Below are 144,179 nucleotides of genomic sequence, written 5' to 3'. Positions count from 1 at the left end.
GTATACAGTAGTTCATGTGATTTTACAGTTTAACTACTCCAGCTTATATTGTACCTTTACTCCACCAGCAACACTTACTTAATTATTGTGTAGATTAAGATAAATGCAAGATACATGCAGTTTTTTGTGTGTATGAAGTGTATGAAGCATAGTTAAAATTAACTCCACTCCACAATGCTAAATGGCTGTTTCCACATGAAATGTATTCAATAATCTAATAATAAATAATGCTCAAGAAGAGGCCATTCTGCTTATACTTTCTACCAATACTCACACACACTAAATGTAGAATAAGGAACTTTTATATAGCATGCTTCTTTGACTACTGTCCAAAATACTTATACATTATACAATATTATCATTTTTGCAAGTTGTATCTTTCCTATGTTAAGCACTTTGTGACTAATGTCTATGAAAAACGCTAAATAAACTTTATATACTTAAAATTAAGTTTAAGTTAGGATGTAATACAGAGAGAAAAGCAACAAACCATCACATTCACTAAGGTGGGAAAGACTTTAGGTTGCATTTGTAATTTTCTTTTTTTGACATTCTGGAGGAGCTAACTAGCATAAAATAGTTATTACAGCAAGCTAACAGTCGTGTATTTATTCATATAGCAGTGCAACATTAGCCTCGTTGTAGTCAAATTTCTGGCTAAATGTGAAATGCTTGTCCAACTTTCTCTCTACTTTTAGTGTTGTTGAAGTCTCCAACAACTCTGGAAAGAAGTTTCTTTAACTGCTAAATGCTCTAACTGTTGACTTTGTCTGCCGTTCAGTGCTGAGCATGTGTTCAGTGGATTTATCAGAGTTTTTCAGTAAAAGAAGAAGAAGGGTTTTTTTTTGTTTTTTGATAAAAGAAAAATAAAGAAAAACAACCAAATCTAACCCATCCAACCAAAATAACTAGCTAAAAGATGTTAAAATGCTAATATTTCTGTGATTGTCACTGTTTGCTCCTTTCACAAAAGTCAATCTTCAAAAATACTTTAATATTGGTTTTCTGTCAATTCACCTGGTCCATTGTTAATTTAATTGAATCAGTGCTTGCTTAAACCTTTCACACAGTGAAGCACTTGTTTCTTTCCTTTTGTCCCAATTCCCGCAGCAACATCCACTTAACTCCAATTCCCCAATCTTTTTCTGATAAGGCCAAAGCACAACTTTAAGGATGAGAGAAAAAAAACGTTAATTGACAACCAGAGCGTGGATATAAGCTGATTATAATAATCGCATGGTCAAAACAAACTGTTTTTGCTTTCTAACAACATGCCGTCCCCTCCCCCAACGTCCCCAGAGGTAAGATTGGAGGAATTAGATATCAGACCACTCATCTGTCACATCTTATTCTTTACGCAATTCCAGCTAATTAAAGTGCAAAGAGAACAAATCAGAAACGTTTGACCTCCTCCGGCTTAAAAATAAGTCTCAAAATCCTTTGGGTTGCTGGAACTGCGCAATGGGATGTCCCGATTTCCAGCGCAGATATGTGTGCAAGTGTGTGTGCTGTGGCGATAATTATACTGCAGTGCACAGACTAATTGGGCCAATGCATATTAATTCATTAAAAAATGTCTCCCTGCTGGTATCCACTTCAAATCTGGGCCTCATCTTTGGAAGGGTAGGTGTCCTAGCAGGTTCCTGAGAGAAATACAAAGAATTATTCTCAGGTAATATCTAGAGGTATTGAGATTTCTGTCTGAGCAGAGCAGATATTCAAAGCTTCCTTTCTACTGTACAACTTCCAATTTCTTCTCAAGTGTGCTTGAAATAGCAAGTTCTCTGAGGACATACGATCTTCAAAAAGAACATCTCAACTTCATGACACCATTTATTCTCTCCATTCCTTCCTGCAATTAAGAAGTCTTTGAGACACTGATGTCCACAAGCTCCTTAAGCTTTGTCATGGTGAGTGTATGGATGTGTGTGTGTGTGCATATGTGTAACACAAACACTACTAAAGGCTTGTGGAGCCCATAGGGGCTGTTGCCGGGGCCTGGGCTGAGATTGGTTGCCATAGCAAAGTGCTTAGTATTGACTTCTGGCAACGGTTGAGATCCTCTGGTTTTTGTCTGATCTCTATCCTGTGAGTGCGTGTGTGCATGTGTGCGCGTGTGCGCGTGTGTGTGTGTGTGTGCGCGAGTGTGTATTTTTAAGCTGTTCATCTGAGAAAGCCCTTTATTACATGTTAAATGAACCAAATGAGCAGATAGCAATCAGCTAAAGGGCAAAATGAGCTTCTGCACAGCAACACTGAATACAATAGAGACAGGCTGTGACCTTAAGCCATAGTGTGTGTGCCTGTGTGTAAGTGTGTGTGCAGCCTACCTGAGGCCATTTTATGCCTATATGCACCAAGAGATAGATACAGGACATAAAGCACCATGACCATTCATCCACTGAACTATCAAACCAGGAGATTTATGTCACTCTATCTACAGTCTATTTGTTCTTTATGAATAAGTCTTCTTCTTTTTCTGTTAGTCATTTGAAGAATACATAATTGAAGCTGTAGGCGAAAAAGGCTATTTACTAGAATGGAAGAAGATGGTGGGAAAAAAATCTAATTATGGCTAATCAATGGCCTAATAACGCATTTTAAAAGCTGCTGAAAAGGCACAGAGGAAATGTTAATAAATGGGGAGAGAGCCAGAGTGAAAAAGGGTGAGGGGGAGAGACATTTGACAGAGTCGTGACAGAGGAAACCGGGGAAAATGTCCAACTGAGCGGTTTATGACGGTGGAAGAACCGGATGATGATGATGATGATGATGATGAGAGGAGGAGACAAATCAGGCTGGAGAGAGAGAGGGAGGAGGATGAAGAGGAAGAGTAGGAGGAGGAGGAGGAGGGAGCACTGGGAGCCTCAGCAGGGGCATGAGAGGGAGGAAAGCTGATGAGCCAAAAAACAAAAATGCCTTGCCCCATTATTTTCTTTTAGACTAGAGCGGTAACTGAAAAAAACAGCTTTTAAAAATATGATTCAGGAACATTTGACAGAGTTGTGATTTAACCATGTAACATACCTTAAAGCTTTTTTAATTCATATTTGATTAACAATGGATTAAATGACTATGTAATCTGAACGGTCTTGGATGTAATGACAAACCCACAGAGAACAATCACTGAGCTCTACACGACACCTCCACTCTATAAAGCGTTTTAGTGTCTTCTAGCTCGTTGTTTTGGTTTACTGTTTTGGTTCACTCTTCATTGCTCTCATCAACTTTGTTTCCTAAGCACCAGGGCCCTTTAAAGTCTCTGTGATTGTGACTACCTATGTCTAATAGACTACTAAATCTAATACCAAACAGCAGACAGACACATTTAGAGACTAACTGGTGAACACAGTGTTGCATTTAGCATCTGAAAACACTCATGTTATCCTCAGGAGTTGGTGGGGAAACATATAGAACTATATAGGAGAGTGACTATTGAATGTATATTCATTCAGTGGTCAAAGACACAGCTCCAGATTAATAATACTGTTGCTTTTGTGTCTGCTGGAAAATAGGCTAAATGGTTTGCTAGCATGTTCACAACAATAACATGTGATGACATACATTTTGTGTTTATTCTCAAGTGCTCAAAAACTGAATTTAGGTAACTTTAAGTACCATTAATGTGAGAAAAAAACCCTTTACTGCACTGTTTGTGTGTTTAATAGATATTAATGTTGTTAGCTAGTTGGCTAGAATGTTGTTAGGTGATGGTGCTAGCTTTGTTGCTTCCTAAAGTTGCTGAGGAGTCAAGCTGCCACTGACAGCAAATGCAAGAAAATGTAATAATGCCCTCCAGATATGTTTTAAGATATATATAAAACACTCTACTTTGAATAATAATTTGTGTCTAGTACATTTTACACAAAAAAAGTCTCCCTCATTAAAAAATCCAGAATCAATGAATATGCTAATGGCTTCATTTCAAATGTGCTAGGTTTCAAGTTTCCACATCATTCTTGTGTAAGTTGTAACTGAAACTTCCACTGATCCACAGATGAATATGAGAACAACTTTCTATTGTCAAACTCTACACATCATTACAGGATCCATAGACTGAATCTGTGAATCAACTGGAATTACACTTCTGATAAGATACATGTACATATCTATGCATCAATGTCAAGATGGCTCGCAGGGAATCCACTGCACACACCTCCCAAATCTGGTGGTCTGTTGTGTCACTTAAGTCCTCCAACTCTCTGTCAGGATGATAGTTTATGCCATTAAATATAACACAATAAATTAAATATAATATAATGGCTCCTACAGGTGGCTATACTTTCTGTGTTTACTTCCATCTACTCTCAGAATATGTGTAAAAATCATGCTTGGATTCTCATCATTTTGTGTCTTTCTTTGCATTTATAACTATCTCTATAATGAAGCAAAGTTAGCTTGACACAGAGCCACAATGGGCACATTTATGGGAAATACATTACCACTTTAATATGGAATTCACTTTTAATAGGTTTGTACACCTATAAAAGAAACCACCTCAACCCCTCTGCTCTTTTGTTTATGTGAAGTTTAAGCTGTGCAAAAAAAAAAGAAAGTGAACTATCCCTTTAATTGAGCCACAGTGTAAAGTCAGCATCAGGTGAGGAGAAAAACACAGCAGCACAGACAGAACAACAGTTACAGAGAAGGAAAAGAAAAGAAGGGTTCAAGAAGGGGGAGGGGAGGGGAAGAGGTAAAACAACAAGAGCGAAGAGAGATAGGAGTAAATGATGTGTGATCAGATTAGCTACAGGTGAAGCAGGTGTTCACTCTTTCCTTAGATCTTTCCCAGTGTGGAGTCATAAATCAATAATCAATACTCTCTCCAGCATCCAGCTCAACACTAACATATTCTCTTTATGACTCTCCCAACTGAAGAGACTGTAAAACTTTGAGGAGAGGTATCACGACTTTAAAGCAACTTCAAGGTAATTAATTGATGCTGCAGTGAGCGCAGCCCAGAATATTTTCATCTTTAATGGAGCCACTCAGATACGCACTCAGGCAAAGTGTGCATTACTGCCTATCTATAATTGATGTGTCACGTTCACCACACAGAGCCCAAGCTGCAAGAACTGTAAAGGGATACGCCACACACTCCAGATTGAAATTAGACACACGCACATAAACACAAGAGAGTCACATATGTTGATATGACTGTATTTCCTTGTTCACTACAACTCTCTGTTTCCTCTTGTTACGTAAGTGTTATTCTAATTCTTAAACAAACTTCATTGCAAATTTAGCCCGTTTTTAAATGTTAAGCCTCTTTTTTTGACTGTGAACATATACACCAATTACTCTACTTTTCCTGAGGATTCTAGCTTTCGAGACTCACTTTCGGCTGCATGCTCTGTTGGGGTGAACAGCACTGCAAAATAGTGAAATGCATGAGATGAGAGAAGAAGGGATGAAAAGTGGAAGAGTCCCAGCAGGATTTGAAGTTTATCCTTCAGTTCAGACAGGGGGTATATTACTAGACTAGTTACAGAGGTATGCATCAGCATTTTAAGCCTCACAAATTGATGGTTTCATTTTGACTATTAGGAATATTTATTACATTTACTTGAATGTGATTGTGTTCAGGTGTCTGGAACACTGGGCTGTCTCAGTCAATTTCAGGAGACAGCTTGCAGGACGTTTGTCACCTGTGATCTCAGCTATAAAAGCTGACTCATGAGCTACCTCTCTTTTTCTCTGTCTTCTTTTCATTTTGTACCATTCTACACCTCCACAGTACATTCATGAATGCTAACAATGTTGATCTCCACACTTTTTTGTTTGTTCTGGTTTGGTCTGGTTTGGCTCAGCGTAAATAAATCAGTTATCTGAATACTATGTGGAACGTATATTATAGTCACATTTCCCCTGAGCCACTTTGTAACAATTCCGATTTGATTTTCTGCTTTTGAAATTCAATTGATGTGCATTGTGTTTTAAAGTTTGTGAAAAATACTCAGAATGTGGAATAGGAGGTTTGAAGATTCAGCTGATATGCAGAACAAGCAAAAGCCAAGGGTGGCTGGATTTGCTGTTTAAATCCACTAACAGTAACTTTGCTGCTTCCATATATCTACTAGATGAATTTCAAGTCAAATGAGTTTGATACTTTTACACCACTTTTCCATAACTGCTCTCTTTGCGTCGAATGCAGGCAAAAGATAATAAAAAAAGACTATTCTGAAATCCCCACAGCTCAACAAATGTGTTTTCTAAGCGCTGACAGGTGCACCGCAAAAGGAAAAACAAATTTACCCAAATGAATTAAAGCGAAGTAAAAACCTACCTGTGGATTTCGATCTATCAAACAGCCAGTGGCATTGGAGATGAAAGAAACCTTTTGTAGATTTAATAATGCAGTGACAATGCTTTGACATGAAAACTAGTGATTGTGTGTTTTGCCTGGAAAACAAATGACATGGGGTAAGAAATGTAAGTCTGTCATCAAGTTCAAATAAAGCAGGTACAATGTCCTAATTTCCACGTAATGTTTGGGTGGACAGCCTATTCTCCTGACTCCATGTGTCATGTGACTGACTCATGAAGTATAGCAGCTTGGCTACACATTAATATGAACAGCGAAAGGTGTTTTAGTTTAGTTTATTTTGGTCATGAAACTCAACTACACATGTATAAATAAAGTATGTCTTTATTTTCTTCATCTCCATTAGAAATAGTGACAAGCCAAAAGGGTTAAATAATAAAAGTAAAAATAATAAATAATAAAGCAGTTTCTGACTGAAAGATGTAGGCTGAAGCATTTGCTTATAACACCAATCCTTTTTACATAGTCATTCAATAGATCCCAATGTACATAACAAACACAAAACATTTAAAATAAGTGGCTATATAGTATATAATAATAATAATAATAATAATAATAATAGTAATAATAATATACACACATGTCCTTATATATTCATAGTTATATATATAAAACTACTAAGGTTGCTATACATAAAGTAATCCATTAAAAAGTTCATATATACAGTACAATAATATTTATGCCTCAGTTTGTTGTTCATCTTATTTATAATATGCAGTTGTAGTGTATTATTACATTTTCAATTATTTTTCCAAGTATGTTCCACAAATTGACTCCTTTAACTGATGTACATATTTTTATTTGAATTAATTCTACTCGTTACTAATTAGTAACAAATCTTAAGAAACTTAAAGAAAAAACTTGATTCGTGAATTGCAGTTTATAAATGTTGAAAGATGTTAGCTACTATTCACAATGGTGCCTGATAATATCACCTGACTCTGACTCTAAATGAACCCCTCATCATCTTTGTGCCTTTTGATTATTCTAGAAAAACATATACACAAGTTCACACACACACACCCACACACACACAATAACCCAAGTATTCTAAGAAGATTTAATCTCAGTAAATTGCAGGTGTGAGTAAATTAATTTTACTGTCTTGGCTAGTTGCCATCGTTAGCGCATGCATACTTTGTCAGGGGTTTACGGGGGAGGCCAAACGTTGTCGAGGCAACAGACAACTGCATTCACCCGGCAACACACGCACTTTCTAAATGAGGAAAACTCATCAAGGGATACGCACAAACACACCCAAACAAAAAGTAATCCCTTCATCCGAGCACATTCATGAATACACACACACACACACACACACACACACACACACACACACACACACACGTACGTACATGCTGACATCATTTGGGAGAGTGATGTGTGATCAACTGTCCACAACAGGGTTAATGAGTTGCTATTGTAAGATGCAGATGGTCGACCCCCCCCTGATGTCGTGCCACACAGCTACAGTCACTTTATGCTAATCACACACTTCAAAGAAGAATATGACAACAGCAAATGATTTTACTATGTTGTGTTTCATTACAGGAAGCATTTGTCAAACCTAGAAAGTTATTGCTCCTTTGCTGGTGGCTATATTGCCTTACTCTTATCTTTTGACACCGAAAAAAATAGCTTGATGTGTTTGTTGCTGATATGGGTATTGTTTTATTGAGTTGGAAAAAACCTGGAATTATGATGAGAAAAGGGGGAAGAGTAATAAAGAGATACTGTGTCATGATACAGGCTTGAAAGTATCTGTTTGTGTGTGTGTGTGTGTGTGTGTGTGTGTGTGTGTGTGTGTGTGTGTGTGTGTTTGTTTGTTTGTACTTTGAGATCCTGAAGTCCTCTCAAGGGCAGAGAGATGAGAGGATTGGTTTGGGTTTAAGGTTGGAATTAGAAATTTTATCAAGTTTTTTTCAGAGTTAAGGTTATCTGTATAGCCTTGCGGTGGCGGGGGGTTAGGAGAGTTTGTAAAGTAAGAGGTTCTCATGAGGAGCAGGTGATGTGAAGTTGAGGCTGTTCACTAACAAAATCACTTGCAAGCAAGCAGGCCAAAAAGGTGAGAACTAGTCCATTTTTTGAACCGTACACCCTGAAATCCAAGGACTCATCACTCACTCAGAATTCGATCACACCGATGTTAAAAAATGACCTCCATTCAATTTAATGAAGAAGTGGGCAAAATGCACATATGGAATATAAATGATTTTCATCATCGTGCTTCTCCTTATTTTCATTACAGTTACATTGGCAGTTGTGATTTAGGAGAATAATCAGCACTAAAGTAATCAACCTTACCCAAAGTCAAAATCTGTCAAATTTGTGAAATGTGTAGTATACTGCTGCCACTACCAATCAGAAAACACCACCCTCTATACATACCAAACAACAAACTGTAATTGTATTTGTTGGGTTAGATATGTAGGGGAGGTAGGGGTGTGTCACAAGGGAGAGTGGAGTAAGTGGACCCAAATACAGACTGAATTCAGAGCTGAAGGAAAACAGTCTCATAAACCAAAAATCCCAAAAAGTGCAGAAACACTGGGACAATGTAGAAAAAAAGGACAAGACAATAGAAAACTGGTCTTAAATACACAATCAACCATGGCATGAAACGGTGGCTTTTAGATCTTGAGAATCATGGTTTACCCATTTTTAAACCCCAGTACACAGATCACACATTTTTCAAATCCCATTCTTGATACTATTTATATTCAGAATATAACAAAAAGTCTGCACTCCAGCTTTAACATATTCAAACCAAGTTTCATTGAACAAGTCCATCAAGTGTTTATCATTGCCTTTCAAAATGACCCCTATTAGTGTTTTTTTATTGAATGTCCCTATCTGCAGGAGAAAAAGAAATCAACTTACAAAAAATGCCTCAAGGCCAATTTATGCTTCCTACATACTACAATCGATTCAATTGTCTTTTATTAAGAAACAGGAAGCAAACATTGGTGTCAAAGATCAACACTTTACTGACCAATCGGTGGTCAATTTCTGTAATAACCTTTCGCTATGCCTTCATCATAACTCACATGGCCACTGTGCTGTCATTTTTCTTGGGAGGACAGTCTTCTAAACCAATAGTGACCAGCATATACCTACGTGACCATGTTTGGGTTGTTTTTGGATTTTGAATAATGTGCTGCAAACCTTTGACAAATGGACCATTACCATCTCTGTGTGATTTCTATGCATCCTAATGTATCAGCATGAACTACCTCGGTGAAATGAATATCATCTATACTTTGTTAATTTAAGTGCACAAATGCTCAAAGTACTTACAGTAACTTCCATGAGAGTATGTGTTTCTGTTTCAAGTATGAAGTTAATGCTCCACAAAGTAGTGAAACAGCTCGAGGCCGAAAAGGCCCAAGCCATAAAATCAGAATTGTTAGGATGATTACCATCACACATCCAACTTGTCAACATCCATTTGTCTTCTGTCATTTCCTGTTGGTTTCCATGCAGCACTTATGTCCCGGGGCAGGTTACAAGATGGTTGCTGTGATGCAGCATGCTAATGAGGTGAGAATCTAATATTTCAAGATCCATAGATGAGGCCTCCTGAGGTTGCAGCTCGTTAACTTGGAATCTGAACAGAGGTATGACTGTAGAAATATGAGGACATATTGTAGGCTAGCATAGGGGGCATATGTCAACTAAAAGCTGACTTTTCTTACACTCCAACCACGCTGAAAGTCAGACTCATGAATGTAAATATGTGGGTGACTTAGTTCCTCACACAGTTGCGTGTTGACATCACATTTGTCTTACCTTGTGGAGCTAAACGTTTGGTGCAGCTGGCCTCACTCTTGTCTTCCTGTTGATTCAGTGGACATTAAACAGTCTCCAGAATGTTAATATTGATAAGTGCTGTAAATCCATTTGTAGTATTTGTACAGCAGTGATTACTCATCTGTAGGCACAATAGATCAGGCATGTCCAAACTATTCCATAAATGGCCATGTGTCTGCAGGGTTGTGTTCCAACCAATTAAGAACACAGGATTTGACTAATCAACTGTCTGACGACTGAGATCCATGGGTTAAATGAGTCAAGGCTGGTATGCTCCTGCTTAGTTGGAATGAAAATTTGCAGCCACATGGCCCTTTATGGAATAGTTTGGACAATCCCTGCTTTAAATGATCCGACTGGCAGCAACAGGTCTCACTCCCCATTTATCTTATACTGGTTGTTCATGCCGCCCCTCAGTTCAGCCTCTGTCTGAAACACAACGCCTGAGCTGAAATCAACTCCTGTCTCTTTAACGCCCACCTCGTCATGAGCCCACTCTGTTCTGGTCTTGGCTTGGCCAGCTCCCAGGAAGCAGCCCATCACTAAGCTCAAGAGTCTAGAAAAACAGTAGTAGGATTTCAGTTTTTATTCTAAATGGAAACTTCTCAAATGCCTCTGTACATGTTCGAGTCTAAATCCAATCTGAAATATGGGAACACAAACAACCCATGGAACGACCTTAGCAACAAAGGCTACAGAACGGGTGGCCATTTGTGGGCATGCCTAAATAATCTGACAATATTTCTATGGTTCAGCTTCAGCAACTGAACACAGTTTGTTAAGGTTAGCGGAATATTGTGGTCTGGGTTAAATACTAAAGTCAACATGCCCGATCATCAAGTTAGCATTGGCATTTTCAATATTCAAACCAGGAAGTTGAATACTGGTAGAAAGTTGACTGTGAAAAATAATACACAATATAGCAGTTCATTCATTTTTAAACATTTTATTATGGCCACTTGAAATTATATCAAAATATCATTATTTCTGTCATATTTTGGGTCAGTACACCCTTTAAATATAAAGTTGGTTGGGTCTCTCTACTTCAACTTGTAGGAGAAACTGTAGCCTAGTAACAGCTGAAACCATTAGTCTGAGTATTAATATAGAACAGTGATGAGGTCACTACGTCAGAGCAGATAATGCCCATCATCTGTCCAATCAAGTCTTTTCTCTGGTCATAGCAGGGACCAAAATCATGTCATTAAGGCAGCAACATCATCATTAATTATCTTCAACAGTGTTATGTATGTGCTCAATTTGGAACTATGTGTATTTTTTGTCACTTACTCCTTAGGCTTGGACAGTTTAACAAAGGGCTCCAGCAGCAGATTTAAAGTATGATTCACAGGCAGTCTTATTAACTCAGTGCTACAGTGTGTATGATATACTTAAAATTTCAGTCATGTAGTACTGTAAGTGCTAATTTTATGACATCCACAAACTGTATTTGTGAATGTGACCCTGATATGCTTAGTCATCTTTATTTGAGATTCAGATATTGATCCTTTTTCTGAGGGCTGTTAAATGGGGCCTACATCTGCTGGAAGAGATTTCAATATTAGGATTTTACGTAAAGTCACCAGTTTTCCCATTAAGTCTCCTAATCTCTGTACAGAATTGTTGCCAGTGGGACTTTCCCTTTTCAGCAAATTCATGTTTTCTTCTCAGAGCCATGAAGAATCAACTTGCACATTTCTGTTTAATTGAAAATAACTAATAATAAAATTAATAATTTTGCACACACACATTAGTTGTACAGACAAATCCCCTGGTTCAACAACGTCACGCAGTGGGTGGTTGTTAATACTGTTTTCTAATCTAGGAATCTTTTATTTTGTCATTATTTTTAATCGTCATTTCACTGAATTTATTATCATGCATTAAATAAAATTTTTGGGGGCTTTCTTTCCACCTTTATTTGATAGTACTTGGCAGCAAAGGACGCTAATGCGAGGTTGACCGCCCATTCAGCAAGTATTAAAAAATTCATTGTCATGTTAAAATGATGAAAATAAACATCTAGTGGGTATCAGTGGTAACGTTAAGCTAGGCTAGTTTTCCATTTTCCAAGCGAAAACTAGCTAGCTTAGCTTCATAAACGGATAACAAACTTAACAGCAGGTCCTCCCAAATAGAGAATTGGGCTTGTAGTAATGTCTTGAAGAATTCCTACAATAGAATGGGCAATCAACCATCAATAGTGTTCCACAAAAACTGACAGCACGTCTAGTAGCTGTCAAATGTCAGTCAACCACTATAGAGTCTAACACCCACCACAGACCAGAGCTTCATTTTGTCTTGAAAAATGGAAAAATATGCACAACAACATATTTTAAGTTTCCTTACACAAAAAGTGAGGAGAATTCCAATTAGTTAAACTCTAAAGAGTTACAACTCCTGAAAACCTTGTCTATTTCTTGGTGGTAACTAACCTCTGGAGGTCAAATGGTTTCACTTGTCAGCTTACTGCAATGATATACAGGTGTACTCAAGGACCCCACAACACTTTTGGGTGTTAGAGGAAAATTTCAGCCAGAGAGGGCAGCAAAACACTTATATTCAGCCTAGTGTTAAATTACTGCAATGAGAATAAAAAGGTAATTTGGCAAGCTACAGTCATTTAGAAAGTATTATTCTGTCTGTGAAAGACTTGGGCTAAAAAACAATAAAATAAAAAATAAAGTCACAACATACTGTTGGTTTTATGTTCTCCTTCATCTTCAACTCCAGATGAGTCATTCCTGCTGCACTCAACTCATCAATATTACAAAACCCTCCCTCCTCGTGCGAGCGGGCCCAGGCCACATTACTTATTTAACTTTTATTTTTCAGTTTTCTCTCCCTGTCTCACCTCTGCCTGCTGAGATGAGTCTTCGGAGGTTGGAAGGAGCATAGTGATGAGATGGGAGCTGTAAGAGATCAAACCTCGTTGTTGAGCCATTGATTCAGTGTACCAACCATATGTAATCCTGGTGGAAAAAAAGCATGTTCACATGGAAGCCAGTTATGTAGGATGTTTTATTGCAGGGTTTAGCTTGAGAAGATCACAGGAAACATGTACTTTGATCTAGTTTGCATTATTGTAGAAGTGGATTACATATGATTTTAGTTTTAAGACACATCTAACCAGAAGTAGTATGTGGCAAATATGGCCTTGCATTATATTGTTAAGCAGCATCTTCAGTGCTGTTGGATTTATCTCTCTTAACAACCACAAAGGTCACTCTCACCCTCACCTCATTGGTCCCCTCTGGTTTTGATGGTTAGGGTGTTATTGGACATTGATCCTGCATTATGCATCCTTGAAATGGCAAGAGGTCAGGCTCCAAGGATGGCCTTGTTTTTCAAGGCTGTGTCTTAAGAAGACGACAATTATTCATAGTAAGGGTCCACTGGTAAGATATAAATATTGATCACTTCGACCAGTTTGCATTGATTAGATGGGTTGTGGGATGTGCAAAGCTAGCAAATTTAATACCTTTGACAAATTTGTATGCATGTGTGTGTGTTGCATAACCACAGTGTAGCCTTGGTGTATTCTGTACTAGACGCTATTAACTAACCCTGGGCATTTAGCCAACTCTAATCCTCTCATACAATTGGTAGCACTGTCATAGCTTTCTAGTGAGCAACAGCTGTATCAAGTGCTACTCATCACATCACAACTCTCCATTATACATTATAAATGGTCTCCCCTTGTCCTATTATAGCTCTGTCTTTGAAGGCTGAGAAGGCTTTTGACCATGGGTGAAGTGTTTAAGATTCAGGACTGATACTGCACTGCTCCTTTTTTTATTAGTTGTATCATAAGTTTGTATTCATTGGGTAATGGTTCAGTTATCAGAAAAGGCCAGGCACCCCCCAGTTTTATTGTCAATTCCACTGGGATATTAATCAAGGATGCCCTCTTTTCCCAGTGCTGTTTGTTCTGGCTCTTGATTCCGTTACCATTGCTGTGAGTGGGGATGCAAATGCAGAGGAGATCAAAGGCTAAAGGAGGGTTTAACCTACCAAATATTCAGCTGTTGCTAGGTGTTCACTATATATGCATGTCTGAATACAGTCAGATCTAATTATCCTGAATCATACATGTATTTCAGCATGGTCTAGTACTGTTTATGTTCATTATTTCCCCACTTTTATTGTCTTTCATATTTGAACTGGAAACCACGAGCCAAGTGTTGTCATCTACAGTAAGAAGAGAGTGCTTTCAAAGCCGGAATGCTAAAGACATTCACAGGGAAAAGCCTCATTATAACTTTCATCACAATGGGGGCGATGCTTTCGCAAATTAACACTTGCTATCTCATTTGCGGCTTTATGCACAGTCACTCGCCTTCATCTGAAAGATGACACTCTTCATCTTTGCACCAAAGTATCTGCTTCTGTGCTTCATTAGCGGAAAAGCAAAAACGCAGAATCTTTTCAACTTGGTCTCAAAGCCCTTGGACCATCTGTCAATTTCATCAATAGGTTATGATGTAAAAACTATTGTGGGGATGGAGTAGCTTTGTTCTATGAGACTTTAAATTAGAAAAAAACGTGGAGAAAATAAGCCTGAATAGCTTGAAATATGCAGTTTCATTCAGCACAGTGCATATTGATCTGTAAAATGTGACTGGGAGATCCACAATCAACTCAGTTAATGTACTCCTGTTATTGAGGTCAAAAAACTCTAAATGGTTTATTAGAAGTGGAGCTATCTCGTGTCTCACGTGTTTAGAGGTACAAATGCAGTATCTGCGTAGCTGTAACAGTCATTCATCATAATCGGTCTAATCACGGCACCCTCTCCTCTGTGTCTTAAGTCCTCCTGTGTTGATCTTACAGGTGAGAACATCCTCTCCTCACAGCCAAATGAGATTAAATGGAAGCATTACAGTGTGCAATCAAAGCATTAGTGAGAGTCACTAGGTGCATTAAAACTAGCCATCTCTGTCTGACTGGGCCTGAGTGTTTAAGCCTGTGAAACCAGAAGAAATTATGCATCAGTGAAACAGGAACTGGTGGAGCCATTTACGATTATGATTCACTCACTGCTTCTCTTAATTGGTTGTAACATTTATTTATTTATTTTAAAGCGTTAATGTGTTCCACACAGCCACAACTCGATACAGGAAGTGCTGGCATGTTAAAAACAAGACGTGTAAAATAGCTCCCGGGGGTGATTTTAGTTGGGATTACAAAAAGAAAGTCCACCTTCCTCTCTCAGAAATAGCTCTGGCATAATCCTTCTATCTGAGCTCAGGTGATATCAGCTGCTGCAGGATTAACTGTCACACAGTGGACAGGTGCCCCCCTGATAAATAATCTTGTCTATAACTTTTTTTTAACATTGTCATTATTAAAATTACATTCTCTGGTGAAAAATAAACACAACTCGAATGTTCACAAACACATCAAATTATTGTAAATATTTTGAATGTTGAATATGTTTATACCACTATGAAAAAACTGTTTTGACTATATAGGAAGATAAACTACACAAGATGCACTACATGTTTCATAGCAGGAAGTGCTGCTTACCAATTATGTGAACAGTTGAAAATTGTGTCTCTTACCATAACCATAATAATGTAGGATAGGTATGTACAGAATAGACTGTATGTATGCAGTATGCAGTCCCTATATTCAGTGTCTGTTGTTATGAATATAATTGGAGTAATGCTGTATATTCCTGAAGAAAAGAGACAATATTTTGTGCAAAATATTTGTTTCATAGTTGCAACAACAATCTCACCTTAAGGTCCATTCGTTGTTCCCTAACATTGGTTATCCAGTCATAGCTTAGCAACTGTAACTAGGCATGGTATGTCAGGTCTAAACTTTGCATTTCTCTACATGTTGGGGTTGTAGCAACAGCGGTACTTGATAGTTTGGAGATTTTTTTTTTTTGCCTTTCAAAAACCAAAAATACAAGAGTAAAATTGTATCACTGTGTTTATCTGCTCTAACTCAAACTGGCAGCATTTCTGACTAACCAGCTTATTATCTATAGTGGTGTCATTTGCAAAAGAGATTATTAGCATTCCATTATTCTGTAGGATTACAGGTTGTGTTATTAGAAGCACATAATTCCATATATTCAAATATGTGTGTTTTACATATTTTACTGTTTTCACTATCAGTGTAATTATTTCCCCCCAAACCTTTCTGCTGCCATTCACAATATGTACTGAAAAGTTTGTATGTCTTAGGAAGCAATGTTTTGGTTGAGTTTATATTGCCTGTAACCTTCAGGCAGATTCAATCTTGGCACACTGTCAGCCAGGACACCCTCCTCTGCACATCTCCACCCATAACCTCAGTGAACCACACAGATTTATTTCTGCAGTTGCATTAGTGTGTCATACAGCAAGCCAGACACATTTCAAGTAATGCACTAACTGGACAAAACTGAGCTTCAGCAGTCTTGTAGATCTAAATTAATACTGCAGATATAACAAAGTGTCATCTGACATACACTTCGGCACAGGTGATTTCTTACCGGATCACCTTGAAACCTTGGAACTTCTGTTTGAAATCTTAACGCCCAGTAATTTTTAGACCTCAAACATGATATGTAGTCCAGTTTGTGCTGCTTCATCTGAACAGGCAGGATTTAAAAGTTCCAAGTAACATCAGAGGCTAAAGAGAAGCTTTTTAGCACACTAGATATGTGGCTCTATAGAGTCAGTCAGTCAGTCAGTCGGTCCACTACTTTGATCCGGACTGAAATATGTCGACAGCTATCAGATGGATTGCCAAGGAATTTTGTACAGACATTCATGGTCCCCCGAGGATGACTCCTACAGATGTTAGTGATCCCCTAACTTTCTTCTGGGTCCAATACTTACGTTTATGAACAAATATCTCCAAAACTAATGACATTCCCATCAGCCTCAAAGGAGTGAAAGTTTATCTGTGCCCAGTGAAATTTCAATGGGCACAATATTCAACTTAGTGATGTGTAATGTGAAAACCTCCTTTTTTCATTTGAAGGATTTTAACATGGTAATTATGTTTTGTGTGGACTGAATCACATTATTGTCCCAAGCAGAGTGTTTTTGTGTGTCTTAATACATGTCTGAAGGGGATCTTTAACTATATTAATATTCACTAATAATCTATTGTATTTCTTGATTCTGCAATAAGGATCATGTGTGAGCCAAAAGAGAAAAATGTGCATATAATGTATATGTAAAAGAGTCAAGCCAGTCAAGCAACTGTTTGACATATTGAACCAATGTTTGAGATTTAGGGTTTAAGTGCAGGTCAGGTAGCAGGGTGTTTAAGAAACACATACAGGGACATAGTAGTATGGCTATTTATGACTAATCTCTCTCGTGAAATGATATCTGCTATCTGTTGAATGCTCAATTCTTGGAGGCAGAGCTCCCCTGCAGAGCTAGTATCCACATTGCCATTGTATTTCCTGAAAAGACAAATATCCAGTTACATGTCCAGCTCTATTCATGGATTGTCCACATGTCATGGGGCTTGGGTCAAATGAAGTAGTGGAAAAAATACTCTGACAGGCACCATTAATGGATTTTCTTTTACTATCACTACCTGTCATGAGAAAATAGCCTCTCATATCTGCTCCCGATATCTCCAGTATTGACATTTTGTATAACCATATTAGCACTGAGGAACTTGATTCTTTTTTTAATGTCACCTGTTCTTCTATTCTGAATGCTGTTGCTACCCTTAAATTGAAAAAGCTTAAGCCTCGAGGTCTGCCTTGGCTTAATTACGTCACCAGAGCTTTGATGAGGGAGTGCAGAATACGAAATGAAAGTGGAAGAGTGATAAGCTTTCCTTTGAAATTTTGAGAAACAATCTTCACAAAAATCCAAAAGCAGTTAAGGCTGTGAGAGCAAAACTTTCTGAACGAATTTCCAATAACTCATAATACCAAGGTCTTATTCAGCACCATCATTCTGTCATCTGCCCCCTCCAATACCAGTTTAGATGTGCCCCTTGCTAAGTGGGAAGGATTTTAAAAAAAATTTTCATTAGCAAAGTTAAGGGCATTAGAACAAACCACCACCCCCCACCCCCACCTGTGACCTAGCTGTCTCACCGGTCTATTTTTCTAAATTGGACTGCTTCCAGCTCATCTTGCTACCCTCCCTTACAAATATTGTTTCAATCATGAAACCTGCATCCTGCCCCCTTGACATTGTTGTCACCGCCTCCTTGAAGAATGTCTTTGACATAACCGGTCCCAGCAGCCTTTGTATTATCAACAGCTCCCTGGCCACTAATACCGTTCCAATCTGTTTGAAGCTTGAAGTGTTCCAGTTACTCCTGAAAAACCCTACTTGGACCCTACCTTGCAGAGAAACTACAGACCTGTTTCTAAATTTAAATTTCTGTCAAAGATTCCGGAGAGGGTTATTCTCAGTTAACAAAACACAACATCTTAGATAGATTTCAGTCAGGTTTTAAGGCACAGCCTTGTTGAAAGTGTACAATGACCTGCTCCTCTCTATTAACTCCACAGACTGTGCCAACTCAATTCCTCTTGACCCCTGTGTGACATTCAATACTTTAATACATGGTGTCAAGCATGGGGTTGGTGTCAATGGCACTACTCATCCTACCTTTAAAAAAGGGACCTTTTTTCTGTCAACATAGGCAATGTTTCCTCCTCCCTAGCTAGTTTCTCCTGTGAGGTCCAACAGGGTCCCACCCTAGTACCAATCTTTTCTCTATATACAAGCTTCCCTCCAATCAAATTTCCTTCCACTGTTCTGCTGAAGACACCCAACTTTATCTCCCTATAACCAAACAACCAGTCCAATCTAGTCAGCCTCTTGAACTGCCTTGGGGAAGTGAAGTGTTAGAGGGCACAAAGCTTCTTAAAGCTAAATGAAGCCAAGTCTGAAGTTGTCCTTTATGGTCCCCCTGACTCAAAGTGATTACATACAATCTTGGCAACGTGTCCACCCTTGTTAAACCTTATGTTAAAAACACTTAGTTGACTTAGGGCTCCTGCCTGTTTTGCGATCTAAACTAAAGCTCAAGGGTGACAAACACCTTTGTGGTTCGGGTTTGTCATCTTGAATTTCATAAGTTCATAATTTGCACCATAAACATACCAAATTGGTCTAAGTTCATTTATGGTTGCATTGTTTTCAGCGTGAATAGCTGACAGGAATAGGCATGACTCCAAGCTGTTTCCTGGCAACATAATTGCAGTGAAACCATCTATAAACTGGTTGCAGGTCCTTGAATGCACCATAGCTGTGTTGGTTTAGCATTTGATTTTTGGTGTACTGTCTGCAGCAGCGCTCTGGGAAGTGGTAAACAGACCTTGAGCACTTCAGCTTCGTAATAAAAGTTTACTCTGATAGCGATGCCTGTAGGACTGGAAATGTAAATCCTGAAGAACCCAACGGTAATTCACGAGAGAAATATCTTGTTCGGGCAATGTGCAGAATTATTCTACACATTAACCTGGAGCTTGAGGTATTGTAATGATGTGTAGAGAGAGTATAGGGAGATGTAGAAAGTAGGATTTAACACATGTATCAAATTCATGCCTCTGGTGGAAATAACATCCTTAGGCTAATTTAGAAGATCTTCTGAAAACACCTTGAGCATTATGCAACTCACATGTTTGAAGCAATAAGACTGTTGGCAAAACCTCACCAAATGGCATATTAAAAATGTTACTTTATGGTAGTGTTTTATTGTTTGATGTGTTTTTATTGTTTTGCCTTTGGCAGTGATGGTGCCTTAGCTCCTGGATCAAACTCTATCTGCAGTTTGACATTCCACTACTTTTTCTGCTTGCCTTGGACTATATATTTGATTTGTTAGGGCAACTGCAGGTATCATTATTTTGGTTTTCTGTTCTGGCAGTAAAATCAACCCAGTCTCACAAAATGTGTAATGACTTCATTGATCCACAGAGCAAAATATATTAGTTTCACAATAACAGCTGGAACCTGTTCTTTTCTATTGGCTTGCGTCCATTTCACATAACTGTCAAGTCCATGTCTGCAAAAAAAGACTGCCATTTGCTTTATTCTCAGTGGAATATGCAATATTTTAAGATAGTTGCCATGAATGCTGCTATGGCTGAAACCATGTAGTTTCATGTTGCATGAATCATTGTCGTTGAGTTTTGTAGTTACTTGAGTTGAATTGAAGCTTTGCGGCTGTGATATAATTATTAGAAATAAAGTTTTTGTGGGGGCTTTTTTTTTGGGGGGGGGGGTCACTTTTGGATAGTGGAAGGCTATGGAAGAGCATTGTGTTGGTTGTGGCCAGACTTGACACACTTAACTACTGTTTCAGACTATGCTGTCAGTGGACCTCATTCCATTTCAAGTTGTTATCTCTTATCTTTGTTTTACAACAATGATGTTTTATAACCCGTGGTTGTAAAATATGAAGGTGCACATTTAATTTTATACTTTCAAGAAAATGTGTGAGGAAATTAAATATGAAATCATCTTTCTTAAAACGCCTCAATTAATATTGAGCCCCATCATTCAATCAATAAAGCACTCTGATGTGTGTGTGTGTGTGTGTGTGTGTGTGTGTGTGTGTGTGTGTGTGTGTGTGTGTGTGTGTGTGTGTGTGTGTGTGTGTGTGTGTGCGCGTGCATGATCCTCTACCATGGCCATATAAACAGGGTTATCAAACGCAGACAGGGTTATCAAACTGCCCTTTACATTTCAAATGACTCATTTAATCTTTGCACTTGTCACATTAATATATTAATATACACGTTAATGACTTTACATTGTGCATTACATTCCACCTCCACTGTTACATGATTTAATTATTTATGCACATGTCACATTTAATTTTCATATGTGTCATACACTTAATTTCTTTGTCCATAACACAATATAGATTGCACAGCTGAACTGGTAATTAAACATCAAGATGATCTATGCTAAGAAAAAGATGTTGGTTTACTAGCCATATCTTTTCTAAAAACCTGTGCTTGGTCTTCTTTGTGTTCATACAAAACTGCAGCAGAATTCACTGACTGCTTTCCATCAATTATTCTTGATCCTTCACTGATCCACACCAAATAGATTAAGTGTTAAAGCACCCTGAGTTAAATTGATCTGCTCCTTTTAAAAGCTCGGCTTTTTAAAAAAACAACTTGTCAAACTTGAAATCAAAGATAAACCTTATATATACTCAAAACAACTAAATCAAACTGACTGTGGCCCCTTTACTGTATGTTCAGTCTTAGGTAAGGTGTTCCCTCTGCTGATAGAATTACTCAGGTCATGATCTGGATGATTTGATTTAACATCCGCCAGGTCGACTTCTTTTAAAGCAATTTCTTCCACCAATTAGTTTCATCCTCTCTACCCAATTCTTATAAAAAAAACAGAAGATGGTTTTAATAAATAACTATTCATATTTTGGCTCCAGCCCCACTTTTAAAGGTCACCTCCAAACAGAGATGCCTGGAGAATACTAATGAAAGCAGGAGACAGGAGGAGCTGTAGAAAGGCTGATAAAAGTGAGGAGAATTAAGAGTCCATGTCAACTGTAACGGTTTCATAAATACCTTCCTACAGGCAATGAAGCTATTAAATTTGACAATCATTAAATGTGACACTCACTAAATGAGCCACATTCAGATCAGTCCAGAAACCAATTTCCAGTTATGGGCAATCGTATCAAATGTGATGAAATATCACCTTAAAAAACAACCTTAAACTGTCAGTCTTTAGAAAATTGATGCCAATTTCTCTCTCATCTATGATTTCAGATGTTACTGATAACACTAAAAAATATTAAAATGCACCTTTTGATTTAAATCCTATAGACTTGCCTTCAGTAACTTCAGCTCTGTCATGTTACCAGCAGATGTTTCTGGTACCAGCTGCTTTATTCAAGCTTCACAGCTCCTATGCTTTTTCAGCTGACTAGTGACATACAAATCATATTAATGCAGGTGTACAGTGTGGCCATTCCAACCAACACTTCTTACTGTCACTCTGCTGATATGCCAACACTGTCTGCTGCAGTCCCTCTCCCACCCCCAACCTCCTCCAAGTGTGGTATTTTTGGTATTGTTGACTTCTTCTTGTCTCAACTGAATTTCATGTTCATGTGTGTTTGTTAAGGCGGGGATTGGTTCTATCAGCAGAATCAGCATTGCTGCTCGAGTCCTTCGGAGAAATCTGTGTAACCTTTCACTATGGTCAATTCCTTCTTTTTAAAATAACTTTTTATGATGTTGTTTTGAATTTGTAGTTTTATGTTCTAACACTGTACTCGAAAGCGTATTGTCCTCCTTGCTTGAAAGTCAGAATCCAGTACATTTGTATAAAATAGAACAATAAGATGACCTGAAGAAGAGTGATAATGGAAAAGCGTTAAAACTGTTGTAAATGAAGCTTAGTGAAAGTTCAGTCAGGAAGACTCTAAAACATACAGGCATTGGTAACTTTCCTGCCTTCTTCAAGCATGCTCATCTATTACCTAGTTTTCTATGTCTAAGGGCGTGATCTTAATTGTTGCCAGTCACCTGTCATTCTCAGCAACCAATAGTAAAACACCACACTTCAGCCATAGCCTATCATCTAGTAGCAGTCCGTTAAAATGTGCCTCTCTCTCTTTGCTTCAGTCCTGTCATACAGCTGTTGGTGCGCTGTACCACCTCCCCATCTCCACCATTCTCTACAGGATCTGCAGTCCATTTCCCATGTGCCATCTTCTCTTCAGACTCATCAGCAATCACCACCACCACCAGTGTCCTGACTTCATGGGGGATCTTTATATATAGCAGCCGTTCAGGGATGAAAGACTTTGTCATTTACTAAGATTTTGTTCATCATATATTCACAATGAATATATTTCTATTCACTCGTCTCTCCTGATTGAAATACTTATGAACGATAACATACAAATGTAAAAATACACAAAAAAGTATGTACAACTACATTTATAGGGGAGGTTCTCTGTGAAGGGTCATACATAGTGTACATAGTGTGAGAAGATACCAGTAATGCTGCTGGATAGGTTTGTACAATCAACAAATTAATTAATGAATTAATGTCGCCCTCCACTCAAAAATGTGCTTTTCTTACTTCTTCTTACTTGAATGTTCAGTGTGCAGAATGATGTGCAGAGTTTGACACTAGAAAACAGTTTTTACATTAATTTTCTGAAAGATGAAAGTTTCTCTGCTCACCTTACATCTGAGTTTAAGGCGTTTAAGACAAGTATGACTTGGAGACATCACAACTACTTTGAAAGCCAGTTGTGGTCCGGTATGCAGCTGTGATGTGGAAACTTCACAAACACTGAGAATGGACTTTACAGTGGAGTAAGACATCTCTTATGTCTAGCAGTTCAACTTTTGTAATTAATTATATTTGCACATTCATTCTTTTAATGAGGGAGAAGGGAAGGACTTCTAACTTTTTTCTGGAAAAATCATGTTTCACACAAATTATTTTAAGCAGGGTATTGTCATGTCTTAAAAATGTGAGTGCAAAATGTTTGTGTTAGGTGTCTTGATTGCCAGTGTCAGCTGTGTTACAGTGTATCCAGTTCATTCTGCAAAACAAAAGTCAAAATCTGTTGTTTTTACAAAATGTGATGGTATTTTGTATGTGTCACTGTGCTAAACTATTGCCAGAGCATGCAAGACAAAGCACACAAAAAAGCTGCATAATGAAAAGATCATGTGTGAGTTTTTTGTGGAAGTGCATTTCTCCCTGGGTGTGACTGCTATAAATCTTAATAATATAAACCTAAATATCTGAAGGTGTTCTGAACATCTTTTCTTTGTATCTATAAAGTGGCCAAGTAAAGGTCTTACAGCCAGGTTTGTCCTTTGAATAAGCTCACAAAGGGAAAACAAAACATTTCATTTATATTCTTATCTAAACTATATGTCTCCTACTGTGTTGTTTTTCTTGAGTTTCTTGATATGAGTTCAGTAGCAGAGGCCATGCTGCCTGGGAATACTTGTATTTAAACACCTGTGTGTCCCTTAGTGGTGAGTGACACTGCAAGCTAAAACATTCCCATCAATAAATCATGAAATAAACTGATTGTGTCTGCTGTCATTTATGAGTGCCAGTCTATCCCAACATGTTATCCTACTTCAGCTAAGGTCGACCAGGTCTAATGACGCGCTCCTTTGGGGAGGTGAGCTCAGCACACGGCGGAGGAAGTCTTTCTAGAATACTGAAATGAAGGTCATTTTTCTGGGCCGCCGTTTCCCACAGTGACCATTCCGCCTGGGGAAGAAGAGATGGAGGATGCAAAGCAACACGACCGCTGCATGGTTACGCAATACCAGAGAAAGTGCAACAACAGCATTGAACCCTAACTCAGAGGAGGGAAAGTGCCAACAGTACACAAAAGACAAAGGAGAGCAGGAGGGAAAAGAGAGGGAACAAGAGGAGGAGGGGGTAATTCAATCACATCAGCGTCCTCATTCACAGGACAGAGAGACAGAGAGCCAGAGTTATGAACAACTAATGAAATAAGCAAAAGCTGAGTCAGATATTTGTGGCCTGTCTTGCTTTCGGTGGAAGGAAGGTGGGTGGAGGAAACACCAGGAGCAAAAAGCTGGACAGACAAGCAGCAGGGCTCGCACTTTGCTACAGTAACCCCTTCATTCCTTCAGGTCAAAAGGTCGTGAGTACAAGCAAGAGAAGAAAGTCCCCAATGTAACTTCCCATCCACCCTAATCCCTCTTCCCATCCATCCTAATCTCTCATGTGAAGCCTCTGGACTCCTCCAGCTGCTCCCGATGGTCACCAAACAGACTTCTGATGGTTCATATCAACCCTATAGTCAGAGAGAACATTGATATTTAATGATTTTCCAACACTTTTGAACACCTAATGACACTTCTTTACACAATATCGGTGCATGTCTACAGTACAGTAACAGTTAAAATTAAGGAATGGTTGTGCAGCAAACACTGATTGCAGGAGGATGCACGAGAGTCATATGTAGCCAATTGACATAAGAGCTGCACTGCTTCCTGCACTGACATAAATGTAAATCAGATGTAAATTGCTCATCACAGATTCATCTGATAAGAATTCCTCATGATACTGGGCTGCTTTATATAAATGTAAAGCAGTTTCACCACTGAGATTTCACCAAGATACAAATAACAAGTCAGAGGATTCACATACTGATGGTTTACATTGGTCATATCAAATCACATGAGTTAAAGAAGTATATTCCAAATAGAATCAGTCAAAAATATCAATACATTGAAGAAATTCTTAGGGAAACCACAGAATACTTCATTGTATTTTAGGAAAAACATTTTTGTAAAGCTAGAATAAAAGTCCACACACTATAGCTCCTAAGGCAGGTAAAGTTTAATGGGGCATCAAGAATAACCCAGTGCAGTTATATTTTAATGGGATATCAAGAATATCCCATTGCAGGTATATTTTAATGGGACATCGAGAATATCCCAATGTAGATATAGTTTAATAGGATATCAAGAATATCCCAGTACAGGTATGGTTTAATGGGACATTGAGAATATCCCAATGCAGGTATGGTTTAATGAGACATCAAGAATATCCCAATGCAGGTATGGTTTAATGAGACATCAAGAATATCCCAATGCAGGTATGGTTTAATGAGACATCAAGAATATCCCAATGCAGGTATAGTTTAATGGGACATCAAGAATATCCCAATACAGGTATGGTTTAATGGGACATCAAGAATATCCCAATACAGGTATGGTTTAATGGGACACCAAGAATATCCCAATGCAGGTATAGTTTAATGGGACCAATAACCCAATACAGGTATAATTTAATGGGACCAAGAATATCCCAATGCAGGTATAGTTTAATAGGACCAAGAATATCCCAATGCAGGTATAGTTTAATGAGACATTGAGAATATCCCAATGCAGGTATAGTTTAGTGGGGATATCAAGAATATCCCATTAAACCATTCCTGCATTGGAAGCTACAGTATGCAGACTTTCTTCTGTCTTTACAGGTTTAGTTCATTGATCCAACACCTGTTCTTTTCTTTATAGAAAAGACTCACATCACATCTAGTCGAGTCTCTGTTTCACTTATTTCTGTAACTCAGTCGAGAGTTTCTTTTGTCCTTGGGTTTATTGTACATATTCAAAGATAAACCAGTATCTCCTGAAGCACTGGCTATTACAATTTGAACCTTTTGTGATTTTAAGAATGATAAATTTGCTCCCATGACATCTTTTCAGCATGGCAGTGTGCACATTATGTCTATTATCTTATCAGTGATTATCTGGTGTTCTCTTCTATTGTTATCTTTTCAATTTTGTATCTACAATCTCTGCTGTTTAAAAAAACCTCTACACCATTCAGCTTATCTCAACTGGCCCTCACTCTGCCAACCTGCTTTGTTTCTGTGGGAGTGAACTGCACGAGCAAAGTTTTGGTTTAGGCTGGATTTTTCATATGTCTCAATATTAACCATTTCAATGTGGTTTTAAATTAGGTTTTCTTATTTTGGAAGAGAATGCAGAATTTCCTGTTTCACTTTAGCAATCTGTCGTTAAATTCTTAAAGTTTTAAACACGTTTCAAATAGCTCCTGTTCACAAATAAGGTCAGCAAGACATGGCGAAAAACAAAAAGGGATAGCTGCTGTTTAAGATTGTGTCCATGTCTTTAATTTGTACTTACTGCAGTGTATTCTGTGGACACACAAATATAACATCATCCTACAGACATCTGAACAGAGAGTCTGAATGCAGGAGACGACACTTCCCCTCTGTGCACGCTATGAAACCCACGCTGTGTGCGAAAATTGTAATTCCACTCCTGCTATCCTCTTGTTGTATCTCATTCAGCGTTTGACTTGTCCAACCCTGCTGTGACTCCTTCTCCTCTCCTTCACTGTGTGTGTGTATGATATCTTTGCAATAACATTCATCCTTTTAATCAGAAGCATAACTTTGTATCTGCAGCAGCCTCCACCTCGTGTCAGTCTCGTACTCTTGGAAGAGGTGGAGGATTGACTGTGATGTTCTGATCCACGTAGTAAAATGATAGATATTAGGGGCTTAACTGCAAGTGGGATTCATCACAGAGCAAAAGTGAATGTGGTGAGTATCAATAAGTGTTGCCTAAATGACTGAGGGCTAATGAAACATGATCATCGCTCTCTACAGCAGGTGATTAAGAATCTGACCATCCTTGAAACCCCTCTGCCTCTTTCCTCATTCAAAATCCATCTTGGCATAGACCATCTAAGAAGGAATTTGTTGACTATTGCTGCTCTGAGAGCTTACACGCTCCCTTTAGGAGGGTGTCATCTTTGATATTTCTGTCATCGGATAATGCTGGTTACTCAGGCCAGCTGTCCTTTCAATGAGCAGCCAAACTTAGTCCGAAGAGACCACCGACTGTGAGTCATCATCACCAACCTTTGGAGTTAATAAAAACCTTCCCACCACTCTCTCAAGTTCTGTCAGGTGTGACAAAGCGTGGCTGATGTCTGGCTCAGATGGACCTCAGCGTGTGAGGGCCTGTCCCATTAACACTGATATCCACCGACTGTCTGATGGTGACTTCTGGAGGTATATGTGAGTGTGTTTGTGCGTGTGTGCTAGTATGAAGAAGTGAGCATACATTTCATTTAAACAAAAAAGAGAAAAACAGACTTGTTATTTCAACTTCTGTGTGAATTAATGCTTTTGTGAAGTCGGTAGATAATTCCATCATGTAGCCTATAGGATGAAATAACATACAGGAAGCAACATAACCTAAATCACAGTAGAGTATAGGCTATATTCTCAACTGGATACATATGGGAACATTATAGTGATATGCATAATATATATGTTATTAGCTTATCTAATCACTACAACGAAACGTGCTGCAGTGAGTTATATTATTAAAGACACAGCATGGTGCGCCATCATTCTATGTTGTGACACACACATCTATCTTTTTTTAGTGGAGGAGAGCGAGAGGGGGAGGACAGTAGGAGGAGGGCTGTGCGCAACGTCGGTGCCAATAGGCGCAGCGCTATCTAATTAAACCCCTACCACGTAATCCCAACTACCCCCCCCCCCCCCCCCCCGCCCCCCCCTTTTTAAATCTACTCCACCGGCGCACACCATTTAAACACACTGTCCTCCGCCGCTATCCCGTCCCATCCCGGCCCCTGGAGGAGAGGCACAGCACCGCACCTCACTGCAGCACAGTCACTGCTGCCTCTCGCCTGCACGGTGACATGGTTTGCAGGACTCGGCTGCTTTAGCCAAGGGCCACTTTAGTCAGTCACTCAGACACTCGGGGTGCGTGTGGATGTGTGTGTGTGAGTGTGCAGTAAAGGAGCAGCAGCAGCAGCAGTAGTAGTAACCAGCTGGAGGATCTCAATCGCTCCTCCAACGTTATTCATTAGGAGCTCCGCAGGAAGGAGTCCAGAGCGAGCCGAGCATCCCTGCATCTCTTCCCCGGCTGTCCTGCACACCGGCCCCGCTGAATCGGAGCAGGGACACCCTTCTCCCCCACCGACTTTACCTCGGTTTGATCGGGTAAGGAGAACATTTGTGTCGATATTCTTATACAGTACACATGTTTCTCACATATATTAAACATGCATGTTTGCCATCATGTTATCAGCGTAACAATAAAGCGACGCAGCTGCTTTTGTTTACCCGAGAAAGCGGTGCGTATTTCGGATGTGTGGTGACAATAAACCGCGGAGTATCCAGCGTGAACAGCCGGTACGAGCTGAAAACATTCCCGTGTACCCCCTGCGGTTTGTTTCATTCCTCCCAGACAGATGTTTGTGGTTACTGCACGCTCTTCTGAAGGCTGCTAGTCGAGCTTATCACTACAATAATCACGAAAAGGGATACTTTGTTCAGCCAATAGGATGATAGCGATGCAGGCCTGCCATATTTATGAATGATCTGAACGCGGGACAAGAGGAGGAGGAGGACGGATGCGAGTGGTGGTGCTCTGGATCTTCATCTCTCCTCCTCCATGAGCTGCATTTCTACCCCCCTCCAAAAAACAGCATCATCTGATCTATTTCTACACAGCTTATAATTATTTGTCCTGTTGAAGCTTATTTTGTTTGACACAATTAATTAACACAGCATGGCAACCTTGTTATGGATAAGACATTTGTATTGTGTTTATTGGCTTTCAGTAGTAAGTTTATAGTCATTTTATTAATATTTAATATTAATATTTATTAATTATGTTTTGTTGCATAGGTTTTGCTTTATAATTTAGAGTGCAAATAAGGATCCACGTTTTAAGGTTTGGGCCTTTGCAAATGAGGCTGTCTTGCTTCTTTGTACTAGGATAAAAATAGCCTAATCTATTATTGTGGTTATAAAGCAGTTCATAGTATGCTCAGTTACTTTACACCCTGTGAAAGCAGTGATCTCTGCATGATCTCTAATCATGTAAAATTCATCATATTGGACATAGAAAGTTGAAGCTGTCTGACTGATTGACAGTAGTGTTAGGGAATAAATAAATAACATAAGAGACAGGAGCCCAGCAGCCCCTCAGGGTATAAAACATGTCATCTTTAATCATCATCTGTCACTTAGATGTTTAGGATCTCTGCTCCTCTTTTCCGCCTGCTTTCGCCCGGGTTCAGGCCATGCACTGATATGATACACTCCATGTTTCCTCCCCTAATTGTCACCCAGTTGTTTTCTCCCTGTCATCCACTAGTCATTTTCTAGTTGTCATTTAGAAGACCTTATAATGAAGAGAATGATGAGAGATACAATCATGTGGCCGTTATTGGGTGTGACCTCGGGTTAATGGGAATGTGGTGCACAGTGGAGGCACAAACCCTAACAAATTGATTTATATTTTGGGGGTGGAATTGTGTCCCGAGGAAATCTGCTCACCTCTATCTGCTCAGGTCGTGTAATGGGCAGAGTCCCGTCTGCTGCTAATGTGTGTTTGGGTAGAGGCAGCGCTTAGCCTCCATGTGCTAATGCTAGTGTAGTTGTTACATAAGAAGATAAATATGTCCCGGAGCATTACTCTCTCAGTTACTCAAGCTCACAAACACACTCGCCTGCACACACACACACATACGCGCTCATAACTTGTATATATACACATCAGCAGAGCCTTTAACCCTCAGGCAAAAGCACCTAGCAGATGATGGATGTTGTGGTCAAGGTGTTTTGCAATGAGGCAGGTGAGAAAGGGAAAGAAAGAGGGGACTTTTTTGCAAAAGATGTCCTCTTCTTCTCTTTGTCTCACTTTCATAGCTATTTAATGCATGCCTCCTATCTGTACAATGCTTTTCTTACTATATCCTAGACTTGAGGCTCTCTCAGTAACACAAGAACAATCCAGTGTTGCTCATATACCGTAGGTGACCTTGATCTCATACTGTATGACGCTGCTAGAAATTCTTGACAAGATGCCCCCCTGACCGGCTGGTACGCATGGAATACATAAGAGCAAGGGCTGAAAGTCACTTTGAATTAAGGTTTCTGTCTCGTCACGTGGAGCCAGGTCAGGAGTGGATCATGAGATACGAGCACTCAGCACTGTGGCTTGTTGCTCTTTCTTCCAAGGAGACAAGCGAGAGCTTTCTGTCTTGACGCTCAGGAGACCTTGGTTGAACAGCAGCGGCCTGGGGGGCCATGGGGTAAGCTTAAATACCCCTACAGAGGCCTGCTGTTTGTTCATCTTCCAGTAACATGATGGATGTGGAAGGCCAATGGAATTATCTTGGAGGACAACTCTAAGGGCTTTATGGGAAAAAGAGAGCCTAATCATTTAGAGAATAGCATTGAGGTGGGCATAAAGACTCCATGTAAAATGGCTCTGTGGTCTGGTGGTATAGAACGGTAATGGAGAGGAAATGGTTCTGTTTATCCTTTCCGAGTTATGTTACATTTTCTCTTTAGTGTTTGTTTTTTCTTCTTTTCTCGTAATTAGCAAGTATTGAGCGACCACTTTGCAGCAGTATCACCATGATTGTAATGGTGATGAGTGCTTTTAAGGTTTTGATGCACTCAGTACAAAAGATTGTCTCTGACTCAAATACAACAGTATGGTAATTTGTTTGCATGTATTAAACTGACCTAATTTAACGCTGTAGTTGTGCAAAAGATGACAGTTCTCACTCAGAAGCCAAGGTGAAAGTAGTGCAATGTAGGTCTGTCGCGATAACTGCTTTTGTTGGACAATATATTGTCTCAGAAAATATTGCGATAAACGATACTATTGTCATTTTATACCATTGATATAATGATAATATAATAGCATGATAATACAAGGGGACAGGGGGTGCTATGCTTTTGTAAAAACACAGACTGCCATTATGGACAGAGTTATTTACCTTTAATTCCATATAAGCGGCGCCGCTCACTTCTACAGTCTCTACAGTGAGGAACGTTTTGCTCAAATTTTCTGATTTTGACAATAGAGACTATGGGTTTAACATTTAATTATTAAGTATTTCATGAAAAAATAAGCAATAATTAAAGGTAAAGCTTGTAAACATAACATTAATTTATTTATTAAGAGCTAAAGCATGACAAATCTCAATCTGTACATTAGGCCCACAGCTTAGAGTAGATGTTGATTAAAATGCTGATAAACTCTTGATTGGTGGACAGAAATACATGAAATCACCTTTATTTAAAAATAAGGCCCACCCACTTCAAACCAATGACACAAATACAGGAATATCTGATGTCAAATAGCATAAATTGTAGCAGACAATGTGTTGTGTACAGTACTTGTAGGACCCCCATCACTTATTGTAAGAAGCTGATTGAGAAAACAGGTTTTCAGGGCTTTAAGTCATGAACATGAACTTTCCCTGACCCGTTACAGAGTTGTTTAAGTTGCCTTAACTTAAAAATAGAGGTTTCAGATCAGAAAACACGTACAACATGGTCCCCTAATAGTTGGAAGCTAGTTGAGAAAATAGGTTTTTAGGGCCTTTCACTTTCACTCCGTAGTTTTAGTCATCCAAACTTAATGATAGAGGTGGTAGATCATAAAACACCCATGCTGCACTGCAAGCAGGTCTGTGCCTTCATGATTTACAGTACTATGTTTGCTTTCATTCCTCTGTAATGATTATTCTGCCCAGCTAAATCAACAGCCACCTGTGTAAATGTTAGTTTAAGTTTTAAGCTGCTGTTTCTGTCTAATAACCTTCTGAAGAAGCTGAAAAGAACTGAAAACATATTAAAGGGGCACTCCATTTATTTTGTATTGCACTTTCAGAAAGTTGGGGGACTCACAGGTGAAAACTTTAAAAAAGAATGGTCAAAATTGAGGCAGCAGAAGCAAGTGATATTCCATCTTTTAGTCCTTTCGTATGTGTAAAACTCCTGAAACACTAGATCCTACAATTCCCATAATGCAACCTAAAAGCATCTTTCATTAGACCTTAACCAAATCTCCTAAATGTCCACTTCTTTCAAACCCCACATCTCTAGTTTTTAACACAGGCTTTCTGTTAAAAATGTTATGTCTCAAGACCAAGCCAAGACAACCCTGATGACATCACTGTGACATCTGTAGGGTTATAGCTCAGGCTTTGCAGAGCTCCTCCAGAGCCACAGAGGATATTACACAACTATTTTCACATAGTAAATAGTGCCACTCATAACAAGTAAACTGCAATTCATGTTGTAAAATCATTGCAGTGTTCCTTTAATCAAGGTCGCTAACCATAATTCATTGTCCTCGGGAAGCCTGGATGACTTTTTTTCATATGTAGGGGAGTGGGATGATTGGGATGTGGCCTGCATTGCATGGGTTGACATGAGGTCTGTGTTTCCCATGCACGCTACCGGGCCCTATAATCTGCTCTGATCCTACTGGGAGGGGCGTCTCCTGCCCATCAGACATCCAGTCTGATAAAGCCTACAATAAGGCTGAGAGAGCAGCTGCTCTGCTGGAGGCAAAGGGCCTAAAGGAAAACACAGCGCTGCCCTAAACCAAAGACTTTACCAATCACTCCCAGGTGGCGCCGTATGTAGCTTAGAGCTTAGAGCCTGTAGTGAACCTTAGAGCATCTCACATGTATGATTTAGCCTGGGAATTGTGGTCATTATTGTTTGGATTGTTCCTTAACTTTTTATGAATGGACCAGACTGACTGCGCTTAAGTAGTATGAACAAATCAGACATGACGCTAAAGCACAAATCCCTTGTTATAGAAAGGGTCTAGCCGCTCAGCCTCAAGAGAATCCAATCAAAAGACACTGGCGTGGAATAATTTGACTGAATTGGTGTGTGATCCCTCCTTTTCTCTTCTAAAAAAAGCATAAAAAGCTAATTAGAGAAGAACAAGAAGACCACCACGAAAGACCAAGCGGGAGTACAGGCGGCTGGTTAAAAAACAACAGAGCGGCTAACATGAAGGATAAAAGAAATCACGTGAAAGCAACTGTAAAAATATGTTTTCAAGAGGGGATTTGAATTTTTTTTATAAACGAAATTCTACTATTCAATTCTACTGTTTCACCTCCTTCTTCTCTCCCCTAGCCATTAGGAGGCTGAAAGGGCAGCCAATTACTCCCAGAGCCCGGCATGTGGTTCGGCTAATGAAGTCAGGGGAGGGAGAAAAGTGTGTGAGTGCGTACAGTGTGTGTGTGTGTGTGTGTGTGTGCGTGTGTGTCCCTTAGCATAAAAGGTCCAACAGCTCTCCACTGATAAGGCGTGGTGGAGAACACACGCTCGCCGCACACTCCAATACCTCTGTAGAGATGATATCTCAAAGTGGCTTCTTCCTCTTTCCGTTTTATCTATCTACCTCTTCTGCCATCCATCACTCCTCTTCCTGACCACAAGACTATTCTTCTCCCTCCCATGCGTTTCTCGATGTGATTTTTCCCTCCATCTCTCCCACTCAATCATTTTATATCTCGTCCTGTCACGCTTTCATTTTCCATGTTTTGCCTTTTATCTTCTTTCACTACATTTCTCTTAAGTTCATCCTGTCTCTTTCTGTACTTTTTTTTAAAGGCTCCCTAAGAAGTATAAGAGTGGTGTAATTAGTCCCTTTACACTAAAAAACTGTACAGTAGGCACAACAAAAATAATTTCTGTTCTTGTTGCTCTCCCTTGACTCAGCTCCTGGAGGGTTTCTCTCTCAATTTAGATGCCTCCTCTTACGCCTGAGCAGAATTTGAGGTATGTTATGAAAGAATTACCACCAGCTGTGTCTCTACCTCCACATAAATATAACAGAATGGTTGGTGGATGTTTTTTGTTTGGTTTTTTTAATAGGAGAGGAGAACAGTAGTGCCACTATGACCAGAGTGAGTTACAATGTTCTGGTTGAAAAATTACAACCTGTTTCATACGGTGACAGCATCAATTAAACTCAGCGTTTTCTCCCACCCGCCTCTCGCAGGGCTCTCTGGGCAATAACAGAGGGCCAATCAGAAATAGAAAAATCGATCTGGCGCCGGCTGGCTTGGATGCATTTACAAGCAGCCATAATGACTGCAGACTCATTTCTCCGGCTGCTGGTGCAATCACATAGCAACCTTTTTTCTGCCAAGCTGTGAGCAAAAGAGCAGCGTTATTCTGTAGGCTGTTCAATTAAATGCACTGTCTGCCTCACAGAGAAGCAACAGGATACTCTTAGCATATGAGAAGATATAATGCTGTCCCGTCCCCCTTTTCTGTTATTTGACTGACAGTTGTTAATTTAACTTTATTTTGTAAATGTAAAACTTAATTTGCAAACATGCTCTATTGCCTGGCTGATTTAAACATACTAGGTATAACAGATTTTCCTATTGTATATAGGGTTAGGGTTAGGGTTAGCAGAACCCATGATGGTGATCAGTAGTGATGTAGTAGTCTCACCAAGTTCCCATGAACAATGCTGGGCTTTGAGGCAATTTGAAATAGTATCCAAACCGTGTAATTACAACTTTCACATCCATCACATGATGCACACTGGCCCAAAAATACTTTCTCCCATAGTGAAAGAGATATCTATCAGTGGATAAAAGTGAAAAGTTTGAGTGTCACAATCCCACAAAATTACTTATTTCATTGCCAAAATATGATCACAACATTTGGAAAGTCTAGAAGAGCCATGTTAGCCATATGTTAGACTTAAAACATTGCTCCATAGTGCTACTAGTGGGGCAACATGGGGTCAAAATTTGCATCCCTTAGTCTCAAAATCATAACGTTGCCAACCCAGAACGTACATCATACACCCACTGTTACAATCAGCAGAACTCTCTGATCTGTCAATCCACAATGAAATGGTAGAAAATGAAGCTTCTCATAACTTGCTATCTTGGCTGATATTCATAAAACCTTTTCTGCAGTAACAGTAACTCAGTCATTGTTGTGTAGCCGTGGAATATTCACCATAGATTTGAAAAAAGAAAGCATGTATTTGGTATTCCCATGTGACATATCCTATAAATCGAATGGAAGGAAATTAAAAATGAGCAAAAGTACCCCAGGGTTCAAAGGGTAAATGACAACCACCCAGCAATATAAAACAAATTACTTTGGCAAAGCAGAGTTATATAAAAATCAGATGGTACAACACAACTAATACAATAGTTTGTTCTATTTGAGACTCTGTAGGGCCCATTCCTTCAAAGGTCAGCACTGTCGAGACAATTCGCAAATTGGTCAGTGGCACAAAGTTGACCAGTCAGGATGTCTTATTTTTAAATAGAAAATACACTACTTAAAACAGCACAGAAACAAGCTGGCTCCTAACCACATGTGTTTTTATGCTTTGCTGTAAAGTCTAAAGAAGTGTCAAATTATGTTAAATGTTCCCATTCTTTTTATCATGCACTCAGTTGAGAATAATACTTTCATTCATGATTACAGCCAGAGAACAGTTTAGTTGAATTGTTTCTCCAGGTGTGGGAGGACCTTGACGATACATGGTTTCTGGACCAAATAACCATGGTAAAATATAAAACCGCGCTCATGCAGACTGTAAAAGCCAGCATTTAATAGGATAACATGTTGCATGTGTCATAATCCTGCATTTTGCAGAAGATCCCAAATACGTTTTGATGTTTCTCAGAGCAGGGATAAGCAGTGCGGCAGTTGTAAATAGAACCGTCTCTCTAGTTGATACATATGGCAGAATACGCACAGTAGGACAAAACACAGTAGAGGTGGGCTTAAATGGAAGAAATGACAGCGACTGTTGAAACTTACCAGGCTTTCACTGATCAGAGTGCTATGCTGGTGTTCAAGCTGTGACTCTCTGCGGTGGAGACGTGAGATGTGTCATTGCTCGCACTTCAACCAGTGAAAGAGAAAAAACAGATGGAGAGAAAAAGAGAGATGAAGAAATTAAGGAAGGAAGGAGACAAATAAGTCAAGAAAGTGAGAAAGGACTTCTGGTTATGCTGTCAAGTTGAGCAGCAGCACTTCCCTTCCCTGCTCTGTAATTTCAAGATAATTACTGCATAACCACCCAACTATTCTTATGTAAGCCTCTTTAAATGTAAGTTATTTCAAGTTAACATGGACATTGTCTCTGACTTGGTCCTCAATGAGGGCGATGCCATACTGATGGATACAGACAGCGGACAAGTCAACACAACATTACCAGCACCAACGTTATGAAAGCCATCAAATCCCTTAAAAGGGCCTTTCAATGAGTTGTGTACTAACAGCTAGCGTAACAGCTAAGTGAATGCAATGGTCGTATTGCACAGGCTGAAGAGTGTGTATCCACCACCAAGGATGCAATCAGCAGTCTGCAATCAAAAGTCAATGTGCTGTGGGAGAGGACATGGATCCTTGTGCTATTATGAAAAAAATGGTTTACCAAAGCCCTCCATGACCCCCAGTGGTACTAGAGGGACCGCATTGTATCATTGAACAAATGCATAGTTCTTCTGAATCTTCATTATGACATTTTTAAACCATTAAGACAAGGGACGTGTGTGGAAAGCATCAACAGCAAAAGGTCAGCTGTTCTACAGAAACAACAACATCAGGCTCCATCCAGACTAACTGGTTTAAGTATACAAACAACAACAAAACTTCTATGGAGCTACCACGGAAACATCAGATTCTTTTCCCTGCAAGCTACTCATGAACTACAAAGACCCACACTTTTGATACACTGTCAGCAGTTACCCAGTATAACGCTGGTCTAAGAAGAGGCATAGGGAAGAAATGGTGGATATCTGACAGTCATAGACCACTATACAGACTGAACATTGTCCCTCTTTATTTTCATCTCTTGATGCTATGAATAGTCCATTTTTTGTTTGTTTGAGAGAAAGCTAGGTAAATAGAAATAACTAATGGCTCTTTACTTGAATGTGGAGGTAAGCTATTCATATTTTGTTTTGTTAATGAGATTGGGTTTGTTCTTTTTATATAATAATGATAATAATAATAATAATTATTATTATTATTATATAGTCTGTCTATTATTAGAATTATTAGCCCTTTCTTTATAAACCAGACAAGATATTGGAAGCCTTCTCTGCTTTTTATAAAAAGCTGTAATCAAATATTGATGCATATACTGACTATGAAAAATGAGAGACCTATTTAATAAAATAAGACTACCAATCACAATCTATAGATGGTCCCCCAACAATATGGGAAATGCTGGAGGTAATTTAGGGGTTGAAAAGCAGCAAAAGCCCAGTTTCAGATGGGAATTTTCTGAATTCGAAAAGGGTTTCAAGAAAGCTTTCACTTGTGCATTAGAAACTGGGTAATTTCCTCAAAATTAGAAGGAGACAATTATTTCAGTGACACATAAGGAGGGTATAGACCCTACGGAGTGTAGCTCTTATAGACCAAAAGCTCAAGTTAATGAAGCGTCTTGGGACTTTTGGACTTTACTCTACTCACTAATAAATATGACCAACACAGAAGCATTAGCCTTGATTCCCCTCAATTGAAATCCTTATTCTTATCCATTTAGATGCCCCATGGAAGGCATCAGGTATTTGGGAATAAATATACCCTCAGACCTCAGTTTAATAGGCAGTGAAGTGGCTATTAGAATGAATATACTCCCAAGACCTCATTTTCTTTTCCAGACTTTACAAATTACCCTTGTTTTAGTGGTCAGATTTTTTGTTCAATATAGAAAAAAGTTGTAATATTAATATGCCTTGATCCATGGTAACCATTACTAGGATTAAATCAATTAAACCAGGACTCTCCTGGAAGATTCAGGATGGAAAACATGGGGATCAGCAAATAACATATAGAATCCTAGCTTTAATGTGAAAGAAAGTGGGACAGAGAGCTACAACAGGAAATAAGGGAGGACATTTGGCAAGAGATCTGCACTCAGGCCCATTCAAGGCCTAATGCCAAATTGTGGAGATAATTTCAATGGAAGATAATGAAAAGATTATTCAGAACCCCACAAATTGTGGCAAAGATCCAAACCAGTCAAGTAGATGTTGGAAGGCATGTGGAGAGAGATCATAGTTACCTCTTTGCATATATTTTGGCAATGGCCATTGTCAGATAACTTTCGGAAATCAATTTTTTATCATTGTGAACAAAGTATTAGAGCCTCTAATAGCAATTCCTGGGAGGGATGAAACTGGGTGTAACTGATAGTAGGAAAACGATGCATCACCTACAAATATTATCAACAACAACAAATTACAATATAATGGCTTTCATAGGACCCTCACAACTGGAGATATAGATTGTGCATTTTTTTCAGAAGCAATGACTCTCACTGATCCAAACTGATGCAATGTAACTGTATCCCAGCATTAAATATAATAATATATGAATAACTAGTAGAAAGTTGTTTTGTTGTTGTCTTATTGGATTTAACATCAAATTTAGTAAAACATATAGAATAGATTATACTGTTTTGATACTGTGATAAACTGGACACTGTGGTGTTACTCATTTCTCCAGGCGCATTAAAGCAGGTAGCTCAGTCTTTGTTTTTGTTACAATTCTTCATTGAGAAAAGAAGTCGAAAGCAAGAGTTTGATTTGTGTTTTTAAGAAGCTGAACTGTGTTTTCTCAGCCCTGTCAAGGGAAAAGCACAAAAACATGAAACAACAAAAAGTGATGACAGGTACAAACTCTTCCACATCCCATAAGTAATGCTCTAAAGATTTTCAAGCTTGTTTGATTATGCATTATCATCAAAGGCCAGGTTAAAAATTCATTTTTATAAACAGTTTTAAAATGAATGAGGCATTGTCAGAAAAAACCTCAAACAATCACAACTAAAATGCATTAATATTAAAATATATTAGTTGTAAAAACATTATAAATTACATGTACATGTAGCTGAATATAAATACTTCCTCACATTAGTTTTCAGATTTTCAGACTTATCCGTTCATCAGTAGTAGTTTTCTCCAATTTGTGGTAGCAAAGAGAACAAGCGTGGCTTACTGATAGGACAAGTTAAATATGTCCTGTCATGCTTATGCGCTGTGAATTTTGAATTTTGTAAGCCTGTTACTGGTTGAATATTCAGTTTTTGTTTTTCCAATTTTCCCCCTATTTAAAGTGTTACTGAATTTTGAGACAAAGCGATGAGTTTACTGATACAGGATGTACATAGTGAATGTACATTATATGAATAGATCTGCTTTTTTTAGGGCCAGGGTGCCACAGATGGAGTTTATGATGCTTATCTTTATGAATTATTATCACGGTATGATTTCAGCATTACCTCATGTATCACTGTCTTGATGTCTTGTGGGTGATTTGATACACATTTTCTCACAGGATGTACTCTCGAATTCAAATGTTTAACAGGTTCAATATGCAGCGCTAATTGAAAGAGCAGAGGGTATTTTCATCACATTGTGACAGGTTTTCTTATCACCCAGGTGTAGTAAAGAATCACACTTCCGGCAGTTGTAACCCACAGGTCAGCAGTAAGAATTAGAATGAGAATTAGATCTGCCTCTTTTCTCAGTATTAGAAGAGTGATGCATGAACTTCATAGCCAAGCCTGCAGGAGATGAGGAGGGAGGATCTAGAGCGGCAGCATAAGAGAGTCTGCAAGCAAGACGAGAAGTTGTCTGAACGTGTGATCTTTCCATCTGAGCCCACAGCGAGCCCTGCACGCCATTACAGTACAAGTCACAGCACTGCATTGTGGGATATCTACGTCACGCAGCTTGCGGGCCTCTATCAGTGCGACATGATCTCTTGTGAAGGGGAAATTCTCGCTGAGTTGGTCATTTGCCTTCCTGACAAAACAAGGGACTTGCTGGTATTTTTAGATGCTTTTTTGCTCATTGTCAGGAAATAGTAAAGTGAGACTGTTATAATGTGGCAAGGCGGTATGGCATATTTTTCCAGTCACCCGTCGCCCCCCTCTTACTGCAGCATGAGATTTAGGTTATTTCCCAAGCTTTCTCCACCTCCCTACATATCATACACTGCATGCCTCTGCCTTCTTTGGGAATCCGGGGGCGTTTTGAGTCACATACGTGTGCTCTAGACTTTGGGTTTGCTGACATAATATTCCCCTAGCACTGTTAAAATACTATTGAGGCACTTGATTTTCCATTTGAAAAAAAAAACCTTGCTGCGTACATGGTAATGTGCAATCAACTACGTTTGATGAAATCGTCACTGGATGAAGAGAAGTTGCTGAACAGCACGAAATAAGCAAGCCTGAGTAAGAGTTAGATTATGGTTTTGAGAACGCGAAGTGGAGGCTAAATCCTCTTTATGTAAGTATATTAGAGAGCAATGTTCTTTGCCTTATATTAATGTGACGACTTTTAGGCAAGAGCTCCCAGGCCCCCACCCCACCCCTACGAGAGGGAGACACTTCAGAGCCCCAATCAGCGTAATCGCCAAGTGTTGCACAGCAAGGGGATTTTGTCTTCGTAACATTTGCAGATCTTCTCGGGACGACTTTGCATTATGTAAAGATAACAAGATATACAGAGAGCAAAGAGCAACACAAGGCATGCCATGAATAGCAAATATCTTCATTTAGAATTCATCACCCTGTGGTTGTGAAGGTGAAGCAATATAGCGGACGTACACCCACAGTTCTCCAACACATACATACGGCCTGTAAAGGCAAACACATTTTTTTTGTTATTTTTATGGATTAATTTAATGCATGTGTGATATGACTCATACATGACGAAGGCTGTGTGATTAGTTTGTGTTGGGTGGGAGGGGGGAATGTCAGTCGAAGGAGTAATCAGGGGGGTGGGGTCGACAACCGCCTGCATGGTGTTTTTTAATTGGTGATTGGAAAATGCCATACATTAGATGTGTCTGCACTAGTAGAGATGTGATTAAGTGGAAAGAGGAAAGAGTAAGACTCAGAAGAAGAGAGGGTTAGAAAATGAAGTGGAAAGACGGCGGGGGGAAGACAAAAAGTGAAAGCCGGAGGGGTCGCAACCTTGTCGTCAGTGTGTGTGCCAGCGAGCATCTGGAAAAGACTGATGCTCCGGCCTCCCCCATCTGCCTGTCTCATCCTAGCCTCTCTTCAGCTCCACATGATCACAGTTTCCTCTTTTGCTTTTTTTCCACCATAAATCATAATCACCTTCTTTGTGTTTCTATTAAAGATATAATATTTGAATGTTTAGTTTCCCCCACGTCTTTTAGCTCCCCCTCTCTCTACTGACACTCTCTGGGCTCGTGTCGGGCCTCCAAAGCTCTTGATTGTTGCCCAGTGTCAGATCATTAAGCTCTGGCAAAGTACCCGCCTGTAATCACATTTAATGTAAAATCGTTCAAATCCACTTACACTGAACTAAATTTCTGGGAACAATGTGGCAAATGAATGATGAGGTATGATTTGGTCTATGTGTGATGAAATATCTGACCAGCTTAGAGGGAACACTCATCAAGGATTGGGTCACAGTACCTAAAATCCATCACAAAGTTTGTGTTTGAAGTCCTTCTTAGGTCTTTAGTAACTACTAGGTATAGCTTCCAACTATTGATTTACTGAATTGTGTTGCACCATTAAAAATAAAGAGTTTCATAATGTGTATATCGTGGCTATAAAACTATAGAACTGCCCAGCAAAAGCAATCAGCTATGTGAACAGGTACATGCATTTTTTTTATCAGTTCAGCTAGCTACACAACAGTTGCACCTGGCAATTACTATGAAAAAACTAGTTTGTGTAGTGCAACCCAATTTAATTTAGTGGTGCCTATATCTCATATAGTAACCACTCACCTTATTACTGGGCTAAGTTTGAACGTCTGGACAGCAGGTGCAACCCTCCTCGATGTGCTTCCACCTGTGCCAAATCTTTGCTTTTATTGTAATGAATAGAAATTAAATTGGACACTTTGGCTAAACCATGGGAAGTGGCACAACTTGCTAAACCCAACAGAAGCACACGTAGGTGTCTATCTTCTTTTATTACCCATTTCTCACCACCAGAGCAATCCTTGACCTGGATAAGGGAATAATTGCCTCCAGTAACAAAGGAAGGAAGTTGATGCTGGGAGAATAATTACCATCTTCATCTGGGGAAGTGTGAGTCCCTGTAGTGTGTGTCTTTTTGTGACTCCTGCACGTGGCTGTGAGTGTGCCTTTTGAGGCTCTCACCACTGTGCCAATGCAGCGTGCTGCTCTGGGACATGAGCTAAAATACACTTCGGTGCCTCGAAAGCCCTTCACCCTCGAGGCCTCTCACAGTGAGGGATGTCCCCTTTTTCAGAGCCTGTAGAGAGCTCAAAAAGCAGCACAGTAACCCTTTAAGGGCTTTTGCATGTGGGACAATTCACTTCCCAGGCAACGTGATACTGTTGGCAAGTTGAAAGGCGAGAGGTTTGATTCAGTGGCCTGTTTAACTTGCCCTTACAATATTATTTACACTGGAGCTATAACTAACCCTAACCACAAGCTTCAATACGTTGAACGGACATGACAAGTATACAGTTTCTCTTCTCATGCATGCAGGTTTGTACTTAATAGAACTTTTTGAATGATTGCATTGTAGTGAATGGGCATGCATGCAAAGGACCAGGCTATCTCATCAAACCTGAGAGCTAATCAGGTGTACAAGGTTAGCGTCTGACTGCTCTCAGGCTATACTACACCTCAGCCAGGCAGCTAAACCAGGACACTGCGACAGCATTTGTGAATCCTAGCACAAAGCGACACATGTGAACCCACTTTTTGGTCGCTTGGTAAAGAGTAGAAAGGCCAGAGGGATGGTTCTAGCCATCCTGTTGCCAGTTTGCATTGGCAGGAGCAGGGCACAAAGATCTAGAGCAACGATACCAGGGGAGCTCAGGCAGCAGCAAGCTAGGCCCAAGGCATTTAGTAAGGATCAAGGGCTGTTAAGAAATGACAAACTGACATTGGAGGCGATTTAGAGGAGAAGGGAGATGGGTGGAAGAAAGAGCAAAAGAAAAAGGAGAGGCTAAATGAAAGGATAGGGAAGACGGGTGTTGTATGTCAGCAGATCGATTGCAGCTAAGGATAGAACTATATCAGGATTCTCCTTCACCTCAGCAGCAGGAATAGCAACACTTATGGCCCCTGAGGGGAATGTGTGGATGCTATAGATTTGTTTAGGGGTCAGTTTCACAGCCAGGGTCAATTATGTCTTGGATGGGAATCTTGGAATACTATTTTGGTCTAGGAATACGTTAAACAGGTATTTCTTGAACTACGAATCGCCCCCAATGACTTTGTTGTGAGAATGTAAACTATTGTTAGGTTAATTCTGAGATTTTTGAGTTTCTGTGCAAGTTGAAGGTGTTCAGTTCCTGAATGACCAAATCTTTAACATCAAATCTTCATGAATGAGCTGAAACATCGGTGCCACCTACCAAATCGGGTAATATTTAGCACAGAAGCTTACCTCACTGGTGACGGAAAAGACTACTGTCAGCTAATAAGTGGTGCTTAAGTTGGCCTTTTGACTGTGCTGAACGAACAGACCGAACATACGAATGGATAAGAACAGAATCTACGAGTTGCTGACGGTGACATGATCACTTAGCATAAGAAAATACAAACTGCAGTGAGCAAACCTATTCAATCAATGAAATGGTTCATTATTTTCACCTCTATTTCATAATCAGAAGGTGCTTAAAGGTGCGTAAAGTCTGTGCATGCATATCATTGATAAGAACTGCTCCAATAATCTGCCTATAATCCGTAGGTTATCCACAGGATTATCTTGATAGCTGTACTGTGTGGTTGCTATACCTTGGCAGGTTAGGATGTTGGCGTTAGACTAAATTAACATGCATTAGGGTTCAGATAATGGTTTGGATGGATTGAAAGAGGCATGTGTGCTTGGTCTGATTGTTAGAAATGTGCTTAGCTGAGAAGCAGATTTTGAAGAAGTCATTGCTTTGTTGAAGGTTTTCTTTTGGAAGGCATTCATCTTTAAAAGCTTCATCCTTCAATTGGATGCATGGCTTTTTAAGTTAGTTTCTATTAAAGCATGTATCTCTGCCAATGATTCCTGAAAATGCAAAGGATTATCTCAAAGGAGAGAACGGCAAAGGTGTTTAACAATGAAATCTAAAAATATCAGTGTGCTCTTGAAGTACTGGACCCATGTCTCCTTAAGTGTGACTAGCTCAGCTGTTGAGGTCAAGTTGTTTCCAAGAGGAAGACGAGCTAACTTGTGGCCGTGTCTCTCCCCCCCGGGAGCGAGGCTGCTGCTGATATAATAGGCTGTCTGGGTGGAGGGCCACGATTTGGCCTGTCAGCAGCCAAGCTGAGCCGCCAGTCTTCCCTTTACTCAGTGTGCTGTGCAGACTCTATGGATTTTCATATATTATTATGCTCATGCCTCGTGCTAGAATTACACACTTGTTAAAGGTCAAAGCGCTGCACGGTGCAGATACTGAGAGAAAAACAGAAGGAGGGGAGGGAGGACGAAAAAAAGAGGCATTAATTATCCATCAGCGTTTCTCTTGTTTTTCTTTAATCTTTTAATTTCATCTGCTCTTCGTTTCCTTTCTCTGAGCATGTCTCCACATTCACTAAGTTAGCTCAGTCCTCCACCTTTACTAAATACACTACCTAACAAACATTTTCCACCCATATCTTGACTTGTAGTCTCACATATTGTGTAATCAACAAATGCTAAGCTCAACTCCCTTTGATGCTCCAGCTGTGCAGGTGCTCAGCTTGTCGTCTCCCTGAACCTGACCATTCCCACAAACACATGGTGGAATCTAGCTCGAGCATGGACAGATGCAGTGCTGACCTAAGCCGTATGCTGGTGAACACAAGTCTTTCTCAAAGCAACAGCTCAGAGTGTTCACAGTGCTGAGTCAAATGCTTGATTTCCTTCATTTTAACAACAACAACTAAAACAATAAAGCTAACTGCCCACACTTTTCTCTTTTGGAATACTCACATTGCTCTATATCTAGGCACTTTATTAATTTGCATGCATGAAAATGCCAGTGTAAACAGAGGAAAGTGCATTGAAAGAATTGCTTGGGCAGCGTGTGTGCATGCCTCTGCTTAATGTTCACTTCCCAAGAGGGCACAAAATTAAAATTGCATAATTACAACACAGAGTCCTGAATGGATATGGCTTTTGTCTTCAACACAGCAGGACAAAATTCATTCATATCATGGTGTGCTTTTTATCATATGCAAATGTCCAGAATAATTCAGCAATTATATGCAATACTGTCTCTTATGTGTAGAGTGTAGCAGCTACAAGTCTGTGGTTAATAAATGTGTGCTGGCAACACAGTGAAATTCGTGTTACCAACTGTGAAGATGAGCTTCCCTGTGTAAATATTTCATAAGGAACGGCAGCGAGGAGGCTCAACATGAGTCTCGCTTTTTGAAAAATATCATATAGGTGGTATATAGTACTTTCCCCCTTTGGTATCAACTGGCTCATATCTCAACCCCACAAGGATAGAATAGGAAAGAATATTTACGCATATGTTCCCATATGCTCACATATTTGTTCATGTGCATGTTTGAATTCTTTCTGATTAAAAATTAAGCAGCCATAGAGGATTTTCTTTGGTGAATATATCAATAGAAAAAGACACTCAGAAGAAAGTTGTTTTGCTGGGGGTGATTGGAAAATAGTGATACAGTGAGATGTCTCATGATGTAAAAGCTACCAGTTGGGCAAGAAAGAAACATGGCTCCTCATTAACCTCTCAAACTCCCTGAGGACACTGGCGTTCTCTGCAGAAATTAATGTCTTTCAGAGGCTGTAGCGGCCTCAGTTTTGAAGCTCAAGTGATTATTCTTGTATTATATGAAACAATAAGACCTAAGGCATCCATTGGTACCAGCCATGTCATGCATGGTTGGTACCAATGGATCACAGCTTGTCAGGAAGTTCAGTGCTCCAAAGTTGGACTAAATTTTGGTACAAGAAAACTGGCATGATCATTTTCAAAGGATTTCTTTGACCTCTCACCTCAAGATATCTGAATTAAAATGGGTTCTATGGGACATTTACGGACATGCCCACTTTATGATAATCCCATGCATTTCTGTGCAAAAACCATGCAATTTTTGCAGGCAGTGTAAATGCCAATTTTCTTCTGTTCTGAAAACGGTGTAGTTGAATATATTTGCATACTGGGGTCCCTAAACAAAGTCTTGGAATTGCATAAATTGGGTATAACTGGAAAGCTGAGACTCTGGTGGATTCAATGAGCCCCACTGTACTGATGTGTGGTGATGTTTGTCCCCATAGTAGCCATTTAATTGTAGTGAGGTCATTTTTCAAAAGTTAATCTCACTGTATAAAGTGACTTATTTCGACCTCTAGGATAATCACAGCCTAATGAAACTTTACAACCACAAACTAGAGACCTTGGGCATTGACAGCATATATGGCTTTCCTGGGTATATTTACAATAAACTGTATTTTCTGAGCAATTTCCAGAACAGAAGTGCTTGCCATCCAATTGGATTTTTGTGTCAAATCTGTGTAACAAATACTATCAACCCCAAAATTGCTGCAACAACTTATGAGTTGAACATAGGAATGGTCATCCTTTACCTCCATAATGTTCTAAACCCTTATATACTCTAACCTTTCAAAATTTGAATAGGCCAATGCACAGTGTTTAATATAGATTTATGACTGCATCTAAAATTAATCTTCAGGTTACCAGCTTTCAGATGTTGTTATTCATTTCTATCTGGCATACACGGTTGACCTGCTGTTACCCCTTAAAGATCCCCAGTCCCCCACTAAAAAAGACAAAAATGGGTCTATGGTCGGAATGGGGGGTGGGGTGGAAGAGATTAACCAGGAGCAGGACTGAATGTGCTTCTTTCTGAAATCTCTACCCAGTGCCAAGAAAGCTATTATCACAAACTGCTTTATTCTCCACTGAGGTGTTTCTGGGAATAGATTTACCTGCATGACTTATAAAGGTCCTTAAATAGTTCCAGATTTCATCGCAGAGAATTGATCAGTATTTACTTGCTTGGGATAGGCGGTGGCACTCTGCTGCTTGAAGTTTTCGGTCACATAACCAAGATCGCTACTTCTTGATGGAGGACATTATTTCTTGTCTTTGTGACCCAGATGGAAATAGCATTGCCCTCCAATGGACATGATATAAATGAGGTCAGTCTCCTCCGAGATGGAGTTCTTGAAAAGAGAAAAGAGGTCTACCATTGTGGTCCTTCTCCAAGATAAAGTGTTTGTTAAAGCTACATGAAGACAATTCACATGCTCGAAATCCCACAGAGTGGCAAATACAGTCCAATGTTGCACAATATGTCTGATATGAAAGGTAGTGCTTTTAGTAATTTGTATGACATTAAAAATCCCCCATGTAGAGGATTTTTTTCTCACATTCATCATTTTAAAGCAACCAGCAGGTGGCATGAGACTCCTTACCTTACTACCAATCATGGGGTGTTAAAAGGACAGGTTCACAATTATTCAAGTCTTTCTTAAAACAACTGTCAGGTGCCCATATGAACAGTGAAAGAGGTTTCACATGGCGAATGGTCTTCCTTGTAATGATTCCTCATGTTCATATTTGATCTCAGTGATGGGGGCCAAAAGCTTAACATGTGGAAGTGGCAAACATGTTCAGCTATGATGGAGTAGTCCAGTTTTTTTTTACTTAAGTGCCTACTGCTTCCTGGACAGACTGTATTTTATCTCTTTACATTTTTACCAACTTCCACAAACATCCCTCTTAAAATAAATGAGACTAACATGCAGAGAGTCATACACAGTTTCAGTCCATGGATACCCAATATTCAGCATGAAGAAGTCATATACAGGTTAACAAGAGAGTAAACCCATTTGTAGTTCTTTTGATTTGATTAAGATAATCTCTTGAGTAGGATTTTAACATTAGTCGTTATTTCACCATGAGTTCCATCAAAAAAATAGAAGCCATCCCTGATGACCCTAACTCTCCCTCTCTGTCTGTCTGTTTCTCTGTCCATCTCCTGTCCTGTCTCTCCCAAGTGAATGCCACATAAGCCTTTTAAGCCTTTGACCTTAAATGTTACTTCATCATATGCTCCTCTTTCCTGCTCTCTCAACCCTTGCCAAAAGAGTGCCTGTATGTTTTATACAGCAGTGATCCTAAAATAAAAAGAAGCACGACTTCCGATCATACAGTGTGACAGTATAAGGTATGTGTGTGCATACATGTGTGAGTACACGTGCATGCATGCACTCCCTTTTTGACAGAGAGTTATTATCAGGAATTGGACATGCTCTGAAAACTCTCTTAGTGCATCGGGAGAGAGCTCCACACTGAGGACCAGTCCTCATTCTTATTTTTAACCTCTCCATTAATGTCTTTTCCTTCAATAACTCTCTGTATTTTCATCCATCCTCTGGCTCTCCTCCCTCCTCTCCACATGCCTCTCAAGACGGCAACATGGTTAACATGATATATGACACATTAGCAATTAGTGATTGGCAGTGTTTATCAGACCAGCAGTGGATAGATATCATTGTAAACCACAAATAGGAGTCTGGAAGCATAGGATTCATGGGGAAAATAGTCTTTAAAGTCCCCCTGCTCTCAAAAGTGTTTTGCTTGTTGTTACTTCATGTGGATGTTTGAGCTCTATTGTGCAGAGTGAGTAAGGATCTTTGATGATCTTAAACCATGTTTTAGCCTCATAAGCTTTTGAAATGAGTTTTATAACTTCCCTGGTCTTGGATAGTAGGGGGAGGAGGTTGGTGTTGGAGTAGGTAGAGAGTGTTGGTGGAGAAACTCAATAAGGTAGGAGGGAACCTGGTTATGGAGGGCTTTGTGGGTAAAGAAAAAAAAAAGAATTCTGGGTCGAATTCGTGGGACAAGGAGCAAGTGGAGGTGCTTAAGGACAGGAGTGATGTGAGTGGGTGTCAGTGATGAGGACTTTGAAGGATGTGAGAATGCGATTGCAGTAGTTGACTCTGGATATGATGAAGGCAGAGTTTCAGCAACAGAAAAGAGGAGGCATGAGTGGAGACAAGAGAGTATGATTTTCAAGTGGGAAAAGGCAGTTTTGGCAATGAGCTTTGTATTGAGTTCGAATGAGAGAAGAGGAACAGGAGAGGACCAAGTAACGATCCCTACAAATGTCTTTTCAGGCAACATTCAATTTGACAGTGTCAGAGTTTCTCTGCTAGTCCCTGAATACAGCAAGGATGAGCTTTCAATCCTTTTTTTTTAGAGCACCATTGCCACATTTACCATATTGCTGTGTTGTAACTTGTCATGTACACAATACACCTCACACTGCATGTGCAACATGAGCATTATCACCATCATAAGTGACAAAAAGAGGAAGAAAAAGGACTACAAGCTGTCAGTGACAACAATGTGAGAAAGAAAGGCAGATAATGTGGGGCTATCACTCCTCTCTAGTGTGACACAGAGAAACGATGGGATGGAAGTTCCATCAGAAAAAAAGAAAAACCACTGAGCAGAAATTATGGGAAATTGCGAGTGGGATAAAAAAAAGAATAAAAGAAAATCAGGAGGGGAGGGATGCAAAAAGAAAAGAAATATGGATGAAAGGTGTAGGCTGCCCGCCGTCTCAGGTGGCCTCTCAGATTGCAGCGCTTTGAGAAGAAGCAACGGGAGACGAGAGGCAGAAAAGTGAAGGGGGGGGAAAATCAATGGTGCCTGTCAGTTTTTTTGAACTGTCGCTTTTTTCACATGGCACCAACTCTGTTTGCTTTATTCTACTGCTGCATACCACTTCAGACCCCCCCCCCCCCCCCACACACACACACACACACCTCCCCCCTTTGTTGTCTATTTTCCCTTCCCCTCTCTCAAGTCCTCTTGCTCTCTTTTCTCTCTTTCCATCCCTCTTGCCTAATGATTGAGCGTGTTGGCAGGCGATATGAAGGCGGCATTTTCTCGTCTTAAAAGCACATGAAACAGTCGAGAAAAACTCGCTCTCCAGAATGTTAAATTGGACTTATCTCTTCTCTAACTCTCTCTGACTTTCTCTTTTTCTAGTTTGCATTCCTCCTGCCTCTTTTCCCGTTTTCCTCTCTCCATCTCAATCTGCTCTTCACTGCTTTGCTTTCTCCCTCAGTTTATTGGAGCTGAAGTTAGGCTGACACACTGTAACAGCCCTTTTATTAAAAACCTGATATTGGCGAGCTGGTGTCATCTACTTCTGTGATGATGGTGGTATCCTCCCTGACCACAGCTAGTCAATATGCTTTTAATATTTTGTATTCCACATGGCTGCCCAGAGAAATCATTTCAGTCTGGTGTGGGTGGATTTTTCACAACAGTCTGTAAAACCTACTTCCATCCTCCTTAAGGAGCAGCAGCAAACCCAACTCAAGGAATTAAATTAGTTTTAGTGTCCAGTGATGTGATATAAGGTGCTACTGACGGGGTTCTGGACAATAAAATAGCCATATTAAAAAAATCTAATTATAATGTTGGCACAGACTCATCAGCTGTTGGCAGCTTCGGTAATTTTAAACATCAGATTCTGCCTTCAAATACTTTATTTTAATGTTTTAACTTAACTCAAGTTTGTGCCTCTCATGTATAATCATTGAATTCAAGTATGTTTTTTTCTGAAAGATAAATTAACAATACTCACAGCATTTGTTATATTCCATAACCATTAAAGACTCCATCTGGAGGGGAAAATGTTCCTTCTGCTGCATGACTAAATAATATAATTTGTATAATTTCTCATTCAAACATGCTAGAAGTGTCATAGCACCTAGATTTAAACAAAGTGTATATTTCTCAAGTTATACAAAAAGGGCTTAGTCACACTACTCACACTAACGTTAGCTTAACTTTAGCCTTGTTGACTACACTCTCCAGTTCTGAACAAAACAGGCTTGTTCCTGAATGCAGGCTTATAAGGTTAACGTTAGCAAGGTAGATAAAAATACACAACAACTTAAATGAAACAGTTCTGGTTTTACTGGGAGCGACATTCCCCAATTTTTTATGTAGAGGTTAACAGCTCTAAGCTAACACGTAGCGCACCAGTCTATTTGCTGAACACAGAGATGGAAATTAAATTAACTCTTCACCAAACTGCCAGAAAGACAGTGAACAACTGTCAACCCTGGAATTGTCTAAGTAACAAAAAGCAGCATTACTGTAATTACAAAAACTTCAAAGTGTCGTCAATGGCATTCACTGTTAGCTCGCTGGTTAAGATGCATGCCACATAACCTCAACATCTGCGGCTTGAGTCCTTGTTGCATTTCACCCCCCATCTATCTCTCCCTTTATCTCCTGTCATATCTACAATGTCCCTGTAATGAAGGCATAAAATAAGTGTAAGTATGTCATATAAGTGTCTTAGCCTTGTTTTCTCCAATAGACTCTCCAATAGACCACCTGATAACAATCTTTCTCTCATGAAGAACCTCTTGTCCTTGGATCTGATTTTTTTTCTCTCACCCCAGCTCACCTTCTGTCTCTGATCCTGGTCTTACATCATTTTTCTACATGTCTTTGTCCTTCTTCTTTCTCTGTCTTTCTCTCCTTCCCCCCTGTGCAAGAATAATCAGCGCCGAGGTTGGTGACCCGCTTAGTAGCTCTGGAACAGATGTTCAAGGGGCACAGTCTGCGTATGTATGTGTGTGTGTGTGTGTGTGTGTGTGTGTGTGTGTGTGTGTGTGTGTGTGTGTGTGTGTTGACTTACGATGAGGCTGAACAACTAACAAAACACTGGGCACATAGTCTGGAGAGATGGATTAGTGCTTTATGCCTCAGGATGGAGGGATGAACTATAAAAAGATAGTAGGAACGGATTGGAAGTAGGGTTTGGGTTTTGGGGGCCACAGGGAGATTAAAACTACTGAAGCCTGTTAATGATAGAAGCATGGCATTTTTACTATTCTGCAGCTCTCAACAGGGAAGAGTACAGTGAGCTTTTGCAGGTCACAGCTGGGTTGTAGAGTTAAAAAAAAAGGGAGGGGGAAAGAGTATTGAGCGCAATGAAAAGGTCATCATGTAAGAATAGGATTTGTAGTGTGGTTAAAGAGTACTGACAGCCTTCCTGTCCATTTACACTCTGCCACTTTATGTAATTTGGTCTCCAAAGAATTCTTTAAAAAAAAAAGCAGTTGGCTGTCGAACATTTCCTCTGGTCACCATGTTGGATGCCCATGGTATAAAAAAATCAAAAATGATGTCTCTAATAACACAGCACTTTCATCCTAACAGGCATGGTTCATTTCTATGATACTGAAAGGGGTGGATGAATTTTCAAGATCTTTTCTGAACAATGTCTGCTTGTTAGCTTAAAACTGGAGCTGTGTCCCAGATCTGTGATATATACTAGTTCAAATCATGTTTTAAGTATTTAAGTAAAAAATTGAGTACACTCCCAAAAAAACTAAACCTTTGATTTTTAAGTGTGCTGTCAGTGGATGCTATTCTGGCATAATGCCATTCACATAGGGAAAAACATGTGCATGTTGGTGAAAGAGCTGAAGAACATTTCAAAAAACAAAAAAAATACTTTATTAACAAAAAAACATGCAGTGACATTGTAAAGTCGCAGTTTGGTATTAGCACAAATTTTGAATATTATTATTATAGTACACTAACAAAAACAGTATACTATAAAGATCAGTACGGTATATTGTACATAATATACAAACATAATTAGCACAGCATGTAGGATGGAATTAGGGCACAGAATGTGTGTGGCTTAGTAGCTACAAGCTCATTTAGCTTTAGATGTTCATGTCAAATTGGCCTCAAATTATTTAACAAAGCCGAAAGTCAATAGTTATAGCAGTGTTACAATACAATAATGTCTAAGTTTCCTATTTGTTTGGAAATAGTTTTCATTACACTCAACAAATATCCTCTAGAAATTGTGTTGTATTGTCATATATAAAATGAATCTATTGCTTGTAATATGAAAAGTAAAGAATACTTTTGGACATAAATTTCAGTCAGTTACCAGCCAATTACCATATTGCCTGGCTGAAAGAACAGCAGATCAGACTCTTCCAGTAAATGCCTTGTTATTTGCCATATGTTAAATGACATTTTAAATGTCCTTCAAACAGCCATGCCGTCTATTAAAAGGGCACTCCACTGATTTTATACTTAAATGTCAGTTAACTGGTTATGAAAGTACTACTCAACCTGCGAAAACAGTTGCACAATTTCTTCTTTCTAAATCTCAAAAGATAACTCAGATGATGCCATCAAGATGTGTCATTGTAAAAGGCAGGAAATGAAAGACACTTTAAAGTTGCATTATGGAAAACATAGATTCAGTGTTTTGGGCATTGGATCTATCAAATGGGCTCTGTGGAGAAAATGACAGTTGAGGCTGGGTATGAATTGAAGACAGTGGTTAATTGTTGAGAGTTGGCAAGTATTACTGGCACTGTATGTACACTGTCTTATAGAGAATCAATAGAATTAAGTTGGAAGAGTAAGGTCTGCTATGATGGTGTTGGCCATAGTTTCAATAAATATATCATATTACTGCAAAGCGTATAAATTGAGTTATCAAGTAATGCACCATGCTTTTAGGTCACTTTGATTTACACATTTAACAAACTCAAATGATGTGTATAAAATACTTAACACTTATATTTTTATTCACTTACTTTATTCACTTTTGCTACAAGCCAATTAGGATGAAGGTTTGCTCCGTGTGTCATCATGAAGCATTGCTTGCTATAACAAGGGTGTAAAGAATCTTCATCTCTCCAATTAAATTGAATTCCTCTCTTCCATGCTTTGCTCCTGATACAACCCCACACACACCCCCACTCCCACCCCACTAACCCAACACGCTGCCAACCCACACACACACACACACACACACACACAGAGGCACAGACTGTTTGTTTTGTGGTTTCTCTTGGTGACAGTTGGACAGCGTGGGCGGCTATTATTAATTTCTGCAGGTACTAAAAAGTGTGTGGGTCAGTGCGTGTATGACAGGTGTGTTTTTTCCAGACGCTCATCTGAGGCACAGCGGTGCACTAGTCTGTTCTCTGTCCGTTTGACAAAAACACAAATTACAGGTTTATGGTGAGACCCACACGTAGTGCTGCAGCAAGTCAGTTACTCCTTGAGGAGAAATTAATCTGTGTCTGCTTTTGTCTTTATATTGTGTATTGGACTAAGGACTGACTGACCTGTGCTGCATGGTCCAGTAAAAAAGGACAGAATGTAATCACTTCAACCTCATACTAATATGTCCCCATTTTACATGTAGACACTAGAGAACAAAGGAAACAAATCAGATAAGGAACAGATTAAATGAAATGTGTGATGTCAATTTAATAGGACAGAAATATAGAGAAAGGCACTGAAATGTTCTTTTGGTGTGTTTTTATGGGAAGATGTGAAAAGTTGAGCATTTTAACAACACTGCAGTTCAGCAAATCATACCTGGACACAGTCTAGGTCTACATTTTTTTTATACCAGGTCACAGTGTGCATCATTAACTAGTCTCCAAACAGAGAGGAGGAAATTATAATTGATGGCTACAGTCCTCCCTTCAGTAGCCTGGGAATTGGCTGCAAACATTGCTGTCAGTGTACAAGCATTCGCTCTAATGCCTTCAGGATGAAGGACTTAATATGAGTCTAATTGTATTAGAGTAAAGAGACAATCGGGCGTGTGGGTTTTGCTTTGCCAGGCAGAGATAAAGACCTGCAACACCCACACCGTCAGTCTCATATGCATTACACATACTGTATGATTTTCTCAAATCTGTAACGAACACAAACAGGCCTGTGCTTCTTTCTCAGACACACACACACACACACACAAAGTTGTTGGTGTAATTACCCAGCGTGACTGAGGAGAGGCTGGAGGTCGGGGAGGTCGGCCAAGTCGCATCGGATGTGTTCAAGCCCTGGTGATACTGTAATTTATATCACTGCTTACACACACACATAAACAAGCAACCACTTTGATAGCTGAACACCAGCTAATTAGCAGCCTGGTAAACTGTAGAAAAACTAACAAGCACAGGTTTGTTGTATTATTTTATACACAGAATATTAACAGTGTCATATCAGCGATAACAGTGTTGTATCAGTGGTAACAGTGTTATATTAATTAATAAATGATTTCACCACGTTTCTCTGTACTATGAATAGTATTCATTTATCCTGAATGTACACTTGAAAACACACCAAACACCTTAATCATTAAACAAAGTTTTTTTTGAGGTGGAAATTATGATATTTTAAGGGAATTGTATTCAAAACAGTACTGGGATATTATAATATATTAAATAATGGGTAAAATTGCAAAATAATACATCTACAGATTAAAGTGAGTATGTAATTTTGGAAGAAAAAAGAGATACATTCTTTCTCATACAAAGTTAAAAGTTGAGTCAGTATATTACATTACAAGCGCTTAATTTGTACCTTTAGAGGACCTTAATTTTAAAGGACGCCATGTCAGAAAATTCAAATACAGAGTACATTATAGTCCATTAAATATAGTCTTAAAATCCCATCAGAAACACCCTATTTACATCATTAATAGTAGGTAAATGAATTGGATTTTAAAGTAAAAACTTAAGGGACTCTGTTTCATAGTGATGGGTGCACTACATGGTTGCATCACTGAAACTGTGTTTTGTTACTGTATGAAAGTCGAGCTGAGATTTAGATTAGGAGATCTGAACAAACACAGACACGTAGACACACACAAACCACACAGCTGATTTGACACACAAACACACAGCTGGCCAGATAAACCCATAAATGTGATCAGTGGGCTAGACGTCACAGGGGTGCGTTCGGGATTATTTAATGTTTTGCGAATGTGATGCAGCAGTTTAAAGACTTGCTGTGTTGCATAACATCCCGTGTGAAGGGGATTGGGATACAGTACTGTGACATGGCTCGCTTTTATTTTGTTGGAGAAAAAAAATGCAGAAAGACAGTGCAGCTGGTCAAAATCCTACTCAATTTGTCAATGTCTTACAGGGAACTGCTTTATGTTACTTATCCGTTGCTTGCTTTGTGATTAGATTTGCACAAACTGAATTGTTGTCTATTGCAGCTGCCTGGTAGTGGTACCCTCTAGTTAACCATCTTGGTTTGAAAGTGCTTTTTCTTGTACTACCAACTGTGGCTGACAGCTGCGCTAGTCTTACTTGATTTCTACACTCCATTTGTTTTATCTGTTGCTATGTGACTCCAGTCAAGTGCTGGTGTTTGCAGGCTTTGTCCTCTTCTCTCAGGGTTCATAAGAGTGCTGGAAATCCTTTAAAATGCTTGAATTTTAATGTGGTACTTTCAAGGTTTGTAAAGTGCTTGGAGTACAGCTTGAATGATCTCACTAAACAACCTTTTTTTGTTTATAATGCTTGAACTTGATTTAAGAAAAGATGTAAGAAACCTGTTCTTTTTAATTGTGGCTGACCTGTTTCTTTGTCTCTGATTGACAGGTGTGAAAAGCGGCCTGGCTAGTGCTATAGTCACTGTTGTTGTCAAGGAAACCCAGAGCCCTGTCCCGTTGCCATGGGGAAACAGAACAGCAAGTTGCGGCCAGAGATGCTGCAGGACCTTCGGGAGAATACAGAGTTTTCCGACCACGAGTTGCAGGAGTGGTACAAGGTAGATAGACACACTGCAAACAGACTTTGTTTGAAATTATAGTACAAACCACTTGTACTACAAATTCAGAGATGGAAAAGGATCAAGCAGTATACTTTACTTCTATCCCCTTTTATATTACCTTGTTATACTCCAATACTTCAGATGGAAATATTGTACTACTTACTTCATTACATTCATTCAACAATGTTTATTTCAGTAACTTTTCAAATACATTTATTAATAACAAGAAGTAAATTAGTTAAAATTGACCAGCTTCAACATAAAAATGTTGTAAGATAAACTTCTGTGTTCACAGCTTGTTTCTGCCAAACACAAACAAAAGAGAAAGAAACTAATTACAGTTATTTATGACTGAGATGTAGTTAGTCTCAAGTGACCAAAATAGCTTCAAATACAATTCTAAACACAGGACTTTTCATTGTGACAGAATACTGTTACATTACTACTACAGCCAGTCAGTATATCAATCACTATATCACTTGTATATATCTCTTTTTTTGGTTTGCTCCGCATGTTTTTTTATAAATTCATAGCTAATTCTAATGATTAAATCCCCAGAGAGGTTAACTGTTTTAGTGCAATGGAATTGTATATAATAAAGTTTGTTGTTAAACTGTAACATATCATACCTTCATAACATTTGAGGGATCATTACAAAAAAATCTATATATTCTGTACAAGTAATTTTTTTTTCATTCCCTAATATCAGTACTGGAATCAGCCCCAAAATTCCAATATCGGTCAGGCTCTCATTACTACTTTTAGTTGAGTCACAAAATCTAGGATCTGAATAATTATTACACCCCTACATACACTGAAATTAAATGGTGCATTTCTTCCTCATCTTCTGAAAGTATCTTATTAAATTTGAGTTATTTCAAAACTTTAATTACACCTTACACCTCTAAAATGTTTAATTGAACTGTCATTATATTCCTGCACTGCTCGGGTTTATTTAAGAAATATCGGAAGAAGAAATCCCAATACTCTGATCGTATCAAAGTGAAAATCTGTTCTGCTCTGCTCCACTGATCATTCACAGGACAGCAAACTGATGCTTTGAGGATAATGTCAAGGTGTGTTATCACTGTGTCACCAGTACAGAATGCTACTGTTGTTACACCTATCAGAGGTAGTTCAACACTTCAGTCACTGTCAAACAAGGATAAATAACACTCAGTACACGCACAATAGAATTAGAACAACTGAAGTTACATTTTGGAGCTGCTATACGAAAATGAATCTTTCAGAAAACCTCCCTCTACTGCAGTCATGTTTAAACAGTAATGAGTAACACTGACAGCAGCCTGCAATCTGACTATTTGCCTCCTTCCAAGGCCAAGCACCATCCACCATCAGTCTGTTAATCCACTGGGGAGACCAGATTAGATCTGGGCATGATGAAGTGCCACAGTGACCTTACCGTAGGAATTATCTCATCTTGTGTGCGTGAATGTGTGTTTGTGTAATGGCTATATGGCTTTATGTGTGGATTAGACCTATGGAACAGCTGTGTGAGCTGTCCTGAATATGAGCTATTCATGTTAAACTGCCACCTTCCTGACCTGTGACTTAAGCCTCCATGACCCCGGGTCCCCTCACACTGACATTGGTCATGATGGTGTTCACTCTCAGCAGATTAACAGCTCCTGGATGCTGTCATAAAAACTGCATATTATATTGCACTGAATGCGACCTCTGTGAATTTCTCCAGCTTGTCTTTTTTTGGTGGATTTATCACCGAGAAATCTGTTTCTTTGAGTCGGCAAGCCTTACTAAAAGTTGTGACGCTCTCTCACAGCAAATGTCAGACACTGGCGATGAAATGCTATTAGGGGCAGGGCCATGCTCACTCTCCACCTTCACTTATGAGAATATTTGATATGGTGATCAAAAAGTAATTCCAGCCTTCAACTCAGAACAATGACTTGGTCACCTCGCTGGTTCTATCTTAAAGGCCTTTGTAAAAAAAGAGCTTTATTTCTGTCGAACAAAGACCAAGACTGACACGACTTTTACCTCCCTTTTCTCCTCAAACACAATGCTGCTTTATCAAATGTGACTCGCTGGAAAGTAGATAGAACTGCTTTCAACCATCCAAGACAAAGCTTCTTTTCCACCAGACTAGGTCAAAACCTAGTAAATGGCTGGAAAGTATTGTTAATGTGCATAATTGTGGCCAATTTTTACAGGGATATTCAGTGGTAGCTTCTGTCATGTAAATTCAAGATTAAATGTTCTGTCAATTAAATAAATAAATAAAATATTGATCCCAGTAATATTTGTTCTTAAAGTGTAGTGATGTAGCATATCACTGACATGGCTAAACAAGGTTTGAGTTATAAAAAAGGGTATGAACACAGTTGTGACAAACTTATGGATGAGACTATATGTTTACGTAGGATGTGCATGCTAGGCTAACTGTCGGTCAGCTGTGTGACTTTATATCTGCTTTATAAAAACATCAGTCACCTGACCAGCACGGTGCTGTTAAACCTGAAACACTGTGGATACACCTTATTTTTATACAATCTATCGGCTAACACAGCACAGATATACTAATTATGCTAGTTATGCTAACTAGCTGTTAGCCGCCATGCAAACTGGTAAAATGGATCTTTTGCGTCTCTTTGTATCACCCCCTTAGCACGTAATTGAAACTCTTTGCACCCATTCATTTTTAAAGCATAACAGCCAGTGGGGATACTCCAACACTGGGCTGACCGACCAGTGGTGTAACTTCATCAGTCAGTCAGTCAGTCGGTAACAGACAGTCAGGGTTACAGGGCTGGTCTGTGGCAAGTCCAGCCAATCTGTACACCATCATTCTGTCCAGAATAAAGTGTTACATAATTTAAACATCTACTTTAATTACAGGCGTCTGATTCCTGGTTGTTCTAAAGTACTTTAAAAAAGCTTTGATTTGGGTCAATTATAAAAGGATGTCTACGAATTTAAAAATGTATCATAGAGATGTATCATATTGTCCTGGAGACCGAAAGAGAAAGTGAGAAGTACTTGTTCCCACTCTTGTCTTATTTAATGTCATCTTTTTTCTCTTCTTTAGGGTTTCTTGAAGGATTGCCCCAGTGGAACCCTGAATGTGGAGGAGTTCAAGAAGATCTATGCCAATTTCTTCCCCTACGGTGATGCCTCCAAGTTCGCTGAGCACGTCTTCCGAACTTTTGACACCAACGGTGACGGGACGATAGACTTCCGGGAGTTCATTATCGCCTTGAGCGTTACATCGCGGGGCAAGCTGGAGCAGAAGCTGAAATGGGCCTTCAGCATGTATGACCTGGATGGAAACGGGTACATCAGTCGTGACGAGATGCTGGAGATTGTACAGGTGAGCAAGAGACACTGGGGACTGAAGTTTGTTTGGAAACAATGGATGCAGAAATATAGATTAAAATGTTTTAATTTCAAAAATAATAGAGATAGTGCTGTAAATTACTCCATACCAACTATCTCACATTGGAACAGCAATGGAAACTTTCCTTAATGGAAACATTTAGGAAAGTTGGGGCCAGATGCAATGTTAATGGATCACCGCAGTTACTATTTGTTAGTTGTCAAGATGTCTAATTTAAAACCACAAATGTTACCCTCATTGTGGTGCCACAAGAAAAGTCAGGGGATCACCAAAATAATCAGGATTTATTGCCTGGGACAATGAGTGTCTGTGCAAAATTTTGTACCAATCCATCAGTAGACAAACATTTCACCATGGTGGTGCCGGAAACAGTCAGTCTTTTTGTCAGACTCTGTTTTCCTGGTAATTACTCACATCTTTCAAACTCCAGTCTGTAATGCAGACCTTCTGTTGTTGAGCAACCCAAAAGATTAGTCATATGGGGACTGATCATGACTCATGTGAATGATGACAGAGAACCCCAAAGTAATGTCACAAATCTCTTTGTTATTACATCTTAAAATATCCCAGTAACCAACAACTACATTGTACATTTCATATACAGTAGACTTCTGCATAGACAGAGATAGTGCATATAATTGCTCACTTCAATGATGTCACTTGATACATTTGATTAACTGCATACAGAGAGCCTTGAGCACTAGTGTATACAGACTTTAATAGACATACTTAATATTGGCAACAGTTGGTATGGACACTGTTAAGTACAGTACTACATTAGTGCTGCTTGTAATCCTTTCACTTTTCAAGAGGAGAAAATATAGACGCTCATATGGCTAAATATTGGGCTGGGGATCTGGTAGTACGTTCAGTGTGTCTGTCTGTGTTGTGTGCGCTTCTGGGTTCTCATGGATTAGCGAGTTAAATTTAACCAGAGTTTATCCCTGAGTGTGCAGAATACTGGGATTATACTCAAGCTCATTGAGGTTACGCACCACTGGATGAGAGGAGGGGCCCATTGTGTCATTGTACACTGAGAGAGAGAGGGAGAGAGAGAGAGAGAGAGAGAGAGAGAGAGAGAGAGAGAGAGAGAGATTGTCATGATAGAGAAAGGCAGATTTGTTTTAAACCAAATTATCACACAGACCATCTTCACTCCCCACAACCTGATTAGTAGATATAGACATTTAACCTGAGAGAGAAATCTATGACATAATTAAAATGATCTGTAAATTCATATGTTACCATGTTTTGTGTTCTTATATTTGCCTAAAACAAAGGTGTAAGACAAGGTTGCACTGAAACAATAAGATATCCTGCTAGATATTTAAATTAGATGTGTTCTTTGACAAAAATATCTTTTATACATTCACACGATTTTTACACATCAAAGTCTGTTTACAAGTCTTTGGGAGTACTTCTGCAAATGTGAAAAAAGTAGTATAAAGCCTTTTGTGGATCCAAAGGGAGTCGTGCAGAGTCTGGTAAATTGCCTCTAGTGATGTCGCTTGAGTCAGCATCAACTGGGGATGAAAACTACAAGTTTGAAAATAAAAAAAAGGAAGAAATTGGGGACAGTGGAGTTAGACAGAAGTTAGGTTAGTAGCTCCTTGTATCTGCTTAAGGCTACATTAGCTGGTACTTGCATAACAAACCTGAATATCCCGTGGAACTGTTGTCGGTTATGTTGCCTTGTGGGTAATGTAGGCACCAGAAGAAGGAAGAAGATTTTTTTGAATTCTTTTTAACTGTCATGACTCGGACAGTGCAATTGGTCCAGCACTCCTTATAGGTTCACTTAGCCTACTAATTTTTACAACTTTCGACATTGTCTTCATGGCGGAAGTTTCCTAAATATTTAACAAAATAATTCAACCCTTTAGGAAATCTGCTTGTTCACTTTCTTTCTGGAAGTTAGAAGAGATGACTGAGCTCAAGCTCACTGGAACCGAGCCAACAGGAACAGCGCCGGGTGACATTGTGGCCAAATTGTGGAATTACAATTTACAGGTCATCCTGCACACAATCATGAGAAAAGTTTTTAGCCATGACATTTCTTTACAGCTGGAATTGTTTTTTGCCGGGAGGTTTCGACGTTGTATCCAGTTTTCCTAATAAATCCATGACAAGGACCTGGACCGAGTAATTAGTCTAGAGTGGTTGCATGGGGAACACCTATCCTGGCTCTCTTGAAATTTCAAAAATGAGCATGTTGTATCTCAGTTTGTGTAATCTGCACACAACAGAAACAAGGACAATGTATGGTGTTATAGGAAGTAAAAAGCTGGATCTAAAGATCCAGCTAATGTGGGAGGTCTTTATTTCCTATACATCTGGTCATCACCCTTTTATGAAGGAAAATATGAACACTTGAGTTTATAGTCAGAGAGATAACATTTTAAAGCCTCTCTGATGTACCAGAAAACACAGAGGGTTTATTTCATATTTCCCATCTGAGGGTGCTGCAGTGACACTGATCTACACTGTTTAACACACTAGTTTCCCAATGGAGGAGATTTAATGGGCACCTAATTGTAGATCTGTGCCTGAGGCCGGATGATACTCTGAGCTTCTCCGTGCTCAGGGGTTAGTTTAATGCTGTCAGGGGGACAACAGCTGGTCGTATCCGTCAACAGATAAAGATGTATCAGATCAATACAGTAAGCTCTGCTCGTAAGCCCCCCCCCCCCTCCTACCCTGCTGGCACATGCAAGCTCTGTCACTGTGGTACAGTATGGCAGTTTGGCCTGCTACAACCGTACAGACCCTGCGTGGGTATTTGCGGGACAGCTGCCCAGGGAGCAGCTCTTAGCATCGGGGAGTAACAAATGTGAGTGAATCATGTGGACTTTAGAAAGCCTGTTTATCAGCATGTTGAAAGCTACACTGACTTTATTTTTCGGTTCAGTTGTGTTTTAGCTCTCTCCAGCAGAGTCTACTTAATGGGTCCCTGCTGGCTTGAATTCACTTGTCTTTCTTTCCTCCCCACCCCTACCCCCGCCCAAACACCCACCCTGTCTCTCTCCTTGTTTCTCTTTTCTCACACTCTGTGTTTCAGGCAATCTACAAGATGGTGTCATCTGTGATGAAGATGCCAGAGGATGAATCCACGCCGGAGAAGAGGACAGATAAGATCTTCAGACAAATGGACCTCAATAATGATGGTGAGGGGAGGAAATGGCAAAATGGAGTGATCAATATGTTGTGGAGAGGAAGAGGGGCTGAAATGATGAAGAATGCACAATGAATATGACAGTTCATAGAAGATAATCTTTTAAATGTGTTCATGTTGTATTGAAAAGAATATGGTAGTGTTGTTATGTTGTTTATTCCTGTGTCAGATCAAACAGTTCACTCATCTCACACACACACACACACACACATTATAAGCTTCCACTGCACACACACTGAGTTACTTTACAGTGAAGTAGGAGACTTCTTGTAACCAGCATATGGTGAAGGAGGTCATTTTAAGAAGAATTTCTAATGAGGTTATTTTATTTTTTTTATTTTTTATTTTTAGAAAAAAACCCGATATCAGACAGTAATTGCTATCCAAAGTACAGCATTTCTATGTGTCTTAAAACACACATCCAGAGTGGATCTTAACATGTGAATGTTGCCTATTCATTTTATATAAATATATCAAATATGTAAATTGTTTATCCTGAATAAATGTCTATCTGATTAGCTTTCTTTCATATCCAGTAACTAAATCCATCATTACTGTACTAAGATGTTCAGTAAAGCAGTCAGCCTTCATTTTGAATTGTAACTGTATTGTATATTTACTGACCAACAGCTAGCTTAAGTAGCTAAATGTAGCAACACTTAAGAATTCCTTAACTCATAATGAAGATTCAGGGTTTACACCATCTAACAAACCAGGTGATTCTTAAAGTAGGCTTACCAGTGAGTTACTCTATTAAACTAAGTAGACAGGAACATTTCTACCAAATGTCTCCTCTTTGGTAGAGACTAGCAGACACCCACACCAGTAAACATGCAGACATGTAAAATGTTGAAGTAACAAAGTGTTATTAAAATTATACAGTCATAATAATAACTACATTTCCAATTGTAATCCTTTACACTACTCATCACTGAAAAAAAATCCCATTACTGTAACAAGGGAAGAACACTTAACGTACTGTTCATTGAAGTAATAGCTTCTTTTCTTGTTTTTTCTCTTTCTGTCTACCCTGCAGGCAAATTATCCCTGGAGGAGTTTATCAAAGGTGCCAAAAGCGACCCCTCCATCGTTCGGCTACTGCAGTGCGACCCAAGCTCGGCCTCCCAGTTCTGAACACACACACACCCCTCCACCCCCCGCAACCCCCCTCCCCCACAACCCCCTGCCGCGACTGCTTCTTCCTCACCCTCTCTGTTGCTATTGAAACAGTCACTCAAACAATGCATGATGATTCTTCGTCTTTCATATCATATTGATTTTTTTGTGTCTGTGTGTGTGTGTGTTTGTGCGAGGATGTAGGAGGAATTTTTAAAGAGGATTAAGAAAAGTCATCGCTCTCATTTTAATTTCATTTTTTTATATTTTGGAAAAAATGAAGGGACGCATACGTTTAGTGATCAGTCGACAGAGGCATCTGCTAATGTTTACGAATATCTCGGATTTCCAGGGAGCTGGTGTGAATGTTTGTTGCTGGGTTTTTTTGTGTTTTTTTTTTCTTTTTGCAGGATGTGATGCTTTTGAGAAGTATCTCATTCAGTTTCTCCTCCAACACACATGTATATCATGTATATACTGTATGTCTATGTATATCATAAGATGAAGTACATTCTTCTTCATGTATGGTGCACACTCTCTGGCATTGAACGGCAGTATTATGTAGCGTAGCCTCCTGGTCTGATCTGAATAAGTGGGGTCGGGGTGGACGTGGGTGGGAGTTGGGGTTTTTGGGGGGATTATTGGGATTTTACTGCTATATGATCTTTCGCTGAGAAAAAGAAGGCCTAAGATCCCATTTCGATTTTTATTGCTATCTACTGGCATTTTGTTGATTTTTACATTTTAAATGGTTTCATTTGTACATAATATTGTTTTTCCTCCTTCATGCTGTTTTATTTATTCATTTTTATTCTTATTATTGTGCTTTCACTTTGATATGTTTAAGATATTCTAGTTTACAGTGACAGAGAGAGAGAGAGAATGTGTTAAAGGTTAAAGGTTAAAGGTTGATCTCTTTGGGATTTGTGGATTTGTTAAGGTCGGCGAATATCAAATTGTATTGTTGATATAAGTATAAGGAGATCCCATAATGCATTTGATCAATGACACCAGTAGCACATATCATTTGAGTCACCATGTGTTTATAAAGTATGGCTGTGCATTTGGTCTGAATGCGTATGTGTGTATGCGCGTGTGTGCATGTGAATATGCACTGTATATTTGAGGCTAACTTTTACAGTATTATCATGTTGTGTTGTTTCTTAATTTGTAAGTATTTTAAAGTTCTTTATCAAAGAGCAGTAAACTTAAGATAGCCGTAACCTGTCTCTATACTGCATGATCCTACCGACCAGACAGCATCAAAAACAAAAAACAACAAAATTGACAAAAAACAGTAACGCACAGCAGTATCTTTTTTGTAGCTCTGCAGCCTCCTCAGCACTGTACCGGGCAGAAACACATATTGACATGACTGAATATTTGTCTTGCTTTGGGACAAACCCTTCCTACTCTTTTTTCCTCTGACAGACAGAGAACTCACTAAGGGCTTGTTCATCACTCTAGCTGAATGCTTTTATAACCTCCTGGATTAGTCTGCTTACAGAGCAGTTAGATGAAGGGATATGTCTCACGGGAAAGGAGAAAGTTCTGATACTTGGTCTGGTTTGAGTTTTTAGGGTTTCCAGACATACAGGATGTAGTCACCTGACAAATCAGCGGCTGTGTTTACATGTACAGTGGTGTAAATCTTAAATAATGTATATTAATCTAATTGATGCCATTTATAATTGTCACACCAAGAAAATGAATGAGCATCAAATTAATCTCCGAAATAGAATAAAATATAAGATTTTAAACACTAAATCAAACACACTCCAGAATAGGAGACTCTATCTGGAAAAAACTGTGCACATGTAAACATAGCAACTTCTTAAAGCACCACTTTCATGCAACCATTTGAGGCCCCTCATTGCCAGATCACTGTTGCCATCTTGGAGACTAAATATGAAGCAAATTCAGTTTGTGAAGTATTCAAACACTGGGCAAAAATCCAAAGAGGACAGCTGTTTCTTTAAGGTTCTCATTGAAGATGCAGATGGGGACAAAAGCACATTTTTCAGTTCAGTAAGTTTAAAGCATTTAAGGCTCACTGTGTTCTCATTAAATAATGTATTATTGTTAAGCTGGTATTTTTTGGGGTTGTCATGTTTTTGGTATCTAGCAGTGGTAATATATTACTAAGTAGGAACAATTTTGAGGTATTTATACTAAAGTTATTTTTAATTTTAAGCTACTTTGTACTATGAAAGGTTGTTCTATTTCCTCCATTTAAGATTTTACATGCAAAACATGATTCATTTATATGATACATTTTTATAGATAAACCTACCCAGAGGTATACAAAGCAGTTAAATGTAGCTCCACAAGTACTGTTTACATGTTAATGCATCAATAATAATTGCCCAGTAATACCATAATACATCAGCAGGGCCATTCAGCACATTTTGTTGCCAATACTTCTGTACTTTTAGCCCAATTTTAAATGCAGCACTTTTATTCATAATTGAGCATATTCATATTGTTTTATTGCTACTTTCACTGAAGTAAACAGTATGTATATTTCTTTGATCACATTTAGTAAAGCTGATATTCAACAGTCTGTGCTCTTATCTTACCCCTGAAAAGGAACCAGAGTTCAGGCTTTTTTTATTATATAATTATTCTATAAATTTATGATGTTAAAAAGGCCTTTTGAAACACTCCAATGAAACCCAGACTAATGTAATTACTTCAGATGAGTTAGCAGCTTCATAAGGTAGGTTCTGCCAGGCTTCACTTTACACACTGTGGTTGAGGAAGGAAGTTGAGGAACACATATATCACACTAGGATGATTTCTCTGTCTGCCACGTTGAGATAAAAATAACATTGCTGTAGCCAGCCAGAGAGGAAACTCCCTCATACCAGATATGTCAGATTTTTAAAGCCCAGTGTATCAGACATTTTATTACCTCACAAACTGAATTTGTGTATGTGTGTGTGTGTGTGTGTGTGTGTGTGTGTGTGTGTGTGTGATGATGGCACAGAGACCTAGCAGTGAGAGCCTGTTAAGAGCTGTTCTGGTGCAGCTGTAGCCAGATGACATCGGGTCTGACAAAACTTGTACAGAACATTTGCACAGGAGCTTCCTATCCAGCTGCACCTCTGCTTTGGGATCCTATAGTGTCACTGCCTTCTGCTGGTAGGATAAGGAACAACCATTGCTTGCCCCCTGAACTACGGTTTAATCCTTTTCTATTCTCACTGCCTCTGATGAACTGGTACCTTGTGTTGGATAAATACGCCCCCCTTCTTTCTTCTTCCCTAAGCCACCCTCCCCCTTTCCTTCTTCCCTATTTTTCTGTTGCATGAAAACCTCACATGAGGATGTCATGTTTGTTCTGTTGGGCCTGAAATCGAAATATACCTATGTGTTTTAAAGCTGCATGTGTGGACTGCTTCTTTATTTGTGTTTTTTTAGGATATGTGAGGAATGCATTAAGTAGAAGAGTATTTCATAAGATTAATGTCTGGTCTGACAGCTGAACCTCTATGACCATTGCAGCCTGTCAAGGTTCTTATTAACACACCGCTGAATGTGTTTGTACCTGCCTGTCAGGATGTTGACATGTGTGTCTGACTGTAACCAGTCATTCCTGTCAGACCAATTGTTGCTGACACATTTCCAGCTATTTAAAAATTATTTGTTTTCCATTACAGAGATAAGCACAAAACACACAAAATCGCTGAATAATTATGAATACAAACTTTATTTACTTAATAAATACAAAAATCGTGTAGAACAAGTTTCACATGTAACCAGTTTCTCTTGACCTAACTGGAGAAAAAATGCACACACACACACACACACACACACACACACACACACACACACACACACCTGATTCTTAATTACTCAAACAGGCAAGGAACACCAACGACTTCACTCTCAACAAAAAAAAAAAAAGGTAGAGGGTTGAAGGCACACCCACACACTTTCTGTACACTGTATTACTTCCTGTACTGTATGCCTCCATTACATGTGTAACACAAAAATAAGGACTTGATTGGACAGTTTGAGAAATGTGTCAAACTTGCCAAGAGTAAAAAGATCAATCAAGCTTCTGATCTAACTCTAAAAAAATGTGAATAAGCCTCCAAAATGTTGACCTATCTCTTGAACTCTGAACAAATTCCTCCTGTAAGACACACTCACATACATGTCCAGTAACTAGGGTTCTGCACACTGCAAACCATCTCCAAGATGTAGAAATGGTATACACCAGGTATTAGCTCAGGTTCATTGCAATGCTAAATAAAACATCTCCAGTCTCTGAGCCCACAATTTTGAAACACTGATAATAAAAGAGGGTTGTGTATGATGTTCAAATCCAAATGATACAGCTAGAAGCATATACCTTCACAGTACCTTGTTCTCATTATTCAAGAAGCTTCTGCATCTCAAATGCTAAACAGCTAAACCCAGAAGCTGGACCTTTCCATCGTCCCTCTCTCCAGCAGTCGGTGTTCCTCTGGTGCCCTTTGCTGGCTGCCAGCCCTCGTTTCCGGCCTTTCTCTGTTTGACCTTTCTCTGTGCGGTGGACGAAGAGGCCGCCTCTCTGAGGGAGGAAGACTTCTGTGCTGACTGGGGAGATGCTGTGGAGGAGGAGGTTGGCGGTGCTGTCTGGGAGGCTCGGTATTTCGTCTTGAAGGTTCATTGAAGCGTCTTGGGGATTCAGAATAGCATGTTGGAGTTTCGTTAAGACTTCTTGGAGGTTCATTGAAGCGTCTTGGGGATTCAGAATAGCATGTTGGAGTTTCGTTATGACTTCTTGGAGGTTCAGTATAGCGAGACGGAGCAGCTTCCTTGATTGGCCTCACCACATTGATCTACACAAATGCAGAGAAATGATTTAATGACTTTCTAAATTTGATTTTAAAATATTACCTTATTGAAAATGGTCATATGCACCATCTGAAGGATTCAATTTTGAGCACAATGAGTACTAGTGTCATAGTCCATATCTCACCGCTCTGTTATAGTCTCTAGGTTTCTTCCTGTGAAGGCAGCAAGGCAGACCCAAGAACGAAATGCACACAGAAAAGCACCGGGCGGAAAATATCAACTGGATGGTACAAGTCACAATCAGAGGCACCCACAGGATCAGAGTGGTACTCTGGGGAGGGATGGAAGAGGGAGAACAATCGGGATTTTAGTGGCAACCAGCAGCTGGACCATATACAATCTGAGGCAAGAGCAGCTTCAGATAAATGAGGATACAGTGTGATTAATGATGTGATACAGAACCCAGTTGTCTCTTAGACAGCTGCTGAGTGCTGCAACATAACAGCAGCATGTACGGGAGTTTCTGTTCGCACAGGAGAGTCAGCATTGTGAATAAAATATGCAGAACAGAATGTATCAAAGTAAAAATGTGGGGTGGGAATGCAAAGAAAAAGAGCTGCCTTTTTAATGCTGACTCGTAGACTACAAAGAGAATGAAAGTTAAGAGTTTTCTTTGAAATTCAAGATGAAATATGCACAAAGCACTAAAAAAATAAACCTTGCATAACCATTATTACTGTCTCTAAGCGATGTATATCCCAACCAGGAGTCCAAAACACATTTTCAGATGATGTAATCCACCCTCTGGCGGCCATATTTGAGGTCCCTAGCCATTAGACAATTCTGACTAAAGACTACAGTTTGTAGTCTCAGCAGACAACAGCAAAATGAGTTACTTCTGTGCTGATTTAGGGATGAAACTTAGTTTCTGACTATGGAATAAATTTGGTTTATTACAGCTTGTATCTCATCGGATGATGTCATGATAATAATATACTCACCACATTAAGTGCTGAGATCTAAAACACAGCAAATTGCCACATTAAAGTCTGGCAATGCAAGAAACAAGTAGCTAGATTATAGGACAAGTTTTAATAAGGCAACAGTTTATCCAGAATTCTTCACTTTTATTTGGAGGAAAAATCGAACATGAGCACATATCTGAAATGTTGACCCCTGGGTAATAATTTAAGCATTCAAATTCACTCTTTCAACTATAATAGGTTTTTAGCTTATAGCAGCTAACCTGAATGCTTGTTAAAAAGCTGTTTGCTTTTTTAGGGATGTCCATACATCCCTAAAAAAAAGAGCAATGTTTCAGGTAGTTAGCTTTAGTGTATGGGCCTGCACAAACTGTATAGCATAATGTTGCAGTCAACCAAAGTGTACACAAGTTAAGCTAACGTAACAAGTCGCTAGTAGTTGAGGTTATGCTAAATGAACCTCTTAATTAGCCCTTTATTTTAGGTGAACGGTGCAGAAATTGGATATAATATTCACAAGTATGTTCTAATTAGTGTGCAATCACCTAATCACCATCATTGTGTTTTTGTTACTTAAGAATGAGCCCCCTTATCTACATAGGGAGCAGATCCTCTTCCATAGAATCCTTTGCGGCTATGTTGCACTGCCATGTTTGTACAGTGGCCTAGAATGGACAAACCAAACACTGGTTTTAGAGAGAGCCTTACAAGTTTTTTGTGTGTTTCACATTCACTGTAAATTCTACTACATGCTTGGAATGGGAGGGATTATCAGTTGGTTACAATCTGCAATCTCACCACAAGATGCCACTAAATCCTACTGCAGCTTTAACTGGGGTAAACTGTGATGTAATTTGTGAAATTTAAAAATGCCCCTTGGAATATTCTTGTAAACTAACAAAAGTTATTTACAATTTTGATTTAAAATATTTTAAATCGTGAATTGTTTACACTCATTTTTGTTTGCTAGTGGTCATCTTTTTACTGTCTTTCATGGCAACAGCTGTTGATGAGCAGAATAGTGTAAAAACAAAAGCTGGATTTGAATAACACCACCTGTATGGTTGTGTATTTCCATCTGGGTCCTTCTGCACCTGCACAATACAAAACAAACTGGGGCTCACTAGTGCTAGCTCCACTAGCTCCATAGTGGTACGAGTGGTCAAAAACAAGATACCTTTAACTTTGACACCCAAACTATATCAGCTGCATGTTACGCACAGATGTGTATTTTATAACTTTGAGGTCACTGCATGCAATTGTTGTGGACAATAACAGCAACCTAATGATTCAGTAACATTAAGAGAAAGGTCATTTTACTGACAAATTGTAGACTACCAGGCTTGCTAAAGTGCCAAAGTCATGCTGATGTGTGGAAGCAGCTGTGAGGCTAAGCAGGCCTGACACGCCATCTGGAAGAACCCCGGAACAGGACAGAGCCTGAAGTGGGCCGGTAGGGTCAGGTCAGCATTTCTGCCACCAGCCCAGCGGCTCCAGAGTGTGACTGGCTGAGTGGCAGAAATGACAGACACCCATCCTCCCACATCCCACACACACACACACACACACACACACACACACACACAGTAACCATGATGTGCAGCCTCGCCACTCTGTCCTGTTTATACCGCAGTGACAATGGTCAGCTGGTCAAAGAGCCAGCTGCTGCAGAAAAGGACAGAGTTCATGCTTTGATGTTAGTGTTTGTCGCCACACAAATACACTCACATAGATGCGCGTGGGGTCAAAAGGACACTCATTGGTGATGCTGGAGTAGCCAATGGCGTCAGGGAAGCGGCAGTGAGTCAGGAGGCTCCGCCCACCGTGAATGATAGCCCTCACAACAGACACGAAGAGTCCAATGGCTGAAGCTGCTGCCATGAGGGCTGCAGCCAGACTGACAGTGAGAAGTGCCAACGTCTGTGAATAGGACGGAAACACACAAGTCAAATAATTAAGAAAGCAAAACTTGATGAGCAGCAAGATAAAACTAACGCTTTAATCCTTCCCATTGGGAAACTGGGGCATCTGCAACAGTGAACAGATAAAAGCACAGCAAAGAATAAACAACATTGATAAAAAGAGAGCAAATTTATGGCTTTTTTTAAGCTTATCAATCCAGACCTAATCATTTTGTTTTCCATCATTTATCATCTAATCACACAATTTCCCCAAAAGCTTTAATTTTGAGGAACTCACTCCTGTTCTGAAGCTTCTCACTGGGCTTTAATATGTCTAGAGGAGACTTAAAGCAGCATTCCACTGATTCTACAGTTGAAGTTTAGTTTACTCATCACAAAGAGGATTATTCGTCCCATGAAAATTGTTGTATAATGTCTTCTTTGGCTCTGGGAGGCGTTTTCCAAAGTTTAATAAAAGGTTTTGGGCTTAATGTGTTTTAATGGAAAGTCTTTAATTTTAACATAGGCCTACCAAGTCAGACAGTGAAAACTCACAGTTCACACGTCAAAAGTTCAAAACAGTATATAAAATTAGACATATCTATAGGTTACCACACACACATGCACAGGATCCAAGAATTTATGCAAAATAAAATATAATAAAATGCGTGGGGGCCATTTTTTGGAACATTTAAAATAGTCTGAATTAACTGTGAGATTTGCAATTATTGAAGAATATTTACTGATCCATACTATGATGAGAAGACAAGCCTGGCAATACTTTATAGTGTTCTTATTGGCAACACATCCAATGAAAAAAATCAGCATTTCATTGATCAACAAGTATTTCCAGTGTACCCGAAACTTGATGCACCATTTTCCTCTGAGCCACAGAGCTCCATTGTTCCAGAAACTAGTAAAACAGGTGAATGAACCTCACTGTTGCACTGGATGACATGTTCACAACTCCTGTCATTTTGATTCATTCTATATAAAACTGTCCTGGCACTGTATATATTCACTTATGCATCACATTTGCTGCTGAAAATAGTCCCCGACAAATCCACAACTGAGCCCCTTTGTTACATAACTTTGCCAGAAACTACAGCATCCAGCTGTTTTAGTAAGAATTAGAAGTAGTAGTGTTTTAGAAGTATTACTGAGATATTTTAAAGAATAAAACTATATATTTGTGATCCATCTCATAACTTTTTTGTCTTCAGAAGGAACTAAAGGGCTTGGGGTCACACTGTGCCATGCAAACCAGACGGATGTTGTGTGTATTGAGAAACACTCTGCTGGTTTCGATGTAATTCCCTGATAATAAGATATAGACTAATGCCCAACCTTATCCTTCAATCCCAGTACGAAGCTGCAGCATTAGAAAGTGAACGTATCAGATATGCACGATGACAAATGATGTTCTGAATGCTAACACAGTGGGCCTATCCTTTAATAAGTTTACAGAAGGTGCAACACACAGCAGTCTCCTTACTTTTAAATCACTTTGTGAAGACAACATGAGCTGTTCAGTTGAAACTCGATAAGAACATTAGGAAATAGTGAAATAATCAGGTGATTAGAAGTTGTAGTAGCCAGCATATCTGACGAAGGACAGAAAAAGGGAGTGCTGAGATTATATTTTATTCATGCCTTATGATTCCTGGATGATTAAATAAGATAAGATGAGTTGAAGTGCTGCTCGTCACCGTTGCCTTGCCTTGCCCAGTTCATGGTTGTGGTAACTAACAAAGGAAAGCTGGGAGTGGTTTATCGTGGCAGCTTTACTCATTCTGTTCAACTCACTGTCTCGTCAGTCCCGTCTGAGCAGCCCGACAGCTGATTGAATAAACAGAGAGAAGCCACTGTGCACAACTCGAGGTAGGGAGGAGCGGGAGGGGGCGGAGGTAGGACAGAAAGCTCTACGGGGCTAGATCTTAACACCCAAAGCAATATGCAGGAGCTCAGAAGGCTTTTGTTTTGAGACAGAGACAAGAGCCGAGAACAAAGTGTGAGAAAGGAGGAGAATATCAAAGTGAAAGCAAGTGTATGTGCAGCGCTCTGAGAATAAGATCAAAACTAGTACAGAGTGTGCCTTGAAAATACTGATGTGGTTAAAAAAAAGAGAGATCAGTGAAAAGAAAGCTGGAACAAGGGAATATTAATCGTCACTTAACATCAGTGGAGATGACTGGCAGCAGCACTGTCAGAATGTTCTGTGGATAGTTTCCTGTCTGCATTTTTAATAGGTTTATCATGTTTGAGAGCATTCAAATAAAACAAAAACTGAATTAAAAACTAGAAGTGATACTAACCAGACTTCTGCTCTTCTTGTTTTTGGACAGGACAATACCCAGAATGCCAACAACAATTCCCTGTAGAGAGAAGACAGAAAGGATTTAAGAAAACTTTCATTTTGTTTAAACTAACAACTTCTGCTACGACTCAATCTTGACAGGGAACAGCAATGGTGGATGATGTTCAAAATGACTACAGCACTTAGGAGGAGATGATTTTTCTCTGTCTCTCCTTACTCAACAAGAGAAAAGTCAAACCCTTATTTCTGTCACCACCTCAGCACCTCTGTGTGTTTAAGTGCCTCTGTGGGTATTGAAAGTTGTTTTTGTCAAGCCCACAAAATAATCATAGAATGTCTTTAGGTTAGGATCCAAATCAGATTATCAATTAAAGTTATAACAGATAACTGTATAAAACCAATGCAGTCCAATCCATTCTTTTCTAGGGCTCTTTTTTAGTTAGGTGGTTCTACAAGCAACCCTAATGACTGATAAAAGGATCGACTGATTTGTTTCATCGAGAATTGAAATAATCTGCAGGATTTTACAGTTTCCAACATTATTTTAAAGGAGTTCCATTAAGCTGATTTAACATAATCATGTTATTTTTACCAAATAGTAAAAATGTTTGATTGTACAAACCAAAACAACTACAATATATTATGATCCTTTCTGGTGCAGCTCTTGAAAGAGTAGATGCAACCGTAACTTTTGGTATAAGCTGCAACCACAGCACTGATGGAGAAGCCTACAGCTTTTTTAACAAAGTTTCAGAAGTGAGACCTGAACTGAAATTCTTTTTTTGTAATATAATGGGAAAATGTGTAAAGGAAGTTCCCTTATACTCCATATTGTCCCCAGAGATGAATTCCTGTTTGATATTGCAGAAATGCTACAGTGCAGCCTGTGTGTATGCACTCACCACCAGGCCAGATGTGAGAGCCACCACATTAGAGATAGCGTACTCCATGGCTCTGGCCTGCTGGTGGAGGTTGATGTGTCTGAGCACCACACCGTGCACCAGCGCTGCCAGCAAGAAGTTAACATGGCCAACAAGGACCATGCTCAGCCCCATCTTCATCAGGGCCTCAGGGTGCTCCAAGTTGGCACAACACACTCCTGAAGAGAGGGTAAGGAAGAAAGGCGGACAGGGGAAAAGAAGAGGAGAAACGCTCCAGGCAATGAGATACAAAGAAGCATGATACAAAACAGAGAGAGTTGCAGTGATTTTAGATAATGTTACATCATCCATGTTGTGCAGGTTCAATGTACCATTGCTATAATCCCTGTTGTATTGATCAGAGTCAGGTCAAAGCCACTGCAGATGTCACTGGTATTAATGATTAGCTGCTGAGCACATAACAGTACAGGCAGTATAGACTGACACGTTCCTAAGAAGGGTTTTAGAGTGGATTAAAAAACTTGAAAGAAGAAGAAAAATAAATTTACATAAAGTGAAATTAAGTCAGCGCCAGATGGAGAGGAAAATATAGCAAATCAATGCAGTACCTTTTTGTACTTTGCACATGAAGATCAGCAAAAGACACACTGTGCTTCCTCATGGAGGTGAAATTATCAATTTCTAAACTACCTCTAAAACCTAACTCTTTGGAATTATAGACATCAAGTTGGACCAAGCAATTTCCATCTGAAAAAGAGATAAATTGAAGGGGGATAAAAAGGTTACATTTTCTAACCTGGTTATCTGAACATTGACGGTGCTTTCACATAAGGTTGCAGGTGATTAAATATTAAATTCATTATTAAATGAAATAATGGAAACTGCCTCATTTGAAACATCAAAAATTAGGTACTACGTTAACAGTGTCTTTGTGTGTTTGTGAATTGGATATTTCCATCATGACACCTATTTTCACAAGTCCATTTCTCCCAAAAAAATGAATTCCTGTACTGATTGAGACAACCCACCTGTAGGAAAGACTACTTGCATTTTACATGAACACTGTTCAACCTCTGACATATAAAACCAGCCAAAGAACGTGGGCTCAAAACAGCTTTTTTGACATTTTGGTATAAGAGGTGTGATATTTCTGGTGTAAATATCAAGACTATCAACACCATTTGATGCAGGCAGTGGTGTTAAAATGGTTTCAGTGTACTGGAATCACACACGTAAAAGAACCTTAGAAGTGATTTAGACAAAATTTCAAAGAATTCTTACACAAGACTCCAGACTGACTGGTGTGTCACACCACTACTACTACCACACCCAAACAAACACTCCAAAATGTTTAAATTAACACTACTGCACGTCACACACATTTAAATAAACTTCACAGGTGTGTATATTACCTGCACTGGCCATCTTGGCCAGGTCAGCATTCGTTAGAACTGATGGTGAGTCTTGTGTGTTGATCTTAGCAGTGTGTCCTCTCCCCTTCTTCAAATCAAACAACACACACCAAGTCAGCAAAGCACACACACACAGTGATACTTCTGCTGAATAATTTCAAAATAAAATCTGATCTCAGAATGTATCCCTGATCATGTGTTAAATGTGATGAATATGGCGTGATTTTTGAAGAATTTGATGAGCCAACTGAAAATAGTTTTGAAGTGAAAGATAAAAAATGAAAACAGAACCAAACTATAGCCTAGCACTAGTGTTATTGTTAAAGAAGGGAAAGAAAAGAACCAAAGTTAAGGAGTTGTTTAAAACATAATTTTTGGTAAATTAATATTTCAAACATGTTTTTATCTTTCAAAATGTTCCATAAGTATATTCACTCGAACTTTTAATTGTCCTTTATGTGGTGCATTTATGCTTTTATTTTGAAGTCAAAGTTGGTGGTTACCTGTTGTGTTTAATTTCCACAACCTGGAGGCAAATGAAGACGAGAAGAGTCTATTACTTAGATGACACACCCACATCACCATTGAACACACCCATTTCACTACTCAAAGCCCCCCCCCCCCCCCCCCAATATTCTCACCACCAACCCTGTCCACATTACTCCTCATGCCCAAAGCCAGCCAGCCTCACCAGGTGGGTGTGCCATGAACTAAAGTGGGAGTGTTGTGTGGACACTTTAAATCTGCACATAGACCTACTTGCAAATGAAAGCAGGTGCACCTGTTGGCACTTCCTTCATAGATTAATGTAGGCCGCACTAAAGTTGACTTACTTTATTCAACAAGTTTGGGTTGTTGTTTTTTTTACATTAAAATGTACTTTGGTTAAATATGGTGCATTAACCTGCAATGCTTGTTCCTCATGTCAACACCTGGATCAAAACCATGACATATGGCCCTACCCTTTTATGATTCTTAATACATTTTAGAATATTAATATTCCTTGTTATAAGAAGTTATTGAAGAGTACCGCAGAAGCTGTAGTGTAGGAAATTTGTCAGAGTAAAAAAATTGCCTTTCAAGCAACATACAAAACAATTTAACTATGGGATCTTGTTTTCTGAAGGCTCAGCTTTCACATGATAATGTAGTGGGTCTTTGGTGCCACCAGGTGGAGAAATGGTGCTATGCAAGAAGGAGAAAGCAGATATTTTCCATGAATGTGCATTTTCTCTGGTTTCCAAGTTTAAAAACCTTTATTCTCAGTGCTTTTATAAACTTTGTAAGGGAATACCATTCACAAATAATGTAATTGTCATCAATAGCAATGGTTACAAATAATAACAGTCCATTAGTCCTTCATTTAACATTGATCAGTTAGTTCATGATGTACAGTAAATCATTCAAATCTCTTCTAGTGAATAAATATTCATTACACTATCATATAATTGTGGGGGACTATAATGCTTATGTGAAAATAGAATACATTAATATTACATATAAAGTTATATATAAAATTACTTTGAAAATTAAAATTCCATCAATGGAGAAACAATATTGCTATATAGTTGATCAATTGCTACACCTATGATTTAAGAGAACTGCAGCCCTCAAAGTCCTTCTCAGTGAAGACCTTTCTAGATGAGGTGCGAGCGCTGCCTCGTTGTTTGAGATTCACCGCCCGGGCAGCGATCAGATAGAAAATCTCACAGATATTGAGCACCACACACATGAGGGATGCCCCCACCATGAAGTAGGTGAAAATGGTCTTCTCAGTGGGCCGGGCTATGTAGCAGTCCACTAAATTGGGACAGGGCTTGATATCACATTGGACCTTCCTGGGGAGCTTGAAGCTGTCGTAGATGTAGTGGAGCAAGTAGAGAAACATGACCTCGAAGGCGGTCTTGATGAAGAGGCTTATCAGATAAGTCCACCACAGACCACCGTGCTTTTGGCCAGGGTTGTCATACAGCCGAGTGTTCTCACCATGCTTGGCTCGGTATTTGCGTTCCCGCTCTTCTCGGTAGGCCACATGCAGCACCACCATGAAAGAAGGGCAAGTGACAAAGATGAGCTGAAGGGCCCACAGGCGAATGTGGGAGATAGGAAAGAAGTAATCGTAGCAGATGTTGGTGCAACCTGGTTGGCGGGTGTTGCAGTCAAATTGTCCCTGATCATCACTCCAGACACGCTCGGCGGCCACCACGTAGACCAAGACCCTGAAGACAAAAACCACCGATAGCCAGATGCGTCCAAAGGCAGTGGAGTATTTGTTGACTCCACTGAGAAGACCCTGGAGAAACTTCCAATCCATGAGTTCAGCTTTAATTCACTTCTTTTAACTTTGTCTCTTTAGAAGTTTGCCTTTGGATGCCGCAGAAAGTAAACTTTATCAACTGGAGAGCTAGAACACGATAAAAAGACAAACAAAAAAGCCAGGTTATGCAATCATCTAGAGAATTACAAGAAACTTAAGGAGCAAAATGTGATAAAGTTAATCTTTGATTTACCAAAATATTATACTGTAATTCTGTTATCTGTTCCAAATATTTCATTACATATTTTAGACAAATGTTCCCTTTTCTGATCAAACCTGTTTTTGGTAGCTCTGACAACTGAATCCCATTTCCCATTTCTCACAGTTAAAAGTGCTTTCACTCAAAAAGTTTTGCACTTTGAAGAAATATTCTTTGAATAATTGATGAAACACTTGGTTGTTCAACACATAAAACTCTCCACAGTGCAGAGGAACACTTAGTGTCAGTGTTGTATACCTATAGTTAAATTTAGGCTGAAGCTTAATGGTAGAGTTCTCTAATCCTGTGTCTGAATAAAGTAGTCTACACTGATTTCTACCCTTAAATCTCATATATTTTGTTTCGCAATAAATATGACAAATTACACAGTTAGAAAATGAGCAGTAAAATTTCATATAGCTTACCTGAAGAGTACAGGTTGTCCTCAGTCCATAGTGATCACCTGTTTGAGAAATAAACTTGATTATGTTAATAAGTTCAGCAGGTTTGTGCAACCTTCTTCCTACAGTGGGTCTCTGATATTGAATTGGTCCAAGAATCAACTCTTAGCTATGGTGTGGAGGTGTGGCCACCTTTGGCATCCACCCAGAACATCGCTTTAAAGTTTATACCTCCAACTCGTTATGACGAACCCCTTTCTTTATCGTCATCATCATTAATTTAGCTATTTAACTGAGCCAAGAACAGTGAACCTTAAACTCACGGGGAGACGGGGTATCTTTACTGAAATTGGTCCAAGAAAACAACAAAAGGTACACATCAGTGGTTTTGACCGATCTTGGATTTTGGTTGCAGAGTGTGACCTTGTGCAAATTACTTAAGGTGCTACCTTATAATACAAAACAAGCAGATTTAGACTTAGTAAATCACCATTAAGGTGTGTCTGTCTTCACTAATGGTGGTTGAACCTCATGTTTCTGAAAGGTGACTCAGTATCGGTTACATTAAGCAACTGGAGTTTGAAGATAGGCTTTTGGAGCCTTTGATTAATCTGGATTAAAAAGGGCCACCACCTAACAAATGTTTGACCAAGCACTCTGTAAAATCAGGCACTCACATACACCTGAGATATGGAGAGCCAATATCGCAAAACCGTATAACAAAAGTTTGCTTGTTCAGTTTCTTAGGTGATAATGTATAACAGTCTCTGCCTTATTAGTACACACAGTTTTGCGATACCGTCTTACACATGTATGCACTCGGTCTGTTGATCTGCTTACAGAGGAATGCAGGATGTAGTTAATTGTCAAAAAGGTGGTTTGAAACGTAGGAGTGGTGGTCTTATCAACTTTTGTCAATAATACTACTCCCATCACCAACCACATGAACCAATGTCATTTTCTACCCAAGTTTTGTTACATCATATGTTTAAATCAATAACCTGGATCTCTATTGGTTCAGGTTCCTTTGTAACCATTCTATCTCTCTTTCACGTTGCAGAGTTGCTCCAGGTGTCAGAAAACACATTTTATAAATGACCTGAACAATGCGCAGTGCACATCAATTGACGTAAGGTTTCCAAAATGTTTCCTACAGAGTTCAAATATAGTGTATGTACCAGAGCAAAAAAAATAAAAATATGACAAGATGCTTTTTATGTATTTATTTTTTATTTTAGAAAATATAATTGCATATACTCTTTGATAATGGGACAAGTTCTGAATATGTGCTCTTGTGTGCATAAATCCCACTCTGATTTATGTTCACACAAATCAAATAATTTTATTTTGTAGTGATGATATTCAAGAAACAGATAACAAAAGAACATAACAAATAATCATATAAATAGTCAAATAATCTTCTGCACATCAGTCATTTCATGTCAGATCACAAGCTTACAAAAAGTATAACATAAATGTTCAGCTTAACAATATTAAGGGACAGAAATATTATGTGGTTCTGATGTAAAATTGTTTTAGAAATTACCTTTTTAAACTACATTTCTTTTAAACTGCTAATTTTTTGTAGATATTTCTGGCTGACAATAGAAAAGCTGACAAAGACTTATTTTGTTTTCTTATGTCAAACACATTATGTCTCTCAGGAGACTGCTATGGTGTACGCAGGGGCTGAAGCTGAGCTCTCTTTGCCATCAACCATTTTGGCCTTCTCCAGGCCATGCTCCTTGTATGCTGAGTTGTCCTTCCCATTAAGTGGAGCTCTGGTCATCATGAAGGAGTTTTCTCTCATGGAGCCAGATCCTCCTCCTCTGCACTCCCAGAACCTCTTCCCACACAGATAGAGGACCTCACAGAAGGTGAGGAAGATGCACACAAAGCTGGTCCCCACCATGAAGAAGGTGAATAGTTTCTTCTCTGTGGGCCTAGGGAGAAATAGATGAGACAGATAGTACAATATTAAGATTTACTGATTCCTTTAGAAAAGGTGGTTTGCTAGAGCAGGCCAGGGGCCAAGTTTAGCCAATGAGATTCCAGGATCTTTAGAGTCTTACCCAAGTACACATGATGTTTGATGGATAGGTAAAGACTAAGAGGTACCCTTACCTAGCAATGTAGCAGTCCACCACATTGGGGCATGGGTCTTCGGTGCATTTCACCAGAGGTGGGAAGAATGTGGCCTCATAAATGTAGAAAAGCAGGAATACAAACACAGCATCCACTGTTATCTTAAAAATTAGGCTAAAGAAGTAGGTCCACCAAAGCCCCCCTCGCTTCTTTCCTGTGTTATCGTAGAGAGGAGCACAGTTCTCGCCATGTATCAGCCGGTGTTTGCGCTCCCGTTCTTCTCGGTAGCTCACATGGAGTGTCACAAGAAAGGATGGGCAGGTGACAAAGATCAGCTGGAGAGCCCAGAGTCGAGTGTAGGAGATGGGGTAGTAGTGGTCGTAGCAGACATTCTGACAACCAGGCTGGCGGGTGTTGCAGTCAAAGTCCTTCTGCTCATCTCCCCAGACCTTCTCACAGGCCACCAGGAATACCAGGAGCCTGAAAATGAAGACTATGGCAAGCCAAATGCGACCAAATGCTGTGGAGTACTTGTTCACCCCACTTAGGAGGCCCTCGAGGAAGGCCCAGTTCATGGTGCTGTTTCAGAGGATGTTAGGTTGGATGCTGCAAAAAAAAACAAACAAGCACTTAAAACCCTGAAGATGTAGCACACAATTTGCTGAGTGCTCGAATACAGATGGCTTGGACTCAAACTGAACTGAGCACGTCAAGCACAAAGGTTCTTTAATATAGTGCTTATTACTACTGCCGTCTTGGCAGAGGTTGAAGGGGAGGGAAGAATATCAAGCAAAGCAAACATAGACTCATTCTTCTGCTACAGCCACCGGTTGACTTGATGATAGCAAACGCCCTGACTAACAGGCAGGAGAGAGCGAGAAAGAAAGATAGGGAGGCAGAGAGATTGCTGTTCAATGTAGTACAGGTTATTTAAGGATATAAAATACATTTAACAGCATTTAAAAGACACTTCAAACACAATTATCTCAAAAACTAAAGAACAACTAAGAAGATCAAAAACTGCTTCATAATATGAATATCCCAGGGGACAGAAAAGGCAGTAGTGGTTGAGTATAATCGTTTAAAAGAGTTATTGCAAACAGATAAAACATGTTCAAGATGGGGCAAGGCAGAACAGCATTACAATATCTTCAAGCCTCCTTTTTGCAGTCTCAAAGTGCTGAAGAGGTTCCTTGTGTATCGTCTACACTGCTGGACAGGTGTGTACCTTTACTGCTCACTAGACCATGATCTCTTCAATGGTCGATAAATGGAAAGAGAATATATACAGCCACATCAACAAAATTCTATCTTCAATCCAAGTTTTAATTTGGGTTTAAAATTGTATCTGTAGCTTCCTACGGCCAGTTGGATAATGAAATTTAGGCACAGTATGGGGATGGAAGAAGTTGCTCCCAATTGCCAGGTTAGTGACTCGCATAGCAGCTCTGGCAGCATCAGTGTATGTGTGTGTGTGTGTGTGTGTGTGTGTGTGTGTGTGTGTGTGTGTGTGTGTGTTTGAATAGTTGAATGAGAGACAAAAAGTGCCTTGTCCGTTAAGGTAGAAAAGTGCTATATAAGTGCAGCCCATTTACCATATATTAGATTACTCATCAGTTCATATTTAACACAGCTGAGGCCCCCTCATGTCTAGACCACTAACTGCATTACTTAGCAGAAACACAAAGCTGCAAACACAAGTTCAGGTTGACCATTGACCCCATCTTTTAAAAAGAAACTTAAAGCTCATTAAAGACATCGGGGGGAAAATCAATTAATTTTACCTTGAAAGGCAAACAGGGAGGGTTCAACAACTATGATACTGTTCAGCTAGATAAAGTGCAGGACCTGAATACTCAGGGTTGGTACACAATAGAGCAATTTAAACTATCATGATTTTAAAATACTAAGCCCATCTGCTTGAAAACTCCCAAAAATGAGAGGAGGTAACTAGGATCAAGCCCCAGCACCATTCAGATGGACTCTATTAAACACAATTTTGTCTATGTACACTGTAACAGGACTGTGATATAAGAGGAATGTTTTTTAATGGTGAAAATAAAGAATGAAGTTAGGTTGGCTCAAATGCACTTTTGGGGTACAAATAAAGGCAAGGCAAGGCAAGGCAGTTTTATTTATATAGCGCATTTCATACACAATGGCAATTCAATGTGCTTTACATAAAACAGAAAAACATGTAATTTGAGAAACTTAAAACATACAATTAACCCCCCCATAATAAAAACAAAGTACAGAAAAATAGAAAGACATAAATAAAATGATTGCAGCATAAAATAATAAATTAGCTTTAAAATCATTAAAAGGACATAGAGTGCAAATGAAAGATTAAAATGTAAAGTGCTTTAAAAGAGCTCAATCATACGCACAGGAGAAGAGAAATGTTTAATAAATAAAAACCCTGCCAAGAATGGTTACAAGCACTATGGTTACTTCAACATCTCCTTTCAAATTGTCTCTACACAGGTTGTATAAACCAGTTTGTGTGAGTTATATCAGCAAACGCACACTGGGGAAGGGTATGATGTGAGAAGTGAACTAAACTGTATGTTCAAAGCAGCTGTTGATTCTCAGCAGGACTAACAACCCCTCCTCACAATGGGGTGTCCAGGTATGAAGAGTTTTTAAATAGTTAACCTCACTTGGTTTCATCAGTGATGATGTGGCAAAAAGGCTATGTGATACACAAAGAGTGACTGAATCCATTAAAGGACATGTCCAATGTTTTTTCTTTGAGACAAAGGCAAGGAATCATTGAGCAATAGTCTATAAATCATTAGCAGTGTGTACAGGATTTTGAAAGTTGTTAGGACAAAACTGCATTTTGGCATATTGTCTTAATTTGAACTATAATGCAATATTAGTATTATTATATTAATACTGAAGTTGTTTACCCCCCCCCCCCCCCCCCCCCCCCTTTCATATAACAAGGCTGCTTGCTCAATCAAAGCTTGCAGATGAGAAAACCATCTTATATCTGCAGATGGAACCACATCTGTGTTGGGTGGTGCTGCGTCAAGGCAGTCAGATTTACTGCAAATGTTTCCTATAGCTACAGCCAAATTAAAATAATAAATGTAACTCTTGAAAATGGAATAGTTCTAATGAATAGTATATGTGTTTTATGTGTGTTGAATAAGCATTGTTTTTATTATTTATTATTTCCAAATCATGTCATTAAAATATAGCCTTTTTTATCATGTTGGCACCGTGTGGTGGTCAAAAATGTCTTCACAACCGGAAGTCAGAAATATCATTCCCGCTGCCTTGACAGTGGTGTCGGTGAGGGGTCATAAATTGAGACAGACTCCTCACATTTGCATACAGTGTTTCCCCACTGCATAGCTGAAAGACAACATGACCCCGCACCGTCCCCGCTGTGCTCGTTAGTGAGCATCCAGCTCCGGACCGAGGAGTTACTTTCTGTAGCGGGATTTTGGCAGACACCCACTTTCTTTACGGTGTTTTACGGTCCCCCTCCTCTCCGTCCAGCCGGCTGCAGCTGTCTCTCCACGGCTACGGGAGGTAAGAGCGAGCTGCTCCGTGGTGGGACACTCCGCTGCTAGCCCGCAGCTAACGCAGCTAGCTAGCGAGCTAACTCTTAGGCGGCTGGTTGTTAGCCACATATTCGACCAGATACACTTATGGTTTAACCACAGTTACGTATAACCGTAAATGCTTTGTATACAGCGGCCAGTTTGAAATGCTGTCACTGTAGCATCCAATGTGCAAGTTTTAGATAAGTTATTAGCCAACACTAGATAGTTAGCGTCAACATAGTAAGAGCCAATGGTAGAACTTCCTGTGCCCTTCATAATAAACAGACATTTTTATTAGTAACAGAAAGCCATTTGTCTCAATTTTATTTATTGATAATAATTAATATCCAAAACCTGATGACTGAATTCATATAAACATATTCTACAATGTTGACAGTTAATTGGGATAAGGAAAAATGTAAAACTGTGCTGCCTTTCTCTGTCCTCTATCATGTTTGGATGTACAGTGTTAAAGGTAAAGGACTAGTGTGCAAGATTTAGAGGGGTCCATTGTCAAAAATAATATTTATAAATGTTTAATCACCTGGACATAAGAATTGTTGCGTTTTTTCAACTTTACAATGAGCCCTTTATAGCTACATATGGATCAGGTCCTTTCTTACACAGCCCACTATGTTGGATGTTTCTACATTAAGTCATATACAGCCTTCCATATACTTCTTACGTTTTGCAGCCAGCACAGGTTTTCCTACATGCTTGGAAGAGGAAGGGTGGTGTATTCAATTGGTTTCCATCTGCAACCTTACTGATGGATGCTACTAAGCCTTACACACTGGTCCTTTAACTTAGGGAACTGTAATATGCTCTCTGAGGGTGTCCCACACACTCACGCCAAACATCACAGTGTATGTTCAGCACGCTCTCATTCAGCTAAATGGGAAAGTGTGTCCAACATTTTGACTGGTACTATACTCATTTTGTGTTTTAGGCAAAGGCTCCTGAGAATATTATATGATATTAATCTAAGTTTCTTGTAAAATTACAAAAAACACCTTCTAAAGCAACCTTTAAGAAATTCCCATGTAGCTGCCACAAACACGCTTTTATTCTGAATGTGAGCGCCGTTTCCGTGCGAGTGCCACAATCTAACTTGACACGTCATGGCAGCAAGTAGCTATCCAGGCTGGTGCTCAGGGGAGCCGACCGGAGTTGACTGTGATAGCTTAGCCAAGATAGCCTGCTAGCGAAGTCATCTGGTGTTGTAGGTTTGCCAGCATGCTGATAGAAGCAGCTTAAACCGCAACTCACTGCAGCAGGTCTCCTGTCTCTGTTTAGAGGTCCAGCCGAGCCGAGCCGAGCTCCGCTGAGCCATGCGACAGTGGTGCGTCCCCGCTGCGACCCCACGCACTGAACCACTCCCGGGGTGCCTGTCCGTGTCGCCCCCTCCATCAGGTAAGGGTACGGGACACACTTTTACTTTTTTCTTTCTTTAAAAAAAAATCAAAGCCAGCTTACTACTTTAGTTTTTGTTGCACAGACAGAACTCCAAATGTGATAAAAGTATCTGATAGTTACCCCTGATAGGTAACACAATATGACCTGTGAACACACAAAAGGTAAAATATTTTTTGTTAACTTTGTCTTGCTTATTATCAACTATACATGTGTGACAGTCTTGGATCTGAAGCATCTTCTAACTGTAATTATCAATTTGGCATACATCCCATAAAAAGATAAACTTTTTAAAGGTAGTTGAATCTGTTTTTGTAGCACAAAACTCTCGATTTTATTGGACATATGGGTGTAAAAACATGAAATCACATCATACTGAATTAAAATCTGCTATCAACACATTAATCAAATCTATTAAGTTATGTTGTCCCATGGGTGCACCTTTTCAAACAATCAAGGTCACCTTAAATTGCCAGATTTGTCTGTATGATCTCTCAGTAAAACATACAGAATATTGCTCCTGACCCCTCCACCCCCACCCCCTCCCACCCTGCACAGGATAGGTACAGCACACGTATGTACGGCCATGACTAGGCTGACCGGACCTGAAGTTAGCTTCTGTGTACCAAGGTGATCTTACTTTTAATTCCACCCTGGACAAATGGAGCAAGGTTAGCCCCAAGAGTCTGTGCCAAGTGTTTGAAAGGGTGCCAGAATTTCCAAATGACCCAAGGGTTCTTCAGAGGAGAGGATGCAGTCTGTTTCTGTCCCAAGTTCAGTTTCATTAACCCCCAGTTTTTTACTATAATCATGCAATAAAAACGTTTGTCACATTGCATTCAGTGTGTGTTCAAGATAAATACATCCTGATAAAGAAAGTGTGGCGTTTGAATTCAGCCGTGCGTTTGAATCTATTAATAATCCTTTTATCATTTATGTGTGTGTGTGTGTGTGTGTGTGTGTGTGTGTGTGTGTGTGCAGGTTCTGAAAAAAGTCAAAATACTGTATTATCCAAATTCCAGGTCTATAAAAGGAGTTGAATAGAGATAAATATAGCAGTATATGTCTTGGTAACACTTTGTGAAGTGTTGGGGTGCTGTTTATCTGGTGGGAAATCAACCCAGCCAATCAGGACATTTTGTATATTAATAGGGCTACAGCTGGTTCATAGTCACTTATAAAACTGGTTGCATATTTCATTTGAATCGTCTTTCAAAAGGCCAGTCTCCAGTAAATGTGACTGAACTTCCACCTCCCATCATGTGTGCAGATGCCAGAATGGAGTGCTACGAGGTGGAGCCGCGCTACACCATCGAACAGATCGACCTCCTGCAGCGCCTCCGCCTATCAGGTATGACCAAACCTCAGATCATCCACGCCCTGGAGTCCCTGGAGAGGCTCGACCCGGACCACCGCCCGTCACACTGCGACTCTCACCCGGCCCCATCCAACAACACGCCCGCCACAGCCGCCCCGGCCCCGTCTTCGTCCTCCTCATCCTCCTCCTCCTCGCTGTCCCTGGCCTCTGCCACCACGCAGACCTCCGGCCTGGACGGCGCCGCGCTGTCCCCCAGCAACAGCTACGAGGCGTCGCCCCCTCCCCTCTACCCTCCCAGCGTGGCCGTTCAGCGGTCGTTCAGCTACGACATGATGGGAGAAGAGGAGTGGGACCTGGAGGAGAAGGTGGAGGAGTACATGAGGTGAGCAGGACGGCGTTAGCAGAGGGCGAGAGATGAATTTTAGTGGCGTGCTGAGGACGATTTGGAAAGGAAAGACTAAAAAGAATATTACAGACAAAGAGAGACTGTTATAACATCAGATAATGACGGCTACTGTCCCCCGAGCTGCAGGCTTCTTCTCCAGAATTTAGTGGAGTTAATTCAGGTCAGGTGTATGGGGAGAGCTGAAAAAAGAGAAGCTTCAGTGAATAAGGTTAGTGAGAGCAAAGGCTGGTGTTTTAACCACCGTGTAATGATGGGATTCTGTTTGCTTTTACAGGAGAGACAGCAACCTGGTGAAAGAAGAGATCAAAACGTTCCTCAACAACCGCAGGATCTCTCAGGCTATCGTAGGACAAGTCACAGGTACTCTGAACAAAGTCTGTGCGCCTCACTGAACCGCTGCAAGGATACATGGGAAATATCTCTACTAGACTGGTCGATTAACATAGTAGTTATTAGATAGGAAATGAATCAGCGCTAATTAATGGAAAGACAAACATTCAGTGATTCCAGCTTCTCAGATGTGAGGATTTGATGTTTTTCTCTTTTACATCTGTGGAACTTGAAAATCCTGCAGTTTATTTGCTCATTGAATAGATTTTATAGATAAAGTGAATAATGGGCAGATTTGTGTTTATAAAATGCACATTAATTAAACATTTTGTATAATAATTGTGGGATAGAGGTTGGCGATGGACTTACATGTTTCTAATTGTCAACAAATCCCCTTTTAAAGAATACCCAAACTAACAGATATCAGACCACCTCTCAGTACTTCCCCTCTTCCCTACCCTGTCTGTGGCACTAAGCCCCAAACTCACTGCTACATACTGATGTGTACTTTCTTTGTTTTCTAAAGGCTAAATAAGTTCCCAAACAGCTGGGCACAGTAGTGTTTAGCCAATGTTACTTAAAGGGGAATAAATAGTGTATTTGTTGGGGTCTATTTCAACTGTGCATATGGTGGTCTGGCAAATATTTATGGCTCCAAGAATAGATGATGTACGTCATCCTCATAATATATATCGGAGGTCAGCAAGTAAGTTTGGCCTCGGACCAATTTCTTTCTAAGCCATTAGATGGCAGGCCAGAGCATAATCATCATTTATCTATCTATCTATCTATACATATAATATAACATAATATAATATGAAGTAATATAATATATAATATTTAAAAAATTAATAATTTAGGAAATCATTTTCATTTTCCTTGGTTACACATAACACATTACCACCTGTAGTGGAGCCTAACTTATTCTAATGATGATTCCTTGGCATCATTGACCTCAAGTCATATGTCACGATCAAGCAGATTCTGGTTTTTGCACAACTGTTGTGTTTTTCATAAAGGGTTGAGCAGAAGTGTGTGAGGGTGTGGGCGTGTTTATTTGTGCTGTTGAACGTAACCGTTGCAAAACAATCAGAAAATAACGTGGTATTGATCAGGTTTACCAGCTTTCTCGGTGTCAGCGCTCCCTCTCCTCATTCACTCCAAAGCTTGCTTGACCACAGCTGCTAACAGAACAGCGTCAGCTCCCTGTCCTGCCGTGCCAGCGTTGATCTGGCTCTGTGACTACACCTCTGCAACCGTTTCTGTAGCTTTTCTACAGAAGAGAGAGTTGGAATAAAGGCGCAGCATTCCCACCTAAAATGGTCCACAGTCACTGATTTACTGCAGTGTTTTTTTTCTTTCTCCATCACACACAGCATGTTGGCTATTTCAGCACGAGTCGCTGTCTACCTCTTTTTCTTCATACTACACGTGGCATGGCTATTTCAGCAAGGCACAGTCCACTACCTGTGGCCTTTTGTTTAAAAAAGAAACAAACCCAGTTTATCAGAATAATCTGGTGGGCCAGTTTTGGCGCATGTGTTGCAAACTAAATGCTTGCTGCAGAACTAATGCTTACATTTGTTTCAATTAAATATTTTCCAACCAAAATTGACAGAGAATAATGTTTAATGTTGTTAAAGCAGGAAAGTCAGTAAATCAGTCTGCATTGATCTGTAAATGATGAATGTGGGTGATTTGATACAGTATCAACTATCCACAGCTGCTTTCTACTGTATGAAAAACTTCTTCAGTTCATCTGAAGGCAGCAGGACTGATATGTTGATAAATCTGCAGCCTCTGAGAAGAAGTGCAGGGCCGTTATGCCTGACAGTCCAGCTTCATAAAACACCGGAAACGACACCAGGCTGCTACAGTATAACCACACACACCTCTACACACACCACACTGGTTGGTTATATGGTTTTCTGCCTTTTATGAAGGAGAAGTCAGGTTTTCCAACTTTGCTTTTAGCAAAAGTAACATCTCATGGTTAATCCTTTGTACATACTGCTGTGTAAACACTGATTTGTAACATTAATTACTAAACTGTTTGCCCAATCTGTCGGTGAGACATGTTAGAATTATTGCTCAAATAGCATCAGTCCAATATAATCATACAAACAGCTTCACCAAATCTATTTCTGTATTTTTATTTCTAAAGTTATTATAGTGAGATGAATGAATGATGAAAAAACGACTTGCTTGAATTGTCGTTACCATATTGAGCTGTGATTGGCACAACTAACAACAGAGCTATGAGAGCAGTGATGTGATTGGCTGGGAGAGTATTTACCCATCACCACATCTGATGATCTATACTCTCCTTCGCTCAGCCCTTATGCTCATTACGCTGCTGCACATACATGAACCAAAATAGCAGGTGTGCATGGAGACGCTCAAACAGTGTGTGTGTGTGTGCCTAAGACTTCCCACGCTGTACTTGGCATTTATTATTCAAATTTCAACTGAGGGTGTAAAATATTAAACACAGGGTGCAACGCATACTTTTGCACCCTTGTAGAATTGGGCTTGGCCACTGAGGAGGGAAGTTGACATACATTTACTGTAAAATAAAGCAAGATTTCCTTCTATCAATAAAGAATCCATCGTCTGAATTTCTCTGCTACTGACATGTAACCTGCTCTATTTAGCTAATCCTGTAGTAAGTGGACAGTTTAGGCTAAAACACCACTACCATTCTACCATCTGGTTTCCATGGTAATAATTTACGTCTGACTATTAACCACACCTCTATTCTCTGTTCAAGTAAAAATAGAAAGGCTACAAATGATTAATGCTGATGTATAGCATTTGATAGACTTTTTAAAAAGGGTTACTTAGTATGTTAATAGATTGAGAATAATGCAGTAGGTAAGTGCTGTACTCACAAGTAGCAGCATGTTCACATCAGTAAACTTTTTTTCTCCCCCTCTGGAAACACATCGCACCAGTGCCTAATGAAAGTATTGATATTAGAATGGCTTCATTAGCTTAACAGGAGTATTTCAGACCTGGCTCACAGCCAATTGTGATTCTACAGACCCAACTTGCGCACCACGAGAGAAATCAATGTCTTTTTATTGTGTTAAGATGACATGCCTCTACCCCTCTCTCACACAGGCATCAGCCAGAGTTACATTTCCCAGTGGTTGCTGCAACAAGGCCTGGAGATGAGCGACTCTAAGCGCAGAGCTTTCTACCGCTGGTACCTGCTGGAGAGGAATAACCCAGGTGAGGGGTCGACCGTCACAGACCGGAGGACGAGATGATACATCGTCACGGGGATGATGGATGTCGGGGCACAGGAAGACTAATTATGAGATTGAGTGCAGTGTTAATGTTAATGATAATCGATTATATCAGTGGTTCATGTCCAGAACCTCTAAACGGACACAAATTAGACCATGGACCCCCATCTGATAAGAGTTTATCGCAGTCTTGCAGGGTCTGATAAGGTTTTGCTTTTAGATGCTTTATTACAGAAAGTTAATGAAAGTGTATGCTTTGCTGGGGACCCCATGAAAGATCCCTGGGGTTCTCCAGACCCTACTTTATGAACTACTGGGTTAGATGATGTCGGAAAGGAGGGATTATGTTAAGATTTTTTTTTTTTTTAATTTGAATGCGAGTTGCTGCTTGCTAACCCTTCCCCTTCCATCTACCTTCCTCTTTACCCCACCCTCTTCCTCATTGTCCTGCATGGTAAACCCCCCCCCCCCCACACACACACACACACATATAAACCTCACTAACTCCATCCTGGTCCTCGAGGGCAACGAGGTCACGGAAGGACACGAGACAAATCTATAATTTCAGAGCAAAGACAAATGATGAAGGTAGCCCTGTCACAGGAGATGCTAATCAATACCGTTAAGGCTTCTGGTTTGGAAATGAAACAGTAGTGGGTGAATGTGGTTTGTCTGTTCAGGGTAAAGTAACAGCTTGGGTTGGCATTGACCTCTCCATGTCCTAGGATACAGGGATGGGGCTATGTTTTTGTTTGTTGTTGTTGTTAATGACGACAGCATACGTATGACTAAAGATGCTCAAGCTTTGATTGGTTCATGTCAGCATGCAATACATCATGTCAAAAAGTCACATTTTTACATGAACACCTCTACGATATGAACACCTGCTGGCCCCCCATCATCTTTAATCTTTCTGTTGTTTTGAATGGTTTTATTTCTACTTCCCCCACCCACCCACCAAAGCTTTGCCGTAGCTCCTCTGTAGTTCTCAGCCCTGATGCTGGAGGTACTCTGGTGCTGGTTTTCATTCCTACATGGCTAACAAACTAACAAAAACTACTTCTCTCTGCAATTAGTTCCAATCCAAAGCGGCCACAATGCTTCGCTTCTGATTTTAAGGCTTCTATTGACCTGCCAATCTCCAGTCTCAAAAGAAGTAATATCAGTCATATTAACTTCTAATTGGCAGATATTTATTTTTTTAAAAGAAGATGACTGAAAACTGCCAGGCAGGTCTAACAGGAGTGTCCATAATCCAATACTGAAACTCTCACTCTCCAATTAATGTTTCCCCAAACTGGTGTCTCTAATCTCAATCTACGGCCTCGGCCTGCCTGACCACTGGTTTTGTCCTGACTGAAGGGCTGAGGTGGAGTGAAAGCCAGCACAGCGTGAGCCCCATGCCCAGGGCCAGGGGAGGGGACAGAGACGGCACGCTAGCAGGGGCGAGCGGCAGCCTCCCCAACATCCTCCCCAACCCCAACACCAACCTCAACCCCAACCCAGTGTGGAGCAGGCAGAGAGAGCTGCTGATGCACTTGCTGCCGTGGTACACTGCTGCCGCCTCAGCCGCCCAGGCCCAGCCAGGTAACCACGCCCTCCCCCTGCCACAAACCCCCCCCCCTCCCTCTCGGCCTCGGCGGCTCTCCACTGGAGACGCCTGCAGTGCCACTCACCCCGTAGACTCGCCGCTGTCTGGGGAAGCGTTTCATCTTTCTCAAATCGCTTTTCTTTGCTCAACAGAGATGTATTAGAAGATTATAACCCTAATGCTAAAAAATGAAACCGGTGCATACAATTGAAATCCTCTTCACCTGACCAGCAACTGTTGCACTATCTGCATCTTGGAATAAAACAATAGCCAAAGAATTTACTCTACATTGTAAGCCAAGTTAGATACTACGTAGAATTAAAAGGAAACTTCAGTATTTTTCAACTTTGACACTATTTTCCCATCTTTTTGTGTCTTAAGTTACTAATGGGACAACAATTTTTTTGAAAGTGGACTATCATTATTATTATTATTATTATTGAGCGAGAGTGCTTCAGCCAGCAGCTGCTAAACGCACTGCAATGTGTAATCCAACTGATTTCAACAACAAATCCACTTTTGTGAGATTTTAGAACTTCTTGAGCAAGACTTGGTTAGACACAATAACAGGTTGGATCAAATGAAAAGTAAAGAAAAATATTTTATTTCTCTATATTTGCCTTTCAATAAAGTTATCAGACACTTATAATATCAATCTGAGCCTGTCTTGTCATTGATTTAAAAACAAGCACTTTCAGCAGATGAAATTGATAAGGCACTAATGCCACGTCAGATAAGCGTCTGCTGGCTGAAGTGCTTTCGTTCAGTACTGGACCAGATTCAGACTTTTGTTAATGTTATGTAACAGAAAAGTACAGCACGGGATTGTGGTAACTAAAAAATACGGAATGTATCACGTGGTATCATAAGTAGTTCACATGAGATGGTGAACATTACCTTCTTAGTTTCTGTCATTCTCGTAATACCTGAGTGACACTTGAACTTCCTATCAAACTTCCGATCAGGTGGTGCAACAGGCAGCTGGAGTCTTTTCCGTTTACCTAACTCCTCCACAGTTTAATTGTTGCGTGTGCTCTTTTCGTCAGGTGCCACCTTATCAATGCGTTCTTTGGTGAAGGAGGAACCAGATTGGAGGACGGGGATCATGGCTGGCGACAGGGCGGGGATGGTGGGCGGGCCTCTTAGGCTGCGTAGAGGAAGCAGGTTCACCTGGAGGAAGGAGTGCCAATCAATCATGGAGAGGTGAGCGAGTCTTCAAGTCCCAACAAGGAGGAATTAGAGAGATATTAGAGAGAGTGTTGATCAGTCGTCAAACAGATTACAGCTGTCGGAGTGTTGCTGTCTGGTAGAAAATCTCCATGTTGACACACCTCTAGGAGCCTCTTCTCTCCTCGTCACCTCTGAGACACGCTGAAGTGATTGAAACGTCCTCTGACAGCGGCTCTGCAGGTCATGAGCTGTAGTGGGAGGGGCGAGGACGGGAGGAAGCATGATTTGTTGAAGCGGCCCTCTGTGCTAGATAGGTTACGTTACATAAAGGCAGACAAGTATGAGCTTCATTCTTGTTATGTAGGAATGATGGGACTTGAATTTGAAGGGGTAACATATTTCTCAAGGTTTGACTTCCTTTTATTCAAGCATCATCTGCAAATTAAAAGTCAAGTGAAGAAGATTCGATGGCTTGAGATCAGTTTGAATACCGTTTATTCTCATATGATATGAATGCAGCATCGCTTGAGGTAAATGTGGATTTTAATAGCCTTCCAGGGGTGAATGTCCTTTACCGGCTCACCGTCGCCACATCCTGCTTTCTTCTCTTTGCATTACCATTCAGTTTATTAAGCAGTTTTTGTTATATTAGGGGTATTGTGTCTCTGCTTCTCCGTAACACATTTGTCCCAGACAGTCTTCTCAGAAAGATGCCGAGAAAGAGGAGTAGGCATCCCTCTACAGTCGGGACCCACTGAGCGCGCAATTGATTTCTCTATTACATGGTTGCTGTAAGTATAGGGTGCAGTCAGGGCACTCACAGTAATAAGACCACACAGGCCCTCAGACAACACTCACCAGCAGTGGCCCCGGATTACGCAATACTACCGCAGTGCTGATCCTTATGAGCTAGTTTAGACCCAAGGACGATACAGTAGAGGTTAAGATGATGTGTGAGTGTGTGTCTGTGTGTGTGTGTGTGTGTGTGTGTGTGTGAGTGAGAGAGACAGAGTGGACAGGATAGGGCAAACCGGAGGGTGAGAGGATGAGAGGGCTGGAAGAAATTGATCCTTGCGTGTTTTGTAATGCGAGATAATGATTCTTTTTCAGCCTCGGAGGGATATAAAAAAAAAAAGTGAGATATTGGTAAGGAAAATTGGGGAGAAAAATGGTTGATCTCTACCTGCACATGTTTTCTCCCCCTTTTAACTGGAGTCTTTTCTCTGCCTAGCGAGAGAATTAAGCTTTAATTGCCGAAATTAATCCACTTAATGCATCCATTAATCTGTTCCTTTACTGCGAGGAACCGTCAAGATGCTCTTTAACTGTATAAATATTTTCCCCGAGACTAAAAGTTGATGAGGTGTAAAATGAGGGCGCAACCGGGCCCTGCTCAAACTGCTGCCATCCTCCTAAAGAATACGGAGCAATATAATTTAACTGTTTTCAAATACCGTGGGTGTGTTTTTTTTCCATCTCTCTCAGTTTCTTCATGGAGAACCAGTATCCAGATGAGGCAAAGCGGGAGGAGATTGCCAACACCTGCAACTCAGTCATCCAGAAACCAGGTAGGCCTGATGCATGTTCCTGTTGAGACGTTGACTTTCTTTAATATTAAAATGGCATTCTACTAATTGTTCAAAATTAGTCCAGGGAGAAATACTTTGATTAATTGAGAGTTCATTTTCAACATTTTTGATAACTGATAAATAATTTTAGTAAGTTATCAAGATAATGATACAAAACATTTGCTATTACCAGCATATAAAGTGAATATTTCACTGCTTTTCTTTACAACTGACAATTATTTTTATGAATTAATCTGCTGATTATTTTCTTGATTAATTGTTCAGTCTATCAAATGTCAGATGATTGTAAAAACAGTTTACCATCATGTACAATACAGGGAAGCTTAAAGTGTACGGATTCTGCACAGGTCTATATTTTTATTTTGGGTTTCAACTGGAATATCTTTGCACGATACAGTTCAAAATGTACATAGAATACCCATCATACATTTGGACACACTTTATCATTCAAGTGAATGGGACATGAATGTCTAAACTTTTGAATGGTACTGAATCTTAGACTGGCTCAGGTCAGCCTCTGTCTGAAACAGGCCATTTTATCAGTTCTAATATGTAAATAGTGTTGCTATTGACAGTCCTAATATTTAGTGTGATCACATTGAACACACACACACTGTACACCTTAATGTGTTTCTGTGCAGAAGTAGAAGTAATGGTTCACCATTCAGTAGTAGATACTGTGGAGAGATTTCAGTGCAGAATGTTTAAGACAAAAACATAAGAATTACTGGTGAACTTTGTTTTTGTTTTTTAATTGCAATAATTAAAAAAAAAATGTGAGCACTACTAACGAGCTCATGATTCATAATCCTTAAGTAGAGTGACAATACCCTGTTTAGATTTGATCTGAATTCATATTTTTATCTTAAATCAACTGTGTGTAGAATCTGAATTGTCCAGTGTTTGTATCTTTGTGGCAGGCAGCAGTAAAATATGTGTAAATCATAATCCAAAATTCCTAACAGAGCTCCATGTCAAATGAAATGAGTTTTATTTGTTCTGTTGATTCACCACTCAGGTTGTAAGCTGTCTGAGTTTGAGCGTGTGACAGCGTTGAAGGTGTACAACTGGTTTGCCAACCGTCGGAAGGAGATGAAGAGAAGAGCAAATATAGGTTAGAACACGTTATTGAACTTTCATATCTGTAATAATAGAAATAACAGGAGGAGGCTTTTGTCTCTGTGAACATTTTACAGTGCATGCACATTTATATCTCTCTAACACCTCCGCTTTCCTATCTGACACTACCAGAAGCTGCCATTTTGGAAAGCCATGGTATTGAGGTGCCAAGTCCAAGCTGCCATTCAAATGGTGAGGAGGGAGAGATGCAAGAGTTTGCCGATCAGGTGAATCATCGATTCTCAGAGCAAGTAAGTCAGTACAGAGCGTCTGCTGAGGGAGAATAATTAACAGACTGCTATTAATAAACCTCATGGCTCATGATGGTTGTAGTTAATATCCTAATTCAGCTTACTTTTAGATGTCACTGGTATCAGACAAATGACTGTACAATGTCTAGAATTGAAACAGAAATTAGATTTTTGTTGATTTGTCATGTCATGAAAGACACAGGTAAAATAATGATGATAATAACGGCCATGTAGCTGTGCCAGTCAGACAGCATGAACAGTACTGGCTAAATGGAACGCAGCCATGATGAATTTAATTAGACTTGTGTTTAGTAGGTGGGAATGTCTGCCATGGGAAAGCTCTGTTAGCAGCAACACTGAAAACTCTTTGCCAATGATGTTTCTGGCATCGTAGCCTCTCGTACACCACGTTACATTTTAGCCAAGTCAGAGGTAGGTGGTTGTCAGAGCTGGGGTACATTTTTGAGAAATTGCAGGGATGGTCAATGTTGGTCACAGCAGATCAGGAGGACATAAAAAAAAGAGCAGAACTGGCCATAAATTGCTCGAGTGGACTACAAAGACTGATAGGAGACCTCTGAGACCTAAGAATCCAAGCTGCTTTATAGGTAAGAGGAGGCAACTTTATCCACCTTATTACTATTCCCAGGATACCTTGTGTGAAATAATGGGTGTGACTATTGCTTCATTCCCTTTCCCTTATTCCTCTCACTGAAGCTGTGTCTGAGAGATGCTACAGATGTTTTTGATTTTCTTTTTGAGGAATGCATCATGTAGGAACTAGAGCCCAACTGATACATCAGTCGGCTGACTTTATTGGCCGATACTGGCCTATCCCAGATGTATCGCTATCCTGATAAAGTGGCAATGTATAGCATACAGATGAATATATAGCTACTTTATTGATTCTAATGTGACCAACAACGTACAACAATAAACAAGGCTCATCAGTACTTTCACAGTAATAGTGTAAAAGTGTTTTGCTAAAGCAGGTGGCACGGAAACTTGTGATCTCAAAGCAGACATAGAGCCACGTTGCTTATTCCCTAATCAGACTGACACAGTTGACACGGGGGTCTATATGTACAGGCCAATCTGCATCAGCTGACCCTTTTTTGATGACCTGGAATGAATGGACCCGGGTTGCTGTTCAAGAATCTGATTGGTTGTGAGACATAAATGCTTACCACAAATGAAGGTAGCTCCACATCTGCTTCAAAGCCTTTTTGATCAGTAGTTCATTAGGTGGTTGCATAAGGAATATACAGTAAATCCTAATCCTAATATATGTATGAATGCCTACAGCAGTTCCACCATGTTGACTGTACAAACAACATCCGCTTTTATTGACAGTTAGTCCAGAACTGGAAGTAGCCCAAAATTCACATAAGGTAGCATGGGGCTAGGAATAAGGTGGATACCAAAAAGGTGCAAGTAATTTATATCCAGAGTTTTGTTCACACATCAATGCTTTTCCACAGGAAGAGTCATCTACTCATAGGATTGTTGACCAACAAGACCCCTCCGCACTGGCTGCTTCCGAGGTCGCAGCTCTGCCGAGCCCCACCCCGCAGGTCCTAGAACAGAAAGAGGAGGATCCAAAAACGGAGACTGTGGATGAAGAGTGACCAAAGCCAGCGGAGTTCGGATCATCATATTTGAATCAGATGAAATAGGAAAAACAATAAGTGTCTCTTACACCCATATAGGGCCTAAGACACCCATAAATCAAAGGGAGAAAGGTGCTGAAGCTCGCTGAGGTGCCTCTGATGGTAAGGAGGCAACTGTATTTATCGGAAGTTATCCTGCTTATATTAACGGCAATATACAGTATATATATGAATATATATAAATATATAGTGCATTCCAAGATGGTATTAAAAGCCTAAATTCCTTAGAGGGAGAATTATGTAAAGGATACCTCGCTCATTTTAAGCTAAGCCTTCTTTTCTTCGCTACATGCCTTCTTTTAGCTTTTTCAGAGTGGTCGTTTGACGGACCTTGGTGACATGAATGTGCTGAGCCTGCAGGTCAGGTGTGTTTTGGGTGATAAGAGTTTGGTGTGGGGATATAGTGCGGTATCAAGGATCTAGTTTGTGGTGACGCGAGTGCCCTCTGCTTGCTTGAATGTCTTTGACCCCATCCGGTTCGTAAGACTCTAACCTCAATCAGTCGATTGATCAAATCAGTCGATCAATCAACGAGTGCTGTTGCTATTAAATCCGTGAAGCCCTGAGGGACAACTGGAATCTCAGGTAATCCCAAAAATGGTGGATAAAGACGGTGAAGAATTTCTATATATTTTTTTTTTGTTGCTTTATCTTCAAATGACTTTCTTCATCTTAACTGTGTTTAACCAAAACAGGACGTGTTATTTATACCTTTTTATATTAGCAGAACAAGCCTAGGACAATATATCATAGTTATCTTTGTCATTCGTCTTCTTTGTTAAACTGAATGCTGCTGTTTGGTCATTTTTGTAGTCCACACTCATTTCAAAGTCTGTCTCAAACCTGAACTCAGCCTGTGAAGCTAGACTAGCGAATAAGTCTACTCAGAGTTTTTTTTTTTCTTCTTTTATTAACGTTTGAAAGAACGCTAAAACAAAATGTGATGGAAAAATCATACTGCGTCGGCCTACACGCTACAAGCACCTTCTCTCGTATTGGAATAAGCTAAAGCTTTAGCTCATGTAAGTTTGTACGACTGCTAAGCTGCACTTCAAAGTGGATCTCACTCTAATTGAAAGAGGGGAGCGTACCTGCGTTTGGGCCTAGACATGTACATAACCCAGAAAATATACACATCTATGGGTGCTTTTCTTCAAATTAAACTAGCAGTATATAAAAACTGTTATTTGTCAAACTTGAACTATGAATAGCTGACTTAAACTCTGTATTACTTAGTCCCCTATATTCACTGGCCCAAGGCCTTGGGAGTTACTCCCTAAATGTTCATGAAATGAACAAAGACGCTTGTTCTCAAATGGCCCACAACAGGGCGCTACCATGTTACCTCCTAATGCCAAAGCTATGCCAAGGTAGAGATGAGCTACAGATTAAACTGTGCTTACGGGACAGGACATGACTCAGTCACAACACTATAGATATACAGTATGTATAGATGTTTATTTGCTCAGTACAACACTAGCCAACTCTAGCTTACCTCAGAATAACTCTGTGTCATCAACGTGTCACAAGCTAACTGTCATAAAAACTGACAGCAGCTGTGGTTGTGACTGTTAATGATGCGGACAGTGTTATGTAGCATTTATGACAGTGGGGTTTGCCCTGTGTTGTTAATGTATACTCACCTCAGACAGTTCTCTCGTCCGGCTTTGGACAGGAACCCCAAAGCTGCACGCGGTTTCTGATTATTATGCTCCTCCCTATCTGCTTTTATCTGACAACGAGAAAAGAATAACAATAAAATTGTTAACAATGGCTGTGGTATGTCTCCATTTATTGTGTGTTCAAGATTATGAGATAGGAACACTTGGCTAGTATCAAGATGAAACTTGCACAAGTACATTCCTGAGACCAGTTGACTTTTTCGAATTTGAAAAAGGTTAGTGCTTTGTCCTGTTACCAAATGCTATTAAGAGCTACTGAATTATTCAGTTATTTCTTTATTTCTGAAAGATTAATCAGCATCCATTTAATATTATACTAAACAACCTTGTTCTAATGATTTAGTAGTGAAAGATTCTGTTTTCTAGTGTCTTCAGTGCTCTTGTATCTGGTAGAGCTGAACCTCAAGGTCCCTGAAGATGATGCTGGCTGGTGGTTGTAAGGTAGCTCAACAACAACGTGAGCAGGTCTGTCACATTCAGGTATGGGAACATTTCTCCAGCTTAGATCAATTTGCCATAGACGGGTTAGTTAAATTACTGCTTAAGAAATTAAGTGATATTGGATATTAATCACAATACCATCAGTTTATAGGGAACATTAATTTCTACCTGCTGTGATAAACATGTTGTCCACAATGTTACCTTAGATTACTATTTTGAACATCAAAGATGTGTAAAATTGCATAAATTAGAGGATAAAATTGAGGTTATAATGAAACTAAGGTCCTGTTTTATCACTAAGTGGCAGTGTCGTACTTCTCACCACAAGATGGCACCATTGTTATTTTTCTATAAATCATAAAATGTGGTTGCTGAGGTGAGAAAGTATGCAGTCTGAAAATCAAGTTATTATGGAGGCTGTGAGCTCAGCTTGTTTGACTCTCAACTGAGTCAAATACGTGTTCAGAAGTTTCTGTGATATTGTGGACTGCAGTGTTCCAGGCTGAATGCTAATAAGACTGTACGCTGAAGGGAGAAATATAGCAAGTATAGAAATTATCCTGTAAAGAATGGTACCTTTTGGCAGCTGTTCAGCCCCTGACCTCTTTGGTGTTGCAGCCTGAATTCAAAATGGATTCACTTTTTAGATTTCCTACTGTCAAAAAGTAACTCAACGTGAACCTTTCACCCCTCTTAATGAGTGGTGTGGTGTGGTGTAGGTTCAGTTTCCATCACCACACTATATATCCAGTGACCTGAGCAGTTGTGCCAGATGTTAGTTTGGTTCTGGGTGTCTCCCTGAATAAGATTTTTCTTGCAGGTATCCAGTATGGTTTAACACTGTGGGTACAATTGTCAGACATCTTATTTCTAAACGACTAACTGCTGTAGCAGCTGTTAAACATTTTCCCAGCACCTCACAACTGTCACTGCATTCATTATACAATTCTTTTGACTTCATAGCAGAGTTTGTCAGACATACATGCTGTCATGTGGTTGAATAATTTGAATTTAGAGATTAATTTTAATTCTTGTTTGATTAATTTTAATTTATTCTTGTATCCTAATTTAATTCATTGTTAACACCACACAATGCTGGATAGTCAAGAAGCATGTCACACTAAATAAAGCTTCTATATGATTTCAGCAATTTTTTCCTCCTCCCACAACAGAATCTCAACATGGTACCAAACATTGATTGATGCGTCTTTGGGCTCTATGTTTACTCCTGAGAGATGTTTGCAGGTTTCTCACATGTTAGCCGCTAAGTTGTTTGCCATGTGCTCTAAAAATGTTGTCTGCAGGTTAAGTGAGGACATGATAAGAGCTGACTCTCCACCAGGCTGTATTGTATAACCATTAGCCATCACATGAAATAAAGTAACTTGTCCCTATCAATCAAGACTGAAACCATTAGAGAGATGTTCCTGCAAAATGAAACTGCAACAATGCTTATCTAAGACCATTTAAAAATACATTTCTTAATATTAACTTTGATAACAGATAGCAAGACTCATTTTAATGGAGTTTGACAATTGAGTCTTAATAACATATCTGTGTGATGCCAGATTTTAAAAGAAAAGGAGCTTTATAAGATTCTGATCACGACTCAAACATTGAAATTTTCATAACCTATGTTAATTTATTATACATGACATTATAATTGCTGTGCACACTTCTGCAGTGTGTAGAATAAGCATTCCTCGAAATATACACAAAAAAATCATTATATACACTCTCATATTCATGTTTCTCAACTTGTTAATTGATTTCCAGTTGAGCTGTGTGCACGGAGCAAAGGACTCGATAGAATGCAAAGTGGCGAAATTAACTTGTCTCTGGAAATTGACATTTAGAATAACATTGGTGCTTTATTGCCCATAGACACATTGACTGATGTAATGTAATACCAACAGGATGACAATTTGCCCCAAATCCCTCAGAAAGCTGTTATGCGATGAAAGTTTGGCCTTAAGGCGGAAGTCTGGAGCTACTCCAAATGTTTTAATCCATTAATTAAATGAGTATATCAGTGTGTGTGAGATTGTCTGCATGTGTGTGTATGCAGAGATGGGTGTGTGTTCTTATATATATTCAAGCTTGCAGGCTTAATCATGCCCTTTACAGGTTGAATCCCTATGGAATGCTAATACATGGCTGAAATAGTTATTCATTTTACTTGTTATTCCTCCAATAAACCACAAGAGGGAGTCCTTGTTTACTGATGAGCATTGGAATCAGGTGGAGTCATTCCTCCTGTGTGTGGCTGCAAAGACAGTGTTGAACTGATGCTCAAGCTAAAAAGTTTTAATCTCACTTTGAGACATTTCATGAAGAAAATAATGAGCCTGGTCATTTCTTATGTACTCAAAACTCTGCCAATGACAGCAAAACTCCAAACTACAATGACAATGTTTCTACAGAGAACTCCTCACATTTCTTTTCTGCTTGAACTGTTTTACTGGATAAGACAATATGATGAGTGTCAGCAATCACACTGACATATTTGCAAGTCAAATTAGCACAGCGCTCTGCGTTTGTCTCGTTGTCGAGCATTCCATGAATCATCGTGTTGCAGTAAAACCTCAACCATCTGGTGTATTTAATAGCCTAAAGCAAACTTGGTGTCCTACAGACCGACTGCATTTGAATGTGCATTTGGTTGCTAATTTCTGCAGTGCAAAAATGTTGATCTCAGCTTGTTTTCTGCTGTCGTTATTGTGTTAAGATCTCATGTAAATTAAATAAGAGAGCTGGGGTTATCAGTGCAAAGGAGATGAGTCCACATTTTACCAGTGTTGTTTAATTTGCAGCATAATAAAAAAGGAAGTGGATCCTGCACACTATAAATCCAGGTCTTCAAGTTTATCGGAATTTGATCATTGTCTGGTCAGGAGGGTTTAAAGCTGACATTAATTTTGATCTGCCTTGTCATGCCATGTTTAAAGGTCTGTGTGGAGCTAGATAAGTTATGATTCTAGAGAGTATTTGAAACTAGAGAAGTTAAGATATCCTCAAATTGTATTTTTCTTGAGAAATGTTGTATGGGAGTTGTGGTTCAAATTGAAACAATTACAGTAGATGAAGGTAGTTGAGGTGGTAATGGAAATGTTAGAAGTGAAAGTGAAATCTGTCAACATCTCCTTCTAGGACATAGGTCAACTGACTGATTTTGTCAAACAATTTGGGTATTTAAGCGGAGTAAGCGTGCTGAAACTATTTGTCCACAGACGAAAGCAGGGCCTAGAAACTTTCTGGAGTTGTCACAGTAAGTTGCAAATTAATGGCTTTAAAGGTGTGGGTAGTCGTATTTTTGAACTTTGGAGATGTCTGCGGCTATCTGTTTCCTTCCATCTAGCCTTCTGCTAGCTAATGTTAGCTAAGCTAGGCTAATTACCGACTCCTGCTCTGTACAGAAGGGAACAGTGTTGTAAAATGAGAGGAACTTTTTTTGGTAAACTATTCTATTAACGCTATTAATTTGCAAGACTGTGAGGACTGTGTACATAAAAATTTCACGGTAGAGGTTAACTACATGGTACAAATAACCAATTACCAAGCTTAAAATGTGTATAGTATACACTGCTCACTGCAAATGGAAGCTAATGGATACAGTGGAGAGAAAACTGATTTTACAATCTTCAAAGAAATCGGCTTGCTTTTTAAACTTCTTGGTCACCTCTAAGTGAATTCAGCAACAATGGTGTTGTATTTTGTTTACAGCTGCAACATCTAATTCAGTACCGCTCTGACTGGTTCTTCACCATAGCAACGCTGGCTACCTGGTCATAGGTTTTTATTATATTTTTATCCGTCCAACATGCTAAAATGGACAAAACATGATTTCACACTGAAACAGGTGGTCATAACATAATCCTGTAGGATCATTTTTCATCCAGTAGCGTCCTGTGTTTCTGTGTTAAGTAACATATAGGAGAAAATTGAAATGGGATACAGTGATAAAAACCAATGTGTGGAACCAGCAGACCTTCACACTTTGAAAGTCTAATAATCTTCTACTTTAACTCTTGGAAAGAAAGCTTTACAATTCCTTTAAGAACATATTTCTCTTTCTGTTTCTTATTGAAAGGCTCTTCGGCTTTTCAGACACACACAATGCCCACAATCTGACATTTAAACCTTCACATGTTCACTCACAAATATGTATTCGGTCCCCTTTCAGGCACACAAACATACACACCGTAACACACAGAAGCAGTGCTGTGCACTTTGCTCACACACACACACACCTACCTACCCACACATACATGCATACAGCGGTGTGTTTTGGCAGCGTCAGGCTTTGAGACCAACGTGGCTCTTCTATCATTCATTCCCTCAGAAGTGTTTTTCATCTTTTTTTTCCCCCTGTGGAAAACAGAATTCATGACCCGTCACCTTTTTTGCTGACTGCACAGGCCATCCGCTGCCTTGGTAAACGATTTCCCAGCTATTTTCGTTGCCTCACAAAACACTTGATGACACAAGTGGCATGAAAAGTATGCAATTCAATTTGTCAGTGGTTATTACTTTGTAGCATGGGCAGTTACAGTTATGTTTTGATTACGGGCATTTTCTGTCGAGTTGGCTGTCACTCGGACTGTTTTTTAAAGAAAAGCAGAGAAAGTGTTTGTGTCTCTCCCTTTGGCGAGCTATTAAACGTGCTCTCTTGTCTGATTAAATTTCATCTCATCACAGGCTCACCTTTAAGCGAGGTGTCCTTTTGTGCGGCGAGAGAAAAGAGGTGAGAAACGAAGTGGGCAGGAGGTGTTACACAGACGAAGATAAAGGGAGGAAGGGAAAGGTTACCTTCAGACTGCCAGCGTACTGGAGATTTTGTGTGAGTGTGAGAGAAAATTCCATCTACCACTGTGCTCTGATTTCTCTTACGGCATGTGTGCATACAGTATGTGTGTGTATGTGTGTGTGTTTCTGTCTGTGTTTTAAATAAGACACAAGCACCAGCCACAAAGGTCGTTTGCCCTTGAAAGAATGACAAGAGTAGATGAGCAGGAACCTTTTTACCATGTCCTATTTCACAGGACAAATAAGAGGAAGAAACACACACACACACACACACAGTGCCCTGAATCTGTCAGGGCCTTGGTCCCCCTTCCTCCAGTCAGATAAGCATTTCCACAAAGGACTTGTCGCAATCTCACCATGCTTCTTTTTTTTTGGTCCTTGCAGACTTATTCTTCCCCTAATTCAGAGCATCTCTCAGCAGAAGCAACTTCTCAAATGAACACGAGAGCAAGTTCAAATAAAATGAGCCAAACTCGTCTGTCCTTGGAGGCTTCTCCTCTGAGCTAGATATGTGTTTTTCTCTTTCCTTCTTGCTACCCTCCCTCTCTTTTTCTCACTGGCCTCCGTAACTTTTCCTCTTTACTTTGCTTTTCCCATCATCATTCCCCCTCAGTAGGGTTGCAGACTGCAAAAAAAAGCCTTTCATGTTGAAAGAGATCCAACCTCTGGTTACTGAACTACCAAACCATCAAATGTTCATAAGACACAAACGACAGCTGCACATATATTTTTAACTGTCTTTATTTTATCCAGGGTAGAGGGTTTTTTTTTTTTTTGCTGAGCGTGCATGCTCTTTGCAAACAGTCCCCTGCTTCATTTTCACACAGTCACACATATTCACAGTGGGATCTGCCCACTACACCCTCATTTCACTAGCTGCTGGCCGCTGAACAGATCCTCTACAGGGTGCAACTTGCCTCAGGGCTTCTTTTATTCATTCAATTTCCTCAACCAAATCTTCTCATTCAGTCCTAGAACCAAGGGAACCTGGAGGACTGTCATGTGTTCAAACACAAAATGCATAGTATTTTTACGTTTTCATGACAAGCAAGCGCATTTGTGCAGGATCTCTACTGTTGTTGAGAAACAAAGGTTAAAGTAGCGCATTAAGTAACATTCTTAAGCTGCAAAATCCCTTATTGAATATTGTATTGTATGTGTTTTTGAAGATTCACTGCTTTAGTAAGAATACTAACAATAACCAAAACATAGAATTTTGCCAGCCCTTTTCTGTAAACCAGTGATTACATTTGCCTGAACATAACCACAAAATATGAATGATGCATTAATGCCACAAGCAGATATTGTAGCAAAATAAATGGAATATGTTATTGGTGAACTGTTAAAACTGAACATTAATTATTAAGATTTTATGACTTAAAAATTCAAGGTGCCAAATTTTAGGAAACAGGATTGGCTTTTTCTGTCTGAATTTATTCAGAGCAATCTGTTAGTTTTCCTTAATTTCCCTTTTGTCTTTGTATTTTTATAGTCACACAGCCTCCAGATAAAAGCACATTTAGTTCAAACACATTTTTGCCTCCATTCATGATGTCTTTGTAGAGATTTTGTATGTAATCACACAGACTTAAAATGTACCTAACTCCCATTTTGGCTTCCCACTGACCAAGCAACTTTTGTCTTCCTTGGTCAAAATTGACCCGCTCTTTAATTATGTTATTGTATGATAAGTCGATAATGATAATTATGACAGGGCTAATTAAGCAAATCCATTTAGAAGTCTGCTAGCATGATTTTTGGGGGGAGATCACACTAGTGGTGAAATTAGGGCAAATAACACAAGCTAAAATTTTCATGAGATGTCGCTTTTCTCATTTGGTCTCCTAACAACGATCAGCAGAGTTCCCTAAACCTGACCAAGTAGTTGAAGTTGCCAAATCAGATCAGAAAACACTCACATGGATCATTTTTGTAACAGTCTTGGGTCATTTTGGAGGGCACTGATGGACATCCTATTTTGCTGTTAAGGTTGAAGGGCTCACAGGACCAGAAATCTACCTAATCTTTCTATTTAGACTCTTTGTATTATGTTTGCATGTTGCCCGTGGATACAGGCTTTCCAGACGCCACGTCCCCATATGATCTCATGTTCAAGCCTTCCCGCTGTTTCATAAGGGTTTAGGCTTACTGGCAGAGGACACATGAGATGAAGCACCTGAGTGTGCTGAGCTTCAGAGAGTGCCGCTCTGCCCCACCATAGATAAGACTCCGTCTCCGCCAGCCTCCTTCGCCACGCGCTCATCCCTCAGTGAAAGAGATTGAAAAGGAAGATTTCCTGGAAAATTTCAAAGCAGCAAACAGGATCAACAGCTTAGAAGGCTTTTCACTTCTCAGCAACTTCCTTGTGTCTAATGTTTATGCTTTTTTTTAGAAGCATGCATGTGTGTTGTGTGCATGTGTGTGTGTGTAGAAGAGAGGGGAAGGGTGGTCTTGTGAGGGGAGGGAATTTATTCTCCTGTGTATTGGAGTGTAAAAGATGCCAGAGTGCTGTCTTTCACTTCACTGATGATGTGCAGCAACCACATGAAGCAAGAAAGTAAACCTCCCCTCTCACACACACACACACACACACACTCACACGCAGATACACACCGCTTATACTGTAACTCTTGCCCTTTTGCCATCACACACTTGTGACACTCATATAAATATATCCACTCAGTACATTATTACTTTAAAAAAGGCCATTACGTTACGCTCCTATGTCACTTTTATAGCCGCTGTGCCGTTGTATGAATGCAAATGAGACAGAGTATCCAGAGACTCAGCAGACGAACCAAAACCAACAACCTGAAGATAAAACCTCGCAGCTGCCTGTGCTGAAGCCAGCGTACATGAGCCGATCCTTATTTCTGCCTCTAATTCCACACTCACACTGTTGTTTGCTTGATGAAGTTGAAATAAAACAGCAGCTCAGCAGTCCGGTGCTGCTGTGAGGGATTGAATTGGCTTCTCCATGTTTGCAGCCAATGTTTTGGCTGCAAGCAGCAACAATTGCCAGCAACATTGCCACTGGAGGTCATAAACGGATCAATTGGAAAAGAAGAGTAGGAAGGAGGAGGATTGGAATACACAGAGCTGTTGACAGACGACTGCAGCAGTCAGGGTCAAACATCCTGAAAACATAAACTCAGCACCAAACAGGCCAGCTTGTCCTCAGCTGAATAACAGTCCAAATAACACTGGCGGACACAACTGGAGCAAAGGCTGGAATCTGGAAGGATTTTGCTTACAAGGTCAAGAAACACAGAAACTCAACTGACATCGAAACTGCTGTGCAGTATGATGTTTGTCTTAGAGGTTTTTGGCAAATTTGCACAGTATCTATTAGTTTTGGGCAACCTTGTGTTTTCAAAGGTTTACTTTCCCAGTAATTACTTCAGAACAGAGTATACTCCTCCACAGCCACAATTCAGGTCAGAAGCATCCACTCAATGATCACCAGAAATTAATTCAGGTAAATATTGACTCTGTGAGACCTGAGGTAGCTCAGATTGGATTGGCAGACAGAGCAGAGGTCTCCTTTATTAACGCTCATTGTGTGATTAAGTTCACGAGGTAAGTGAATTTATCCTTATTAGCTTTTTTTTTAAGACTTAGACAGGAAAATTATTACCCATCTCATATCAGTCTGTTAAAGCGGTGGTTCGGCGTAATTTCGACCTAGCGTCATATCGTTGAAATATCGCAAGATCCCGCACAGCACATCTAGAGATCTGTGCAGGATCTTGCGAGATGTTTACAGCTTTAGCAGTAGCAGCAAAGTAAAAGCCATCAGGTAAGTGTTTATTTTAATAAACTCCTGGTGTACTTACAAACTTTCCAATGCATCAATTTATGAGTAAAGAGCCTATTTGTACTACTGTAGAAGTTTGATAACAATCCAGGCATTATTAGTGGGGTCATTTACCAGATACACTGGTGGTCCTGTTAGCGCCTGTACTGAGCCATTCGGCTGATGGCTGTAACTCCACTATTTTGCGACCAAATGGGGAAAAAAAGGGCTGAGGCATCGATTAGATAGACCTCATGGTGCATATGACGCTACGTCGAAATTACGCCAAACCATCGCTTTAAGTATGAAACTACAGGCAGGGGCCGGTTAGCTTAGCGCAGCGTAAAGATTGGAAATGGAGAAATAGCTAGCCTTACTCTGCACTTCTTAATCTCACTGACGAATACATTATGTGTTGTTTGTTTGTTTAATATAGCTTTTTATGCTAAGCTAAGCTAAATCACATAACACATAACCTTTTCACACAGTGTGGAATTTGCATGTTTAGATGCTCTTATGGGTCATTTAGACCTGTAGACTTGTATTATTCGTTTTCTACATACTAAATGCAGTGTCATGTGACTCAAGTGTAAAAGGTGGGTCAGAATCAGGTTAAATTCTTGTCATTCTCACAGGTGTATCACAGCTCAGAGTGACATTCTCTCCTGGGAGAAGTGTCTGTATCTGTTGGCAGATGTGTGATAAAAAAAACCCCAAAGTGTAGAGATTGAGATGCAGGTGTGATTGTCTCTGGTGTGTTCAGTGGTCTACAGCAGTATATAAGAAGTGGTAGGGAAGAAGAGGTATCAGGCAGTAAACATGTGATGAGATGTTTCAGAGCAAAACTGCCGTGTTACTTATGATACAGAAGCAGAGTACCAACTGAAAAAGAGTGAAAGATATAGCTATCAAAAAAAAAAAAAAAAAGATTGGACCTGGGGCCTACAAGTTTTTATAAAATCAATTCCAGCTCTTCACCACTCACCTGACGATAGTTGTTTCTATCATCACCAGCGACTGTTCAGAAAGTTCATCCAGTTTAAAAACCTAGTCGTCCAATAAAACACAGATGTGCTGGCAAGAAATGCAAATGATGTCCAGTCTTTTTTCCCCAAGACAAATATAAATCCAAATACCACGAGAAACATTCAGAAATCACACAATACTGTAGAAGAAGAGAGCAGCAAATCCATAAATTCGACAAGTGAACATAGAAACCAATGAGAGATGAATAAAAGGTAATTACTTAGATGTGAAGTGTACTTTTTAGAATTTAAGTGGAACTATAGGATGGGGTCTTTCAGGCAGGAATGATTTTTAAAAAATTTATATTTTTTGGTCTGGTCAGACATGAAAAGAATACGTTCTTATGTTTTACTGCTAATGATCATTTTCATGATTGATTATTCAATTAAATCTCAACTTCTAGAAGTTGCTTGTTTTATCTGACCAACAGTCCAAATCCATTTAGAATGATAGAAAGCAAAAACAAAGCAGCATATCTTCTCAATTTTGAGCACTTAATGACTTAAATGATTAATCAATAATCAAAATGATATGTTTCTGTCTGTCTCAGCTCTGCCTGAGAAGTCAAGTTAATCTACTGTGTGCTCTACTTTAAGTTGAACCACAATAGAATGTTGTTGGGCTTTTTTTGACAAACAAAGGGTTAAACATGGACTGTTTCCAACTTATGACAGTTTAAATTGTGCAACCTGACAGCAGCGGTGTATACCAAATCCTATAAGCATTCAGGGGAGGAAGTGTGCAGCTGAGAAATGAAATCCTGCTGTTTGTTCTGCTTGTTATTTGGGCTGTGGGCTACTCCTGTGTGCTGACCTGTACTGACCTCGGGGTGTACACGCTGTACACATTGAGCTCATGCTCTTCTTCTCTGCCTGTGCTTTTGGCTCTTTCCACTGGAGATTGCTGTTAAAAGTCACCTATGCCCCAGCATGCCCAAAGTGCCAGACAGATCGGCAAAAAATTCGTAAAAGATATTGCATGATTGTGCAGTGTGTTCGATGATGTGGATGAGAGTGACAGACATACTGTAATATCATATCAAAAGGATCTATGAAATTCAGCTCTTTTTTTTTCCAGAGATGCTCGAACTAGCTGAAGACTTGTCATGCTGTGTGTGCCGTCTGTTAATGTGTGTGTATGAGGGTTTGTGCCTAACAGAAAACTTTATGTTCTGACAAAGAGAGATAATTAGAAATTTAAGTATCTAGCCATGATCTCATCCACTCTCCAGGAGGATTACAATTTCCTCTTTCCCTACTTTATTCTGTTCTCCATTCTCCCTCTCTTTCCATGTCCCTCTGTCATCCTGCTTGACCTTGTATTATTCTAATTATTCTCATTACTGTGTGACTTAAGAGATTTCCAGCAGGTAGCAGCGGAGCCTCAGCCGACCTTGGAGAGTGTCGGGCGATGATGGCTCATTTAAACACAACAGCGATGGTCCTTGGTTGGTGTGTGGGAGGAAGGGAGCTGGGAGGTGGGAGGGGGAGGGGGTTTGTGGGCTCGCTCTGGGAGCTGGTTTGTCTCCTACACAGGTAATTAATACGCTTATTAACTCCTCAGCTCATATCATTATCAAAACCACGAGGAGAGAGTGGTGGGGGTGGAATATCTTAATGGAATTCACACAGATTTAACTTGCAGGGTTGAGCCTGATGGCAGAGGGGAAAAAGTACTTTAAGTTTAGAGGTGACTGAATCACTGAATCGTTTGATTGAGTGTGCTGTGTTTCTGGAAGGTATATGCATGGGGTTCAATTGGGTATGGCAAAGTTTGGGCAGTTGCCATATCCTTACCTATACATGAGGACAAACTGGATCTTCTAATATATATATAAGAGTGAAGATAAAGTAGAAAATGTCCAGTAAATTTTTGCGGCCCAAATCATAGAAGGACATTTTTTGCCATTTGTAGTTGTAACATTTTATGTCACCCCCAGCTGTAGGCTAGTTTATGCACACAAAAAAATGCAGGAATGAACAGAGGTGTTAATGGTATGTTTCTTTGAGTGACATTAGCATGCACGCACAGAGACAAAGTGAACAAATTGCTGTGGCTATAAGTCATGACAGTTTGCTGCTAACAAGGATTTTGCAGAGCAACAACCAAAAAACCATCTAATAGGACTAAAGTGACATTTGCGGGTGTAGTTACATGCTGAGCTTAACTATCCTGATAACTGATCTTAGCTAAATTAGATTAGAATTAGACTGTAGCAGGAAAACTAGTGTGGGTTGATGTTAAGAGTCTGTTGCTCAGGATGAAATCAGGCTCAGTGTGAGCATATGCTCTGGCTATGATCAAATGTCACATGTTACAATGTTGATTCTTTGCATGTTAAATGTTTGAGAGTTATAGTCGAAACAAAGGAGTTAAAGTGTTAGCATTGAGAAGAGTTCAGGTGTCAGTCAAACTGCTGAAAGTAGTTCATGTATAATCATTGAAAGTAAATGAACTGTCATTTGTGTGTAAATGTAACTTACAGTTTCAGTTGGTATGCAAATGCTAAAAGACTTGTTTAGGTGTAAGCACTTATATGAGAAGTTTCAATTAAAGCAAAAGCAGTTCAAGTGTTAGGTGAGGCGTAAACCCTAAAAGCACCTGATGTCATTTGAGGGGTAAACACTGAGAGCCATGGTCATGCCAGGTGAGTTGTAAGCAATGGAAGCGTATGTAGCGTCAGTCGATGAGTAAAAGCCATAATCAGCTAAAGTTCATCAGTTGAAATATCAGCTGGCGAGTTGCTCTAAGTAACTCAAGAGTCACTCGGTATGTGAGTGCTGAAAGTAGTAATGTTTTGTTGAAATGTAGAAGCTGAAAGCACCCGAGCATGAGTTGAAGACTAAAAGATGAAAGCATTTGAAATGTCAGTTGAGGTAGCTGAATTACATCAAAGAAGCATCTAGGACTGATGTTGTCTCTCAACTGATTATTATGGTCATGTAGTGTATATCTATTCATTTATTATACTGATCAAGTGAAACTATTGTGGAAGTCATCTGTTAATGGTCCAGATTTAAAAGAAATGAGGAATGTTCTGGTCAAGACCTTGCTAGTAATCTAAGCTTTACTGAAATGCCATTCCTAGACGAATGTAGAAGGTATTGCACAGAATATTGTTAGAACATTGCTTCAAAAAAGAAAAGAAAAAAGCTTTTATTTAAAATTCATCTAAGGTACGTCCTTGGCAGCTGATGTTGGATGATCTGCCTGACCCCGGTACTGTATAAAGCACTGCAGGTAGTTGAGCGAGTCCATTGAAAATGTAGAGTTTCAGGCGCCCGAGGCCACATCAGACCTCATCAGGGTAGCTGTCTGGATCCAGGTGTTGTCTGAGTCGAGAGGCCACGGCTGTTTTTTTTTCTTCCTGAGCATGGGTGCGTATTGTTTGTGTGTGAGCGTGCATGCTTCGACTTAAAGGCCAAACCAGACAAATCTGACTCGACACTCAAGAAGGACCCCATGACCTCGACGTGAGCAGGGGGTCGTACCTGCTAACCTCCTGGATTACTCAAAACGACAGGAAAGAAGGTTTCCTGATGTATGAAAAGACAAAAAAACAAAACAAACAAAATTCCTTAGAGGCTTTGATTGATGGCCTCTTTGTTGTCTGTGTAAGCTAGCCTCACCCAAAAAAATTCATACAGTGTACGTGTCTTCATGCGTGCCTGCTGAGCCGAGCACTGAGGTGAGAAACAAAACATTGCGTTTTAAATTAGCGGGTGTGACAAGATTTTCCACGGTAGGGCAGATCGGTCGGTGGGCTGAATGAAAAACAGCATGTACATATTAGATATACAGCTAACATACAGTTGCACAGCTTTACCCTTACCACGCAGCAGTGTAAAGATAAACAGAACATTTCATAGCTGTGGAGCAAGGACAATGCAAAATGCTAATGTCTATGGAACGAGCCAAATGTTACGGATGTGCCTCTTTGCAGTAGACAGCTGCAGAAACCAGAGTTAGATCAAGGATATTGTTCTTGGGGAATGAACAATAAAAGGTCTCCCCTGCATAATTATGAATTCCCATGAATAATTTTTGGCAATATGTGGAGCGAAGAGATGTGAATTGCATTTCTCTGCATTTGTTGTGAGCATGAAGCGTTCAAAGTAAGGGGTAATGATGCAGGGAAAGTTAACGTGACTTCTGCAGTGGCGGCACTTTCCTTTTTCTTGCTTGCATTCAAAGTTCTGTCTGGGGCGTCTGTCATTAGCTACGAGGTGCCAAAACCTCCTATTTCCATGCACGCACGCCCACACGCACGCACACACACACACACACACACACACACACACACACACACACACACACACACTCACTCTCATATACCTCAGAGGGTTGTATTTGATCACACATCTTTGACTCATGGGAACATGGTGTTTTTGTTTACTGTTTACATGAACACATGCTCTCATACACACACTGTGTACGCGTTTGCATGCGCACAGCCCCACACGCACATGGAGCTCGATCAAAGGGAACCCTGAAAAGAGGCTCAAAGGCAGGATTTCTCTCCTCTCCTTTACCCTTCTTTTTTACCTTAAAAGAATGGCGGCTTTGAAGGAGCACTATAAAGAGAGGTATACCATTTACAGTCATTAAAAACTGAATGTGGGATGAGTTACGGTTGTATTTTTTAGAAATGCCCTGAAGGTAGAAAGCAGGTGAAGGGGGAGAGAAAATCTCACCACTCATGACGTGTCTTTATAGAGCTTTAACGCCTAAGAAAGGCCTCTGATCTCCATCTGCAGCCAGCCTTTGAAGGCCTAAACGCATTTCTAATTACTAGAGGCAAAAACCAAGTGCTAAATCCTCTATTGGTTTCAGAGATTATTTATAGTATCTGTGCTTTGTCGACGCTATTTGGCATAGAGAGGCTTGAGGGACCATGGTTTGACATATCAAACGGGCTGTTTGATGTTAGTGTGTCACTGAGGCCCCAGCACAGGTTCAGAGTTTTGGCTGTGACAGTGCACCTGTGTGGGGCACATACAAATTGCATGAAACATTGTTCTTTTTCTGTTTTAATTTTAATTTTGAAAATAAACCCTTAAAATACATGACTGGGACCATATTTCAGGGCTAAAATTTGCTTTTTGCATGTGTATTGGGTTTGCAGGTATGTTGGCCAATGAGTAACAACAGTTCAGTAAAGAAAAGCCTTGCTTGAAGGAGGAAGACTAGTTTCATCAGCTTGAAAAGTAAACTAATTTAAGGTGTTCTTGCAATAAATGTTTGCATATGTCATTTGTTTATATAAAATAATGAATATAGTTTTAATGTTGTTTTTAAAAATTTATTTATTTATTTATTATTATTGGTCCTGGCCTCAAAAATCTATTTCCTATCACTATTGGTTGGGCTCTAGTGTCATGTACTCTCCACATCAGTACTGTTAAAGGCCCCATGTAGGATTTTAAAATTTGCAAACTTCGGCAATTCCTTTTGGTCACATTAAAGAAGACAGTTACCAGTTTAATAATATTAAAACAACTTCACATAAGGGCTTTAAATCTATAATAACTCTGGCAGAAACAAGCTGGTAGGTTGTTCTGGTGTACTTGTTAGCATACAGTTGCCTATTTACACATTCAGCAGATACAGAGCTACATCAGCAGTTCCTAGTCACTTATTGAATTGGTGTTATGCAGGGTGTGTGCAGAGTTTTTAAAGAGCATTTTAACTGAAAACGATGGTATGGGAGTGGGGACAATAAATCAAAACAGTAAAGTTACAGGCCAGAAAACCAAAAAATTAGCTGAAAGAAGCTACGAAGCTCAATAGATTTGAGGAGAAAAGCAAAGTCAAGTGATTGTTGGGTTTGGGTCACTACAAGTGACATCGATCACATTACAAAAAGTCATTTGAGCCATTGTTATTTTAGAAATATTGATTAAAGCTGCTTTAAGTTCTGCGACGATCGTCCATTATTAATGCCAGCATTGATGAAAGAAACACAAGGAGATAGAGACGAGTACAGTCAACCATACTGCGTATTAAAATTTGTCTTCAATACAAGACACTTTCATTCAGTTTATGTATGGAACAACAGACCAGCCTGAAAGCTTAAATATCCCCCATTGCCACTTTACTATTTGCTTACTGATGACACACAACCAGGGTTGAATGCAAACTGTTACCTGAGTGATCTCCCAGAGGTAACACTGGATATAAAAACTTAACGAGCCACTGGGCATTATGTGAAGATATATATGTGTCTATAAACACCTTATTGGCTTTTCATTTGGGTCTGATGAATGTGGCTGGGTATCATCAGTCAATTCTGTAGGTATATCTTTAGCACTCAAGTGTAGAGCACTTACATCAAAATGTGAAGGAGAGAGGAAAAGTCAGTGAGTTTAAAACATGTTCAACATAAATCACACACACAAGTGCACACCTATGCACAGACTCACACTCTCTCACATACACACACAAACAAAACAATAATAACAGCAATCACAGATAAAATTGGAACATCAATGAAAATACCAAATGAAATCCTTTAGTGTGAGTAAGACCCGGCCTTACTTCTGCCCCCTGGGCTCAGGAGAAGAAGCCATCTCACTATGAACACAAATCACACCAGTCATATCAGACAATATCATTCTTTAAAGATAGAAAGCAAGAGCAAGCAGGTGGTCGGCCATTAGATGTAACAGACAGTAAACACCAAGAGACATGGCAGATCAATGGCTTTCCTACTGAGACTGTTGGTGATGGCCAACTGAAAATCTATTGTGCAAGAGATGAATACAATATTCAGCTGAAGTAGTCCCTGGCCATGACAATGATTACATATCGTATCTATTTATACTATTAATGGACAGTATAGTAAATATAAAATCTCTAAAAAATTGTATCACTTAAAGCTGTATTGATGAATTGTTGGTTACTCTAGGAGGCAAAAGAATGTCAAAACACCACAAGTCGTAGACACACAGTCTGATGTAACATATTATTAGATTTGTATGGCTAATATATTAGCATGCACACACAAACCCACCCAAAGAGCAATGTCAGTATCTAGAGTTGTGTTTTCACCTAATGAATATAAGTCTAAATATACCCCTTTAAATATGCTTTGGACTAATACCAATGTCTAAGAAAAATATGTGGATAGCTCTTACTTGCTAAATGATAATTCACCACTGTAGCTTGCTAACTATGACTGCTGTTTGGTGCCACGTAGGTTTCATTGGGTATCGTTTGCTGAAAACTGCCTGCTGCTGGAAACAGTGTTAATAAGCCTTTTAAGTCTGCTTTGGACAAATAACATATGAGAAAAATATTTGGGTATCGCTAACTTGCTAAATGCTAACGTTGATTTTTCACACAAGCTAGATAGCTGTAGCTTGCTAACTGTCACTGCCACTTAGTGTTGTAGGTTTTATTGAGTATTGTTATTTACTACAGTAAGAACTGCCTACTGCCAGAAACAGTGTTAATGAAACTGAACAATGCAGAAACATTGAAGGACATAAAGCCTAAACAATTAGCAAAAAACAACTAAAAGCTCAGTGGAACTACAGAGAGTTGGGTTTGTAAGGGCAACTCTTGTTTTATTCAGTGTCAAAAACGTAGTTCCTCTAAATTACAAACACTCACAGAATGATAGTATTGTTTTTATGTACCCCAGTGTAATTAAAGTGAATGAAAAGTTTTGTGTGGTGCTCACAACACTGAAAAATTACATTTTTAGAGATTCAACAGCAATGTGTATTTCCTGAAGCAATGCTCAAGGTAGAGCAGTCTAAATCCAAATGTGAATAGTTTTTCTGTGTAATTGTTTTCTACCTTACAAATAGTCCCCTGAAGGATATCTCACAAACAACAAATAAAGCAAAAGTATTACCTATTAAACATCTAGTAGACACAGAGTAACATTGTGTTTCTAACTTCATGATAAGCTCTGGTTTATTCTGCCAACTTCAAGCTTGTCAGAATACTAACACAGACTTTCTTCACAAAGCATAATGCCATTTCATTTTAAAGAAATATTAATGAAACATATATTAAATTCTGTTACTATGATTTAAGTGTTTGCATAAAGAACACAAGCAAATAAAAAAGATGGATGATATTGATGTCTATGCTCTTCTCACATACAGTACAGGGTTATGGTATTTTGTCAGTTCCAAATGTATATTTATATTGGTCATACAGTATTTTCCTCTATGTTTGAGAGGAGTATGCACAGAAAGGTGGAATTATGGTGTCCACATTTCAGCAAGCCTGACTATAACTGGAGTAGAGTTATTGGGGCATAAAATATTCAACCATTTTCTTACACTAAAATGAGGCGATATTTTTAAATGGAAAAACCGGAGTAATTTCCCCAGTCCCTCTCAGCTCTGTCAGAAAAAACACAACCTGAAATGTCACATTGCTTATTTATTGAGGCAAAAGATGTCGTGATTTCACCTGCCATGTTTTTTTCGCCCTCTGGTTTGTTAAGAGGGAAAATTAAAGTTTTTGGCTTTTGAGTCTGGGCCAACTTTTTTTCCTCAGTGCCAGCAGATTGTGCAAGTTTCCTCTGTGATAGCTTTTCCTTGAATCCTGTGGTGGAACAAAACTCTTGCAGTGCAAATTAAAGTCTCTACGTTCCTGGAGAATAATACAATGCTCTATTGTTGTTAGTTTTTTTGAACATATTTGCAAAATTGAAATACTATCACTTGTTGACTTTAAGGTTTGTTTCTTGTGGGCATTTCTTTAGATGCAGATTCCTCCCTGGATGCTCTGATCATTAACAAAACCATCACCGAGTGGACAGAGACACACTGAGGGGGATGGGATGAAGAGGAGCCTTGTTTTCTGTGGTGGGTGGGTGGGTAGCAAGGAAGGGATGGGGAGTAAGGGAGGGTGGGAAGAGGAGGAATTGGAGGAAGAGGAGGGGGTTGGGCGGTGTTACAGACCTAAGCAGGTGTGACAGTTCTGAAAGCTTTCATGGGGAATAAAAGGTTTCTCTGGCCTTGTAGCGATGCTAAACTGAGCGTGACCCTCAGACTGAACCCAACCATCTATTTTCACTCTCTCTCTTGCTTTCTTGCCTAAACTGACAGGGTGTAGACTAGGATTTAGGCTTACAAATTCCTTCTCCCTTTCCATTTGTCTCTACAGCTTTCATTTTATCTCTATTATCTGTTTACTATTGTCAACTGATATTTTTCAGCCATCAAAGACTTCCATTTAAATTTGATATCATTCATTTAGTGGCTCCTCTGATATAATGGTCACCACTATGATCACATTTACTCAATATGTATTTATTTAGACATGGTTTTATGTGAGATGTCTGCCTAGAAAAAATCTGGTGTGTGGTGTGGGAGGTTTGGCTATGGTAGCAGCATGTCTCTAGGGAAGGCAATGTGGGTCAAACAGTCAATCGGTCCACCATTTAGGTCTAGACTAAAACTTTTCAACTATTGGATGGATTGCCATGAAATTTTAGACAGACATTCATTATTCCCAGATGAGAGCAGCTACTTACTTTGGTTGTTTTTCCTCTTGCACCACAGTTGACTTGACATGTTTGGTTTTAAGTAGAGTGTCACCAAAGGTATTGGAAGAATTGCCATGAAATTTGGTATGACTGTCAAAGTTCCCAGAGGATGAATGACCGAATGACTTTAGTGGTTTTTTTCATCTGGCACTGCCACTCACTTTTTAAAATTATCTCAGAACTGTTAGTTAGTTGTGTTATTTATTGTGCACATACAGGTGTCCACCCAATATGGACTTGTAAGATTCCAAAAAAATACTGTTTCATCATTGAAACACCTGCCAGACATGAACATAACTTCTTACATTAGTCTTCTGGTCTTGTCTTCAGTTTGTAAAATTTGCAGTGCATCCTGCCATGTGGAGCTGCTAAGAATTTCATTAGTATGGCTTTTAGTGGAGTGTCAGAGCCTCACAATGCTCTAAATGCTGTTCCACAGACTCTTCTACCCTAACAAGGCTAAAACTCCAGGGGAACACTCATTCCTTGCCATTTTTTGGGAATCTTTGGGGCATGAAAAACAGTTAGATGCAAAGATCTGGAATGGCAGCAGTTTATATAAGCCTAACCCCAATGTTTACCCCCTTCCATCTGCCCCTGTTTACCCCAGACTGTGGCACTGCATGTTAGGGGACAGGGGATGTCCGCACAAGCAGAAGGCAAGAGTGCGAGCTATCGGATTGGAACCCCTCCACCTGCCAAGAGAAGTAACTCTTCCTTTTATGAGCCAATTGAAATTCAGCTCACAGGCTATCCATTCTGTCAATGACAAGAGGAGTCAGGACAACCTTGCAACCCCCAACACTAATAACACTGTAATGGTCAGAGATAGATCAAGCTGAACGTTGATAGTTAGAGCGGGTCTTCGGCCTCCCATAAGTGTTTATTGCAGACAATTTTTGCCTTCATTTGTTTTGAGCAGATGCATGCCTGGGTACACCAGCGGTCGATCGTAATAGTTTTCACTCTAACAGCGGACTGACAAATGACCTGCAGTTTTTGCTGTTTGTTCAAAGAGCATCCGCCTGCAGATAATGCATGCTACTGTATATACTTAAACACCATATGCACAGGGAATGGCACAGCCTTGCTTTGTATGCATAAGACCAACTCTAACCTCTGACCTCTCATGCTCTACTCAATGTCCTGACAGGTTCATTATCACCATGTGAATCAGAGAAATCAATCCTTGACAGATCTGTTCCAGACATTCTCCTCACTGCGCTTTTCACTTTCACATATCCCTCTAAGTGTTTTTGAATCAATAGAACTGGAGAGGAAAAGGGGGGGATTAGACTAAGAAAGGGTTTCTTCGGATGGATCCAATTCCAGCAGCATGTGGCCCACTCTCTGTCATGATCACCACTGCCACTAAGGGGCAGTAGAGAGCCTGGAATGAAACTGCCACATCCTAAGGGCAACCTGTATGAGCTGAAATTATATCAACAAATTATAGAGGATGTGTCATCATCTATTCACATCAATTAATATACACTTGATGAAAAATGTATTGACTGTATGACTGCAGTACATACAAATTCATACATATTAGTACTAATCTCAGATTTAATCTATTTGATTGTCTATTATGAATAGCTTTAGGTATATTTTATTTTCTTGCTGTCCTCCTTTATATGTCCTTTGTGATTGATGTGATTTTATAATACCACAATTTCCCACTGGTACCTATCTGTCTATCTATCTGTCTATCTATCTATCTATCTATCTGTCTGACTGCCTGTCTGTCTGACTGCCTGTCTGTCTGTATATCTGTCTATCTTATACTCGTCAATTTTATATTATCTCTAAGTGATTAATTTTTTTTGGAGAATATGCTTAAATCTCTTTGTGATAAAAAAATTAAATGTTATTCCGTAACTGAGATTAAGATGTAGTAATGATACAGTTACACAGACAATACCTTCACCTGCTGGACCTAATTACATAGGTTATATTATAGTCAGGCCTAAAGGTAAATTTATAAAGGAATTTACACTTAAAAAAGCATTTTAAAAAGATAATTACTCCCTTCTACAATTGCTGTAATGCTTCTAATTCTATGCAACACTGTATACATCAAAGGAAATATGTCAGCTAAATATGCCTATAGGTATAAGAGACATATTTTCAATATGATCATTAATAAATAACTTTTGAGCTCTTCTGGCAGTTACACACAAGTTACAGCCTATCTTAAAATATAAATTTTGTATGAAGTTGTCTACTGTCTTCAGAATCCAGCTGTAGGGAACTTCAATACCTTCTGATCTAGACTCCACAATGGTTCTCAAACTATTTTCACATCAAGCACACCTAAACTGACATTATTTAGATCCCCATAATATTTTATTCCCAGGGTCCCCCCATTTGATAAGATGTTTGCTTTTAGATGTTTTATTACAGAAAGTGTATGAAACCTATGACCACTCTGTCATTGTGTTAATTATAGATGGATTTACAGTGAGAATAAATGAGTGCTATTTTCACTGGGGGCCACCCTGGATCACCCTGAATAATCCCCTGGGCCCTGAGAGAACCGCTGGTCTGGACATTTTTACTTTTACAGTCCTACAGTCCATACATCAGGCACACCCTGATGATCGCCGGATTATCGCTACTAGCGGCGCATTCACACAGCACACAGTAGGCGGCGCCGATCCCGAGAAATACGTCCTTCTGAGCTCACTTCCGTCTAGTTGAATCGGATCGCTATTCTTCCAGTCTCTCACCGCTTTTGTTCTCCCATTTCCATCCTGCCAGCGCTGCTGCAAAGAGGGAACCAACCGGCCGGGAAAGCACACAGACTGAAGAGTATCGGACCCTTCCGTCGCAGAAACGCCCGGTAGCCACATGCAAAGCGCCGTCCGCACAGAGGATACGCGGCACTCCGTAGTTACATAACTGGACTACTTTTTTTTTTTTCTATTATTGTTGGGGTTTTTGCACGCTTTTTTTGTTGCACCGAAACTGACTGCCTCCCCCCCTCTAAACTCAAAATGGAGAACGGCGACAAATACCTCCCCGAGCTGCTGGCGGAGAAGGACAGCCTGGACTCGTCGTTTACGCACGCCATGAAACTTTTAAACGCAGGTAAAGTGAGCTGACTTGCGGTTTATTTTCAAGCCAGTGAACCCGGTGCATGCAGTGAGTTTAAGCGGGGCTACGTACGGCTTATAAACGCACCTTTAAAAAAAACCCGCACACCTCCACGCTGTAAGCACCATGTGTTTGCGGACGGGACGGACTGCCCCGTTCAACCGCAACATACCCCGCACACACCTTACTGCTGAATATGTGTAGCTTATGTGATGCATATTGGAGCTAATAACTCTGATATTGGGGAAATAAGCTAAAGCTAACGAGGCGCCTCGCGAAGAGACACGCTTTCAAAAATCGTTCTCTCAGCAATTTCAGTCCCTCCTCAGGCAGCTTCGACGTGTCGAGTTTAAACTCTGACTCTTGTTGTTGTTTGTTGGTTGTTGTGGTCGTTTGTTTTCGCTGCTGAACCCCTGTTGAGCTCGTTGTCCGGTGGCTGTGTGGCGCAGCAGGCTATTAAATGTGCGCCAGTAACAGTGACAAGGGGTCACCTCGGTGCTTTGAAAGCCGAGTGAAGAGACGGTGTGATTGGGGAACCTCGGTCCCGTTCTTTGTCGGCCGCTGCCGAAGTGTCCTTGAGCTCTGCTGTCCTGTAGCTGTGCTGCAGAAGGGACAACATTGCCTTTGGTTACAATGTTTATCCTGTGGTCCTCAGCGAGCTATATCCTACTATTAAAATCTTTGTTATTCCCAGGGACAGCACCTATATCTGAAAATTAGGGCTGTCTATTGACAATATTGACGTCGTGGTATGAGCCTAGGTATGGTTTTATCGTGATAGCCTAAGTGTTGTCTTTTTCTGGTTTTAAAGGCTGCATTACAGTAATTTTCTGAACTTGCCTAATTGCTCTAGTTGTTAATTATATTCACATCACTGATTACGATCAAAAAATCATATTGTGAATAAACGTAAACGTACCAAGAGTTATCCCTACAATATTGTTGAAATGTCTATCAAGGTGTTTGCTCACAGATATTCTGATGTTTGAGTTTGTCCATATCGCCCAACCTAATAGAAAACTATCTCTATATGATGTACTTACATCGTGGAATGATACACTGAAAGTCTTGCCAGGAGTAGCCTACCACAATTCCTCACATGGCTGACACTGATAATATAGACCATAAGATACCATAGGTTGGCTATTGACTGCTATGGCTAGGTGAACTCAAGAATTGTAAGTTTAGTGGTTATTTTGTTTTGAGGCATTGTTACCCATGTGCTCTGCCAGTGGGTGTTAGTCATTTACTCCAAGCTGGTCTTTTAATTAGCTGCTCCGGTCAAGTATCTTGGGTTGTACCTCTCCCTGTGCTGGTCATGAATAAGGTGGTGTCTTCGTGCTGAAATCTAGGCTACATCTCTTGAAAACGAAAGTGAGAATGATCCAGAAAGACCAAGTGTGTCAGCGTGTGCTGCAGGTTCAACATCTACTCAGGCTTCTCCCACCCATCTGCAGCTGGTAGGCTGGGGTGTATCTGACATGTTTGCACATCGTAGGCTCAGGAGTTGTCATGGCCAGGAGTGAGGAGGTGGTTTGAGGACTGACGGGCGCTGCTGGTGCTGTTCCACTTGGAAGAGAGAATAGAAGAGTAGCAGAGTAGCAATTACACTTAGTATTTTCTCCATTTGTGGTTTGAAAGGTTTGAAGATTTGAGCTGCGATGTCCATCATAAGTTCTCACAGCTCAAGGTGGTGTCCTCGGATGTCTTGTTTTGCTTGATCAACACTAAACACAACAACCTAAAGATATCTAGTCTTCAATGCTAAAACAAAGAAAAGTAGCAAATCCTCACATTGAAGCTGAAACCATTGGATGTGTGAAGTTTCTGCTTGAAAAATGACTGAATTTACCTGATTTATCAAAATACTTGCTGATTATATTCTGTCTATTGAGGTAATGCCTATCAACTAATTGTTTAGGCTCCATTTGTAATGTTGACAAGATCGCAGCAGGTGCCAAGTACAACACATCTGTACTCTTTCTTCATCTTGTAATATTGGTGTGCACCTTTTGTTAGGGCAATCAGTAAACACTGATTTGGTGATTTGTCAATCAAAAGATTTCAAGTTGCCAAGGTTGAAATAATATTTTTTTTAGAGGTCTACGATTCCTTTTCAATGACTGTACTTAATGTTGTTAAAAACCTGCTTCACAATGAAATGTAACCTTTTTAAAAACCTTTTCGAAGACAGTTTTTGACACGCAAATCTCCAAGTCGATGCTCACCTGGTAGTGTTCTCCTCATGACTGCTTTGCCTCTTTTTGAATTCTGTTTGACTGCATGAACTCTGCCTGAAACAATGCCTTTCCCCCCTTCTAGAAATTGATAGAATCCAGAAAGGCGAGACTCCAAAGGAGGCAGATGCATACCTGGACCTTTTCACAACAAAGAACATCAAACTTAAGGAACGTGTGCTCATACCTGTAAAACAGTACCCGAAGGTGAGCTGTCTATACCCCTGTTTTTTCCATCCCTTTTCTTCTGTCCTCTATTTTTTTCCCCCCGCTGTGAACCCCTCTCGATTTAATTTATCCTGCAGCCGGGTTTCAATTACACAAAGCTGTGGGGTTACTTAGGAGTCTCAAATTACTCCTCTCAACCTTGATCTTTAAGCTCCAGAGTATAATTACAACCGATACTGGCATGTTTTTAAAATATCACTAAAAGGATCAAAATGTTAATATTACTCTAGTGAGGATAGCTCTGCGTAATTCAAACTGTGCTCAGTAGATTGGATCCTCTCCTCTGTTTGTGCTCTGTAAATATTTCCATTTCGGAGTGAGGTCTTTATCATGTAACCTCAGGTGTATTCATCCGTGTCAATTCAATCTATAGCTGGCTCCGACTTATGGCTACATTGATTTTATGGCATGTGCAGAACAAGAGGAAGGGTTTAACCCGGCCTGTCAAACTCAACCAACACCGTACTTGTAAAACGCTTCATTTGCATCATCGTTAGTTATTTGCATCGGTGTGGGTCACTTGACCGAAGCCAAATTTAGTACGCTTTTTTATCGTTTAACAAAAAAAAAAAATAGAATACCCTTACATTTAAGAAGCTGTACTCGTTCTAACAAGAATAAGATCTATAGATGTTGCCCCATCGTGAGCATCAGATCAATATGATGTAGGAGTCTGGTCTGTGGGGGTAAGACAGCCCCTCTGATCTCCCAGACTTAGTTTCAGTTTGTGGAATCAGTCCGCTGTAGCAGGGACGACAAAACTAATAAGTGTTTTCAGATTCCGAAAGCCGCTTTTACAACCCCCAGAGGGACGGCTTCGTCGAGGGCAATATTTTCTGCTAGACGTGTTTGACAGTGACAGCTAATTGTAGGACACATCATGTACACACAGTAATTGCTTTGTTCCAAGGTAGATGAGGTAAAGATTGCAAGTTTTGATCACAAGTTTGCTCTGGCTTTGTGTTTCGGATCATTGTAGTGAATAGTAACAGATAGTACTGCAGTCCTCAAGGGCTTGTATCGACCTTCTCAGGTAAACACGTTACTTAAAGCTTCGGTTTGTGTACAACAAGACCCCAGACAGTGATGGCCCCTTTAGTTTGTTGGTATTAAACTTGCCCCTTTCCCCTATTTTGACTGTCAGGCTAATTTTCTTCTGTTTTGTTTCACTATTAGTTCAATTTCGTGGGGAAGATTTTGGGACCTCAGGGCAATACAATCAAACGTCTGCAGGAAGAGACCGGAGCCAAGATCTCTGTGCTGGGGAAAGGATCCATGAGAGACAAATCCAAGGTAAAATGTTGTTTACACTCACACTTAGACACACACATCTGGCAGGAGGCACCTGTGAGAAGGGTACCTCAAGCTATAACACATCTGGCTTGTGCTTAAGAGGGATGGCAGGCAGAGAGCCCAGATGGCCTAAACTCTTAAGAAAGCACAAGCTGACAATAGCAAAGACAAGGGCATCCACACACCGCACATCTGTTCTAGGACTCTTTAGGATAGCCCGCTAAATGTATTATCTACCAGTCTGATGTGATTATTAAGCTATATACTGTAAAGGAAGACACTAGCACACCTACGCCTCCCTCTGAGCTGGATGAAATGCGATTACGTCCTGCGTAATTTATTTAATTTTAGCGTGCAGTTCCCTTTTGACTGACTGACACTCTTGCAATGCTGCCCTTGTTTCAGGAGGAGGGGCTGAGGAAAGGAGGCGAGCCCAAGTACGCCCATCTGTCCATGGAGCTGCACGTATTCATCGAGGTGTTCGCCCCCGTGCCCGAGGCCTACCTGCGCATGGCACACGCCATGGAGGAGGTCAAGAAGTTCCTGTTTCCTGTAAGTTTGACTTAATTGGCTTGTTTGTGTTATTGAAAATGATGATATTACTTCAGTCTGTAAACTGTCAACAACTCTGATAAACAATCACATGTTTAGCACTTGTGATGTCTTAAGCTTTCTAAGAGAAAAAAATATCCCATAGCCTCACTTGTACAATGAAATTAAACTAATAAGTAAACTGGTGCAGTTGTGACAATAGCTTTGACAGTTGGACAATACTGACAAAACAAGAGCTGAAGCAAATTGTGTCACTTATTATTGTCATTCAAAACTATGTTTCATAATAATCTAATGTGGAAGTTGATTTATATATTTTTGTATTTTGGACTGTTGGCTAAACAAATCAGGCAATTTGAAAACATTGCTGTATGCCCTTTAAAATGGGACGTTTTGCTCATTTTTTTCAGTTCACAGACAAAATTGATAACCAGTTAATCAAGGAGATGATTGAAGGATGAAATAATGACTTAGTTGCAGCCTTAACTAGAAGAAAAGTTTTATAGTTCTGTTGTTTGTAAGTAAGTTTTTTGTCACTGTTTATTTGCACACAGGTTTGTGAGTGTAGTTCTTATATATTGCCATTTCCTTAAGTTTACTTTAAGAGTAGTTTGAAAAGAAAACTTGCTCTTGATGTAAAACCACTGCTTTCTCTCCATGCTCCATGAAAATAATACCATGCCATGCTCAAATTCACACGACAACTTGACAGCTGTAATAGCAGGGGTTACGAGAATATTAGGATCTAAAAATGGAGTCGGCGGCTGAGAGACCCTGCTGAAAGTGTTCCTGTGTAATCGACTGAGAGTGTATGTTTTTTGGAAAGGTGGAGCCAGCTGCAGCATGTAAGTTAGACAAAGCTAAGGTAGAAGGAGGGGGGGGGGTGCCCAGCAGGGACAGCTAGAGGAGATGGAGCGCTTATTTACCTGCAGCAAATACACCTTGCTGGCACAGTCCAGGCACGTAAAGCAATCAGCTTAAGAGGAGGAATGGGGTCGCTTTCACTGTGTCAGCAGGGTTACCCCATCATCTGGCCCGTCTGCACGTCTGTCATCACTGCGTCTCGTTCTTTAGGGAGAGAAAGAGAGAGAGGGAGCAGAATCAGGCGTGGAGCTGTGTAGCTCCCAGACAGATGCGTGGTAAAGTTCACCCTCTGCGTCCCACACGTACTTTATTGGTTTTATGTCGAAAGATTCTTGAGCGCGGGCCAACCCCCGGTCTGCTGTCAGAGCCCAGCTGAAGCTCATAGCGCTTTAACAATGGCTGCCGCCGAAGCAGGCCAGAAGGCCCTGGGGTTTGTGCGATGCCTTATATTTTTTAATTAGCGTGCGGGCTGTCTTTGTAGAAGGAAAGAATAATTTGGATCAGAGGGCGAGATGAATGGGCCGATGAACCAGTTGCGATGTTGGTATCGGTGCGTTATGTAAAAAGCCGTCCCCTGCAGAACCTGTCATTACAATTTAAGGCCGTAATCTGTCAGGCTTGACGCCGGGCCTTCATTTGGAATCGGGCCATATTTTTAATAAATGACTCCTCAGAAAAACGAATGGATGTGATACGTCGGTGGAAATGTTTTATGTATCACTCGTTCGCTTCTGCCGAGGGAATCCGGGAGGCTTTTGTTCCTCTTCATCCTTTTTCTATCCGTACGCTTGTATATGACTAATGAGAGCACAAACACAAAGCCCGCAGATGCTTTTATATCTTCGACACTGTGATATTTATTTGATAACTTCTATAAAACACCATTCCTAAGGAAACTCAATCTGAATACCTGGACGGGGTAAAGTCGTGTCAGTTCTCCGGCCTTTTAAATGCAGCTGCTCAGGCAGCCGCTCCTCGCCTGAGAAGAATTTCTAATCAGTCAGATGGCTTGTGTTTGCTTGCCATTGCCTTTGCATATTCTAGTATCTGCTTGGGTTTTTTTTTTCCTCTCCCTTTTTTCACCATCATTAGAGCTCTGTCGCCGTTCCAGTGCAGGGTCTGATTTATGAGAAAGAATTGATTAGGTCACAGTGCAGCTCCTCCGATTGCTCCCCGAAGAAAGCCGTTGGATTGCGTTGCAGGATTTGCGCTGCTCAGACAGGCGGCTTGACTAATCCACCTCCAATGTTTCTGCAGATAAAAATAAGGTAACCCGTTCATGCAGTCACACCAGGCTTGTCCAGAAGTGTAGGGAAGGAAGGGATTTACATTTTGTGCATGATGTAGAGGCACACAGGAAGGCAGGGAGTGTGGATGGATGCTTTCCAACCACCCACTTCCTCGACCCCCCTCATCCCTCCCTCTCTCTCTCTCTCTTTAACACTCTGAGTCATTGGCACTGAGACTTTTTCTTCCACTTGCTCTGTTAGCCATTAGGCTTTTGAGCAGCTCCGTAATTGCGCTTCACTCTTTAATTCATCACTCTTTCTTCCATGCTGCCTCCTTTTTCTTACAGCTTCTCTTTTTTTTTTCATTTGTATAACTTCACTCTTTCCGTGTCTTGTTTTCTCACACTCACTCCTCTCTCTTTTTTTTGTGTGTGTGTGTGTGTGTATAGGATATGATGGATGATATCTGCCAAGAGCAGTTCATGGAGATGAGCTACCTGAACGGAGGCCAGGAGCACGGAGCCCGAGGCAGAGGGGGCATGCCAGTCAGGGGCCGCGGAGTCCCCCCTGCTGGAGCACACAGGTGAGGAGATGCGCGCGCACACACACACACGCGCGCCCCTCTGGCAAATCTAAATGAGTTGAAAGACTAGTGAGAGATCATCACCAGTGACTCATAAGAAATTCCACTTATGTTCAGTGTCAATAGAAAATGAACACAGTTGTAACTTCAATGTTTTTCAGGGGTAGGGGGATGCCTCCTCGTGGTGCCGGTGCCCGGGGCGGCGTAAGTCGAGGCGGACCAGCCAGAGGCGGCGCAGTGAGGGGCGCCCCGTCAGGCCGAGGGGGACCCCCATCGGCGCCCTCAAGGGGAGCTGCGGCACCCCGCGCCAGGCCCCCCACTGGCGGACCCCCCCAGAGGATGGTGCCACCCCACCAGCACAACCCTGCTGCAGCCGCTGAGAGCTATGACGAATATGTAAGTACAGCCAGTGGAGAGTTTTCATTTATCCATTTAGTTTGTGTGGTCAAATGCAACACAATGTTGATGTTAACATACAAATAAGTGAAATACATCTTAAATGAGATTTTGATGGGGTTATACATAATAATGGTAGTAGAGGACCATGTAGTGCAAAGCATAGAGATGTGAGTGTTTTTGCTGATGTGCTGCTGGCAGCTTTGACGCAGTTGAGTCTGACCTCTCCAACCTCTCCTCTTGTGGGGACTCGGTTAGATTTGAATTGCTCGTCCGTCACAGGAACAAGTGATTTCAGATGCTTTAGACATAAGGTGGTGGTGGCAGTGGGGGGGGGGGGGGTTGTAGTGCGTCTGCCTTAGTACAAGTGCAGCACATCAGGGACATCTTGACATTCATGATTCATGAACAAGCCTCTTCTTACATCTCACTCCTGTTTCTGTTTCCTCCCCTCTCCAGGGCTACGACGAGAGCTACACAGAGCCGGCCTACGAGTCATACGACAGCTATTACAGTCAGCCACAGGCGTGAGTGAATCAGATGTCTCTTCGGTTTTTCACCTGCTTTCCCACAAAAAAGAACACACATCGCCTAGTTGCTAGTTTCACTCAAAACAGGAGGGAGGGGGTTCGAATGCAGAGAGACTTTTCTAGCCACTTCTGCACAAAATTCCGACATAGACGGTGTTTCATAGTACGGCGGTGTTATTTAGGAGAACCAGCAGGGACCCGAGATGTTCCATGCTAGAGAGCCAAGCTTTGATCTTATTCGTGGAAGCCAATTATCATTCCCCTAGATATTACAGTCAGCAGCTTCTTGATGTTTTTTTTTTTTGTGTGTGTGTGTGTTAAGACTAACAGATTTTTTTTCTCTTCTCTCTCCCTGTTTTTGACCATCAGAGAGCCAGAGTACTATGACTACGGACACGGAGAGACCACAGAGTCATACGAATCATACGGTAAACATGACATCATATTCACTGTCAGTAGATGCTGGATGTAAAAAGTAACATACAAGGTGAATGCTAGTTCATGGTGTACTCCGAAGGTCCTACTTGTTATGAATTTGTTCATAACATCGACTGATGGATTTTTAAGAATATATATAACACACTGCTCAAATGAACGGAGTCTGAAGCTATTGTTAGCCCACTTTATGACTTTTTATTGCTGCAAGACTTCAGGTTAACTTTCTGGATCAGCAGTTAAAATGGGTTTCAAAGTCACTAACATGATTTTTTAAAAGTAACTTGTGGAGTTTTTGACCACTGGTAGCGCTATTGAGCAATGTTTTATAAGTCGGATCGAGTGGGTGACACGATAAACGTAGATGTAAACAATCAAATAAATATTTAGCAAAACACATTTGTTTGACCTCAAGGATTCGTACAGTGCTTCTGCGTGATGAATGCTGACTGTTAACGTAACAGTTTTTCGTGAAACCTCCACAGGTTACTGTATTGTCCACTAGCCTGAAGGGTTGTCAGTAGTAAACCATGAAGCGGTTTGAATGAACATTGAGAGGTGTAATTATTTGAATGTGTGTCTTTAGGCCAGGATGACTGGAATGGGACTCAGCGAACAACTGGAAAGGCGATGCCCCCCTCCAGAGGTGCCAAGACGCCCTACAGGGAGCACCCATACCGACAGTACTGAAGCGGACACGCCACCCATAACGTGTCGCCCTGACTACCGCCTGTCTACCACGGCAGCTGTCGCTTTAAGCAGCCCGGCAAAAGTAATTGTCCGTTTTGTCTTTGGTTTGGTCTTTTTTCCTACATCGGACTTTATACGAGAGAGAAAATTGGGAACTGAAAATCGGAACTGTTTTTTGAGATTTGACCGCGACCTCCCCCACCCACTCCCCCCACCCCTACTTTGTCGCACCAACCAACCACCCATCCACCCTACCAACCAACCAACCAAAGCGGCTTTTAGATGGGTTAGAGAGGAGAAGTTGGTGTCCTTTTTTGTTCCTTTTTTCATTTGAGTTTTTGTTTATTTTGCTGTATTTTTTTTCTCTGACCCTTTTTACTCCCTTCTGGCTTTTTTGCATTGTTAATCATTAATTTTTTAACTGTTTGGAAATAGTCATTTCTAGTGGAAATAGTGGCTCATTACCCACTTGTCTAAGGAATCCATTATAATTGTTTTTTAAATACAAAGAATCTGTCGAGGGTCAGTTGCAGATTCCCATTTAGGCTACATTTCAAAATTCTGTTAATATAGCCGAATAAAAGACCTTTTAAACTTGTAATATAGAAAACAAAAAAAAAAACTTAAATTAAGTGAAGGTTAAAGAATCAATGTTAATGGAAATCAGTACAATTCATTCTTGATGATGGTTTGTTTTTAAATAGTTCTAAAACGTTGTCCATTTAGATTTAGGCAGCAATATTTGTCATTGTACTTAGAGTTTTGAAATATAGCCCTAATAGACACTGTTGAGATGGACTGTCCTCATATCCTCAATTTGTTTTACATGTTAAAAATTAATTTTAAGACTCTGAAGACAAAATGTTTAATGAGAACATGGCCAAGAGATGGCCTCCTGTTATGCTAAAAACAGTTCAGGTCTTCATTTTGTGATCTGATTCTCTATAAACTGCATGCACAAAGTACACCAAGAAGGATTGGGACAAAAATCTCCACATGGGTCTTCTCTTTCTATAGAGAAGGGATCCTGCAGCTCAATCCGAACTCTTGTACATATTTTAAAACATCCTAACTGTACTTATTCTGCCACTAGTATCTGTACCCTCTCCATAAAATGCATTATGCTACATGTGTAAGCTTGCCTAAATAGGTTACTAAATCTGTCCAAAAGATGTTTTGCAGCAGTTTGTCAATAAAGCTTAGTTTGTTTTTTATGAAACTTAACTTGCTTTATTTGTTTCCTGTCCTAGTAAAATCTGAAATGACCTTTTTTAAACAACCTTCAGCAGTCAGATGTAGGTGTTTTCCTTTGTTTCTCATTCAAAACCGCATTTTAAATCTAAATGAATGTATTGACGTCTGAAGACTTTAACCCTACTAAATGATGTCTTGATTGATTATCAAAAGAGCACAACTTATTCTTTCTCTCTCTTTCTATACTTTTTAAAAAGGACCCAGAGGTAAGACCTCTAAAATAACCTGGATAGCTTCCTAATGTGTATAGAGTTCTAAAGCATTGAATGCCTGGGTATGTATAAGACTTTTTCAATCCTCTTACCTGTGGTCGTAATCGTTAATGAGAATTGCTTTTATAGCATCTGAAAATTAACTGAATTCAAACCACCATTCAGGTCTAGGCTTCATTGTCATGAATGACGCTGGCGCGATGGCTACTTTAGTACAGAGTAATGGCAGTGCAATGGAGAGGATGGTTATAACCTAGAGAACTCCACTGTAAAGGTAACCTAACCCTAAATGTTTAATTTCGTAGTGTGTTTATCCATTGACATAAACTTGCTGGTAAATGCGTACAATTTCTTAAAATATTATTACAGTCATGGCAACAAAAAAGAATCGACTCAAAAAGTAAGAAAAACGTAACTTCCAATATCATACAGTAGTGGATTTTATGTACCAAAATAACTGTTCTGTGTACTAACAAAATATATTATTAGAGTAGTGTTAATGCAACTCTTGCTAAAATGAACAAAGCCAAATCTATGTCAATATCTTCTGTACAGTTGAGCTGCTGAGACTTTTTTTATTTGCAATATATGTAAAAGTTGCTTACTTGTAATATTTCAAAGGTTGTGCCTGTACAAAGTTATCCAAAAAAGAAAAGCTTGAGTTGCATGAGCATATCTTCTCCTGTAGACATTGCATGATTTCTGTCTCAAGTTTCTCCCTGTGTTTTTAGACAAGGTATTGATTTGGGGTTTGTCCTTCCTTCAGGCACAGCTATCGGTCACTGAGTGCCCGGAGACTGACAGTCTGCTGAAGTGAGACCATGCAAACCTCAGGTTGGTCCACCGCCGCCTCACCCTCCCTAACCCCCCCCCCTTTTCCTGAAAGACCATACCGCTGGCTTTTGCATGCCTTCGCCTATTTACCGCATGTCTTTGCCTATTTACCACATGCCACATAGTCCATTACCTTCATACGACAAGCTTTAAAGTCCCCTTCCGCTCAAAAATACATTTACCTTCTTGTTCCTTCAGTTGGATGTCTGAGCTTCACTGAGCAGAATGATGTATGTGCAGAGTTTGATTTCACATTTATCTGCTCAGTAGAAGCAGAATGTTTATCTGAGGAAATTGAAAATCAGGGTTGGGTCTATGATGATTTAAGACATTACAACTAGTTTGACACCAATCTTGGTCCAGTATGCAACTTACTCAAGTGTCATGTGAAGCCTACAGAGCACATACACTGAGAAGACTTTAAAGTGAAGTAGTAGACCTCTTTTATCAAGTTTTTACGCTTCTGAAATTAAATATATCCAAGATTCTGAACTATTTAACGAGGGAGAAGGATGAGATGTAATTTTAAGGATTTGAAACCATATCAGATACACATCATTGTTCCAAGTAGAGTATCTTCATGTCTTTTTAAAATTGATTATTCTACCTTCCAGGCAGCTGTTAGCGTTCATGTTTGTTCAATATGAAAATCAGCTTGCAAACTCGCATGAAATTCAGTATCTTTTGTTTATTTTTTTGTAAAAGGCTCATTTCTTTTTTGTAGCAAGCAGATCTCATTTTGTATTTCCCTGCTGGTGCATTCATGGATACTTAAACAGCTGAAATCTGAAAGTCTGGTTGGAGACAGCAGCCTGTTTAATGCAAGGAACAATCAAAGTCACAACATCTGTTTATACAGAGAACATAATTGCCCCTCAACCCCCCCATGATACCTCATGAATGCAATGCTTTTCTGCAGGAGATATCACCACTGAGGAGGGTTTTTAGTCCCTGCTATACTTTAAAATAAAAAAAGAAAGGCTGACAAATCGCCTCCAGTGATGGATTAGCTTTCTCTAGCAGTAATGTAAAGTCTACACACAATTTGTAGGTAATGTTCTAAAACATTCAAAATCACTGGTATGGTCATTTAACTTTCCCATTTTCCTCAAAGACCATCGCATCATATGAGAAAGTCTTGTAGATGCCTCTGGGCATTTCAGCCTGTGTATCATTATGCAGCAGAGGCACGTTCGTGATATTCACAGCGTTTTCAAAGGTTGGTCGATTCTGATGATTGCCCAGTTCCAATAGTAGTCGCCTTGCTTTTTTATTTTTTTATTTTTTTTGACAGCGCGTGTAAATCAGTGTGTGTGACCGTACTAGCCTTCAGTGAGTCTGTCCGAGGAAAGAACGCGACACTGGTGTCAGTGCGGTCTCAGGGAAAGTGACTAATGAGGATCTGTAGCTCAAGGCTCCCTGACAGAAGGAAAACAGGAGCGGGAGGACTCCAGCGATTTCCCCAAACTGGAACCAGCAGGAGGAAGAGATTTCTCGTGATGTCCTGTCTGTGTCTGCAAGGCGAGGGGAAAAAAGTTAAATGAAGGCTGGAAAAGTAACGCTTGGTGGTCAGACACTGAGAAACCATTATTGGCTTTTCTTTTTTCTTTTTTGTAGAGTGAAGTTGGATAACAAACCATTTAAGAGCCTTTTTTGAGATGTTTTATGACAGGAAGGTCACTCTTGCTGAAAGAATATGTTCAACATGACTATCACAAATTGTTAGACGTCAGCTGATTTGGAACTCGTTGTTCTCTGAAGTACCCTTTGAGTATCTGCCAATGAAAACAATGTGATGCTGCGTGTCTGGACTCTTCAGAAACGCAAGACTGTGGACATGTTAGCTTATTTTATGACAGGAAGGTCACTCTTGTTGAAAGAATACGTTCGTCATGACTGCCAACAAGTTTTAGATATATTTAATCACATTTTAAAAAATCCTGTTCTTTCGTCAGCTGTTTTGGAACTCCTTGTTCTTTGAAGTCCCTTTGAGCTAAACTTGAGTATCTGCCAATGAGAACTATGCGTTGCTGTACGTCTAGCCTCTCTGGAAATGTGAGATTACAGATCAAAAACGTTAGCCTCTTTTTTGAGATGTGTCATGACAAGAAGGTCAATCACTTGTTCAAAGAGTGTGTTCAACATGACTGCCAACAATTTTTAGACATTAGAAAATAAAATCCTGGTCTTCAGCTGATTTGGGGTTTGTTGTTATTTGAAGTCCCTTTGAGCTAAATAGAAGTATCTGTCAATGAAAACTACATGTTGCTTTATGTCTAGACTTTTCAGAAATGAAAGATTACTGAACAGGCATGCAAGCTTCTTTTTTGAGATGTGTTGTGACAAGAAGGTCATCCGCTTATTTAAGGTATATGTTCTACATGACTGCCAACAATTTATCCAGTTATTTCTTCAGCTGAATTGGAACTCTTTATTTGAATCCCATTTGAGCTATATTGGAGTATCTGCCAATGAAAACTATGCGTTGCTGTACATCTAGACTCTGGAAATGCAAGATTACGGAATAAAAACGTTAGCTTCTTTTTTGAGACGTGTCATGACAAGAAGGTCACTCGATTATTCAAGGAATATGTTCAACATGACTGCCAACAATTTTCAGACATTTTTTTTAAAAGATCCTGTTTATTTTTTCAGCTGATTTGGAACTCTGTTTTTTGAATCCCCTTTGGGCTAAATTTGATCATCTACCAATGAAAACCATGTGTTGCTGTACAATGTGTCTGGAAATGCCAGATGATGGAACAGATACGTTAGCTTCTTCTTTTTTCAGCTGATATGGAGCTCTTTGATATTTGAAGTCCCTTTGAGCTAAATTAGAGCATCTGCCAATGCACGTCTAGACTATTTGGAAATACGGTACTACGGAACAAACACGTTAGCTTCTTGGCTTTTGTTGGCCGTCATGTGTGAAGCCGCTGCAAATCAAATACTCCAAGAGTGAGATCTGTGCTCACATAGCTGCTGATTGAAATATTAATGCTCTAATCCAAAATCACCAGTCTCGCCAGTAATTACGTCTCACTTCAGCAAAATGTTGCTTAGCTACTGCTCTAGAGCTGTGCCGCTTGGCAGGAAAATGACCTTTAATTATTATTACAGCCACTGCTTAAAAAAACAGTGGGAGTGGGGGGAGGGGGGGATTGTGCCAAATACCACCTCTTATCTCTCATTAAATTGCTGTAGAGAGGATTTTTGTCACTTGTAAGAAGCTCTGTGTTTACATGTGTCCCCCTTTGGTTTTGTCTCCTCTGCAGTGAAGCCGTGCAAAGGAGCAGCTCAGCATGGAGGAGGTGGTCACTTGAAGCTCTCAGGGGCGCCCTGTTTGAAAGGCAAGGTCCAGCTCTGTTTCCTGGCAGGGTGAAGAGAAGGGGATGGGGGGGGGGCCCTAAGGAACCAGCTGATTTTAACGTCAGGAGAAGATCTGGCTGAGAAAACCGGAACAGGAAGCGAGTCAGCTCTCCGGAATACTTAGAGACTAAGAAAAAAACCCAGCTCCTCACATTCACATGGACTATTTTCCACATTTCACGTCAATATTGAAACGCTGTGCACTATTATCCTCGTGTAATTATTTTCGAAGACACCCACCCGAGTCTTTGCTGATTGCACGCTGCTGTACAGTTTCCGTGGACCACCCCCTCTTTCTACAAATGTAATTGTTCCAGCCTAATTTACCATAAAATGAGCACTCCTGTTATAGTAGGCTGTGAAATTGTTTTTAATTTCTATTAACCCTTGAATTAGATGTGAAAAGAACAATTTTTTTAACTTTATGCAAGGCAAGCTGTATTCTCCCATTCAAGGAGAAGTCGTGTGACATCAGCATTTCAAAGTATTTAGAGTTGTTAGCATTCCGGCCACGTACCATTTTGCATCCACGCCTTATTGCCGGATGAAATTAGACTCTGTGCCGGAGAGTTAAAGACGCCGGAGAGTGCAGATCAGTATCTTGCAATGTCCGAGTTCAACGCTCGCGCACACGCCAACACAGCTCGCTTAGCCCTGAGGACACCTAATGCTAATGCTGAGCCCTATTTGCATGTATTCACATGTACCCTCCCTTGCAAATGTGCAACACTTTCATAACCAACGCTGGCTTGTTCTCAGCGATTCAGCATCCAAGTATGATAATTGAGCGAGATGGAGCCGGGGTGGTGGGAGATGCATGTGAGAAAAAGGGACAGAGGGTGAAGGCAGACATTACTATCATCCCTCCATCTATCCATCACGTCTCTGTTTATTTGATTCCCCCTGTATGCCATTTTCTGCCATTATCACTGATGATATTACTGCTGCCTGTGGTGCCGAGTTACATTTAGAGGTCAAAACTGTACTTTCCCGTATTAAAAACAAATTTCTCTGCCCACCCCCCCATCCGCTGGTCAGAGGAAGCATTAGCCAAGTCAGAGGCTCCATTTAGTTTATTGAAAACGCTAGCAGCTTAGAGGACGGGAACATTAAATATTAGGATAGAAACCATCATTTGAGACGAAATGTCAACAGGCCATATCCAAAACAAATCATTTTTCAATCTTTATGTGCTATTATGTCTAAAATAATGATTTCTGTGTCTCCTGTAATCTAATGAAAGATAAGTAATGGTGCGGAAGCCATCTCCTTTTGTTTGAATCGATGAACTGTCAAGAGCGCAAGGGTGGAGGAAAAAAAAAGAAAGTAAATGTTACCGTGCAGTTCAGTGATCAATAAAAGTGGACTTGAATATGAGCAAAGCCTTGTATCAGTCATCTGTGATGTTTCCTCTTGGCTGTAATGCTGCCTTCAACACAGTCTGGTGTCTCTGCCTCCACCTCCGTGTGGTCGGCTGGTGCGGACGCATAACAGTACGTGGGAGAATAGATGGAATAAGGTGAGAGACAGGAGGCCAGGCTGTCTTGTCTTTTCAGGCTGAATGAGAGGAGAGGAGATGATGATGGTGGTGGTGGTGGTTAGTGTAGAGGAGGATGTGTTAAAAAATGCTGTGTGTGCGAGTTGGCAGCGTGGAGAGAGAGGCTGTGGGCAGATACGGCGGACAGCTGGATTGCATCTCGTGGTCCCAACGGATTCACACCATCAGAAGAACATCGCACGCTGACGCTTGCGAGGACAGTGACAATCAGACACGCATCAGCTGCTGCTGCTTCGTCAGGAGAGAGGCGATGTTCTCTGTGAAGTGACCTTGGGTATTCTTGGATTTTCCAGGAAAATAACGGGGACTTTGAATATACTGTAAATGTGTTAAAAATGGTTCTATTCAATATTTTCTTATTGTCTACAAATTGATCCCATGAACTAAGTGTTTTCTAAATATCCACATGCCTCATGTCTGTGCCATAGAGCTCAACTGTTACCCAAGAACTATTAAAAGAATCAATCAATCAATGAGCCACAGTGTTGCAATGACTGACATCTTCCCTCAATACCACAAACACGATACACTGCCTTCCTGGCATTAATACTCACTTGAGCGTATTCCCATAGCACTGTTAGATGAGTTCAAGTACCTCTTCATACACACTATCAACATTCAAAACTTTTCAAGCTACAAAAGTGGATAATGTCATCCTCACTTTTAAAGAAATGGTGATTGTAGGATTGTTTATTTAAAGTTGGCTGCTACACTCACACCCTGCTTTTTCTCCCAAGTTCACATTCACACTACTACCACCTGGAGAGAGACGCTAGACACTTCAACTATGTTTCTATTTGCATGTAATTATTTGGCACCTCTGTTCGCTCGCTAACTAGTTTTCACAAATACTCATCGGCAATGCGGGACCCTGGGGTGTTACAAATTACTTATTTAGGTGGGAGGTGTAGCTGGTAGTTTTTATTGGTCCACCATGACAGGAAATGTATTGAAGCTGAGCTCAGTTTCGAGCGTGTTAGCTACACAATACACACAAGTTCAACCTCACAGCAATTTATAATCATGTTTGTGTGTTTACTTGACTCCTACAATTAAATATGTGTACAGTTTTTACGCGGAATCATAATTTCCCTATTTTAAAATAAGCTGATCTGTCCATATGCCCCCCTGGCAGCTACAAGTGCACTAGAGCACCAAATGTGTGTTAATCCACAGCTGAAAATAATCCCCAACAAGTGCATTATTTCTTCCTTTTTGAGTAATGTTTGCTTAACAGTGACCAACTGTTAACCAAATTAAGCCTTGTTTTAAAGAAAAATTAGTGCCACTTTCAACATTATAAACAGACAAAACAGTCTCACCACAAGGGACTTTTAGTAGGCGTTTTGGAATTTTCTGTCACATCACATATATATAGAAATATCACCATATTCAAATATAAGATAAAGCCAAATGCCAGCCTTATGCTTTAAGGCATATATCATGCATTGATAATGGTATGGGTTTGAAGCCCTTTGTGTCATCATGCCTTTCTTGTCCCCAATCGTTAAATTTCCATCAGAGCACCCAGACTAACCTGTAAGCTTTCTGCCAAGCATGGCACACTTCACACATTCAGATAGATACTTAATTGATCCTTCACAGCAAATGGCTTAGTTTACAGCAGCTACATCCACATTTAAGACAGCCACATGTAACATCACGTAGAAACACATCTCTAACTATCGAATGGTAAAAAATAAAAACTTACTACGAAAGTTGTACTAATAAAGCAAATGTGTACGTAATAAATAATAATAAAATACTCAGTGTGCAAGAAATGCCCTACAGTATCTAAAAAATATCTAAAAGATGTAACACTTAAATAAAATAAAAAAACAATCTGGAAGAATATGTGTAAAGTTTGTTGGTATTTACCTTTAATCGTTCTTGATTTCAATTGCAGAACTGATTTTGATATGTCAGTGTTACTCAGTGAAAAAAATCTTAAGTCATGTAGCAAACTGACTGATTTTCCAACATGCAAATAGCATATCATTCTCAGATTTCCTTAAAAAAACAGGTTAGAAATTCAGAAAGTGGAGTGTGATACTTCCACCTGTTGCCAGTTTACCACTTTTTACAACATTTTGTGAAGCAGACTTCAATATCAAATTGTGAAAGAAGGCACATGACCAACTGCAGGACGATTATTTGTTAGAGGAAAACATTGAATGGGAATAAACAAGGGATATGATCTCAAACTGATTGTTTAGTTCACTTGAAGTAATGACCTGTTAAGATTCAAGAGCACTTATCTCTATATATCTCTCACACAGAGAGTCAGTGTCACACACTCATCAAAACACACTTTACAATAAACCAATGTGCCACTGAAACAACAGATGTGAATTGTTGGTGGCCCTAACCATGACCTCCCTCTATCAGCAGACCTGAGCTTCTATTTAAAAAGGCTAAACAAGTCTGTATTTACTTAAGTGGCAGTTCAACCTCTGTAGCCGCACTATGTGAGTGCATAAATCACTGCCTGAAGAAAGGAAAGGGGTGAGATTCTTCTTTATGTTTCTTGCCATCAACAAATGCTCTCAATCAACACTATTGAGAGACCGGATCAGAATAGTGTTGTGCCTAAAAAGCAGAAAAGGTGTTCTGGGTGCTTTGACAGACATGACTGATATGACACTTTTATCAGAAGAGGTTGACATATGGTCCACTTCTCTATGTACCGTTTTAAGCATTGGCGACCTCAGTGCCCGTATGTACTTTCAAATTAAAATAGTCCTGTCTTACTTTTATTTAGGTCTTTTCAGGGCCTTGTTAAGTAGAACACAAAACTTTCAAGACGACATTATGGTGTTTGCATAGGGATTTTGTCCCCCATCTCCCCTGTGCGGTGTAGTCTGCTCAGGGCCCGGTCGTCATCATGGATGGCAGTGCTCAGCGGGGGCTGGAGTCGACAAACTAGGCCAGCTATATAAAGTGGATGAATCTTACTTTTGAAATGGTTGCCATGGAAGACTTACTAGATGCTGCAGTGCAAATGTGGGATACTCTAGAGCAAAGACTGTGTGTGTATGTGTGTGAAAAGAGAGGAAAGAGACTGAAAGCACATCTTCAGTTGTTTATTAATGAAAGACAGAGTGGAAGAGGAGAGCAGTGAGTGTCTGCGTATCAGTTTCTGTGGAAGACTGAGAGGCAGGTTGATGGAAAGCAAGAGAGAGAATAAGGAGCGCCTTTTCTGGAAAATGTCACCTGTCGTGTTTCCTAAATAACATTTATCAAATAGCACCATCACATTTAGGGAGCAACGTGGTCTTTTAGTGCGGTTTTACAATCTGAAAGCTCACGACAGCCAGGAGACCTTTAGTTAATCCTGTTGATATTCAAAAACCGTGCATCTGCGTGCGTGAGCATACACTGGCACATTCACATGTTGAATTCTCACATCCCCCGAGTGGCCAGTGGAGATCAATAAGACTTGAGCTTTACTGAAGTCAGCCTTTTCTTTAATGTACAGACAGCTCAGGTACGGAGTGAGGGAAATAACGGATGCTGCTACAACAACCGGCCCCAGCTTGTGATGTCCTTGCTCTTCTTTGTCATGTCTGATTTCCATCAAAAATAATGAAGTTACTTCCCCTTATCTAAGCCCTCGTAGCAGGGTTTGATTATGGAGGTGCATCCATGGGGAGAGAGGAGAGGTGATCTAGAGGTGAGGGTCACATCAAGACTTGTTAGGACAGTAACCTGTGCTCTTCACTGCTTTGATCTGCAAGAACTTCAGGAGTTTTACTTTGACCTCTTTCAGCCAAATTGGGCGTGCCTCCAAACAGACAGGAGAAGTAACTGAAATTTGGCTCAAGCAGGAAAATCTGTGTATGTGTGAGAATATCGATGTTGGCAGGCTTTGATGA

At 40.0% G+C, this 144,179-nt stretch overlaps 6 protein-coding genes across 6 annotated transcripts; 3 read left to right on the top strand and 3 right to left on the bottom strand.

Moving 5' to 3' along the window:
• Positions 1-56,970: 56,970 nt before the first annotated feature.
• On the top strand, positions 56,971-64,751 carry LOC128373811 (hippocalcin-like protein 1). Its single transcript, XM_053334010.1, has 4 exons — positions 56,971-57,066; positions 60,137-60,418; positions 63,504-63,609; positions 64,654-64,751. Exons 1-4 carry the CDS (start codon positions 56,971-56,973, stop codon positions 64,749-64,751), a joined length of 582 nt encoding a protein of 193 aa, XP_053189985.1.
• Positions 64,752-68,426: 3,675 nt separating this feature from the next.
• tmem54b (transmembrane protein 54b) lies at positions 68,427-77,087 on the bottom strand. The gene is made up of 6 exons (XM_053334008.1): positions 77,016-77,087; positions 75,625-75,821; positions 74,721-74,780; positions 72,233-72,424; positions 69,706-69,852; positions 68,427-69,565 (listed from the first exon to the last, which is right to left on the bottom strand). The coding sequence occupies exons 1-6, from the start codon at positions 77,026-77,028 to the stop codon at positions 69,152-69,154; spliced, it is 1,023 nt and encodes a 340-aa protein (XP_053189983.1). The 5' UTR covers positions 77,029-77,087; the 3' UTR covers positions 68,427-69,151.
• Positions 77,088-78,600: 1,513 nt separating this feature from the next.
• Positions 78,601-79,329, bottom strand: LOC128373945 (gap junction beta-3 protein-like). The gene has a single exon (XM_053334148.1). It carries the CDS (start codon positions 79,327-79,329, stop codon positions 78,601-78,603), a length of 729 nt encoding a protein of 242 aa, XP_053190123.1.
• Positions 79,330-81,592: 2,263 nt separating this feature from the next.
• On the bottom strand, positions 81,593-82,592 carry LOC128374072 (gap junction beta-3 protein-like). The gene is made up of 2 exons (XM_053334314.1): positions 82,057-82,592; positions 81,593-81,875 (listed from the first exon to the last, which is right to left on the bottom strand). The coding sequence occupies exons 1-2, from the start codon at positions 82,590-82,592 to the stop codon at positions 81,593-81,595; spliced, it is 819 nt and encodes a 272-aa protein (XP_053190289.1).
• Positions 82,593-85,344: 2,752 nt separating this feature from the next.
• Positions 85,345-101,455, top strand: zgc:91944 (uncharacterized protein LOC436941 homolog). Its single transcript, XM_053334006.1, has 11 exons — positions 85,345-85,560; positions 86,871-86,987; positions 88,258-88,687; positions 88,986-89,071; positions 92,165-92,275; positions 93,655-93,879; positions 94,930-95,086; positions 96,539-96,621; positions 97,661-97,756; positions 97,894-98,012; positions 99,494-101,455. The coding sequence occupies exons 2-11, from the start codon at positions 86,906-86,908 to the stop codon at positions 99,638-99,640; spliced, it is 1,536 nt and encodes a 511-aa protein (XP_053189981.1). The 5' UTR covers positions 85,345-85,560; positions 86,871-86,905; the 3' UTR covers positions 99,641-101,455.
• Positions 101,456-123,643: 22,188 nt separating this feature from the next.
• Positions 123,644-134,296, top strand: khdrbs1b (KH domain containing, RNA binding, signal transduction associated 1b). Its single transcript, XM_053334007.1, has 9 exons — positions 123,644-124,034; positions 126,363-126,484; positions 127,682-127,798; positions 128,204-128,350; positions 130,893-131,026; positions 131,188-131,422; positions 131,882-131,949; positions 132,322-132,380; positions 132,974-134,296. Exons 1-9 carry the CDS (start codon positions 123,941-123,943, stop codon positions 133,075-133,077), a joined length of 1,080 nt encoding a protein of 359 aa, XP_053189982.1. The 5' UTR covers positions 123,644-123,940; the 3' UTR covers positions 133,078-134,296.
• Positions 134,297-144,179: the final 9,883 nt, after the last annotated feature.

The sequence above is a fragment of the Scomber japonicus genome, chromosome 15 (assembly GCF_027409825.1).
Source record: "Scomber japonicus isolate fScoJap1 chromosome 15, fScoJap1.pri, whole genome shotgun sequence".
In the NCBI taxonomy this organism is placed as follows: Eukaryota; Metazoa; Chordata; class Actinopteri; order Scombriformes; family Scombridae; genus Scomber; species Scomber japonicus.
Note: the sequence above shows the minus strand (reverse complement) of the source record. Positions and strands in the feature narration are given on the sequence as shown.

Bases quoted from the DNA above. Each gene is read 5' to 3' on its own strand.
- zgc:91944 (XM_053334006.1), top strand. From the start codon at position 86,906: ATGCGACAGTGGTGCGTCCCCGCTGCGACCCCACGCACTGAACCACTC. The intron at 86,988-88,257 runs GTAAGGGTACGG...TCATGTGTGCAG, and splicing joins CGTGTCGCCCCCTCCATCAG to ATGCCAGAATGGAGTGCTAC. The intron at 97,757-97,893 runs GTTAGAACACGT...TGACACTACCAG, and splicing joins GAAGAGAAGAGCAAATATAG to AAGCTGCCATTTTGGAAAGC.
- khdrbs1b (XM_053334007.1), top strand. From the start codon at position 123,941: ATGGAGAACGGCGACAAATACCTCCCCGAGCTGCTGGCGGAGAAGGAC. The intron at 126,485-127,681 runs GTGAGCTGTCTA...TTTCACTATTAG, and splicing joins CTGTAAAACAGTACCCGAAG to TTCAATTTCGTGGGGAAGAT. The intron at 127,799-128,203 runs GTAAAATGTTGT...CCCTTGTTTCAG, and splicing joins CCATGAGAGACAAATCCAAG to GAGGAGGGGCTGAGGAAAGG.
- LOC128374072 (XM_053334314.1), bottom strand. From the start codon at position 82,592: ATGAACTGGGCCTTCCTCGAGGGCCTCCTAAGTGGGGTGAACAAGTAC. The intron at 81,876-82,056 runs GTAAGGGTACCT...ATTTCTCCCTAG, and splicing joins GTGGACTGCTACATTGCTAG to GCCCACAGAGAAGAAACTAT.
- LOC128373945 (XM_053334148.1), bottom strand. From the start codon at position 79,329: ATGGATTGGAAGTTTCTCCAGGGTCTTCTCAGTGGAGTCAACAAATAC.
- LOC128373811 (XM_053334010.1), top strand. From the start codon at position 56,971: ATGGGGAAACAGAACAGCAAGTTGCGGCCAGAGATGCTGCAGGACCTT. The intron at 57,067-60,136 runs GTAGATAGACAC...TCTCTTCTTTAG, and splicing joins AGTTGCAGGAGTGGTACAAG to GGTTTCTTGAAGGATTGCCC. The intron at 63,610-64,653 runs GTGAGGGGAGGA...TCTACCCTGCAG, and splicing joins AATGGACCTCAATAATGATG to GCAAATTATCCCTGGAGGAG.
- tmem54b (XM_053334008.1), bottom strand. The intron at 69,853-72,232 runs GTGAGTGTATTT...ATCCCTCCCCAG, and splicing joins TTGACCCCACGCGCATCTAT to AGTACCACTCTGATCCTGTG. The intron at 69,566-69,705 runs GTGAGATATGGA...GCATTTGTGTAG, and splicing joins CTAGAGACTATAACAGAGCG to ATCAATGTGGTGAGGCCAAT.